At 38.9% G+C, this 114,260-nt stretch overlaps 12 protein-coding genes across 19 annotated transcripts; 4 read left to right on the plus strand and 8 right to left on the minus strand.

Moving 5' to 3' along the window:
• Positions 1 to 2,998: 2,998 nt before the first annotated feature.
• Positions 2,999 to 5,014, plus strand: LOC145222758 (adenosine 3'-phospho 5'-phosphosulfate transporter 2-like). Its single transcript, XM_080088953.1, has 7 exons — positions 2,999 to 3,369; positions 3,452 to 3,573; positions 3,629 to 3,783; positions 3,843 to 3,995; positions 4,063 to 4,208; positions 4,285 to 4,463; positions 4,531 to 5,014. The coding sequence occupies exons 1-7, from the start codon at positions 3,190 to 3,192 to the stop codon at positions 4,667 to 4,669; spliced, it is 1,074 nt and encodes a 357-aa protein (XP_079945079.1). The 5' UTR covers positions 2,999 to 3,189; the 3' UTR covers positions 4,670 to 5,014.
• Positions 4,645 to 6,714, minus strand: LOC145222759 (uncharacterized). Of its 2 annotated transcripts, none has more exons than XR_013859374.1 (3): positions 5,265 to 6,714; positions 5,010 to 5,142; positions 4,645 to 4,808 (listed from the first exon to the last, which is right to left on the minus strand). XR_013859374.1 is itself a non-coding variant. In XM_080088954.1 (3 exons), the coding sequence occupies exons 1-3, from the start codon at positions 5,399 to 5,401 to the stop codon at positions 4,722 to 4,724; spliced, it is 357 nt and encodes a 118-aa protein (XP_079945080.1). In that variant the 5' UTR covers positions 5,402 to 5,812; the 3' UTR covers positions 4,645 to 4,721. The 2 variants fall into 2 exon arrangements, 1 of the variants encoding a protein (XP_079945080.1); XM_080088954.1 differs by having other exon boundaries at positions 5,265 to 5,812.
• A 4,227-nt stretch (positions 6,715 to 10,941) lies between these two features.
• Positions 10,942 to 26,121, plus strand: LOC145222757 (sperm flagellar protein 2-like). 2 transcript variants are annotated; one of them, XM_080088950.1, is made up of 40 exons: positions 10,942 to 11,055; positions 11,584 to 11,747; positions 11,923 to 11,997; positions 12,058 to 12,174; positions 12,237 to 12,343; positions 12,401 to 12,560; positions 14,111 to 14,238; positions 14,415 to 14,568; positions 14,807 to 14,890; positions 15,036 to 15,140; positions 15,221 to 15,408; positions 15,892 to 16,039; positions 16,342 to 16,458; positions 16,671 to 16,866; positions 17,050 to 17,163; positions 17,392 to 17,513; positions 17,689 to 17,891; positions 18,120 to 18,247; positions 18,398 to 18,541; positions 18,665 to 18,798; positions 18,910 to 19,043; positions 19,106 to 19,231; positions 19,939 to 20,184; positions 20,379 to 20,535; positions 20,748 to 20,885; positions 21,014 to 21,189; positions 21,252 to 21,334; positions 21,861 to 22,074; positions 22,428 to 22,549; positions 22,628 to 22,850; positions 22,970 to 23,156; positions 23,225 to 23,357; positions 23,465 to 23,586; positions 23,696 to 23,878; positions 24,129 to 24,260; positions 24,417 to 24,493; positions 24,680 to 24,752; positions 24,988 to 25,197; positions 25,632 to 25,757; positions 25,949 to 26,121. In XM_080088950.1, the coding sequence occupies exons 1-40, from the start codon at positions 10,998 to 11,000 to the stop codon at positions 26,021 to 26,023; spliced, it is 5,583 nt and encodes a 1,860-aa protein (XP_079945076.1). In that variant the 5' UTR covers positions 10,942 to 10,997; the 3' UTR covers positions 26,024 to 26,121. The 2 variants fall into 2 exon arrangements, with proteins under 2 accessions (XP_079945076.1, XP_079945078.1); XM_080088952.1 differs by having other exon boundaries at positions 21,864 to 22,074.
• Positions 26,122 to 26,283: 162 nt separating this feature from the next.
• LOC145222756 (uncharacterized) lies at positions 26,284 to 55,397 on the minus strand. Of its 2 annotated transcripts, XM_080088949.1 has the most exons (52): positions 55,078 to 55,397; positions 54,625 to 54,669; positions 54,153 to 54,369; positions 53,371 to 53,539; positions 53,145 to 53,300; positions 52,888 to 53,080; positions 52,661 to 52,801; positions 52,462 to 52,588; positions 51,846 to 52,011; positions 51,523 to 51,657; positions 50,873 to 51,070; positions 50,663 to 50,806; positions 50,369 to 50,528; positions 50,113 to 50,301; positions 49,783 to 49,907; positions 49,569 to 49,710; positions 49,314 to 49,503; positions 49,057 to 49,242; positions 48,886 to 48,997; positions 48,594 to 48,779; positions 48,387 to 48,522; positions 48,185 to 48,314; positions 47,974 to 48,110; positions 47,682 to 47,872; positions 47,377 to 47,574; positions 47,066 to 47,223; positions 46,793 to 46,994; positions 46,446 to 46,665; positions 46,234 to 46,336; positions 46,051 to 46,176; positions 38,633 to 45,966; positions 34,401 to 38,560; positions 34,187 to 34,328; positions 34,006 to 34,112; positions 33,778 to 33,936; positions 33,575 to 33,694; positions 33,363 to 33,501; positions 33,110 to 33,297; positions 32,864 to 33,029; positions 32,056 to 32,221; positions 31,876 to 31,984; positions 31,657 to 31,801; positions 31,441 to 31,586; positions 31,209 to 31,353; positions 31,034 to 31,139; positions 30,699 to 30,966; positions 28,552 to 28,905; positions 28,336 to 28,475; positions 27,786 to 28,227; positions 27,426 to 27,635; positions 27,180 to 27,321; positions 26,284 to 27,013 (listed from the first exon to the last, which is right to left on the minus strand). In XM_080088949.1, the coding sequence occupies exons 1-52, from the start codon at positions 55,127 to 55,129 to the stop codon at positions 26,928 to 26,930; spliced, it is 19,608 nt and encodes a 6,535-aa protein (XP_079945075.1). In that variant the 5' UTR covers positions 55,130 to 55,397; the 3' UTR covers positions 26,284 to 26,927. The 2 variants fall into 2 exon arrangements, with proteins under 2 accessions (XP_079945075.1, XP_079945074.1); XM_080088948.1 differs by having other exon boundaries at positions 34,401 to 45,966; positions 55,078 to 55,396.
• Positions 55,398 to 61,222: 5,825 nt separating this feature from the next.
• On the minus strand, positions 61,223 to 66,585 carry LOC145224499 (guanine deaminase-like). The gene is made up of 13 exons (XM_080091013.1): positions 66,096 to 66,585; positions 65,841 to 65,929; positions 65,565 to 65,730; positions 64,749 to 64,842; positions 64,573 to 64,675; positions 64,485 to 64,512; positions 64,164 to 64,271; positions 63,994 to 64,101; positions 62,643 to 62,740; positions 62,503 to 62,570; positions 62,347 to 62,443; positions 62,117 to 62,288; positions 61,223 to 61,857 (listed from the first exon to the last, which is right to left on the minus strand). The coding sequence occupies exons 1-13, from the start codon at positions 66,210 to 66,212 to the stop codon at positions 61,759 to 61,761; spliced, it is 1,347 nt and encodes a 448-aa protein (XP_079947139.1). The 5' UTR covers positions 66,213 to 66,585; the 3' UTR covers positions 61,223 to 61,758.
• Positions 66,586 to 71,930: 5,345 nt separating this feature from the next.
• LOC145223146 (uncharacterized) lies at positions 71,931 to 83,396 on the minus strand. 3 transcript variants are annotated; one of them, XM_080089498.1, is made up of 14 exons: positions 82,768 to 83,396; positions 82,561 to 82,667; positions 82,370 to 82,487; positions 82,209 to 82,262; positions 81,509 to 82,130; positions 80,493 to 80,634; positions 78,392 to 79,943; positions 77,591 to 77,719; positions 77,427 to 77,514; positions 76,786 to 76,911; positions 74,432 to 74,525; positions 73,915 to 74,017; positions 73,128 to 73,226; positions 71,931 to 72,740 (listed from the first exon to the last, which is right to left on the minus strand). In XM_080089498.1, exons 1-14 carry the CDS (start codon positions 82,813 to 82,815, stop codon positions 72,618 to 72,620), a joined length of 3,405 nt encoding a protein of 1,134 aa, XP_079945624.1. In that variant the 5' UTR covers positions 82,816 to 83,396; the 3' UTR covers positions 71,931 to 72,617. The 3 variants fall into 3 exon arrangements, with proteins under 3 accessions (XP_079945624.1, XP_079945622.1, XP_079945623.1); XM_080089496.1 differs by having other exon boundaries at positions 80,493 to 81,024; XM_080089497.1 differs by lacking the exons at positions 71,931 to 72,740; positions 73,128 to 73,226; positions 73,915 to 74,017; positions 74,432 to 74,525 and adding an exon at positions 74,537 to 75,264 and having other exon boundaries at positions 80,493 to 81,024.
• Positions 83,397 to 83,459: 63 nt separating this feature from the next.
• LOC145223148 (uncharacterized) lies at positions 83,460 to 85,846 on the minus strand. Of its 2 annotated transcripts, XM_080089500.1 has the most exons (10): positions 85,621 to 85,844; positions 85,465 to 85,562; positions 85,318 to 85,395; positions 85,029 to 85,239; positions 84,830 to 84,974; positions 84,635 to 84,773; positions 84,376 to 84,510; positions 84,058 to 84,260; positions 83,868 to 83,993; positions 83,460 to 83,796 (listed from the first exon to the last, which is right to left on the minus strand). In XM_080089500.1, exons 1-10 carry the CDS (start codon positions 85,758 to 85,760, stop codon positions 83,668 to 83,670), a joined length of 1,404 nt encoding a protein of 467 aa, XP_079945626.1. In that variant the 5' UTR covers positions 85,761 to 85,844; the 3' UTR covers positions 83,460 to 83,667. The 2 variants fall into 2 exon arrangements, with proteins under 2 accessions (XP_079945626.1, XP_079945625.1); XM_080089499.1 differs by having other exon boundaries at positions 84,830 to 85,239; positions 85,621 to 85,846.
• A 1,980-nt stretch (positions 85,847 to 87,826) lies between these two features.
• LOC145224987 (protein arginine N-methyltransferase 5-like) lies at positions 87,827 to 90,363 on the plus strand. The gene has a single exon (XM_080091631.1). It carries the CDS (start codon positions 87,900 to 87,902, stop codon positions 89,817 to 89,819), a length of 1,920 nt encoding a protein of 639 aa, XP_079947757.1. The 5' UTR covers positions 87,827 to 87,899; the 3' UTR covers positions 89,820 to 90,363.
• Positions 90,364 to 93,019: 2,656 nt separating this feature from the next.
• Positions 93,020 to 95,868, plus strand: LOC145223967 (uncharacterized). Its single transcript, XM_080090380.1, has one exon. The coding sequence runs from the start codon at positions 93,721 to 93,723 to the stop codon at positions 95,734 to 95,736; it is 2,016 nt and encodes a 671-aa protein (XP_079946506.1). The 5' UTR covers positions 93,020 to 93,720; the 3' UTR covers positions 95,737 to 95,868.
• Positions 95,869 to 96,788: 920 nt separating this feature from the next.
• Positions 96,789 to 98,532, minus strand: LOC145223969 (leptin receptor gene-related protein-like). The gene is made up of 4 exons (XM_080090382.1): positions 98,187 to 98,532; positions 97,732 to 97,806; positions 97,480 to 97,666; positions 96,789 to 97,406 (listed from the first exon to the last, which is right to left on the minus strand). The coding sequence occupies exons 1-4, from the start codon at positions 98,198 to 98,200 to the stop codon at positions 97,290 to 97,292; spliced, it is 393 nt and encodes a 130-aa protein (XP_079946508.1). The 5' UTR covers positions 98,201 to 98,532; the 3' UTR covers positions 96,789 to 97,289.
• Positions 98,533 to 100,365: 1,833 nt separating this feature from the next.
• Positions 100,366 to 101,753, minus strand: LOC145223968 (transmembrane protein 183-like). Its single transcript, XM_080090381.1, has one exon. It carries the CDS (start codon positions 101,604 to 101,606, stop codon positions 100,566 to 100,568), a length of 1,041 nt encoding a protein of 346 aa, XP_079946507.1. The 5' UTR covers positions 101,607 to 101,753; the 3' UTR covers positions 100,366 to 100,565.
• Positions 101,754 to 108,806: 7,053 nt separating this feature from the next.
• On the minus strand, positions 108,807 to 111,620 carry LOC145225353 (uncharacterized). 2 transcript variants are annotated; one of them, XM_080092040.1, is made up of 4 exons: positions 110,392 to 111,619; positions 109,767 to 109,948; positions 109,453 to 109,527; positions 108,807 to 109,184 (listed from the first exon to the last, which is right to left on the minus strand). In XM_080092040.1, exons 1-4 carry the CDS (start codon positions 111,098 to 111,100, stop codon positions 109,110 to 109,112), a joined length of 1,041 nt encoding a protein of 346 aa, XP_079948166.1. In that variant the 5' UTR covers positions 111,101 to 111,619; the 3' UTR covers positions 108,807 to 109,109. The 2 variants fall into 2 exon arrangements, with proteins under 2 accessions (XP_079948166.1, XP_079948165.1); XM_080092039.1 differs by having other exon boundaries at positions 109,122 to 109,282; positions 110,392 to 111,620.
• Between the last annotated feature and the right edge of the window lie 2,640 nt (positions 111,621 to 114,260).

Genomic DNA, 114,260 nt, shown 5'->3' on the forward strand with positions numbered 1-114,260 from the left:
ATGCATTCTTAACTGGCATATCTTTCACATTAACTTTGTTGTTGCTAACGTGGTTAATTGTTTATACTATCATCGTAAACGTGTTCATGCTCTGCATGTACCACATATTAACTATGTTTGAATTTTAGCAGGTTTCCAATTTGCTGATTTCGTGAATTTTAATTATATGTTGCTTCAGTCTTGCTCAACAGATTTCATTCCCGAGAATAGCCAACGCATCGTACTACAAACAACTCGCCAAAGAAGTCCAACTCAACCTATCTATGAAGTCAATGTTACCGTCCAAAAAAACACTGCATGTACCGAACCAGGCTGTTTTGGCGCCATGCGCATTTCCGTTGCGGTTGGAACGCACTGGAACAAACTTTAAAGGGCGCATGACTCTATGCCTGGCTGTTCTTCCCTCATTGCTTAGTTTTTGGGATCCATTTAATGACACTTTTCCTTATCCAACTACTGGTTCTCGAATATTTGTCAATATACCTTTCTTTGAACCAAGTTTAACTCATCTTTCTTCCAAAGAGTCATTGTATCCATACCACTTCCCTTGGACTCTAAAACCCAACTTCTTAATTTGTTTTTGCTAGCATTTCTTCAAAAATAGTATCCTAAAAATTCCATAATTATCTTTAACAAAAGCTACACCGCTTCCACTCGTTTTTGGCAATATTCCGCACAATTTTGGTGTAGCAATGATTCATTCCATAAAATAATTGAATTCCATCGCATGTTTTAACGTTTTACACCAAATATTCTGTAAATCTTCGCTCTAGTACTGTTTCTCAACATCGAATCGCTGTATCGTCTGTCGTCCTGCTACAGGTTTGCCTGTTAGCCCGTTTTAAATGCAAGAAATACCCCTAAAGTACTTGTAGTTTTTAAACCTACACAATTTCGTCTTTAATTATTCTTTTACGTCCCTGAATTGGTGTTTGTTTGGTTAAGCGGTTATTTTTTTTGAAATGCAAAGGTTTGAAAGCGCCTGACTTCAGGTCATAACAAATTCCAAAACGTAGTCGACGTGAAGTCAGAATCAGATAATTAGGCTCTCATCTGAGTAAAGCAAACCAATGTTGCAAAAAAAGAATTGCGTGATGGCACTGCTGCAATAGCACGCCAGCTCCAACGCTTTGACAACATGCAATTGGAAAAGATTTGTTCATTTCTTACGACGAAATCAGTCTGCCTAATTTCTTACGACGAAATCAACCATCAACACCAGGGTAACATTCTCGAACAGATCCGTATTTCATCGAAAACTACTATGACACAACGCAATCTACTTCAACCCTGCTTGAACTTACTCTATACCCTTGGCAACATCACCAGTGATATAACACCTTATCCAAAGGTGCCTTACGTTTAGTCGTCTGGGATATGGAACAACAGTGATATGGAAATCTTCAACATTTTACTTGACTTGAGTTTTACCATTCGTCCGCTTGTATTTACAGCAGGCCACACTTTGTTCAATTTTTCAAATGACCACATTCTCGCCAATGCTTCTGCAATGCTTCTGCAGGGATCAACTCTCTTGAAGGTGTCGTGGACACTGGTTTCGATGACGTCAAGTCAGTTGTTGACAACACTATTGATGACGCCACTGGCATCCTTGGAAAGCCACTTCTGATGATTGCTATCATTGAAGGTTCTGCTTTTTGAGCTTTTCTCCTCATACTGGGAGGCTGTTATGGATGGAATCGATTTCGCCGCCACAAAGACAATCAGACTTATTCCTAAGGACTTGCTTCTTGAGCAATTCCTCTCTGGGCGGGTGTGATGTTGCGTAATGCAACATGGTGCCATTTGCTAACCATGGTGTTGAAATAACACAGACAATCAATAATTTCCGTCATGCCACAAATAACAGGCGATCTGCAGAAGGATGTGATATTGCTCGGTTTGCTCAGATGGGACAGGAAACGTTTAGGCTTGCGTTGTTAAAAGAAACAAACCATGCATTTCAAAAACGAATAACTGACGCATTCTTTATCGCAACTATCGTAACTTTATTCGCGTGTATTCTCTTTTTATTATGTAAAGTTAGAAGCGCATTACGCAAACTGGCAACCGGATATAAAGGCCCCGCCCAGTTGCGTCAGTATATATAGGCCTCGCCCAACTGCGTCAAGTTGATGTAAAATAATGTTATGATTGATTGTTATGTTATGTTTTTGATATTGTAAATCTTTGTTATTGTATAATCTTACATTGCATCCAATAAAATCAAGAGGTGGTGTGGTAAAGGTTGTAAGTATTTAGGGGGCATAGCCCTGCTAAATAGTTTCACTCTTATTTAAACTAGAAATAGTGCACAGAGATCGTAAGCGTTAGAGTGAATTCACCCCTGATTGAGTATAAAATTAGATTTTAGTTTGTGACGACAGTTCAGGACTTGAGACAGATAATTCAGTCTCAATAGGCTAACTGAAGCGTTAACATTAAATAAATATGATTTAAGTTATTTATTGACAAATAAACATTCAATGGCATTTATTCATTTGGCAAACTTTGTTTTGTGTATACGACGTTTCCTAAAGAAGTTGGCCGTTCGCCCAACTTCGCTTCGCTACGCTACGTCCGGTGTGAACACCCCCTTCGCTCAACTTCGCCCAACTTCGCTACGCTACGTCCGGTGTGAAGAAAAATATTATGCGTGGAATGTATTTTTAATCGCATCTGAACATCGCACAATCCTGTATATATACGCATTAATGTTTAAGGGGTCTGCGTAAACTGGTGTCGGTTAAAGTCATTTCGTTGGGAAATAGTGATTGAAACCAAAAAGATCGCGCTATATCTTTAAACTACTTGCTCTAAGGTACCTCTGTGCCAATTTATAGAAAAATATTATGCGCGGAATGTATTTTTATTTCATTCGAAATTTTGAACATTGCAGCAAGCTTGCAAAAATGTGCGAAGTAATGTGCGAACAAAAATGTTTCTGCAACAGCACGCAGTCATGCGTAAAATTTTGTTTTGTTTTTTCATTTTGGATTTCGGCGAAATGATGATGGTCCCACTCCGGTCGACAGACAGACGCAGTGCAGGACTACCACTAATCTTGTTGGCAGGAATCAAGCCATTGTATTTTAGTTCGGAAGTGGTGTCATTTATATCAATACAGAAGAATAGAATGAATATATCTAGGGTTTGCAACCATTCCATTTGGTTACATTGAGGAGAACGATGAAGAGCATACAAAGCGGAGAACCGAGTTTAACACAGCGAGTAAACAAGCCTGAAGACAAAACCAGTCAAAATCTTTTCATTTGTGGGCTTTCTATTGGTAGTTTGTCCAGAACAAATCAATTTCTGATATGTGTCTGTATGGTGTTTATACTGTTCATTCTTTATGGATACTGTCAGGTAAAAACCGCATAAAGTTGTTGCTTTTCTCATGCTAGGTTATCGTTTGTTTGTTGACATCAAGTTTTCTGATCTATTTCAGGAACTGATTTTTCATGTGGATGAACTGAAGAAAAATGGCATGTTTGTCACCCTTGTTCAGTTTGGTTTTTATTCTTTGTTTGGCCTTTGGCAGCAGGGCTCCTGCAAAAACTTTAATCGAAAGTACAAAAAGGTTGTATTTTTTTTATTAGCAAGAAGACTGTTTTATTTTGTTTAGAGCTCCATATGGATCTTACGTACTACTTGCTTTTTTGACTATTGGAACAATGGGATTTTCTAATACGTCATTGGGTTATCTCAATTATCCCACACAAGTTATTTTTAAATCAAGCAAATTAATACCAGTAATGATAGGTGGGATCTTAATTCAGGGTAGGTAAAAATGTTTCTTTCAACATTTAAGGAAAATTTAAAATTACTTTATTTTGCAGGAAAAGTTTACAAATTTTTGGATTTTTTGGCATGTTTTACAATGTCTGTAGGTTTAATAGTTTTTACTTGGGGTGATAACAAGATATCACCCAATTTTGACTTAACAGGAATAATTCTTATATCTCTGGCACTTATCTGTGATGCTGTTATAGGTATGAGAGTCACAAAAAATGTGAGCTTTTGTGGCAATTATGATTCTAAATGTGTAGCTTGTTTCAGGAAATTATCAAGAACTCACTTTGAGAAAATACCAGGCTACAAATGCAGAGTTGGTTTTTTATTCATATGGAATTGGGTTTCTTATTCTCTTGTGTGGTCATGCAGGAAATAGTGACACACCAAAACTAACTTTGTTTTTGATAATGGTATACCTATAAAACTTTTACTTGTACTGTTTGTGATATTCAAAGTAATGACCTTTTAACTATTATATACTTAAAGAATCCAAGGTGGAGTTTTATGATATTTCTCTTTTCAATCACCGGATATATTGGAATTTTATTTGTTCTTCAAATTGTACGAGTTTTTGGTGCATTGCCCGCTGTCACTGTGACAACCTGCCGGAAAGCAGTCACTATTGTTCTTTCATTTTTATTTTTTACCAAACCTTTTACTATGCAGTAAGTATTTGGGCAAGTTTTTTGTTCATTACCTTTGGAATAATAATTTCATTTTTTTCGTTTTTAGCTATTTTTGGGGTGGTATTTTAGTCCTTCTTGGTATTGGTTTAAATCTAATCAGCAAAAACAAAGACCTTCAAGATGTATGCTGCACAATATTCAAAAGAGTACACAAGAGCAATACGCAAAAGACTTCAATAGTTTAATTTATAGTGGGACACAAAACTTAAAAAAACAAGGTGTAGCCATTTTACTGGTTTAGTATTGCCAAAATTTTGATGATTTTCTTGGAATTTTGTCACCAACTTGTTCAGATCCTTCCAATAGTCGTACTCTACTTCGATTCTAAAAGTATAAATGTGTGGTCAAACTTGGCCTTTGGCAATTAATATTCATAATAAAGGTAAACAACGTTGTATTATTACTCAAGTTTTAAAACTAGTTTTTATGCCAGTCTCCACAGATGCACCATAGCAGACAATTGCATATACTTGTTCTTGCTGAATATTGTTTAGATAAAATGTCTCCAATAAAAATGTGTTCTACCTGTACTCTTGCTGACATGCAGTCATAGAGGTCGTGAAGTTCCCCAGAACAGGCTTTCTTTGCATGCTTCTTTGCCATGTTTCTTGCACACAGTTCCCATGAAAATTTCTCAAGGTCACAACCATGGTAAGGCCTGGAGAATAAACAACAAATGAAAACACACAGTTAATTAATATTCAATGACAAAATTTAGAAGCTTCAAGAATATAATGCAAGCAAAAGAAAATAAATTTTAAAGTTTACATTTCTACGTACACAAATGGTCGCTCATGTGACTCTTCAAGAGGCCTGAGCTTGTACCGCTCACGCTGGTTTATACTTCTATTAAGATTTGGAAGAATCTTTAAAAATGAGTTGGTTGGATTCATCTTTGCCCTTTCAGTTTCATCCATTTTGTTCTGCACTGTTATTGTTGCCAGTAGCCACACTAAGTTGAAGAAACAACTAAAATATAGATACGTTTATGTATGAGTTAGACCTATTTAAAACTGTAGGCAGTACAAACTTAAAGCAACATAAGGCTGTACAAACTCCATTCATGAATGGGATTAACATATTTTCCATTGCACTTAAAGCAACATAAACTAACAACGACAACTTAGCAAAAAATATGCCAGAAAGTGTTATTTTTTCGCTTGAAGTTATGTACATGGATATGTTGATCATTGTTGATCTACTCTTAATATTACATCTCAACCCAATATCATGTATTATATATAACCTAATTGCACTCTTGCTGTAGCATTAAGTTTTAACTTAGCACATGGCAGTAAATCATATTGAAGGACAAATACTATTTTAACCATCATCTGATTCAGAACTGCTTGAATATTCATCATTTTCAACTATTCGATTTGGGTTACCACATGATAATGTCATATCTATATCCAATGGGTCTCTGTCTGTATTGTCTTCAGTTCGTTTATTGTCCTGCAACCATTTTTGTTCAGCTTCAACAATTTCTGCTGAACTGGAACACGACTGATACATTACAAGCAAGTCTTCATTGAGGGATAAAAATCCATGTCCCCATTTGAATAGTTTAAGAATAAACTGTGCATCTTCAACAAATCCAGTAATGTATAAGGTTGCTGCAAATGCTTCCACACAAGAGAGTTTGCATGGCTTTCCATAATTTATTGGATTGCAAGCCACTAAATATGGTAAAAGTCTGGGATATCCCCCTTTCATCTTTGAAAAAGGTGTATCATCGAGGCGTGCCCATGAACAGTCGATTACAGCAACACCATTTCTTTCTACAATTGCCTTGTCACCAAATGAAATATATTCAGTGGCCATTGGGCTCAAAACAATTCCAGGAAATCTCTGTTGCAGTCGAAGTATTTTTACAAAACCTTTCCTTGCAAGTTTGCGCCCACTGCACTTTTTGGGATCACAATGCTGTAGGTCCCACATTCCCATTGGATAATGAATAACGTACTGTTGTTTATTGTCACCATCACACTTTTCAACGTTTGTTAAATCGTTTTGGCATTGTTTCAAATCGTATTTACTTTCCCTTGGCTTTTTCCTGTCCCTGTGTTTTCCGTGATGTCTTGGCATTGTACGAGTTCTGACCAACAATAAATATGTTAAACGTTCCGCGTAAATAGCGTTTCAAACGCATCCGTTCGAGGTTCGACAGACTCGGCAGTCGACACTTCATTTACCCTGTTACCCACCAGGTCGAAAGGGAACAGATGGACATCGAGACAAGCTTTGTGGAACGGTCGGAAGGTTGGGAATCTTGGGATAGCCAAGTTTAATACGGAATGAAAACGAAAATGCAGAGGCTGAATTGTGGTGTAATATTCGTGTAGAATATTTTTACATGAATTAAATAATTGCTCGGAAAAGTTACAAAATACCGATAGATAGCGCAAAGAGCACTTGTGCCCGTTTAAAAGATTACCATACCTTTGTAAGGGCAAAGGTCCGTCTACTACTACACTATGCTCATTGGCGACTTACCTTGCAACCCCTTCCGTTTACACCAGTGGTTCTTAAACTTTTTCATTTTTTTAAAACGGTTCCTTTGCCATTATTTCGAGGGCTCGCGGTCCTTTAGCTTGAATGTGTATTTTAGAAAAACGAAAGTTGATTGCAGGATTTTAGCTAGTTTTGCAAAATTACCCATAAAACAATGATATAATGACAGCATCTGACATCACAGAAAAGACAAAAACATTACGATTGTGCGCGAACAATTGCATATTTGTTACGCAAGAAAGGCTATTGTTTATCCAGTGGAACAAACTGAAGCCAAATAATATTATAGAATTACTTTTTTTGAAAACTTATAGACAGGCATCTTTTTTGTAGGAATTGCTTTAAAATTGCGGCAAAGAACCGAATTGGCAAGGTAAAGGTATTTCACCCTGTTACTACACTAGCCAACATGACCTATGTCTTGTCATCAGGTGCACTGATGAGACCTTCAGGTCAAAACAGTGTGCAGTATCTGCAGCTTACTTATTATCTATCTATTGGCTTATTAATCATATTGCCATCACTTTGGTTCAAAAATCAGTTTTTTGTGTGGTTTATACCCATTTGTGGTATTGAACAGATTTGGTGAGGCATTAATGTTCTGCCTGTTACTCCCAACAAACTGGAGGGCCATTAGATGGCTACACTAACTAATATGACATTTGTCTTTTCATCAGTGTGTACAGTCTACTTCTTCAGCTTCGGTTTTCAAAATCCTATAATTAGTAAATCACTTGGCTTTATACTGCACTCGGATATGATTTTCATAGTAGCCTACTGTTAGCTATAACATTATTATTAAAAAGCTAACATAGTAATTTGAAAAAAGAAGCACATTGTGCAGAAAGTACAGACGATTTCGACAGTTTCATTTTGATTTATTTTTCAGATCCCCTCTTAACCCTTGGTTTGCTTGGTAGATCTTCGGAACATTTTATAAAGAGCTTTTTGGCAAAAGTAAACGAAAAGACATGAATAAATAAATCCACGACATATTAAAACCTTTTGGGTACTTTATCTTTATCCATATCAACTTCCAGAATATCAATGTCCTAATTTGAAAACTTTGCAATGCACAAAAAAGTCTGGCTTTGTTGGTTGGCCAAAAAACTTTCTCTCAAGCATTTCAGATACTTTGTGAAAGTTGCAGTAACTCTGATGAAGGATAAGACAGAACTCCAGGGCTTTGCTCCATTAAAGAACTCAGCTGGCCCTCTGATTGCATGGTTTTTGCTTACTTTTGTAAAATTGTTTTTTGCCTTGAACAAAACACAACCTTCTAAATCAGGGGTCTCCAACACGCGGCCCGCGGGCCAAATGTGGCCCCGCGGCGTCATTACCAAATGACAAAAAATATTAATGCCTTGTTAAATCTGTCCAAGTCTTCTTGTTTTACTCAACCGCCGAGTGTTCAACAACGGAAAAGTATTGCAACTTTAACTCGCGCGTCACACCCATATCACTATACGTTAAAAAAATTACACCTTTGTGATACATAATTACTAGAGATGTACCGAATATTCGGTTTGCCGAATTTATTCGGCCGAATCGATCATTTTTGCAAAGATTCGGTTTCGGCCGAATAATTTGTTGCGATTCGGCCGAAACCGAATCTTTGACGAACACAAATTTAACGCGTTAAACGTGTCTTTTCTGCTTTTTATGATCCACGCAATCTTTCAAAAGCCCCAACATAACGAAAATTGCGTCAATGTTTATCTTTTTCAACACATTATCGTTTTCCCCACGGTAGTCCAAAAAATTAGTAATTCATTGGCAGGTTGCCAATCATGCTTAAGGCAATTTTAAACCCCACAGAACTGAAATAAGGACGAAACACAACTATTTTGCACTGGCTGCCTGGTAGATAAACATTTTTTCACGTCAAACGCGTAGCGTACGACTTCGCGTGACGTCATAAATGATTCGTTTGATTCGGCCGAATCGAAATTTAGCCGATTCGGTACATCACTAATAATTACGGTATAATGAAATAATGCAAACTTAGGCTGATCACAAGCGTAAACTTTAGAATCCGGTTCGTTCTTTGTGTTTATTGTACAGGTTTAGCTTATGGATGAGAAACGTTTACGTTTTTGAAGGCTAAGCAACATTTATGTTAAATCTAACTCGCGGTCCAAGATAAATTCAATGCTAAAGCCATTAAACGCTTTAGCAAAACTAAATATTAAGCTGCTGGAAGTAAACAGTTTTACCGCTACAGCTTTTTGGATTCATTTTACCTCAATATAATTTGCTTGGTTACACATGTCAATGATCTAAGAGCGGTTTTTGACATCACAGACAAAACTAAGATATGAATTATGCGCAAACAATTGCTTTCATTCTTACTTGAGATGAAATAATAAATGCCCTGATCAACACGCAAGTAAGATTGTAAAAACATAACGTCTTGGAGGTCAATGAAAATAGCGTCGCCAACCACTAAAGAACCCAAGGCTTTGGTTTGGAAAGAGCTGGCCTAGAGTGAAGTGGTGTAGCATGCAATACCAAGGTCTTTCAATCCATTTGTGGCCCGCGGCTTCAAGGCAGTTGGAAAATTGGCCATGGACAAACTTTGAGTTGGAGACCCCTGTTCTAAATACTCTAAACTCCATGTTACTTATCACAGCATTTTACTGTTTTTTCTGCACCAGTTTATTATTTTTTTATGATGTCTAGCAATTGTTTTGGTGCCTTGTTTTTTTTTCAAGTAAACTTTTTGCCTCACAGCACTCTTTTGCGTAGTCTCTCATCTTATCCCATCTTTTATAAAAAATCTACCCTTATTGACAGTTCAAAATGATTAAGTTTGGAAAAAATATAGTCTTCGTTTAAGCTTGACTTTTCGTCTGTCCGGTGTTCCTGGTCGGGGTCAAAGTCGTTAAACATCAGTTCATTAAAAATGCAGTCAGTTTAGAAAAGTTCTATTTTCACCAGACGTTAATTTAACCAGTAACAAGCTTTATGCACCCTTGAATATGTTAGGTAAAACAACGCTAAAATCACTTTAACGCGTTTAAAGAAGAACTAAAAGGCAAAAAAAACTCAAAACAGCACAATTCCAACCAAACGTAGTAATATTACACATGATAGATACATAAAACCTACCACATAGGCTCAGTTTTGTCGTTTGCTTGCTTCTAAAGCACCTAAGTCAATGCAATAAGCTCCCGACAAGCCTGCAGGGTTAATCAAGCGTGACGGTAACAATAGCTGGACTACTCTGGGGCGAGGGTTAAAAGTTAGCTGACTTCTCCATACATTTAGATGTGAATTTCCCACAATGCACCGGGTAACTTGCGACGCAAGATTGCTATCTTGCGGCAACTTAGCGTCGCAATTTAGTTAAGTTGCGGCAACTTGACGTCGCAAGTTGGCTAAGTTGCGGCAACTTAATTTTTTCGACAACGGCGCCCCATAGACTACCATGTTAGTTATACTATCATAGATTGATACTATGCTGTCATCTCATTTTCGCCGTGTACCTAAATTTTCTAACTGGAATGCTCACGTCATATTTAGCTCATCCGTTTTGCGCATGTTCATGGCTTTGTTTGATACGCAAGCTCAGTTGGTCATCGTTACGATAAAACTAATTTTAAAACTTAGCTTCGAACCAAAAGTTTAAAAATATGGTTCCAATAATCAAAAAATGTGCTGATGGAATTAATTCTTTCTGTTTTGGCCACAATAACAGTAAAAATAAAAAATGTACAACCGCTACATTTAATATAAGTTTGTGGTTGTTATGGAAACAAGCGCATATCGATATTATGGAACTGGATTCTTGCAAAGTACACATAACTTTGGTTTCTTGCATTCAAATTTTGTACCTTTAAACCTTTAATATTTTTTATAGTTGGTACGGCAGTCTCAAAGAATCGGACAAAGGGCCAAAAATTATTGTAAATGTATGACGTATTAACTTGTTACAGGGTGACAATAATCCGTTTTGAGTAAAATGCTTGTTTTTTAAAACACTGAATACAATTAATCATGACAGACATTCTGTGCAAATGGATTAATGAAGAAGTCAAGCTGTCAAAAGATATTGGTATAACAGCTTTCTTTAATGTTTTTGTCGTAACTTATTTGGGAATTTGGCTAAAGCTGAGGTGCCTCTTTGGGTAACATAGGTGTATACAAAAAATATGTTTCTCTGCCTTTTCACGTATTGCTGTATACCTTACTCTAAGCAACATGGCTGTTAAAGTTTGGTAATTTCATTTAGTTGGTAATTTACAGTAAATTGTTGACCCCATAAATTATTTTTGGGATAGGAACTGTTTGGTTAATTATCTTGACCCAGTCTGCAGAGTATGGCAGTGGCACGCGCGATTTAGTTTTGAAAAAAAAATTTTGCACGCCGAATTTTTGGAGTTGCACGCGGAAATTTCGCATCAAAGGCATTAATTGTCCTATCTTAAACTCTATCGCTACTTTGCGCCTGTTGAAATTGGTCTTGCACGCGAATTTACGGGCCGTGCACGCGGCACATATAGGTCCTGCACGCGCGAGATCTCGTCGGGAACTGCCATGTTCTGCAGACTGGATCTTGACTATATGTATTGTTTATGTACAGGCAAGTCAACATTCGCAGAGGACTTTGCTTCAGGGTATTATATTGGCGAAATTCTTCACAAGTTTCAGCTTCAGGATGACTTTGACAAATTTTCTAAGGGCTATACAGCAGATGCTAAACTTAACAACTTCACTCGACTAGAACCAACTTTACACTTGTTGCAGGTATGCTGTTGTGTTTGTGCTAGGTTATTTGTTGCATAAAAATGCTAGCTTTGAATGTTGCATTTCATAATTGCCACTTTTAGGCAATAAATTAATTTGTTGAATACATGGGCTTACAAAATATTTAATAATATTCGTGTTTATTCCTAACATGCACTGTTTCCTTTGTCTTTAGATACCATTTGATACCAATATTGCATACAATGTAATGATAATGAAACATGGCATTGCCACAAGACTTCTATACCAGGTAAATTGACAGATTGTATTATCAGTGCTGTTTCATTCTGTAACCATATTTTGCTCTTAGTTGTATGTTGCCCTGCAACGAAAAGTGAAAAGCAATCTTACTGGTGCAGCAATGCAAACCATGAGAGCACCTGCTCCAGTAAAATTGGAACAAATTGAGAGTGGACTCTACAAGGAGGTAAATATTTACCAACGACTTTGAAATTTGCTCAAACACAAAAAATGCTCATGTTCTTGCAGAGGTTGAAAACTCTGCTGCCACGAGAATCAGACTTAACTCTGGATAAAGTCTCAGCCAATTTTGAAGAGAAGTTGAGAGATAATGAACGAAAGGCCATGACTGAAAGGTAGTGCATTAAACAAAAGAAATCTAACTGAAATATAAATCTGGAAATTTTTTTAAGATATAAAGATATGGAAAGATTTGAAAAAGTAAAACAGGAAAATCGCCAAGCTGCTCTGGAGAAATCACGAGTAATGCGACAGAAACAAACAGAACTACTTGCAAAAATACAAGCTGCAACTGTACACATTCCAAAACCACCTCCCACAAAAACACTCAAGGTACTTTTTATGGGTCCCCTTCCCTGAAGGGGACACATATTGATTTTACTCAAAATGTTTGTTTTTTTTTCTTTGTTTTTCTTCTCCCTAAAGTTTGTCCGACTTGTTTTTCCATCAAATCCTTGATGGATTTGGATGAAATTTACACAGATGGTAGATGTAGTAATGTAGATGTGCATCCCACTTTGTTTTTGTTGATAACCCCAGTATTTACCCCGCTAGCCCCCTAAAATGTTTTTTCCCCTGAAGTTTGTCTGACTCGTTTTGCCATCAAATGCTTGATGGATGTGGCTGAAACTTATACAGATGGTAGATGTAGTTATGTAGATGTGCATCCCACTTGTTTTTGTTGATAACCCCAGTATTTACCCCGCTAGCCCCCTAAAATGTTTTTTCCCCCGAAGTTTGTCTGACTCGTTTTGCCATCAAATGCTTGATGGATGTGGCTGAAACTTATACAGATGGTAGATGTAGTTATGTAGATGTGCATCCCACTTGTTTTTGTTGATAACCCCAGTATTTACCCCGCTAGCCCCCTAAAATAGGTATTTTCCCCCGAAGTTTGTCCGACTCGTTTTTCTATCAAATGTTTGATGGATTCGGCTGAAATTTACACAGGTGGTAGATGTAGTTATGTAGATGTGCATCCCACTTTGTTTTTGTTGGTAACCCCAGTATTTACCCCGCTACGCCCTAAAGTGGTTTTTTCCCCGAAGTTTGTCTGACTTGTTTGCCAATAAATGCTTGATGGATGTGGCTGAAACTTATACAGATGGTAGATATAGTTATGTAGATGTGCATCCCAGTTTGTTTGTCTGGATAACCCTAGTATTTACCCCGCTAGCCCCCTAAAAGGGGTGAGTTTGTAAACTATGTCAGAATTGGCTAAAATTTGGATAGCTTGTAAAGTATGCCAATTATCGTTATTGTGCCATCGCAGTTCGGGGGTTGTTAACAGCCCTTTGACATCAGAAACATTAACGGTTGTTGCTCAAAACACCTCTAGTGGTTGAAATTTTAAATGTTGGCAGATTGGACTGAAATTTTGCAGTACTATTGATTGAGTCATTGTGGTTTCCTACTTTTAAGTTTGTGTGTGTTGAACCTCCATTAGTTATCCTACTAGCCCCCTAAAATGAGTGTTTTAATTTAAATAGTTTTTACTCCATATACCATATTTAAATATGCACAGTACCAATTACTGTGTTTGTCTTCACAATACCAAACTTACTCATTGTTATCTATTGAAATGGATTTTCTACAACTTTGCATGTGTGGGAACCCATGAGTTTTTGCTTGCAGAAACAACCAAGGTTATAAAAGACGATGGCTAATATGGGAACCAATACAAAATAAGCATAGGAAATATATTTATGTTTTAAAATAGATCATGGTGTATATGCAAGGGCGATATGTGCTAAGCCACCCTTCTAGTTTATTATGACCTGTTGGTCAATTATCTAGTTTTAACTTATTTTCCCAAATCCTATTTTAGTGCCTATCGAATCTCTGTGAAACATTTAATTTTAATTTCCTCTTTTTTCATAAAGGCTATGAATCAGAAACGAGAGGCTCGTAGAAAAATTGAAGCAGAAAATGTTGTTACTGAAATAGCTGGATTCGAAAAAAAATTAAAAAAACTTGTTGCACCCACTTCTTCACAAAACGATGATTCAAGGTTGGTGTGACAAAAAAAGTCAATATAAAAATCATACTGTAAAGATTTAGCTTTAATTTATGTTAAACTGTAAACAACAATCAGTTGTTTTTCACTTTGTTATTAACACTATTTGTTTATTTTGCATGATTTATGTGCAGTTGTGAGCATTTGTGTTTTAATGGTCTTGTTTGCAGTGCTGATGGCGGTGATTTAATGATGGAAAGTAGTGTAGAATATTTGAAACGAATTAAGAATAGATTGGAAGAAGATGCAACTGCAAGAGAAGAGCGGGCTAAACGAAGAAGAAAAGTTTTGGTTGATCAGATGAAGGCTCATCATTCACAAGAAGTATATGTTGGAATTTATTGTTAAAATGATATTGGCTTGTTTAGAGATAATACTGAACATAGTTTGTTGTAACATGGTTAATTATTCTAAAATTAATATTCAATAACATTTTACTGAATATCTGTAGCAATATTACAGTGCTGAACTGAGAAAACATTGATTTTTTTGAAAAGGAAAAAATCCTACAGCAAACAATGTAATAACTGCTTAAATTAATATGCATCATAATGTTATTTAGGAATCACTACGTCAGGAGCAGGTAGTTCAACGACTCATGCGCCAATCACAGCAAGAGAGAAGGATTGCGGTACAACTGATGCAGGTGAAATATTTTCGTATATTTTCTGTGAACCCCGCCCTTACCAGAAACACAGATCTAATCACAATTGCATTAGTTGGAAACTGTCCAAACAGCATATTTAAAATAACTAAAATATCTTTCATACAAAATTCTGTGATTTTTACAGGCTCGTAGAGAAAAAGACACCATTCGCAAAAACAGGATTTTTCAAGAACAGCAAGTGGAGGCAAGAAGGTTGAAGGATTTTAAGGAAGCATTAGACCGTGAAGCTGTAAGTTTAAATTTGTATCTGGAAGCCTCGCAAATGACATGTTAAGTGTACAGTTGTAAAACCAAACTTTGTCTTTTCAGGAGCTGTGCAAGTTAGCCAGGCAAGACTATGAGGATGAAATAAAACGTGAATCAGAATTACACAACAAAATAATGGCTGAAAGATCGCAGGTCCGTTATCGCCGACACTACAATCTGTGCCAGGAAACGTTGAACTCCATCGTCGATTTCTCCTGCAAAATTGCCGAGTATCGTCTGCTCACTGACAAGTAAGTCAAGTGACAAGTGCTCACTGACAATTCATGTTAAATTATAATTATAAAATGTAAAACTTTTTAACAAGGTTTGGTTGTTTTTATGTACACTTAACACTTTAACTACTTACTACTTTAATATACAAGTCAAACATATGTTTGGATTAGATTATTTTATAATCTGACCTCAACAAAGACTGGAAAAGATAGATGTTGTTTGTAAGCCCTGTGGGGTAATTATACTGGCACGATCTTGCAATGACTGTGTTAGGTGATTAATTTCTTCGTTCGCCCTGGTCGCGTTACATATAATGCACCAAACCTAATTTCTTCCGACATCCTTGCACAGAACGTCTTGTAGTAAAGGTGCAATACCGGGTTTCAATCAAAAATCATTTGTTATGCCCTCTACCTTTGTGGAAAAGCTTTTTAGACATGACAATGTTTTTGTGCTTTTGTTCTCTTTTTTCAAGCTATTACATTTATATCTGCTTACAGAAAAGTTCCAGACAAACTGGTCCGTGAATGGCGTGAACTGCTCATGTCGGGCAAGCCTCTTTACAAAACCGAAAGCGAGGATCAAATTGCTGAAATTCAAAATCAGAAGGACGAAACTCTTGACAATCTTGACTTCACTGAATATCAAGTACCTGCCTAAATATCATTTATTGCCAATACACGCTGTGTCAGTTTGTGTGGTTGTGTTTGTTTCGGAAAACGCTCGGTCAAACAAACAACAAAACGAACATGTTTGGTGTATTTCACACAAATGTTAATGTGGATGGATAATTTTTTTAACCTTTAACTACCAACACATGTCGAAAGCGTTCACAGCAAAGCATCATAGCTCAATGTTCAAACTTGATACAAATTTGACGGACTGACGCTAAATCGACCAAAAATAGTGACTTGAAACATTTGGTGGGTTTGAACTATCTATTTTTGCAGAATCTGATTGGTGAATGGTTGCCTGGTGACGACATGGAGAAGAAGCCAGTTCCGACAAACAACAATATATTAGGTCACATACTTCACCGCATGTTCAGCATAGTAGCACCAACACCTGTAAGTTGAAGTTTAACTGAATCCTCACTAAACCTTTTTCGTTTTATCTTTTTACAATTGAACTATTATTTTTTAGAGCCAGCTAATAGACTAAATAAAGCTCAGCCGAGAGCACGACACTGTATTGTAGGATTAAAATGCGTCTAAAACATATGTGAATATTGACAACATTTTTAGAAACAAAAAAACAAACTTTCATGGTTTTGTTTCAGCCACCGTCACCGCGTCCAGTGTTCCCGGAATTTCCCGTCCGTACTGCTGTTCTTGGGAAAATGTTTTCCGGCAAAACCACTTTAATCTCACGTCTCGTAAACCAGCATCGACTTGTGCGACTGGCAGTCGATCATTTGCTTTCAAAATCTGTTGAAGCGTTTCAGAATGGCGAACTGTCAATGACCCCACGAGACAGTAAGAAAATAGTATTTTTTGTGTGGTTCATGTCATCGAAGCTGTATTTATTTGTGAGTTTTACTTTACTCATTTTTTTGCGAATGGCTGTTAAGGCTCTGTATTGCAATTTGAACAGTCTTTGTAGAAATTATGCAAATATGTAAACACGCCATTTTCTAATAAAACGCTTTTATTTCACAGAAGCAGCATCTGCGGCAGATATCCTGGTGAGCGTTACTTCTATTACGATTGAACCTCCAACTCCAGCTCACGATGACAACAAAGATGGTGGATTGCTAATGGAGTCGGCCGTTAGTAAGTAAACTTGTTTTGCCAACTTAGGCCCTTATTGATTTATTTGTATGGGTAACCAGTGGGCTTAAAAACACATGGGTAAAAAAAGTTTGACATCTAGTTCATTCACAATTTTTGACATTTTTATGCTTATACTTACATGCATTTTGTCGCATGGGATGTGACGTATGTAGTTCTGCGAAGTAATAGACATTATTGGCAAACGGTAATTTTTATTGGAAACTTTAGTTGATGACGGAGAAGAAAAGAAAGATCCCGAAAAAGAATTTTCCGGTGATGAATCTGTTGTTTCAACTGACAGAGAAGCTCCGATTTTATCGACACGCGCCAAGCTGGGACAACATGCCCTGGTAACCATAACGACGAAGCTAGAAAATTTGTTCTCTTCTACATGAACACGATTGGAATTGTTTGGCTCCCAGTTACTCTTCTCTTGTATACATAAAATAACAGAATAAGCAAACTACAAACTTTACAAAATGTCCGCATACACAACATGTTCAAGCTTGATGAATATGTTTTTAGAAATATCTAAAGAAGGGCAAACCTGTACCAGACTCTGTGCTGGTTGAAATAGTTACTGAAGCCATTCGGAAAATACCAGAAGGAACCGGTTGGGTGTTGGACGGGTTTCCTGTCACGTCACAACAAGCCGTCCTGCTTGAGAAGGCTTTAACCGGAAATGACGTTTCGGTCGACGTTGGAGTTTTAAAGAAAAAAAATAGCAAGTGAGAACTGAACCGTTGACTAAGAAAAATGTTGGTTATATAACTATACAGACTCTTTAGTCTAATAAGTCTAATCAATCTGCCTACTTATTTACTTTGTAAAACTGCGTATCGACTTTAACATTTTGTTTGCCTTTTTGGCCTCACTTTAATGCTTATCGAATGATCATCTTTACAAAAAAAAACTTACAGGGTAAATTACTAAAAATTTGTTTGCGTTATGCACAGAAAGTCGAGTTTGGTTCAAGATCCTAAACCAGCAAAATCTCAACCTCCAGCCCCAGGTGGTTTAGATGTTATTATTGCTTTGGATATCAGCGATGAACTTGTGTTGAAACGATCATCTGGAAGAACACGTATGTACTTTTGAATATTGGGCAAATTCCCAAAACTATTTTTTTGAAACCAGCGGTAATTTTTGTAAACGTAAAGATTGTCGGACGGTTAAAAAACTGATGACTGTAAAGAGAGAACAAAAATCGACAAAAAGCGGCACTGCTTTTCAGAAACTATAGAAACCGGTGAATTGTTTCACGAGGAATTTCGTTCACCACCGCACGGAAGTCGAACTGGAATCGAGAAAGTTGAGAAAGTCGTACCGGTTGTTGATCCCGCGTTTGACAAAGAACAAGTTCAACACAGAATTTCAAGTAAGGCCAATGACACAATAACATACAAACCTTCGATTTCCTATTGTTCTGCGATCGAAAACTTCTTGCAATGTAATTACCATTGTTTGCAAGGCTATTTATAAGAATTGCATATTTTTTTAGATTACCATGACAACTGGCCTAAATTGGAAAAACTTTACGGTCAAATCTCAATTGTCCGTCACGTGGATGCAGAAGCGGAGTGTGACGTCGTGTTTTCAGATCTGGAAAAAGCTCTATTTGAAACGTTACGAAAGGTAAGCCATTGCCCAGGCGGTAGCTGATATATGCGTAACTTGACATGTACTTCCAAACTGAAATAATCTAATTTTTATGTGTAATTGAGTTTTGTAATCCATGTGTTGCAGATTCAAAACAAGGGAATGGAGGAAGCTGCTGTCGAAGAAACCGGAACAAAAAGCGTAGAAATTGAAAAGAAATCGGAGAAAACTCAACCATCACCTGAAAAAGAAGCTTCAAGGCCAGCATCTGCTGTGAGCAAGTAAGTTGGTTTGTAGGCAAGTATCATAGACAGAGTTGTAGTAACGAACTAATAAAATGTAGAAAGTCGAAGAGATCATCACAGAGCCCTGACAGCAAATCTCCGAAATCATCAGCACGTGGAAGAAATAAAAGCGCCGATAAGAGTGAAAAGGGAAAATCACGAAGTCGATCAGCTTCTGGAAAAAGGTATTTGAAAAAGAAATAACATAAAAATACAGAAATGTATGCAATATGTTTTTGGCTGACGTTTTTTTTTGAGTTGAACTTACATAGAATTGTTACCCGAAAACACTTTATAGTGACATTTTCATTATGGGTCCCCTTCCCTGAAGGTGACACATATTGATTTTACTCGAATTGTTTTTTTTGTTTTTTTTTCTTCTTTTTTTTTCTTTTTTTTTCTTCCTTTTTTTTTCTTCCCAAAGTTTTTTTTTTCTTCCCAAATCCCACTTTGTTTTTGTTGATAACCCCAGTATTTACCCCGCTCGCCCCCTAAAATGGGTGTTTTTACCCAAAGTTTCTCCGACTCGTTTTTCCATCAAATGTTTGATGGATTTGGCTGAAATTTACACAGATGGTAGATATAGTTATGTAGATGTGCATCCCACTTTGTTTTTGTTGATAACCCCAGTATTTACCCCGCTAGCCCCCTAAAATGGGTATTTTTTCCCGGAAGTTTGTCCGACTCGTTTTATAGTATGCCAATACAAAATAAACATAGGAAATATATTTATGTTTTAAAATAGGTTATAGTGTATATGCAAGGGCAATATGTGCTAAGCCACCCTTCTAGTTTTAAATGCAAAAGTAATACACATATTAAGTATCATTTTGATAGCGATTGTACAGAATTAGTTTGATATACTGATTAATATTTTACTTTATTTCGCCAGCTCTAAGGGAAAGAAGAAATCCAGATCTCCGACGCCTGTTCCTCCTCCTGAGCCTGTTGAAGAAGAAGTTGTTGGTCCTCCTAAACCACAGCCTGGTGATCCTGACTGGGAATATGTGAATGAGGATCTTCCTTTCCCACTTGTTCATGCTTGTGTTCCATACTGGGAGAACGCCGAGTTCCAATACTTGAAGAACACAAAGTTTATTTTTCGCGCTATCCGAAATGAACGCGAAGATATTATCAGGTAAAATTGTGTAACATGTATATTTTAATAGATAAATCACTTTTTATCATTACCGATTAATTATCATACAAGTTAAGTTAAATTGATATGAATGCCAACTTCCGAAATATAGCATAACGCAGTCCTGTACTACCCCATTATATATAATGTTACCCACTTTAAGTTTGTAATTGGGTGAAATATTTTTGTTCAAGGTACATGTACGAGGTTCGCAAAGACTTTCGGGAGCATCTGCGTCGTCCAGACCACAAACAAGCTTTCGTTACTCCATGGCAACAAGATTACAACGAGATCCCTGACGACCTGAGAGATGACGAAGAAACAAAAGCTGAACTACATCAGCGTCTAGATGTAAATATTGATTTGGTTTGTTAGGTTTATTGGCTTGCCGGGAATATAGTATTTTATCCTGCATGAAAGAGTTCTAGATTAAAACGTTTATACCTAAACTACTAATGCATCTGTTCAAAAATGGTTCACAAAAATAAACTACTTGAAGATCTTAACCAGAGAAATTAATAAATTTGTGTTTATTGATTGCAAAATATTACCAAATGTTGCAGGACTTGCGTGAACGTTTGTGGGATATTTGTGACACGAGGAAGGAAGAAATGGAAGCGGAACGAAACAATCTTATGACCGAGGGATGGATGGAAGATCATCTTGGATTGCTCACAAACCATTATTTAACCCTGATGCAGGTTCGGTCACCATTGACCTAGCGTAAACCCCAGATAGTTAATTCTCGATTGATATTTAGTGATTTTTAGAATAGAAGAGTGCCAAAATATCTGAACACATAAACTAACAGTTGCTTTGCTTTTTGCAGAGCGAAATCGATCGTTTTCAAGACACTGTGCGGGTGGTAAAGGATTATTACGCAGGAATGCAAACTAAACCACCTGCTGAAGTGAAACCGGCGGGGACCTTCCCCCGAATGCCCTTGGTTGACCTCGGAGTTGGTCAGGATGCAAGCGCGGTCCAAAGCTCCACCACAGTGGGAAGGTAAGACGATAGTTTGTTTAATTAGCATCGGTATTGACATTGTTTGTGTTGTTGTTTTTTAGTGATGGTTCCACCGTGTCACCACAGGCTTCACAGACCGACGCTAAAAAGGTCGTGAAGAAACCAAGCGATGAATCAACGGCAGGTATTGTATTTTTGTCACATGTCCGATACGGTTTGCGGCACCTTTTCACGTTTGAAGTATGTAACGTTTTGACATACAACATATTATGTGTGTCAGACAATGTTTGAAAATAAATTGGTATCGAGCATCGCCGTTTTAATTCTACGAAAGTATCACACGGTGAGAAAAAAAGACGAAAGCACTATTTATTTATTATTTATTTAGCACTAGATATTAACAAACTGTCCTTGAGACTACTAAGCCAAATAACTGGTGTTTTTTTTATGTCCAACGCTGGTTGTTCCAACCGTTTAGTCAAAAAATGTGTTTAAATTAACCTTATTTAAATTTACGCACATGTTATCTAGTTATCTAAAAATGATCCTACCAAAGTTTAACCCAGGATGACCCAGTGGTTTTCCCACGAAACGAAATAAATACCAACAATTTATCAATCAAACTGCTCTTTGTTTAGAGCATGGCGCCAAATAACTGGTCTGGTTTTTGGCCATGTAATTTTCTGTGACAAATTACTTTTTGTTTACAGAAGATTCTGGAACTGTTGACTTAGCATCAGCCGGTGAAAGTCGTACAAAGATTCCTCTCATGCAGAGAGGTGCTCCTATCAGTAGCATGTTGTCTGACGACGCGGCGAAAGGTAAGAAAGGAAAAGGGGCGCCACCTGCTGGTAGCGAATCACCCGTACAAGATGTCAACTTGGAAGAGAAGACGATATCCGAAGGTTTCAACTTCGCAGTAAGGTAGACTCCTAGGTTAATAGACCCTTTGCGCATCAATTTAGCAATAGTTTTTTTTTCGTAATTTTCTTTACTTAATTTCCATCCTCTATAAAAGATAAAAAACTTTGATGTAATGTAATGTAATGACCTTCAACAAAAGTTTTTATAAACGTGTGCTTTTTGTGTAATTACCAAGTTTGCGCTGGCTGTAGTGTTCATAAAACATGCTGTGTTGCCTAGTAGTTTGCCCTGATAAAGTTGCTTAAACGTTGAACGGGACGTCAGTATAAAGCTTACCCAGATAAAATGTTGTGATTTGTCATGTAGTTTGTTTGTAGATGTTAGGATTGATTTTGTTTCGCATCTTTATGCAGCGTCGTGACGACATCGGTACAAACTTGCATCTCGGAAAAAGAAGCGGAAGAAGAAGAAGAAAGAAGACTTAAAGATGAGGAGGAAAAAGCAAAAGCAGCACAGGCTAATGCAGATAAGAAAGGTGTTGATTTGTTGTGAATTTTAGGGGGTTTAGAACTAGACATTGTTTCATAATAATTATGGTTTTGTCCTATTTCAGCGGCTGGTGGTGGCGGTAAGAAAGGCGGGGGCAAGAGTGCCAAGGGGAAAAAAGGAAAGGGAGGAAAGAGCAAATCTCCCACTCCCACTCCTCCTACTCCGGTTGAAGAGGAGAGCGAGGAAGTCAAAAAGAAACGGGAAACTGCTGTTCGGTTGAGGGACGAATACTTCGCTGTCTTGCAACAAGAAGAGATTTCTGTCAAAGAAAAATTGGATATTATTAAGTATGTCGTCCGATTTCGGGGTTGTACTTTCCAAGGGTCCCTGCCTTTTTTAAATTCATAAAATTTGGTTGAAAGTTATAATATAGTAAGTTAACAACTGCTGCAACAAACTTATTTAGGAGAAGAGCGACGACAACTTTGGGTGATCTACGAACAAACTCTGAACAAAGTTTCACTGACATGTTGGATTGGCTTGGGGCCAGGTACTTGCGTGAGATGGGCGCTATTGACAATCTCAGTAACGTTGCTAGGGAACACATTGAGGCCGGAGAAAAGATGAAGCATTACATGAAACTCGAGCAAGACGTAAGTAAAATTGTCTGTATGTGAAAACAATTGCTGAATAATACATTTAAATTTTTTTTCTGCTGCAGGAGTTTATTATTGATCTGGACGTAAAGGTAGTTCGCACTCCAAGTCCACCACTGCGCCATCCAGCGGTTGAAACTACGACTCCTGATTCCTTTACAGTAGTGCAGATTGAATACCTTCTTACTCAGTTTAAAAGTAAATGGTGGTCTTCAATATTTGCAGCGTTTTACTTGGTTGTTTTCTTATTTAAAGCTGCTGTGTGCTATATGTGCTAAATTCAAGCTGGATTTTTTTTCGCACAGAGGTAGCCCCAAGCGGCTTGTTGACCAATAAAGCTTTTACGGAATTATTGGCTGATACTGCTGCAGTAAGCTATGGAGCCGATATACTTCCCGACATGTGGATGAGTATGACCTATTCACAGGTACCCATATTTGCATTTGCCAACTTAAGTTTGATGCTGAATTTTATATTTATTAGCCCTTGGTTACCGATTACGGATTTTAATTGTTTCCAATAATGATTTAACATAGCTTGTGGACTTATGTGGAATATTGTCGCCTGAATCTCAATACATTGACTGGAGAAAATTTTTGCTCATCGCGTCACAACCGTATTCGCGACCTTCCGCTGAGGGCTTGTTGAGAGTCCGGCAAGATTTTGCGAACGTTGATATCGCCATGAACGGTTGGATCTCCGAAGATCAGTACAACAAGGTAATCGAAAACGAGTTTAGTGCTGTAAGACAAAATAATTAAAAATTTTGACCTAAACCCAAGTACATGAACATACTGCCTATAATTTTCAAATTTGTGACATTTATTACTTTATTAGCTATCTGCTATAGCATCATAGGATACGATTTTCTCATGACTTGTTTTTGTGCGAAAAAAGACTTAAAATAAACATCTAAATTGGCACTAGTGAACAAATGCAACAGTAAGATTACTAATTTTATATTGACAGGTTGAATTGTGGTTTTCTGCCAATGATGAGGAACGACCTGTTTCACCTGAAGATCCCGAAGATCCTTATCCATACAATCGTGACGTCAACCTACGTCATTTATATTTTAAACTCTTCGCTGACTGGGAGCAGGTTTGCAGCTTGGTGATATTAGACGTTTTGTAATAAGTCAAAACGCTTTAATGAAGCTGGTGATTGTGTCATGCTAATCATGATTTTTGCACCATAAGACAGTTTCACGAAGTTGCACTAAAGTTAAGACCTTGAAACTGAATTGTTGTTTATTAGATGCCCCCTCGACTTGACTACGTTAACATGTTGATGTACTTCGCAATGGATAGGGATCCCTTGCAAGGCGTTTTCAGGTGAGTTCAAAACTGATGAGTTCTAGACATAATTCGGTCCGGTTCTCAAAAATCGTTAACGTCCAAATGTTAAAAGGTCTATTTTTTAAGTTTGACATCTAAAACGTAACGGATTTTTTGAAGCTAGATCTGTTTGAATCGCAATTTTTGTGCAGCTAAAGCCGTTTTCGATCATTTTCTTCGCAGGGCCTTGAGTGTAGCAGCGGGGAAACCGATGCCACGAGTAATCAAACGTGTTGAAGGACAAGCTGCTGACAAGGTAAAGTGGAAAACTATGCTTTATTAGTCTCAAGCGAAGTAGCGAGTCTGTTATGTTCTGCAAAGTTGGTCTCAACAAATCGCAACCCCTGTTTTTGACATTTGTTTTTGACGTTGTGACATTAATCCACCCACAGGTCGTTGTGCTTTTGAAGTAATTTGGTCCTTGTTATCTACCAATTTAAATTAAACTGAACAACCTAACCTGTATCCACAACCTACATTTGTTGGTGTAGGAATCGGAAGTAGCTCCAGAAGATGCCGTTGGAGCGACATCTGGCGACGGGACTTCTATGCAAAGGGAAAGTCACCTTGAAGTTGAGGCGATTCCACAATCCACTGTGTCTCCACAAGCTTGGTGGTTGGTGTTACATCATGGGAGCTCCAGAATAGGCGACTCGCACAGATTTTCTGTTTCTGAAGATCCCGAAGAGAAATATTCAATGGTATGTGTGTAGCATACATGTTCTAACACTAACATCCATGTATAACTTTTCAATACCGCCAAGTTGGCCGAGTGGTTAGCGCAACCGCCTTGTGATCACAAGGTCGTTGGTTCTAATCCCATCTCGGTCGCTTGTGTTTCCCTGAGCAAGAAACTTAAGCGGCATTGCTCCAACCCAGTGGTTTCCAATGGGTTGAACTAAATTGAAGTCACCAACTGCCTAAAATCGAAAAAAATCAAAAAAAAAATGATCATCGGACTTGCAATAAAACAGGCAGCTCGACGGCGGACTCATTGTGAGCATAACGCATTCAGGCGTTGCCCGCCCACCGAGGATAAAAATGAAACAAACAAACAAACAAACAAACAATAGCTTTCTTTGCATTTAACGCGTAGAAGCGGGCCACTTTAAACACGCGGACTTTATTTATTTAGGAACACATTCGAGCGTTATATAACGAACTCGGTGCTGAAGATCAAGACGCGGTACCCATTCAAACTCTTATGCGCCACCCAGTGTTTGAGGATGCTGTGTGTGAAACGAAGCGACATGGATGTCCTGTAAGTGTAAATTGTACATGATTTTAATAAAACAAACATATCAGATATTAAAATGCGATAACCACTGAGAATATGGTCAGTTTTCATAAGCCTTGTACGGTTATTTGTGGCATCCATGAAATGTTTGCCCAACGCTAACACAATTGATTTTGATATTGTAATAAAACGTTAATGCAACTTTTTCAATGCAGGATATTCGATCGATCTTCACTCGTCAAACACTTCAAGCACTTGATGCTGACGACGCACAATCGGATCAAACTTGATTTTTGCATTGACTGTTTTAATGTTTTTTTACCGTTTTATGCTTCGTAAAGGATTTGTTTTGCGTTTATTGCACAAATATATAATTTTTATTGGCTTATTTCATGTATCCTTTTTCTACTTATTTCAACAAATACGTTTCTGAAAATATTAAAAGGAACTTTTACGTCGGTAAATCGTTTTCTTGACACAACGACTGCAACCTGTGCATCAGCACGTCTTAGGTTTCATCTGACTTCTGAGAACAAAGTAAGAACCAAAATAGAAAACACCACTTTATTGAAACAACCTCATTTGTGGCACACACAATAGTAGTACAAACAGTATCAAAAGAGTCCATTACATGATTGAAGTTTTTTGACACAGTCGATAATTTTCAACCATGCTACGCACCAGGAAAACGACAAACAGTTTGCTCAAATCGACTTTCAACATTTTAAGACAGTATTTTTTTCACCGCATTAGTCCGCAGTTAGCAAAGACGTGCAATGTAATGGAGTACGTATGTAAGGGCATTGCAAGGCTATATACAGTGTTAACACTTCTGGGTAAGTATGTGGCACCCTCTAGACTACGCTGGTTTATGTACAGATTTTGAGGTAGTTTGTCGGTTAGAACGTTGTTGGAAGGCTGCCGAAGTCGGTCAGAAAACTGTCCGTCTTAACGGTGTCTTGGTTACATGGGCATTACTTACAAAATTTGGTACAAAAAATGTTATGTACAGCGGCACAAAAAAACATACAAATCACGAAATATGCATTGATAACGAAATGTAATAGTTTGAACACTTTAACTTGTAAAAAAAGGATGGCTAAAAAAGTAAGAAACCGGCTTGTATAAAAAAGTTAAGGCAATGTTCCGCTCTGTGTGCATTTCATGCAATGTTGAATTGTTGCTGGCAAGAATTTAGCATGCGGTGCAAATTTGGCGTGTGATGCCGCTGGGAAAGCTAACGCATCTGCAGTTGGCACAGTTACTTGCTGGTGTGACACCTAAATAAAAAAAGACATTGTTAGAATAAAACAATATCAAATGGAATCGTATCTATATGTGCTTTATTTTATTTTGTTTTTTTTGATACCGTTCTTCGAATTTTAACCAAGTTGTTTTTGTTAAATGTTGAACCCCCAGAATGGAAAGGTGTCTCAATTTTTTTACCTGCAAGACGCTTGGCAACAGCCGCTGTCACTGGTTTTCCGGCAGTTCGTGTTCTTGTAGCCAGCTGTGGCGCGCTCCACACAGAACCATCGTTTACAGATGACAGCATGTTTGAGCAGATGTCCGTTTGCGAAACCAGCACCTTTAAAGCAAGATTATCATAGTTTCACAGAGTATTTTGACAACAATATAATTTACGGAATATTCCTATTGAGGACTTATACCGCATGTGAGTTGTGTAATTACCTGATTAAGTTGATCAGCAATTGCAGTTGGATTTTCGCCTCGGATCGATTTTTTAGTGAAGGCGCCGATTTTGTCATAACCGACAACATAGTTTTTGCTATTGACCGGTTTGTTGGTGCGAGACGCTTTGGTTTCAATTTCCTGGTTTCGAATCAGATGGAAGTTGATTTCAAAATTGTTAAACATATCAACAACTTCCGACTGGTCGATCTGCAAAAATTTAGAAAAAATATATTAATGAAACAGCGTAAATTTAGTGGGCATATTTCGATGGGAGAAATTGAAACAAAAAAGTGCATTATATTTCTGTGATCAACTAAGCTTCGGACAAAACAACTTTAACATGTTAGAATTGATTACCTTTGGTGATGTCTGGCAATCACTGCAAGTCAGCATCACAATGTTTCGTTTTGATGCAGCCTTGAATGGATACATTGCCGCTTGCTTCAAGGCTTCAACGGCAAAAGCACCAGAGTTTGTAGAGGAAGTCGATGGTTCCACAAACCGTTTCAACATCTTCTCCAAGCTGTGTGCAGTTCCCATCAGCTGACCGTCAATCGTCACAGTATGCATGTTCACACCGGTTGAATCATACACCACCAATCCGTAGCGAGAGTTCTCGTCACCAGCTCCAAGCAGACGGAGAAGACGTGGAAGAGTTGCACGCAAGATGGTGATACATGAGCCACCTTCCATCACGAAAACTGTTTCCATAGCAACTGCGGGTTCGTCCACTTCTGTTTGGCACGTAACGCATGATTGCGGTGCTTCAATCTTCGCTCCTAGTTTTTCACACTTTATTCTGTGGAAAAAAGAGGTCTCGTAAATTTAGAAATGTACATTTTATATTTTTAAACAACGCTCTCTCATTTAAATTCTACATCACAATAGTCGCATTTCATTTTCTTACCTGTACGCTGTGGCCAAATCACAAGCCTGTTCTTGATCACAGAGTTGACGTCTGCATGCGTCCAAGTACGGTTGAGGATCAACAACAGCGAAGCATGCTCTCAAATCCGAATCCGATGATTCAAACATGGTGGCACAAACCTACATAAAGGTAAAACAACATTAAAATAAAAACACACACACACACAATCAATATGTCACTAAGAATAATACTTACATCATTTTCACTGGCACAAGACGATGTAGATGTGGTTACGGTCGGACATGTAAGAAGGTTGGAGTCGGAAACAACAGCCCAGCTATCTTGTTCTTCCATTGCGTCGTTACGTTTGTTGCCATTTACGTCAACGATGTCGTTCTCAGGTTCGTTGTCCATGCTTCCCATCAGACCCGAAACGCGACCGTGGTAGAACGGACCAAGTTGAAGTTGGCAAACTATGTTGTTGGTCATTGAGCAAGTTAGAGTGACGTCTCGGTGTTTGGCCACAGCAACAATTGTTGAATGTGTTCGGGTGATGGCCACTGTGTCATCTTCGTATGGAAGATGGACTGCTTGAGAATTGACGCTCACCTGTAATCAATGGAAATTGTTTAACTTAGTGAGGTTTAATGGAGCAGCAAATTTTCATATTTACATGCAACTAGAAGAGTGGCTTTCTGATATACTTCCATTTTATATATTCTATACGATATTTACCAATTTACTATACACACCATTTGATCTACACATATGATTGTTTTTGTAAACAAAAACTAATGGGTCCCCACACACGCGTTTGTGCGGATTTACAGTAACAAATGTTGTGGTGATTTTTACATTCTTAAGGGCAAATTTTTAGAAAGCATTAACCCAACAATACAAAAAATTGTTCGTATTCTTTTTGCACTATTATTGTCATGTAATTACAAAATTATAAAAACGTAACAAAGACTTAAATCTAATCTCTTGCTTTGACCCAGATATAGTCCTCCAAGGTCGGGTTTTGAACACAATTTTTTTTAGAAAGCTGTAACAGTTGTGTTACAGACACTTTAAATTTAAAAGCAATTTGCTACAAGTGTATACATAACAAATTGTTTTTCATTTAACTTTGTTTCGCAAAACGAGTACCATTGACCTGTAGTAACCTCTCAGGGTGCACACGCCAAACGACTGTTTGACCTTTTGACACCGTTTTCAATAGCACGCTGTCATTCGTGTTCAACAATACTGTTAAGCCTAATTTATACATGCCTTGAGTATTGACTCCTAAATTGATTGTCAAAAAAATGCTACGTTATGAAGAAAGTTCTGAGCTGTGTTTGTAATACCGACTAGTTGACCTTAAGTAACCCGTGATCATGCGGCGGCCAACCTGACAGCGAGCATTTAAAAAAACACTTATTTGGCAAAAAAGTCAAGGTAATTTTTTCATCTTAACTTTTATTAACAAAGTTTTTCTTGACATATACAAAACCGAAGCACGGTTATTAGGCTTAAATTACGTCATAGGTGTAAAACCTTCGCCAAAACTAAAAATGTGAGTGATAACTTAATAAAACGACATAGCATTGCTGTGCAAAACAGCTGATTTCTAATTACTGAAACGACGTCTCGTAAAACGTCTGTCCGACGTCAAGCTGAGCCCTCCCGCTATCGTAAACCATTGAGTTACTCTCTTGGTACTTCTGCCTACAGTGTCTTTCTTGACCAAACGAGCGTTAGACACATTTACGTTTCGGGGGCCTGTGGGTGAACCTCTGGGTCATACGGGGTCAAAATTCACATGGACCATCTTTAGACCAATACCTATAATGTGTGTAAATTTGAAAAAGTTTAACCCATTCTTTCTTGACCAAAACGTGGAAACAATAGCCGCGCTAAAAATTTCACGTTTTGGGGTGCTGTGGGTGAACCGAGGGATCAAAGGGGGTCAAAAGTCACATGGACCATCTTTAGACCAATACCTATAATGTGTGTAAATTTGAAAAAGTTTGAACCATTCTTTCTTGACCAAAACGTGGGAACAAATCCGCGCTAAAAATTTCACGTTTTGGGGGGCTGTGGGTGAACCGAGGGATCAAACGGGGTCAAAATTCACATGGACCATCTTTAGACCAATATCTGTAATGTGTGTAAATTTGAAAAAGATTGAACCATTCTTTGTTGACCAAAACGTGGGAACAAATCTGCGTTAGAAAGAAAAAAAGAAAAAAAGAAAAAAGAAAAAAGAAAAAAAGAAAAAAAAAATATAGACAAAAACAATATGTGTCCCCTTCAGGGAAGGGGACCCATAATGAAAACGACAAGGACTCATTCGTTGTAAATTTACTACATTATATCAGTTGGGGAAAAAGCTTTGTGTGTGTGATTTCACTACTCACCAAGTTGTTGGAATGAATTTGAAGTGTTTTCGAACTTCCATCGGCGTTCTTGGTTTTGAGAAGATACGAACTGGCACCCTCTGGTGTTCTCTGCATTACCAGTGAGAAATTGCCGTCCAAGTAGTCTTGAGATAGAAGATGAGCGCAGCGAAGTGCTTCCACGTCATAAACCTTTCCATCGAAAGTTACTATTTGCTTATTGTTGATCACTGATGCATAAGCCGGGAAGGGAGGAACACTAGTTTCCGCATTCCACTCTGCCATCCACCTGTTGAGTTGTTGTCAGTTAGCGATAGTTGTTTTGATTCAACTAATTTGAAGATTGATATGAATACCTGTAGTAACGATTGCGCATGTTGAATCCAAGCATTTCCCGGATGACTTTGGTAGCTACAGTTCCAGCAAGCCAATCTCGCACAACGTTCGCAGCAGGGGTAACACCTAAAGACATGATTGTGTAAGATGGACTTAACAACATTTTGGGTGTTCATATGTTACTCAATCACTTACCGAAGCTTTGTGTAGAATACACGGTTGGGAAGTTGATCAGAAGCTGCTCAGTGCCGAAATAAACAAGTCTGCTGGTTGGTGGAGTTGATCCTGTCACAAGCTGGTATAACTTGCGATCAAGTGTGTCGATCTTGTGGTTAACAATCTGTACAAAGTTTGTGTTTTAGTGTTATCGAAACCTTGACCACGATATATATTGTTAGCTTTCGTATCGAATAGTTTTTTCACCCACCTCATTTGCATACTTGACAACCATCCAACCCAACTTGGTCTGCCCTGTTGTTCCGAACAAGGATGTGGCTGTTCGTTCCACTTCTTCCTTCAATATTGTGATGAGGCTATCATAATACGCAGTTCGTAGTTGATCCAGAGGCATACCTTTATTAAAAAACATTCTGTCACAAAAATCACGATTGCGTTAAAGTCAACAATCAGACAAATTGCTTACCGATTTTGGAAAGCAATTGTTGGATTTGTTGGTTCTGATCTAAATAACTGCTTTGAAGGTTAGATGTCTGAATGTTTCTGACAGAAAGTTTCATCCAAGTAAAAGCTTGAGTCATTTTGTTTTGAATAGTATTCATGTAAGGTGTCTAAACAGATGTTTTGTTATTCATCTTGCACCAATGAAAATATGTTTCAGTCTCGGTGGGCATGTTATACTTACCAATGCGTTTGTCGGTACATTTTCACTAAAAAGGTTTACAATTTGCGTGAAAGCTTCTTCAACGGTGTCCAAATCCAACACGACTTTAGACAAGGATTCGCGTCTTGACCTAAAAATATATAGTTGGTATTAGTGGTGAATTTGGCATTCGGTTTGCCAGAACATTGGATTGATTCACACCTCAATTTAAGTTGCATCCAGCCTTCTGCAGGTCGCGTCAATGAAGCAAGTGCGAGATCGGTGTCTTGGGGTGCCTGAGTTCCAACTGGTTCTTCCAGGAAGCATCGCACAAACAACGTTTCGCTGTTGCTTCTACCCATGATCGAAATATCTCCAGCATCGTGTTCTGTTTTAAACAACATCTTTCATTAGATATTTAACTAAGCAAAAATTTCATTTGAGGGAAAACATTAACAAGCATTTACACACAAGCCCTAAAACTAGTGATGTACCGAATCGGCGAAATTTCGATTCGGCCGAAACCGAATATTCGGTGGTTTTGCCGAATAAATTCGGCCGAATCAACCGAATCATTTATGACGTCACGCGAAGTCGTAAGCTACGCGTTTGACATGAAAATATAAGTTTATCTTCCAGGCAATTAGTGCAGAATGGTTGTGTTTCGTCCCTATTTTAGTTCTGTGGGGTTTAACATTGGCTCAAGCATGATTGCCAACCTGACAATGAATTACTGATTAGTTGTCTGCAGTGGTAAAAGCGATAATGTGTTAAAAAAGATAATGATTGGCGCGATTTTCGTTGGTACTATGCAGAAAAGACACGTTTAACGCTTTAAATATGTGTTCGTAAAAGATTCGGTTTCGGCCGAATCGCAACAAATTATTCGGCCGAAACCGAATCTTTGCAAAAGTGGCCGATTCGGCCGAATAAATTCGGCAAACCGAATATTCGGTACATCTCTACCTAAAACATCTTTTCCTAGATAGGCTGAGACCAATTTATGTGATGCGATTTACGTAGGTCTTACTTGTTGAATATCCCGAACTGAGAGTCACAGAATCTGAACCGACAAGTACAGTTTGTCGCAGATGTATAGCAGCAGCTAAATCAGTGGAAGACACATAACGCGTTCCATAAACGTCAACGCTTCTTTCGAAAACAGTCTTGACCGGTTCGAAGTACGGCGACAGAACCTGAAAACAAATAAATCAATAACTTAAATCATAAAAACTTCGGTGCTTAAGTTGATTTGCAAATCGAGTTTTCAACATACTGTCAGTTCATTTCGGTCCATTACGACGTTGTCGTTCCACTTCAATCCAAATTCTTCTGGTTTAAAACCGTACTTCGCAATTACGTACATAGCACGGGATCCGCTCGACTTGGCGTATGACGCAAGCAAAGCATATGACAAGTTTTTACCGACGCATTCCATAGAAACCTCAGCGGTGTAATTTAGTTCTACAGAAACACAAACATAAAAAAGTCAGATATAATAGTTATACATATTTGTCTTGCTGTCTTACCGTTTTCATATGTGCCATTTTGAAGAACGAAAGACAGTGTTTTGTCGTTGTCAGTGTTGTCTCCACGCCTTAACATGCCGCTTACTCCATACAGAGTTGTATCATAATCCTTCATGGCTGACATTGTTACCAACAAACCCTAAAATACAAAAACGGTTAACTTGAATACCATGGCAAAGTTGCAATGCAACGACAGAACACATTATACGAACCTCTACCATCATATCCCCATTTAACGTGAAAGTCGTATCAAGACGTCCAGTTTCTGTTTTATCGACAACCAAACTCATGCGAGAGTTTTGACTGACTGGCATATTTGCAACAAACAAGTCCTGCAAAAAAAATTCAAATTGTAAAATCGGTTACCAACGAGGCATAAAAATGATAAATATTTTTATTACTAATTTATGCTTACCGCAAATGGTTGCTGTGTGCTCATTTCGATGGTGTGGTAGTTCTCCCTCCTTGCCGACCCTTCAGCAGTAAATGCAAAAGTGTTTGCACCACTGGTTGCATTTGCAGATATTGTTGCTGTATCGGCCGTCTTCTTTGCAGTCATGTCCAAGTAAGCGGGCTGCATAGAAAATAATTTTAAGTTATTTACTAAATCTGAAACTTCGAAAATGAAAATTTTCGTATTTACCTGGTTAAGTTGTGGAAAGATTTCTGCGAGTTTCACTGGCTCAACAGTAAACTTCAAATTGTAACCTTGACGAGAGTCGAGTTCGTTGTCAAGGGACACAAATCGTCCTAAATGGGATTAAAAATGTTAAATATTCAATTCAAACGTTTCGCAAAATAAAAAAATAAATCCGGCAACGCACCAGATATGGAATCAGGATCAGCTTCATTAATCGCAGTTTTTGCCCTAAAAGAAGTGGTTTTGTCTTGACTGGTTACCGAGCAAGAGATATCCAGTGAACGCAAGTCAATGCCTTCGAATGGTTGTTTGAGCATAATGTCAGCCTGGGAAAATGCAAAATAAATTTATACACCTTGAACACCTACAGGCCGAAGAAAGGATTAAGTGCGACTTACCTGCAACACTCCTGGTTGAGATGCTGCAAAACGTTGTTGGGCAATGATCTGATTTTGATCGTTGTAGCGAACTCGCCAGTCATTGCTCACATGGGTACTAGACAGTTCCAAGTCGCCGTTAACAGCTAACTTCGATGGGAGTTTGGTAGTAAACGGATGGTTCAACTCAGCAACGAGGCTGTGTGCACCATAAACGCGAGCTGGGAAACCACCGTCGTACTGTACACTGGCGTTGACAAGTTTCATCTCACCACTTGCATCACTCCACTCAACGGAGGTGTCAACTTTGGCACTATCGGCGTATGTTACTGCTGATGTCTTCATGCTCACTTGTTTCGACACTCCGGCCGCTGACAATTCTTCGATGTTGTGATCAAGACTGAAGTCGAAAATTGTGGTGCTAAACTCGCTGTCAGTTTCACGTCGCTCCACGGCAAACTGGGATTGGCCATTTCGGTCTCCAACGACACCCAACATTTTCAAGCTTCTTCGTGCTGTAAGCGAAGTGTCTAGTTGGGATGTGAGATCGACGAACTCAAATTGAGCTTCGAGCATGTTGTTCTGGTCGTTTGTTGGGAAATTGTTGTTTAGCAATTCGATGTTTTGATGCGTTAGAAGTGCACCAAACTTAGTGCCAACCGCTCCCAGGCCGCAGAAAGTTGTGAAGTTCATCAGTTGGTCGCCTGTTGCTTCGTATGTTGCGTTAAGTTTCATTGTTCTGCCGAAAACATCATCATTCTCAGCGTTGATCGCAAGCACGCCTACCGCATTTTGTGGAATAATATTATTTAGTGATTCCAAACTCTGTCGATATTTGAAAGTCGTTTGATGGCTGAAGTCCGATTGTACGTCTTTTTCGATTTCAAACAACAGCGATAGCTTCTCTTCTTCGTTTGAACGCACATCAAGCTGATAGCTGAGAAGTTGCTTGAGTTCTGTGTCAACGACCGTACGCTCTTGCATCCAATAGTTGTTCGGCAAACCAAACCTATCAGTCATTAACGTGACATTGTGTTGAAGAGTGAGGACATAGGTAACGGACCATTTGTCGACATTTTCGTATTGAATGTCAATGTCACGGACAGAGATGGTGATTTCTTCATCTCCCATTTGAGCATTGAGTTCAGCTTTCAGTTCTCCAGATTCTGTTTCATCAATCATTACAGAAATCATTATCGGACCCGATATGTAGTCTTCTGGGATAAATGACGGCATGTCAAGTCTCATTGTGACGTCAATAATAGGATCAGGATTGGATCGGAAGCCAATGACCGATTTGTTTCCTTGAGCTTCACCAAATTCGACTTCCAAGTCAAGTCCGCTTTTTTCCATCGACGCGCTATCCCTAACATTGATAACATAACTGGAACCGAAGTCAAGCGACAACTGCAGGGCAGATCCTTCTTCCTTGTCAAATGCCAGGTTGAAAACTTGAGCCCCGTTAAAATCAACTTGAGCTTTGCCAGTTAGTTGTCTAATAGCAGTCCTTTCCATCGAAGTAGCGACGGTCATGCTACTTGGCACTCCAGCTTCAACGAACATTGGAATATTGTTTGTGAAAGAAATTGTGGTTTCTAGATTTCCGCGGTTTGGCCAGTCCTGGAATTCGAAGTTGCCAGTGTGTCGCACAACAGCTGTTTCGCTCTCGCCGAGAGAAAGAGTTAGCGCTGCATTGACCATTGGTTCTTCACTGATAGATATTTCTCCCCTCAGGGATGTATCTTTGGGATATGGAAGCTCCAAATTGTGTTTGGTAGAAATGTCCATTCGGTACACTTGTGGAGACTTTTCCTTCATCATGACAACTGATGTGGAGAAGGTATTTTCATCAAAGAAAAGCGTCATATTTCCATCAACGCTATTTTCCTCAGTTGTCAGTCCAACGCTCAGTCGGTTTCGCATTGGAAGACCAAGTATTTTCCAAGTTTTCATGTTGTGAACAAGACCGGATGCAAATGCGTAAGCTCCTTCACCACGCTTTGAAACATCCATTGTCGCTTCCAGTCTGCGAAGATCTCCGACATAAGTCAGGTTATAACTTTTGTAAGGGAAACTTCCTGAGATTTTGCCGTTGATCTGAGAAGCGTACGGTAGGCCTGTGATCAAAGTAAGGGTCACCCAATCGTGGTCGGATGTAAGATCAAATGAATCTGGAGTTAGCGTCAAAGTGCATGTGTTGCTTATACCGGCGGCGGTAAGATCGTACGAGTAAACAGTAACCGTGTTGTCATCACTTGAAATCTCCTTGTAGGCGTTTAACTCGAAATGCGCGGGTACGTACATACTGCGCAAAGCATCCGAGTCGTGACTGAAAGTCAAAGTAAATTCGTCTCTGTTGGTCGCGGCGTTAAATCGTTGTTGTACAAGCATTTGTCCCAACTTTGTGTTTTTCTTTTCGGCGTTCGAGAAGATAGAGAAACTGAATCCACCGTCAACTTTTGTACCACTAGCGCTGACTTGGATATCACGGGGAATGCTGTCAAGTTCTTGTAGGTTATGGTTCAAAGTAAACTGCACTTCGATTGAGTTGGCCTTGTCGCCGCTTCGTGCGTTGCTTAATGACACACCAAACATCTTCTCGCCTTCGTTTACATCCAAAGACAGCGAAGAATCGAAAATGTAGTTTCCGATTCGGGTAACGTTGAATTGAACATCAATTGTTTTTGGAAGAACACTCCACATCGTGAACAAATTGTTTGTAAACAGGTATGAAATATCCATCCTACCAAGTGGATACTTGTCACTTCCAATACTGTACACATTCATATCTAAGACGCTCTTGGCCGTCCAGGTTTGTTCATCCATCGACAATGCACCTTCAATTCCGAATATGAGATCAGCGTTAGATGGAAGAACAAGTTCCATTGTAGCACAAACAATACGCGGAATTTCGATGTCCTTGAAATTGTGATTAAACTTTGCAGTGATGTTTGTCACAGGCACAGCGGCTGTGTACGAGATATCGGTGTTGATTTCATTTTCCATATCATCTCTTGTTAAACTCAACCTGGCGCTGATTGCAGAGGTGTATTTCTTGCCATTGATTGAAAGTGAGCAAGCCAATTTTCGTGAAAGGCTTTCAGTGACTTCTTGCAGACTGGCAAAGTGCAAACTTAACACACGCAAGTCTTCATCGACAATGTATCCTGTGTTAAAAGAGGCCATTTCTGCATCGTTGATCATAAGGTTTCCACCCAGTGAAGAGTTGTAAACATTGATCGTGTCGACAGTTACTTTGGCTCTCAGAGATCTTGATACACTCAACCAATCCATGTTTACATTGTGATCAGCACTAAATGTAAGATGGAATTGATTTTGAGGAGAATCCGTTTCCAAAGTTTTGCCCCATGTCGCATGAAGGTTAACTTCCATAGGACTTTCAGGAGAGGCATCTTGGATCAATGTGGTCTGAAGACGGGCATTATTGGAAATTGTCGAAGCCATAATGGTAATTTTGCCACCATCAAACATGATTCCAATGTTGTTATGCAACTCGCCTTTAACAGTGATGCTTCTATCTGTTGACAAACTGTACGAAGCCAGAGCGTTTGCATTCTTCTCACCAAAACTTCCGTTAAAGCCTGCAGAACCTTGTTGGGAATTCACGTTGAAAAACAACCGAAGGTGGCTAACTGGTGCCAGATTAAGTTGCTCTGTCAGTTGTTTGCAATTGTGATTCAATGAAATCACAAACTCGCTGTCGCTATTTTGAGCATTTTTCCCAACTGTGGTTGCAAAGTTAAAGTTTGAATCAGATTTGCTCATTTTTAGGGTAAGTGTTGTACGTTCTTCCTCCACACTCTGAATGTTCCAGCTCAAGTCGCCATTTCTTATCACTTGATCCAACACGAAGTTATACCCGATCATGCCAACCATCTTTGATTGTGAGTGCACGTAAACGCTCATCTGTGTTTTCATTGGAAGTTTAATCATCTCCATATCATGGGTAAGCTCAGCTGATGCTCTTGCGCAAGTCTCATTTTTCAAGAATTGCAGAACAAGTGTCATCATCTTTGACTCTTCTGATTCAGTTTGTTGCATTGTTGAGTTCATTTTCAGGCTCGATTCTTCGTCTCCAACATTCAAAACAATGTTGCTTCTGTACGCTACAGGAATATTGTACTGAGACAAAAAGTCGATGTTGTGTTGCATGTTGGTCGCTGTGAAGTACAAGAAACCCTCATCATTTTCGGTGATCTTTCCATTGCTAACCAAAGAAATACTGTTCTTACCAAAGCGGCAAGCAATGTTTGACGACGGACTCTGCCAGTTGTCCATTGAAGCATCAACAGTGAGTTCCATGCTCTGAGCAACGTCACGCGACAAATCATGCGTGAGGTTCATCTGAAGATTTACGCCGGATGTTGATAATCGTGGAATGGCGACGTTCATTTCGAACAGTTGTCGTGAAACCCCGTTCATTGTAGATCGAGCCATAACCCTGCCACTCATTGGTTCCTCAGTCATCTGTGCACTCATCTCGAACTTTCCAACTCGACTGATGCCCCAGTTCTCGGTGATCCATGGCACGCTGTGTCGTCCGCGCACAGTAAGCGTCAACATGGAAGGTTGCAGTTTAACGTTGACGGTGGTTTGAAGAGATTTTTCGTCCAGATCCATTTCAATACCGCCAGTCCATGATTGGGGTTTTGTTTCGCCACAGAATATGGTAAGCACATTTTCTCGCGGTACGTTGGTCAATTCGCGAATATTGTGGCTAAATGAAAGTTGTAGCTCGTTTCGTACGTTGGTGGGATCACGGGTCCAAGTAACAGTAACATCAGCGCGGTTGTTTTCAGCAGGTTGAATTGAATATTCCAACGCGGTTGATAATGACTCATCGCTCCAAAGAAAGTTCACAGAGCCTTGGACTGAACGCGGAACACCCAAGTGCACAACTACTGTTTGCTCACTTTCCATTGAAATGCGAACGTTTCTTGCTGCATTCTGTAGAGTAAACGAAACTCTAGCGAGCTTTTCGCCCAGAGTGACATCGGTGCTGATAGTGTATCGTTCGTCCTGTTTTCTGTATGCCAAGGCAATGCGCACTTCTTGTGGAACGCCCATTTGAGTGAGTGTTTCGAAAGTCTGCGCCAATGACAGCGTCATTTCCAGACGTACTTGCTCGGTGAAAACTGTTGAAAAGCCACAGGTGGCTTCGATTCTGCTTGTTTCTGAATTTAAAGTTTGGTCGTATGAAACGGTAGCAGAGTAGTCTTCCAGCCGAACCTCAAAGTTTGTTTCCAAAGTTGAGGGAACGTACGCTTCGAGCAGAGGTGAGTTTCGGATCTCCTGCTCGAATTCTACTCGAAGTGACGTTGTGGTTAAGGTGTATGAAGTGGCTGAGCGGAAAGAGCAGTCATCTCCAGTTACTGAAATGCTCGCTCTGATTTCATTCCATTTATTTGGTGCTGCGATTGATACTTGTAATTGTGTGACACGTGGAATCGCGTAGTCTTGCTTTAAGTTATCCATGTCGTGACTGAACTGTATCGTGAGGACTGCGCTTTGTTCAGCTTCGTTCCACTCAGCAGCTATGGAGCCAGACAAACTGTTTTCCGTGTCGTCTTGAGTGACACGCGTTTGGAAAGTCATTCCGTTTGTGGTTGGCGTTGTTTCCACAGAAACCTGTTGAGTGCGCAAGAAACCGTACTGTTCAAGCAAGGCTCCCATGTCATGACCTGCATTGACTGACAGTCGCAAAGATGGCCGAACTTCTGAGTCAGAAACAACGACATCTTGGATCGAGGTTTGCAATGTTGCGTGGATCTGTTTGTCGCCAAGTTGAACCAAAACCCCGGTATTTAGGCTTCTAGAGTTATCGGTTTGGGCATTGTTGTAAAACAACGTCGCTTGAAGATGTCTAGGAACTTGGTACTCATCAGCCCAACGTGCAACGTCATGGTTACTACGAACAACGAGCTCATTGCGTCGTGTGTCCCTGTTAAACCCGTATGTGCCCTCAACCTGAACGTTTTCGGTTAAGCTGCCGTACTGCAATTGCAAGTCGCCGCGATATCCATTGGCAATTTGCGAAACGTCGCCAGTGATGGCAATGCTGGCGGGAAACTCTGGCCACGTGGTTTGCAAGAGTTCTAAAGATTGGACGACTGATCCAGTCACCATCCACTCTGCGTCACTTCTACGTTCTTGTTGATAGTTCAATTCCAACGACTGATCGCCGACAGAACACCGCATTGTCAGTTCCGAAGTTTCACTGTTTAAGTTTGCATTAAGATTGACATCTACGGATGAAGCAAGCTGGTACCAAACAGAGCTTTCGTCGAGTTCCGAGGTCATGTCTTGTCGCAGTGTCGCAGTAAAACTGTTGGCATTGTTACCGGTTGTAGATTTTCTGGTAGTAATTCTCGCTGTGTTTTGCTTGCGTCCGCGCTGTGTACGAAGTTCACCTTCATAACCGGAGTTGCTGTTTGAGCCTCCAGTAATTGTAATTGTTAACTGGTCGGACATAGGAAGATTTGGAACGTTGTGGTTGTTGTCCATGCGAACCTCGTATAATCCGGTACTTGGTTTGTTAAGCGTAAACGTTGTGTTCACCACAAACCTGTTTAACTCGGTTTGTAAATTGACTTTCTGCCTGTCACCAGTCTTTTGATAAGAACCGCTGATTCGCAAATGTTCTGGAACTTGCATTGATGTCAACCAATCGAAGTTATGGCTTTCGTACAAAGTAAAATCAGCGTATTCGCCATTCTCACTGCTGGTTGAAACAATTTGAGTGTTGAGCACCTTAGTACCGAGCTTGTAGTTTCCAACCATGTCGCACCGTTCGTTGTTTGTCCTCTTTACAGAGAACGCCATCGCAAAGTCTCGAGGTATACTGTAGATCAGTTCCAGGTCACGCCAAGTGTGGGAAAGTTCCGTACGTGTTGACCATTCACCTGTCAGGAGGGTGACGTTAAGTCCGCTGTAGACATTGAAAGTGTTTTCTCCGAACACAGAGGAAAGTGATGCATGAAGGCCGGTCGGAGCTAGATTTCCTGTAACTTTGTTATCTATTACAACAGGTACGTTGTACGATGAAAGTTCGGGAAAGTTATGATTGACTTTGAATGATGCAGTTGCTCCGTTTCGAGCCCGGTCGTAGATGTAGAATGCTGTGGTGTCCAAACATTTTGATTCATAGCATACTTCCATTGACATCTGTTGTACGTTTGAAACACCTTGGTAGAAAAGCGAAATTTGGATATTTCTTGGAAAACCTCGGTTTATCAGTTCAGGAACGTCTTGTACCAAGCTAACATTCAAAGCGTGTTTCTTGGTCACAGTAACGGTAACAGTGTTCACTTTTCCGCCGTTGCGGTTGACAGTAATTTGGAGACTGCCACCCTGCACTTCAGTGGTTGGTTGCAAAGAAACAATTGCATCAAGCGTTTCTGGAACTCCAAGCTTTATTAGCTGCCTGAAGTCCTGATTTATGCCAAAGCGAAGCGCATATCCCTTCACATCTTCTGTGCCCTCAATTTCGTTTAATTCTGTAGTTATGTCAAATTTTGAGTGGCCAAACCAGACGGTGGATCCGACTTGGAAAGCAGGCAAGACCTTTCTCACCATGTAACGAGCTGTAATCTTCATAGAGTTTGGAATAATTGCTTCCAAAGACTGAATTCGGTGGTTAATGCTGAAGCTTAATTCGCGTTGGGCGCGTTTTGATCCTTCTGAGATAATTTGGTTGGTTGTCCTGAACACGACACTCTGCTCAACCACATCTTGCGACCATTCGATTTCCAGCATCTGGTTGTCCACTTCAACTTGAAGTTGTGCACTCATTCTGTTCGTACGCATCACCCCGAAACTTGTAAGTGAGTCACAATCATGTTGTAGATTCATTGATAACTCAACATCCATGTTGGTTCTTCTAAGCACCACCGACGTTTCGATTACTGCTACTTGGTCGACGTTGACTGTCAGTGAAGGGCGAATCTCTTGTACTGCTTGAAGCCATGAGTCCTCCTCAGGATCTTGTTTAACGAAAAAGTTAAATATCACTTCTGAGTCTCTGGGAATGCCAAGCTGGTCCAGGAGAAGCGGAATGTCGTGAGAAAACTGCAATGTCCTAGAAAGCTGAGTTCTATCCGACAAAGGAGCTTCGCTGGGATAATGGATCATGATTTGTGCAAAATGAGATTGTTGTTCCAGCATAAGTCGCGCCCGGGCGGTCATTTGATCACTGGCGGTTGTCAAACGGGTCGATGCCTGAAGTTCCATTGGATATCCAAGGTCCTGTGACAAATACTGGAAGTTTTGCGAGGTGATGTAACTAATCTCATAACGATTTTGTGATTGCTGTCGAATATTGAGATCGATGTCGATGTGCTTTCCGTCACTCGTTCTAAAATTGGCAGAGTACATGTTTCGGTTAGTTTCGCCAGTTTCCGTGCGCATGTTGGCAGTTCCGTGTACGGCGTCTGGAATGCCATTTGATCTAAGAACAGGAGCGTTGTTTGTCATTTCCAAAGCAACATCCATTTCTTCCTCGCCGGCGCGAGTTTGTCCTGCTCCCAACGAAAAGTGAAATTCGTTGCTTGCAGGGAAAATCAAACCAATGCTTCCATCCATACGCTTTCTGTCACGCGGTTTGGATACAGAAATCCTTCCTGAAATCGGGATGCTTTCCAAATCTTCCGGGGCAGCAAAAAGGTTAAAGTTCACTGGATCACGATTTAGATCTATGACGTAACGCCATTGGTTTTGATAAGATGATGGGTCGATCATAAGCGAGATATCAAAGTTGGTTTTCGAATCGTCAGATTTGGAGAAAAATTCAAATGTCTTCTTGCTTGCTCCCTCTCTCGTAAGAGTTGCCTTAGAGAGGAAGTTTTGAGGAACAACTGTAAGTTTCGGAAAGTTGTGACTGGTTCCAAACTCCAATTCTAGAATTTCGGTCTCGTCGCCTGGTTGATACATCACAGTTGCTTTGAGACCTATTTGCCGACGTCTGAACTCAACGTTAATATCAGTACCAAAAGTGTTGTTGTTGCCTGCAAGCAACGAAGCCTGAACCTCTACTGCTTTAGGTATTCCCATCTTATCAAGTGTTGTGAAGGTGTGGCGAACATTGTAAATGAAGCCGTAAGTTAACGGATCGGCGTTGACGCCAATCTTACCCTTGAACCGTTCTTGGAATATAGCAAAGTCCCACCAAATACAGTAACCGCTTTGCATTTTTAATCCAAAGCTGATTTTAGTTGGAGGAGTATCGGTATCGTCAGTTTTGCTTGTGAAGTCCAAATTGTGTCGCATGGAATAATCAAATTTGTAATCATTGGTTTCCGGATTGAATCTGTACCCGGTGTTGAAACGGAAGAACTTGTAGGTATCGTCGATCCGAATTTCCATGTTACCCTTGGCGTAGTTCCACGGACTTATCTTACCAGTAAAGGTTCCCGACACATTGAAAGGAATGTTGAAAAGCGTGTTTAGCGTCTCAAATGTATGCTGGAGACTGACTTGGTAGCTGTCTTGCACATTTTCAATTGGTGGAATAGAAAAATGAATGCTGAAATCATCACTGTTATCGTCTAGTGATACACCTCCTATGAGTCCAGCTTCTTGGTCCCCATCCTTTGCGTAAACCTCAACGTGTGTCTCAAAAGTTTCTGGCATTCCGTAGGACGCCACAAAAAAACCGCTGATGTCAGAGTTGCCGGCAAAGGTAAGTGACGTACCATTGCAGTTTAGTGATGCTGTTGCCCTTAAGGAATTCTCAGCGCCGAAATTCAGTTCTCCGTTGGCCCAGAACCCGACATTGCAATCCAATTCCTCAATTTGAATGGAAGCTGACGAACGCTCAGGGATGCCAAGTTCGTTTTGCAAATACTGATAGTTGTGAGAAAACTGCACCACGAGCTTAGTTCCTTTGAATTGTCCGTTCATAATATCACGCTGGAAAATCGTCGCTTCAACGTGTTTGCGGTCGTCGTCAAACAGCTGGGACATCCTAACTGTGAATCCATTATTTACCTTGTGGATGTTAAACCGAATGTCGCTTTCCTCTGGCAAACCTGCCTCGGTAAACTTGGGCAAGTTCTGATTAGCGGTCATAGTAAGTTCCAAACTAACCGGACTTCCATTTTCATTTTGCCTCACAGCGTTTAGGTTGGTGCGGATATACTTGTCACCCAAATCAACGTTTACAGACAAAGATGAGGACACGCTTGGAAGATCGCTACCAGATGCTCCCTCCATTGTCAAACTCATGCGAGTTTTCTTTGGGACCGACCATGTGGTTGTAAGCCACTTTGAATTGTGAGTTACAGCAAGGGTCATTTCATTGCGAATGGTGCCATCAGACTGACGGTCAGTATTGGTGCTGCCTGTGATCTTACCATGAATGGAGTCGACGCGATAAGTCAGTTGAACATTTCCATCATCAGGTGAACGCACAAAGACAATGCTCGAAGTTTGCGGAACGCTGAGATCGTTTAATGCAGCAAAACCTTGTCGGTGGTTGATGTCTAGTCTAAATCCTTCGGCGAGATCGAGGGAAATTTCTGCGTCACCTTCTTGTGCTCCTAGAGCCATGCGCAGGCCGAGGCCGTACTTGATCTCAGGATTCCAGTGTGCAGTAAGTACAGCTTCTGATAGAGATGGTAGTTGAAGGTCAGTATTGTGTTGAAACACAACTCTCAGAGAGTAGGGATCGACCGTTGGGTTTTCTGGTTTTGTTACAGCAACGCGTCCTGTCATTAGAATTTCGCTTTGACTGCTGATTTCCAGAACTGTTGAGGTTTCTTGTGTATCGCGGTTGATCATTCTTAGGTTTAACTGAACCGGTGATGGAACTTGCAAGTCATCCGTGAGGTAGGGTAAATTTTGTTGCATACGCATTACAATTTGAGGTTGCTCGGTATTTACGGATGCGGAGAGGTTGCAACGATATTGGTCATCCTCTCCCACTACCACGTTGCCGCTGACAGAGTACTGAGGTTCTGCGTATTCTGCTGCATACTCAAAAACAACATTTTCTGGAAGAGCACGGAAAAACATTCGGGAAAGGTTTTGTCTCCATTTCGCGTTACCGGAACAGCGACTTGCTTCATTGGAGTCAACATTTACTTCCATTAGAAGATGTTCGTTATCGTCGACAGTCATGTTAAACATCAAGCCTGACGATTCAGCAGAACGAGAATGTACACGAGCATGAGACACAAAGTTTTGTGGAAGCCCGATGGTCCATGGAATATTATACCGCATTGAACGTGATACATCAAAGTTGCTGAAATCGGTAAAACCAACTTGCATGTCGTTGAAGAAAAACACAGAATTATCTTCGAAAGTGGAAGGGCTGGCGACATTAAGTCTTGCTCCGAATTCGTGGTGCACGTCGAATGATTGGCTGATTGGACGGGCGTACACGTTGGCATCGATGTTCAGGTCAGTGGGAATGTACTTCACCAAGGTGTTTTCGTTATGATTGCATGATAACGAAAGATCTAACCTATTTTCCGCGCTGTACCATTCGCCATCAGCAGGAACGTGTCGGTTTCCCATTCCACTTATTTCAATGTACTTCTGGCCCTGCGTTGAGTCAATCCACTCCATTCTACAGATATTTTTTAAAATTAATACTTGAGACAACTAACAGCGCTTGAAATTGGTGTTAACAACATGATAACCGAAGTCTTACCTGGTAGTGAAGTTTCGACCAAACAAATGAGTATTTTCAAATGCATTGTTCGAAGTAGACTTCTCGTTCACCGTTTCACCGAAAAATCGCATTTCTTTCGCAGGATGCAGAAGAGTGAAATTGAACCTAAACAATATAAAACGTTTAAACCTGGAAAAGGAACATTATTTTTCATTTGCATACCTTTTGACAAGCAGTATGTCTGGCATTACTCCTGTGGTCTGTTGGTTGATTGTAGTAGTCACATCCAATTGATCGTTCCATAAGCTCTTTAAAGTCGTTACTCCTATTTGGAAAGGCAGATTTATAGCGGGTGTAATCATAATTTATAGAACTATTTAAGAAACAGGCGTACTTAAACTCAACTTCAAAAAAGGATAACTTTGATAGAATACCTGTTACAGTAAAATCGTTTTCTGGGACCCATTCGGAGTCGGTTGTCCAGTCCGACGAAAAGAGGAAGAGGTCTTCAGCAGCTGGCAGAGGTTGAATAAAACTCAAATCGTACTTTAAAGTCCTTTCACGAGACACTTCCACAACAGCCTGAGGGCGGTAGAGATGCATAGAAAATCCACGTTGGCGATCCATTGTGGTGATGTTGCTCACCATTTGAATCTAAACAGTAACAAATATTCAAACAACTTTAAATACACGATTATAATGATTAAATATTTACAAAGTTTTTATCATAGCACACAATTATACTTTTTTATTTAAACAAGCGCAACAAAAAGGCATATACCTGTAGTCCACTGGCTTGACCAATAGCGTAATTTCCAAACGACATGAGTTTTCCGGATTGGACGGTATTCAGTCGCTGCAAAGCAGACAGTGTACCCCATGGAGTTGTGACTTTAACTTGACCTTCCAGTTTTGTCTTACGCTGAGTGGATTCGTCCGAAGCAAAAAGGTCAAACAGAAGCGGATTCGAGTTTTCCGAATTGCTACATAACAAATGATATGAATGAAATTGAAAATAAACGTTTTGCAGAAGTATAAAAAACGCTTTGTTTACCTAAAAGAACCACTAAGAGCGGCCATCTTGTTTTGGTCAGTTGTCCAGTCGAACAGGTGACGCAGTGTCGCCCTGTAGGAAACGTCATATTCCGGAATCGACAAACTCCACAATCCTTCTAAGTTGGCTTTTACCTCATCGGAAAGATTGGTCAAGACCTGTGCAAAGTTTAAGTAGGTTTAAGCCGACATGACAATTTTAGGAACCGCTGGTGAAGACCTAATACAAAGGTTGCAAGCTACTTGTAAATCACAAACTACAAACACAGAAGAACTTGCTTAAAATTAGATAATAGAGCAGCATGCACCCACCTGTTTGATAGCCAACTTTCTGGTGTTTGACTTTTTGTCGTATTGTGCACCGTAGTTAATTGCCAGTGATGAATCTAGTTGTTCACCCGATGAGCTGTGTTCAAGTTGGATCTTATGGTTAAGGGAAGGAAATTGCGAGAAGGCAGCATCTGTTGATACGCTCCACTGACTTTCATCCTCGCTTGACTGATCAGTGAACTGCATCAAGATGAGATGCCAATTTAGTTTGATTGAATAAATTGAGAAAATCAGATGTGAGTAAAAAATATTTTGTAAATCTGCCCTGAAAAGCTCTTAAACGTTACCTTGTGAGAAAGGGTTACTGTTTGTTGTTCCAGCCCAAACAGGGAGTAGTTTATTGTTAAGTGTGTGCGATCTCGACCATTCCTTCGTGAGCTTCGTACTTGTCCATCCATGTTACCAAAACCAGGCAGTTGGACCAGACCGTTTCCGTTGTAGGAAACGCGGTCGTTTTCCACAGTTTTCTCCGCGTCAGCTGCATAACGTTGTAACGTTAGACATGAAATGTAGTAATTAATACAAACTTTTTCAACAACTATGGTTAATGACAATTCCGAATTTTGATATTTGGCTTACCTTGTAATACAATAGGTTGTGTAAGAACATTCGTTACTTCCATACGACCTTCCATTTGTCTTCCCTCTGAGTAGGCAAACGAACCACTTGCTGTGGGTGGAGCATCTCTCAACAATGGTGTGATAACTTTCGCATTTCTGTTTTAACAAAAATATATTGTAAATTTATCTTTATGCACAATATCTACCGTTTCTTATGCACAATTTCCTACCCATTCCAAATGTGTCCACCAGTTCTGGATGTCTCATACAAAAGACTTGCGTCGGCTGAATACGTCTGCATTTCATCAATAGTCACAACGATGCCAGCCCTCTTCTCTGTTTCTTGATTGTGTTTGTTGGCTAAAATTTCAAATCGGGTTAGCTAATAGAAGAACAGAACAAATTCAGACGGACATTTTAAAATTTACAAACCTTGCAGTTGCAAAGAACGATCTACTGTCGATAGTCTGATATTAAAATCGTCCGCAGTAGAAGTAAATGCGAGATTTAATTCTCTGCTCCTATCAACTTGGGACCCGGGAGTGCCGATGAAGAACCGAGCAGTTACCTGCATGGATCAGATGTAATAAAACCAGTTGGAAGTTTACACACAGCAAAATATATGAATGTGTGTTTTACCTCATCAGGTATGGACGAAGGGCCTGCAGATTGCCAGTTGTATCTTGTTTCCAGCAGGTAATAGCTTAAAGTCGGATCAGTTTTGCGGATTTCGAATTTGTAGTCGACAGGTCCAGCAAGAGGAAAGAACGGTCGCTCATCATCGGCGTTATTCGAGTAGCTTGGACTCGAAGACTCGGTGCAAACCTGCAGAGTTGGTACATTTTATGACTTAAATACTCGCTGTATGTGTTTAAATTTCATAAACAGAAAACAGCAAATTTGGGATTCAAATGCGAAAAATTATTTGTACCTGTATTCCTAATAGCTGACTTCCCGTCTCTGTGCACCAGTTGGCTGTGTTAATTGTTGTGGTTGGAACCAACGATGTGCGATCCTGGTCTTGTATTATAAAGATCTGGGATCTAAACAAGAACAAAATCTTGACGTGTTTGCCTACTTTTTAATTTTGCTCACAACAAACCTAAAGTTTACAACGTCCATGCGTTCTTGCGGGACGTCAATTTTTACGCGGAAGTTCTCTCCGTCGGTTAGTGACACAGTTCCGTTGACGTCCATTGAGGTGGTAAGTGTAGTTTGTAGGTCAATACCTGATCTAGAAGCCACTCCGATGTCGGTTGACATACTTGCCTTTATCTCTACAGTACCTCTGTAATTTAGAAGAAACCCCGTTTCACGTGAAGTGGAGTAACGATCAACTGTTGTTTAGGAAATACCTACCTCGGTTGGACGTAGCCACCAACGTGGAAGCCTTGAAACAAAATCTTGTTCAAGTCAATCTGCCCTCCAAATGCAACGTCCATTGTCGATGCCCCAGATACTTTAAGTGTTAGTGGAAAACCAGCGACAGTTGGGACCGTTACACTGCTATCCAACAACATACGACTATGTTGCATTGAGTATTCAGCGCCTGAAAATAATCAAGCGTTGAAAACAAGAGTTGGAGTAATTCGTAAATGGACGATGTTTACTTACCAGTGGCGAGATTGAATAAAGTTTTCAGGCCACCGAACCAAGAACCAGCATCGGCCTGTTCAGTGATTTCTTCACCAAACTGTTCAAATACCATTTCATTGCCGAACATGCGCATGAAAATCGATGCTGAAGGATCATCCTCCTGAAAACACAAAAATCACGTTAAAATTGAAACCATAACGATTTAATGATCCAAGCTGAAACGTCTACACACCTTAGTCAAATCATTTTGTCTGGTTTTTATTTCCTCTAATTTTCCGTCGTATTTTGTGACAGCTTCACGTTTCTTTCGTGAATTGGTTTTGTCGATTCCAAGAACTGTTGCCAAGAAGGAATTTTCTAAAGCAAAAAAGGTTCAGTCAACACTTGAACCGATCTATGTTTGCAATTTAAGATAAAAGGTGTTTAATGCAGTCAAAATGAGTCTGTACGAGAAAGGAAAAAATATTCTTATCATGTGTAATTTAAGTCAGCTTTATTTAAATCACATCAAACTTGTTTTTCTGAACACTTATGACCATTTAAATACCAACATGACATTTACCTTGAGCGGCTGGTCCGATAACTTTTTCTAAAGCACGTTCGACTCCCTGCACTCTGCCTCCGACTTCCAACAAGTTGAAAGCTCCGCCAAACAAATCAACAGTTAGATTGAGTCTTGCACTTCTGGGGATGAACGATTTTGTTGACCACACCAGATCCCCATCAAGTGCAGCACCGATATTCAATGTTTCTAATCATCAAAACAAAGTTAGAGGTATGTTTTTTGTGTTTACCACAAAGACTCAAGTCAAAAATACCTGAGAAAAGCGAATTCTCGTAAAAGGACGAATACTTCCGTTTGTCCTTACTGAACTTGTCCGTCAAATTGCTGTTCATGAACAACGCACGCAAGTATCCTTTCAGTGGGTCAGAGGACGACTTTACTTCCATCACGTGATTCCATATGTACGAGCCAACCTGAAAGTTAGTTCAACATATTTTAACAAATAGAATACATTGGTCAGTATTTTTTACGAAAAACTTTATTTTAAGCAATTGCCTATTTCTAATTATACTGTTGGAATTTTTAAAATGTTCTTGTTTCAACCAACCTGATTGACTTCTTCATTTTGCATCAATAGGAAGACATAACGAATGAAATCTGCTGATGGGCATCTCATCATAGCGCTGTACGCCGCAATTCGTATTTCCGAGTCTTCCTGAGAATCTCCTAATACTTGTTTCATCGCAGATCGCTGCCGACATATTTTTTGTTAACTTTTTCCATTATTTTTGTGTTGGCGATGTTCAATTCAACTTACGTCTGCCTGGCAGGTGAGGCGTCGGAAAGCATTCATGGCTGCTAAGCGAATGGCCGGTGAGTTTCTCAATTCCAGAATGCAAGCATGGAGAGTTGGAACTGCTGTGCTGAAACCCGCATTTCCCAAAGCCCGAAGAGACAAGATAATTTTGCGTTTTTCCATCTCGTTCGTTGTGTGACAGTTGGTTCCCAAAGGTTGCTAGAAAAGACATGTGGCGGTAAAGAATGTTTTTTCTCAAATTTAGCAAGCGAAGACTGCTTTATCTCATATAAACGGTGCATTTTGAGAAAAGTAATCAGGGGATACCGAAATCGATTGCAGTACAAAAACAACCATGTAGTGCAATTTTACATCAACTGGCAAGATAAGTATGTTTTTAAAAGAGTTGTTGTAAAGAAATTTAATCCGGAATTAAACCCAAGTCTCCTGCTGCGCCCTTTGTCCCATCACAACGTGTTTTTGACGTCGCACTCAAGGTGATTAACAGAGCAGCTCTGTTCGTGCCCCGGAGACAAGGTAGATCCGTTTGAATCTAATCACCGCTGTTCCGTGATTGACGTGCCGCACAATAGAACAGCAGAAACCCGAGATATACAACTGTCGCCAACGCAAGGTAAACAGTCCGCTATTACAACATAAACAAAACTCACCTGCAGGGCGGCGATCGCTTCTTGCACAGCTCCTGTACGTTCGCATCGCGGGTTGTTCTTACAGAATCGATAAACAAGAGATCCCAAGGTAAGGTACGGCTCTGGTTTAGACTGCTCCGCCCCTTGGATCAACGGCTGCAATAATAGAATAGTTCAATATACATTTCGAAGCTTAATTGGGGCACAAAAATGGCGTGTTTTGTTCCCGTTTCAGTACTACCGGTATATTTTTTAAGAACACTTTGCTTGGAAAACGGATTTTCTAAATTGGCTGATTATCGCCGAATTAAAACTCATAATCACAAAATATGAAAAAAGCTCACGATCATAGCGGTTATCATTTCATGTGTTGGTTGGGCAATAAAAGACATCGAACTCATCCAAGATGATTTCTGCGCTTCGTCGACATTGTGGGAGGAGATCAACTCGACAATCAACTGCACACAAGATTCCTTGTCGCACATCGAAAGCGAATCCACGAACAGTTGTCTGCAATGATAACCAAACGATTAGTAACTGTTAATGCAAGGCAAGCATATCGTTTTTTGTAGAAGAAAGCAAATGGGTCAATTATTGAAATACTGATTTAAATCGGCATTTCTATTGAAGTCAAAAAGAGGTGGTTACATATATTGTCAAGTCAAGGAGCTAAACGGGTTTTGTTGTGTTTCAAATAATATTTCCGTAATGATGGGTATTTACAATTGGACATATAATTTAGATAGCGCAAAGATCTTTATCATTCATTACCGCCCTATAAACCAAATTGCCTGATGACCCACCGCAGTGCAGATGCCACACTACACCACGACCTGGGGCGGGTCATAAAAATCGTAATTAGTCGCGTCGAAACAATAACGTGTTCGCGCAGATGAGACACGACAAGTACTTGTAAGTGAGTAAATAACTGGGATCAGCACAAGCAAATCTTGCACTTACCTAATCTTGTCTTGGTAAGAAGAACAAACAGAGCCGGCGACGACCGCGTCCCAAACGTTGCGAAGTCCTGATTGGGTTAGACCCTTCATCGCTGCAACAACTTTGATGTATCCCGCTGGCATTAAGTCTGGTAAAAGTAGAAAACATTTTAATTTGTCTGTGTTTGAAAATTACCACTTGTTGCTGAAAATAAATGTACCAGATGGAGAATTTGGAGAGATCAAGTCACACATCTCTTCAAGGGCATTGGTCAAAATGTCGGTATTTTCAGATATCTGATCTTCGCTTGCAACTTCTTCAAAACTTAGTGTTGTACGACGGACATCATCCTCGTTTAACACTGGAAGAGAAATCAAACCCAATAATCTCAAACTAAATATGTATTGAAATAAAATGCACGCAAACCTAATGGAAAATATTACTGACCTTTAGTAGTAACTTCGCTTTCACGAACGTTTAACAATTCGAGATTCTGTGTCACCACGCTTTCAGCTCCCTTCGATCGATATGAAAAGGGTCTAAATACATGTTTCTCCGTACAGTCAGAACGGGAAAGTACACCTTCCTGTGTCCATGTTTGGTTGCAGTCTTGCGTGGACTTGAGGAGTGATTTTCTTTGCTACAAAACGTAACGAGTTGCTCCTTACAAGCGGCTTTGCATTAGGCATCTAACTAAATCTTACCGAATCTGCCTGGTATTTGGCGAAGAGCATTGACGTGTGGTATCTGGTCCTTTCGCCGGTGCACATATTTAAATCTCTGATTTTTCTCACAGTGTTAGCAGCACCGGGTCCAGATTCCATCGTGTAGCTCGTCAGACAATTACCAGTGACATCAGTCTGAAATATTGGAAAATATGTTAAATACAAAACTGTCTACATGTGGCTCATTGTTATCAAACTTGCTTACTTCGTACGATTCTGTAGCAGCTGGATTGTTTTTAATCGTGTTTTGCATCGCCGACAAAAATCCACGTTTAATGTTTAAGGTGGCGGCATCTTCATTGTCATGTGAGCAAAGTTCTTCTATTTTCCCATCTTGCCAACTCAGGTGTAGGGGATATTTCGTCAAAGATTCACTGTCAATAAAACATAACGTTAAATTCCATCAAAATGATAAGTATAGTTTATAAAGGATTTATACAACTTTGAATGACTTGGATTTATTTGTGTTCGAGCCTATTTGCATGTTGGGTGAAATAATCCCAAGCAGGTCTTGGCTTTGTCTGGCACAGCGTGAGTGGCCTAGTTGGGAAATGGAAACGACAAGCAGAGACCGGACATAACAGCGCCATGTTACAAGCAGCCATTGTGTTGGGAGCGAAGTCCGACTTGCCCGGTCTAAAGGTCACACCCGGACATCTGCCGGTCATTAGAGTCGAAGGCGAAAACAACACGCCCATTTCTTCACCGCCAGAAAAGACGTTAATCAAAAAGACTTTTAACAGTTAAACATGTCAAGAGGTGTTTTTTTGTGTGAGTTGTTTTCGGTCAGAATGTGTTTACCTGACCAACTGGACCCAAAGTGGACCATTTCATTTAGTACAAACCAGGGGTACACCTCTTGCAAAACAACCTATTTGCGGAAAACATGTTTTCGTATTGAAATCCCGGTCCTCCAAACCGGGTTAAACGGGTTCGTTTTTCGGAGCCTCGAAAAATGGGAACGACCAATCAACAAAAAGTATTTACCTCAACATTTCGGTGCTTCCAGTGGATAGGGATGAACTTTGGATGTTTTCGAAATTAACCACGAAGTGACATGTTCCCAGCACCTGGACAGCGACATGTGAGCTGAATCCGGCGTTGCCAGTTTGTTGATCCGCGGTTCCACTCACTCTGCTTATTGCAAGGGCTTCATACTGGTACATGTAGGTTTTACCAGTAGAATATCCCAACACACCAGGGCCTGGGAATAAACATGACATTTTTAGCGAAACATTCGTTACGAGACATTGCGCCTTTTTATGGAAATGAGTTTCGAAGAGTCTATTATTATTAATAATGTTTAACCTCGAGTAAAAAACACAAACTTGGTTGCATGAAAAGACCGACTTACTATAATAATTTTATGCACTTCGTTTGTTGTCGGTTTACCGTACATTTTTTATTTTACAACTTTTGACGAAATTTATGTAGACACAGATTGTTTTAAACTTCTTACCTGAACAAGTGAGAGGGCATGTCACTGAATCTTTGTCGATTCTCCCTGAAACAAATTTTACTGAAACTTTAAACGGGTCGCTTATTGTTTTCGCAACTTTGTGGATAGTACAGTTTTCTCGATTTATGTTTTTAGTCGGTGCATATTCTACAATGCACACAAATAGTCAGTTACCTTAACTCGTTTATTTTTGTTTATACGATACATTGTTAAATCTAAATAGTTTACAAAACAACTCTAGATTCTGACAACGATTGGTACGAAATCAATCCTTGTGCCACGGATTTAACCTCATGTTTCCGAACAATAATAAATTGTCTGCACCAAAGTCATTTTTCTTCGCATCTGCAATCTTAGTAAACACAACAAACATCTGCACAAAAGTAATTGCCTATTCTGATAAGATAAGACAAAACTGCTAAATCACGAACTGGGACTAAAATCACGACTTACTTGAAAATCCATTCGCCACTAGCGAAAATAGGACCAACGTCCAGAATTCCATGTTTGTGACTTCAGTTGTTTGTTCCCTTGGGGAAATTGCTTGCTTCACAGTATACTTTTTATCATTGAAGAATAATTCAACATTCAACGGTCATCCAATATCTTGGTAAATCAAGTTTGTACATCGACATCCAGTGAAAACGTTCCACTACCTTATCAGACAATTACGCAGAGCGTCTTGTCGTCTCACAATGCTCCTTTGCTCCTTGCAACCAATCGACGGCTTTATAAAGGCGGGATGGAGGAGAAAAAATGCGAGCTTGTAAAATAAAGAAAGGTGGTGAAAACAGGCCTCGCACGCGGCGCATAATAAAACAAAGAAACGTTCCTATGTGACCTGTATTTGTAGTCACTGCACAACAAAAAATTTCCACTTGCTAGTCCCGTATTTTTTGGCAATTTTAGTTGACATTTATGTATTTTATGTGTTGTTTTTTATGCGAACAGTAAGTCTATTTTTAGGCAATATTTGCGAACAGAGTCGACTCGTTTTCTGAACATTTAAATTAAGCAAGTAAATATACCGTTTTGTAACTACAATTGTATTTGCATAAATATAAACCTACTTCTTTACCACGTTGACACAAAAAGGTTAAAACACACTGTTTTTTGTATTGGTACATTTTTTAGGTTGTTTTCACATAAGTAAAGCAGGCCAACAGGATTGTTTATCAACAAAAATGTGTTTTTCAAGTCCAATCACATTAAAAATATTAGGATGGCCTAACACAGTGGTTCCCAACCTTTTTTTAACGCGACACAAATACTTACCAAAATTTAGTTTTGTGGTTTCTCGCGACCCATGCACATGCTATTTTAGTTGTATGTTTGTCTGTAAGATAGGAAAGTTTTTTGAAAATTACTACGCCAGTTTAGCAAATCAATAACCTTACAACGAACAAACGCTGTTGTTTTTTACGACCAAACATTTCCATTTATTCCGAACTTGGAGCTGAATCGAGGCATTATTTGTCAGACAACGCTCTACTGTGAGCTAACACATCACTTTATGACGTCACAAACAGTTTTAACCACACAACGAAAAGTTGTGATGAAGTTATTATTGGGCAACAATTTAAAGCCCTGGGTAATATAAAAGTAACGCTACGAGGCGTCAAAAAGTAGATGCTGTAGTTGTCACTAAAACAAGCGACCCAACAGAATGTTCAGGCGACCCAACTTTGGGAGACGGGCATGCGAGCGTTTTTTGCACAATGTGCTCGAAAATGTGCAGGTCGAAATGTGCGCACATTTTTCGAAAATGTGCAGGTGCCAAAATGTGCAGGTCAAAATGTGCGCACATTTTTTGAAAATGTGCAGGTGCCAAAATGTGCAGGTCAAAATGTGCGCACATTTTTTGAAAATGTGCAGGTGCCAAAATGTGCAGGTCAAAATGTGCAGGTGCCAAAATGTGCAGGTGAAAATGTGCAGGTGCCGAAATGTGCAAGTCATAATGTGCAGGTGCCAAAATGTGCAGTCGCTCAAATGAAGTATTGATATTTAACGTCAAACTATTGTTGTGGTCATAAATTGTGCCAAAAATATTAGTTATAAGTTATGACCTATAAATTAAAATCGGATTTAAGAGAAACTTGTAAAAATGCATGTTGTGTTTGTTAGATATGGCAAAGCGTGAAATTATCTAGCATTCAGGAAATAGGAAACACTGTTTTTCAGACTAGATATGTACACGATCGTCACCTCAATCGGTTTGACTTTATTGTTTTTAATTTAAGGCCTGTTAGCTTGTAGCCTGCCCAGCTTCTATAGATTTTACAATTAGACAATAGTATACTCATATGACAGTCCAGCTATTGTTTCCGTCACGCTTGATTAACACTACACGCTTGTCGGATGCTTGCATTGAGTTTGGTGCTTTAAGAGCAAGCAAATGACAAAGCTGGGCTTGTATGGTCAGATTTATGCATCTACCCTGTATAATGTTACTACGTGGTTGTGATTGTGCTGTTGGAGAGTATTTAATGTACGTTTTATCTTTTTAGTACTTCTTTAAACGCTTTGAAGTGATTTTACCTAACATATTAAAGGGTGCATAAAGTTTATTACTAATTGATTTAAAGTCTGGTAAAAATAGAACTTTCCTAACTGGCTGTATCTTTGAACTGATGTTCAACGACTTTGGCCTCGACCAGGAACTCTGGACAGACGAAAGGTCAAGCTTGAACAAAGATCATGTTTTTTTCCAAAGTTACTCATTTTAAACTGTCAACAAAGGGTAAATTTTGTGAATAAAAAATTAAGTTTATTTGAAGAAAAATTCAAGGCACCAAAACAATTGCTAGACATCATAACCACCAAGGAAACTGGTGCAGAAAACACAAGTCAAATTGCTATGATAAGTAACAAAGAGTTAGACACAACAGAGTATTTATGAGGATATGTTTTTTCAAGGCAAAAAACTAGTTTACGGAAGTTATCAAAATTGTCAGCATGTTGTCAACCATGCGACCACAGGGCCAGCTGATTTCTTTAGTGGAGCCAAAGTCTGGAGGTCTCGCTTATCCTTTTATGAGTTACTGCAACTTTTACAAAGTGCGTAAATGCCTGACAGGATGTTTACGGCCAGCCAACAAGCTAGATTTTTACTGCATTGCAAAAGTTACACTGATCCTCACAGAGTTTCCAAAAAAGACATATGTGAAATTCTAGAAGTTGCTGGACTACCATATGAGTATACTGTTATTAAACTCAAAACCAAGTCAAAGACCCAGCTGTCCAGTGATTTTTATTCAATGAAACAAATGAATTATTAGAAAGTTTTCCATCCTTTGGGTTATACTGCACAATTGACAAAAGGACTATATATGTGTCTTTGGAAGAAACTCAAATGACAACATTCAAAAAGAAAAGGACAACCACACAGTTGCCCAACTTAATGTTTGACATTTTTTATTTGTTTGAGGCTCATTTACATGACATAACTTGGTATATGGGTATTTAATTAGGTTAGTTTTGAAACCCACACAAATACTTGATGTGATGCCCTAATTTTAAGTTTGCTAAAACATTCATGTTATTGCTTCTGACTTGCTATTGTGTGGACCAGATGGCTAAAAAGACCTACTGTAGGAATATCATAATACACCAAAATATCATTAGATGCTTTTGCAAAATTTGTAATTGTTTCCTGACTAATATACAGAAACTAGATGATTGCCATTATGAACGAAAAAGGTGTATGTTTCATGTGGGATTGCAAATAAATAAACAAACTAAATCTGGCGTGAACAATTAGAGAGATAAAGAGACTGAAACAGCCAGAAAGAATATTAGGATAGGGAAAATATTTTTTTGAGACCGCTGTGGGCATTCTGTATTATATTTTTGGTAAAAAATATGTACAATGGTAACAAAACGGGTTTAGAAAAGGATAATACTGAGATGTCATGAAAAAAATGATGGATGTGCAATGCAAAAGTATAAGTTCTCACCATTTATATAGGCATCAGTTATTTACCACTGCATTTGTTTGAAACCACATTGTATTTTCAGTTATTTTTGCCCTGAAGGGTCATATTCTGTTCAGTTAAAAAACTTAATCCACTGCATTTAACAAGAAAAATAACATACCTATATAAGTTAATTGATTTGCACAGAACACTATTTAAAATAAAAATGCAGGGAAAGATATATAATAATTATGTAATTGGGACAAAAAATTGTTTGTGTGAAAGGGACAGAAAGACTTTTTTAGTATGAAAGGGAGAAATTTTGGCACCTGCACATTTTGACCTGCACATTTTGACCTGCACATTTTGACCTGCACATTTTGACCTGCACATTTTGGCACCTGCACATTTTGACCTGCACATTTTGGCACCTGCACATTTTTACCTGCACATTTTGACCTGCACATTTTGGCACCTGCACATTTTGACCTGCACATTTTGGCACCTGCACATTTTGACCTGCACATTTTGGCACCTGCACATTTTCGAAAAATGTGCGCATATTTTAACCTGCACATTTTGGCACCTGCACATTTTGACCTGCACATTTTGGCACCTGCACATTTTCGAAAAATGTGCGCACATTTTAACCTGCACATTTTGGCACCTGCACATTTTCGAAAAATGTGCGCACATTTCGACCTGCACATTTTGGCGCACATTGTGCAAATTCTTGCCGTAAGCCCTGTTGAACTTTGGGTCGCGACCCATAGGTTGGGAACCACTGGCCTAACAAGTGCTGTCAATAACACACCGATACATTAGTTTGATCAATGACGGCAGACTTGTTATTGCCAGTATTTCATTGATTGTGCGTCAAACCTTACACAAGGCTGTAAAATCAATAGAGTTATAAAATTATTATCTCGTAAACCCCGACACTAGCAGAGATCAATAAATTATAAACGAAGGCCATGACAAAAGCTGGTTGGAACAACAACTTTACTTTCGTTGTTTTGTTCGCTTCTTAAAACCTGCGCAACTACTGGAGATGAAGAAATGTGCTTTCATTACAATCGAAGCGGAATCTCACGCAGTTTACCCTGGACAGAAAAGTGTGTAAATCCAACATCAAGGCCCGAGTTGACCTCATTAGACATGTGAAACGTACACACAGGTTTCTGCAAACCAGCTTATCAACTAAAAGTACTGGTCGTTCGGGGGTCAACGTAGGAACAGTCAAAAGCGATTAAGCGCTGTCGGCCTGACACATGCGGTTTATAAAATGTCCGACAATACGCATAAGTTGAAAACCACACGGTTGCCGCATGGATAAACAGCAGTTTTACCCTCCATAAAACTTAAGCGAACACGTTCTTACATTATAGTTTCTAAACTAATCCCTGGAAATGTCTGGAAATGTATATACCCCATGAATTCAATTTTTAGAGGATTTTTTACGCGATCTTCGCACGAAAAGTTGAATTTTCTAAAGCCATCTTGATATTCTTAGTTTTGGGGTAAAATATCAAGTATTTTTCATGGGCTAGCAACAGTTTGAGGTAGGGGCTTGGAAAATCACAAGTAAGTTTGGTGCAGTCGACCAAACGAGTGGTTTCGAATCTTTACAAACATCCCGAACCTGTTTTTGTGTAAACTGTATCTAAACTGTAACTTGCATCTAGTTGTTGCATTGCAGAAGTTTGTTTTGTTGTGTTCTTTTTTTGTGTTCTTTAAATCAAAAACAAACTACAGCGTTCTCATAAACAATGCAGTCAAAAATTTTTGTTGAACACAAAAAAATTTCTTCCACGTACACGTTTATACGCACAGAGTAGTAAGTCGGACCGGGCTTTTTCGGCCAGGTTTCTTAAAAAAACGGGCCTGATTCGGGCACGACTTCTCACTCTGTGTTGGTATTTTTTTGAATAAATCTAACTGTTTTTGGTGTCTTGGTCTTTTTTGAGGCTTTAATGTATAGGCCTGTCAATCAAACTTTCTGACCTAACGTTCTTCTCAAAAACGATTCAGGCTCGGGCCGGGTTTCGGGCTTGTACTTTCGGGTTCGGGCTCAAATTTACACATACCATAAGCAAAAAGCGTCGATTTAACTGACAACCCTGCGTCCTTCCCTGCACAACTAGATGACGGATTATCAAAATCGCATTACGTACATTGCGGGATACCGGCAATAACCGTTCCAGTCTTGCAACTTCTCCATTGTCCGGTTTGCGTTTGACCTAAACCAGTTTTATGCTCTGTCACACTTCGCACTTTGCTTTTAATTACTTAAATTTTATTGCCAGCTTTGGCTGTGCTAAAAGCGTATTAATTAAATAGATGGGCAGTCAAAGTTGAATTGCACATTTACTTGGTTGGTAACTGCAAAAATGTCTCTCATAAAATCCTGATTATATGCAAAGGTGTCCAAATCTGTTAATTAAAATGTTTTGTCAAGGGCCAAGCATTACAGGTCATTTGCAAAACCCCGGTTTTTGTTTTTGAAAACCGACTTATTTCTGATTTTGATCTTACATTATTTAATTCCCTGGTCGCATACACGAGTGGTCAAAATGTCGTTGTTCGATGCTGAACACTTGTTGCTCCCGTAACTATAGATTAGTTGATTAGTCTAAGTTGAATATCTGACTTGTGCTATAACTCATCCATCTCAGATTTAACACTTCATTAGGATTTATTTTATTTTGTGAACATCTAAGTAAAAGCATTAATAATTTTCATTTTGTACAGTCAAGATGTGCTTTACAGTGCAACAAAGCATTTGAAGAAGAGAATAAAGGAAACTACTAAATTTACATCAAACTAAATAACCACAATGGCGACACAATGTTACTATGGCACTTAATTACTCTAAGCGAACTTGTTATGTGGCCACATATTTAGTTCCAAATTCACACATCACCAAAGACAAAATACTGTCACAACATACAAGACGTTGTTGCTACATAATAGGCAAGTTATTCAAACACACATAATTTTCTATGTGAGGTTTCAGAGGCCATGAGGTTTTGAAAAGCAAATAAAAATGTTTGTTAAAATATTGAAAATAAATTTTAGATTGATAGTTAGTGAATAGTTAGAACTTTTTGGGGCAGATTAAGTGGTATTTGTGAAAAGTTTGAAAAAAGAGTTCAAATGTTCATCAAATTTGGTGACATAGATTTGCTACAAGAAACACCACAACTCAAACAGCAATTAACTACTTTGCCAGAGTTTCCTCGGACAAGTTTCTTCCGTTTACGTACACACTGCTTATGTTTCGGTCGTCTCCACAAAAAATGAACTTCTCCACAAGCTCCTACAAACCAAAACACAGTAGCGTTTTTAGCGTATTAAGTTAAGTTTTAAACCTTTTAAAAATTTGGTGTTTTTTTATATGTTTGTTTACTGCACTAATTAAAGAATGGATCATAAGAATTTATATATCATCAGAAAAACAGTATCAGTTTGGTGTTGTATATATAGTGTAAATAATATTGGAATTCTTTCATTCCCTGCTAATTTTACTAAACTTCAATTTGACCCTATAAAATGTCAGTGCTCCCGTGGCCACAAACCTTTGTTGGAGTTTCTGAGTCGTATTGAATATGCGATCCAGTGGCACCAACATCGACTATGAGGGCATCAAAACTTTTTCCGACCTCAAAATTACCGATCTCATCTCCAAGACCCAGTGCACGAGCGCCATCTAGTGTCGCCAGGCGAAAGGCGTCCTTGTAGGTGATTACTCTAAGCAACAAATTCCAATGGACTAACACAAACTACCATTTAACATAACAGCAATTACCTGTAACTCTCGCCTCTGAATATGCGAAGAGTGTTGGAAACATGTAAAGCACGTCGAATCGCGTCCAAAATGGACACAGAATAGCCTCCGGCTACATCTGAATGCAATTTAATTATAGGTTCTTTGTGTTTTTAAGCGATTTTTTACTGGACTTACCTGTTCCGAGGCAAACTTTGACATTTTTGTCCAACAGGTTTCTGACGTCCAAAAGTCCGCTAAAGATTCTACAGCCATATTGATGTGTGTTAAATATATGTTGACACATTATTAACAAGCGCTATGTAAAACCTGCTTACGATAGATTTGAGTTTGGACAATGGATAATTGATGATCCCCGCTTTTTCACAACCTCCAACTCGTCGTCCGACAAATATATTCCATGGGCAAGAAAAGTCTGGGAAACAAATATATTTCATAAACTTAAGCAACAGTTTACGTGTCGAATATATTTTATGTCGGAAACGTTGATAGTACTGTTTATTCAAAGAGTGTTAAAGATTGGTGATTTTCTAAAGCAGGGGTCCGCAAATAGTGGGTGGTGACTCAAGTTTGGATTTTGATACCATTTACTTTCGGTCGCAAAACATCTAAATATGTTTATGTAACCATGAATTTTGGCCATTAAATCCGATTTGCAGAAGTACGAAAAACTCAAGGATAGCATCACTTTCGTTTATTGTTTTTTGTCTTCACATACTCTTTGTCAATTTTCGTTTTTTGCAGAAGTACGAAAAACTCAAGGATAGCATCACTTTCGTTTATTGTTTTTTGTCTTCACATACTCTTTGTCAATTTTCGTTTTTTTGCGTCACACAATTCACGTGATTTTCGTTTCTTACGTCACACTTGAAAAGCTGTTAATACGTTGTAATAAGCGCTTTCCTTGCAGCGAAGCAGAGGTTTGATATTGTAGCTTGTGGTAATTGGGGCGAGGTGTTTTATTGCGCTGATAGTTTTTTTATGTTTCTGTAATTCGCGATGTAACTTTGTGGGTTGTTTAACATTTATTTGCAGGCCTCTAATCGGAGTCACGTAAGATTTATGTTATTATCCTACATGGGCTCTATTTCAATGTAAAATTAAGGCACCAGACCCAGGTTACAGTTTTCAAAGAAATCGAACTCGTTTCCATGAATGTACATTTTAATTTAAATTTAACTGAATAAGAGTCATATGACGAACAATAACAAAAGAACCGTGACGGATCTAAATTTCCATAGACCTAGCAGTGTAACGCCAAAGAAAACCAATTTGGAGGCCACACTGATATCGTAACAAAGTCCTTGAAATAAAACATTTTCAAACTCGGCGATACAGGTTATTGAGCATTTCACATACTTCGCCGGATTTAGCACATCCATGTTCACTATTTTTCAAAGATTGCTGTTCACTAAAATATTGTACAGTATTTGAAATCCTAATATTGGATTGCCAAATGTTGCATCTGACAAAATATATTAAGCACCGAGCGCCAGATCAAACTACAGACTATTAGCTTTACTAGCTGAATTCAATACATTGTATGACCGACACAATTAAACGCTTAAGAACAGAGGTTCCTGTATTTTATATCAATAGGTAATATCTAATGGGGCGCTTAACGGAGAGATTTGGGAGCAAAAATGAACTGAAACGCAGTAAGATTACCTGGTTTGTAAGAAGGCCATTATCATCGTAAATGGCGGTGTACGTTTCATATTCAGGAAAGTGTTGCATTACTGCTCTTACTTCCTCGTGATTTTCTTGTATGTGAGTCTAAAGATGTAAAACTTCAATAGTAAACCTTTTCAATGCTAAATTATAGTGCAGATGTTTACCTGCACAGCCACGTTATAACGTTTTGCGAGGTCCCCAAGTTCCTTCATGAGATCACGAGTAGTGGAAAGAGCAAACCTCGGTGTTATGATCGGTTTTACCAGTTGATACTATTAAACCGAAAAGTGCAATATAATGGAACAAGTTTTATTGCCAAAATTTGCTTGTAATTGTGTGCTACTAGAATCATTTTAAAGTCGTCTTTGGGATGCTGGAATGGTAAGTTTTATCATTTGAAACTAAGGCTACGTAGACGTACAGCAGACAGTTTCAACCTACATTTTTATTTATCGCCGTTAAAACCGGGCAAAAATGTACGATACCTTTCGACTTCCCAGTTCTTTCAAAAATCTGCAAAGATACGAAACTTTAGTGTAGCACAGTGTAACATTAAAACCTCCCACAACATACCTTTTTGTTTCTTTCAATGATTCTTCAGTAGTTTCTTTGTATGTTTCATGTAATGCAGTGTCCATGTTCACCTTGCCAACAAACACACGTTGCCCAATGGAATCTACAAACCAAGTTGTTTGAAATAGCGCGTGGTTTTCAGCTACTTTTTACATTGTGTGATATATAATTATAACCTGCTATCCGACAAAGCTCAAGGCTTGCGTCAGTGTGAATTGTTGCAAAGTAAGCAGCGGTAGTTGTTCCATTTTTCAGCGTTTGACGCACGACCTGTCAACAAAATAAATCTTGTATTTAAATACTTGTCGTAAAAATATCAAACAGCATTTTGAGTTAATGCTCAAACATCAAATAGAAAATTGGTAATCTGTGAAATTACTGTACAAAGTAAACAATTCTACATTCGGTTTTATTGATGTTGTATTATTATGGAGAGTCTGAAATGTACAGCATTGTGTTATGCTACTATAGTTTCGAAGTACATGTTGCATTGATTTAGTTATTTTTCGAGCATACGTAATGAGAAAAGATGCGGTCAGGGCGCCGCACCTTGAGTACAAGTATGATTTGTTGGATTGTAATTTATTTCATGTGAAATATCCTGTTTACATGTGTTATGTAGTTTTATTAAATTTCATTTGTTTTTGTTTTTTCTTTAAATATGCAAAGCAATTTATACGACAGCCGCTAACGCCATGCCATTATTCTCCTTTTTTCTGACTGTTTTGTTGCTGTTGAGATTTGTTATTAAATGACCAAGACACTTACTGGATATATTCTGTTTACATGTAGCCTTTTTCTCCATGTTCAATATTATTATGTGTCGTGTCGAAACGACAGATTTATGAAAGGACATTGTTGTTAACTTTTATTATGCAGTATTGCCACTATTACAACTATAATATGTTATGATATTCGGTATATATAACATAAAATGATACGTTTTTAAGTGTTCGTGCAATTTGAAAGTAACCATTTTAACATATACGAACCCTGGTATAGTAGTCTGTGGCATACGTGAGAGCTTCGTATTTCATTTCAGCTGGAAATGTATATTCCTGCAGCCAATCCAATAGCGGCAAGTCGGATCCAGTTCCAATGTAAGCATATTGTGAAGCGTGAATATGGCCATCTATCATTCCTGGCATAAGAAATTGACTACAAGCAGAAAATGTAAATGTCTGAAAACACGTTCCAGAACAAGAGTATGGGTTTACCGGCCAAAAGTCATGTCATGGTAGATTTGTTAATATTACATGAATTCTTACCCGTGCGTCAGCTTTCTAACTGCGGATTCTTCAAAACGGTGTCTTGTGAGCATTTCATCAATTTTTGACCCTTCCGATACGAAAGCAATCTAATATTTTTGAATTGAATAAATATCGCAATATAAATGTCGTATATATGTTTCGTCTATGCTTGTTTTTTAAAAGTAGCCAACAACACAATAATGGCTTTGGCAATGATCAATCTTGCAGCAAATTGTATTAGCAACCACTTTACGACAACAAACTTCGATTTACCTTTCCTTGCGAGTCAATCCCGATTAAACCGTCTTCGACAACCAATAGTGAATCATCGTCAGTTGAGTGCACAAAAGGGCCGTGAAACACGGACCGAATTTTAGACATTATTTCCATATTATATCACATAGGACAGAACAGAAGAAAATTAAAACAAAATTTTCAAAAAGAAGTACCAGAGATCTTATCTGCACATAATGTAGGATATTTTTGGTTTAAATTTGACTTTTGGCCATTCCAAGAACTCCAGAGATGTTAAATGCACGCTCTCAAAAAGTGTGACCTACTTTACACCACACGCCGCAGCACTAAAATCACAGGCCACTCTCGTTCACATACACGTAGCGTGATGTGGTAGAAACCAGACACTTTCTAGATATTAATCTTATCGATGAGTTTACATCTAGGTTGGGTTTGCCAGACACCCGGAATTTCCGGACAAATTCGGAATTGCGGCGTAAAATCTGTGTTCGTAAATAATTTTCAGACACACTTTTAATGTGCGCAATTTTAGTGTCTGACGAGCAAACATACAGTAGTTCTCAAAATTATTTTCCTTTGGGACTTAAAGGTTTACGATTTAACTGTTTTCTGTGCGATTTTTGATGCACGATCAATCCACGTGATGAGAAACAACTAATCAGCATGAATTGAAAGACAATTAGGGTATTTTTGCGTAGAAACCTAATATAACGCTGTTTAAAGGACCGGATCGTCTTAAAAGTATGTCCATCACAATAAAGCATGTCGCTTTTTACGTCTATTTGGGCCGTTATTTTCACCATTAAACTTATGAACAGATCCGTATATAGTGTTCCTACGTCCATCAGTTATGAAAAATCACAAAAAATGCCAAATATGGGGTTATTTGGGCTGTTAACTTGTAACAACATGCCATACAACGAATGTTTGACGTCATCAAAGATTAAAGCCTTCAGGAATTTTGCGCACGCACATACGGAAGCTCCAATGTAACTTGTGTCATCACGTTTTCAACACATCACGTTTTGTTTGTTTCGTTTGGCATCATTCATTATTATTATTCGGTCACTGCATTTTGAAAACCCTTACTCCTTCAAGACAAACGTACGACGTAAGTACTTATTTCAGTAAAACACGGGTATTCAGTAAAACACGTGACATAATAGATGACTATATTTACAAGCGGTAAACGTTTCATCCATGTAAATACGCATGTCTTGCCAATAATGAATGGACCGAATGCAAGGCACATAAAAAAAAGGAAGCAGATTATCACAGTAATTCTTGAAATTATTGAAGTGGCTTTAAAGGTGCAGGTACATTTGCATTCGACCATGTTAGGCCAACATTTACGCATGCCTGAACATGGCATATTTACCTACTGTTTACGTGTGCGTGCCAAGTGTTTGAATACAATGCCAGACATGAAGTAAGAGCATTACAACCAACTTTTTAGGAAATAAGACCGGCCACAGAATGTTAGCATTTAATTGTTTCAATTGGCCTTATACTGCAGAGGATTAAAAGCAAAAAAATCCACGCACAAGAATATGGATTACAGTTGCAATTATATGCCATTAGTTGTTAGTTTAAACATTACAAAGTAAATACATAAAGTATGAAGAGATACGGTAATCTGAAACTTCTTGGATGATGCACCCAGAAAAAAATGTTTTGCAAAAATTTATTTGTAAAAACTTGAGGTAATGTAGGCAATTAACGAATTTCGGTTACTCTCGTAAGATTATATCTGTGGCGAGATGAAACGTCATTACGTTTGTTCATGCTGAGAATAAACGTAGGTGTGCGTCAAACAGAGATTTCCCGAAATTACATTTTTCTCTCCAGCTTTTTTCCGCCTAAATCTGATAGTTTCTCTCTAAACATAATTTTAAATTCGTGGCATATACTACCATGAAGACCTACTCAATAACCTGATTTCTTTCTCTGTCCTGTAAGTTTTTTAGTGTTTGATAAACGTAAACATTAATAATACTTGACCACCATTATACGTTGAAATTTTTGCTCGGAAATACCACCCTGGTTTACAAACCTTGAGAAACTTTTACTGCACAGCGTCTCATTATCTTCGTATTTCAACCAAAATAGACTTGTTTTGATCTGTAACGCCCACTTGTACTTGCACGCCTGAATTAGTCCGTCTCGTACCACCTTTTCAACCTTTCTTTATTTCGTACGTTTTATAAAATGCAAACACTTTGTGACCTTACACATTCATGCGCTAGTTCGAACAACTGCGAGTGAAATGCTGTTTGCATTTAACGTAATATATGCGCCAAAAGAAAAGTACCAGTTGTGTGCCATAAAAGGTGGTAAACGGGAGCTTTGAACACATAGCATTGTGCGGAAGAAGGTTACCGAAACACGGACTAAAAGCACGAAATATTAGATCAGACTGTACAAAGGTCTTTTCACACAACTTTAATTCGTTTTGTCTTAGTTATATGCCATATTTCTCAAAAACCGAACATTTTTGACAAAATACTTCACGTAAGAGCTGTTCTCAACTTATGTTTAAACCAAAAACTTACGTAACACACGGCAGCAGAAAATTAATGTAAACACTATGAGCGCATTGTGATTTTCCGGTACGTGATATAGTTGAGTCATATATGACTACGTAAATTGGTTTCAGGACTCGCTGTCGCGTAATGCAACACTTGGTCACATTACAAATTTGGTCAAACCATAAAATATTCAGCCTGCCAATACAGAAACAAGTATAACTTGAACAATAAAAGCAGTCATTGGCAAAACGATGCCATTTTTTAAACACATGTTTTATTTTTGTTAAAAAAAACACATAACTTATATCATTTTCTTTCAATACACCATTACTTGATCATAAACTTGGGAGACACAAGGCCCTTTTAGCACACTATGAAAATGCAGTGGTGCAGCCGGCGGATGCGGTTGCAAAAGCCAATTTATGCGGCCGTGAACATGTGTATTTAAATACGACCTGACGACAGTAAATTGGTTGATAACTTTTTGGTACACATTTGGCATAAATCTGGTCTGTATGGATTTATCGGGTTTGGAAGATATAAATATTGATGCACCGAAGTTTCGGTTGACCTAAACTTTTCGGCCGAACATGATTTTTTGTCGATGTTTTGGTTTCGGCCCAAACTTTGTTCAAAATTGTTAAGTAAACGTCTAAAACTTTCAATTTTGCCACTTCAAAAAACTTGAGTAAACTAATCTAGTGTCTAGAAACAAGTTTTATTTAGCTTATGTGTAAAAGTTATTTTTGAGTGTCATAAATGAGTTTATCTGCATCAACAAGGCCGAAATTATATGTCAGGTTTAGGTCGGAACATTTTAGGGCCGGTTCGGTGAATCACCAGTATATAGTACTGGCCCAGTGGCAGTGATGGGATGCAAATTTTTTGTCAGACGGTTCTATCACAAAAGTCATATATTTTAGCCGGTTCTGTTGTAAAAAGTCCACTGACAGTAACCAGTAATGCTAACCGGTTCGGTGATCTCATAAAATTTTGTGAGACGGTTCTATAGAATCGGTGCAAACCAGCTGAATCCCACCACTGCCCAGTGGCCATACGCGTCAGACTTTTGGAACACCCATATTATGTGGAAACAATGAATTAATATAGGCAACATTTCGTAGCAATAGGCCCATAGATGAAGATTTCTTAAACAGAATATCTCGAAATAGGAATAAAGCAAAAAATATTCTGAGAGATATAATGAGACAAATCAGATTTCATTTTATCATGAATTCATAAACAAAAGCATAGACGTACTTGGCGGCCGTTGGTGCAATAACAACCTTTGATTGTGAAAAGGTTTTGCACTTCTGCTATAAAGCTCAGATTTTAGTAGGTAGTAGCCTTGCGGACAAATAGTTTTCATAAACAGTTTAAAATAGCATTCAAATTAAAATTGGTAATCAGTTATATTCAAAGTACTAATTAACCTACCATACTGTGAAGACTGAGTGTGATCAGGTGACATGAACGAAGATTGATCCAATTGTTGTAAACTCACCACACACTAATTGAAGCACAGGGGCAAACGTAGGAAAAGTAGGTTGGTAAACACTTATGGATAACGCTGTCTTTGGTTTATTTCTCACCGAATGTCAAAGGATAAAACCCTAGTACCCTGTCTAAGGTCTAAAACAGCTCTTTTAAATATGAGAGAATTAGCGGGAGTTGTACTTGTCAGACCAACAGGTCACACTTAGGGAGATTAACTTGAATGTCATGTTCTAGATTTGTATTTGTATTTGCTGAAACAGGTTTTATTTGCTTTTCAATGTCAACAATCTGAGACGCGACAGGCGTTGCAGTTATGCACGAATTGCGTAAAAACGTTGTAACTGGAATATTCAGCAGCAAGCAGGCTGTTACTATTTTCGTACCTTGCCCGATTAAAAATCTACACAGTGCAGTGTTAAAATTGTGTTTGACATAAACAATTCAAAGACAAGTACGTAGTTATGTCCACAAAAGCATCAGGTAAACAAAAAAAGATCGACGAAATTTAAACAAAACAATAAAAGAATGAAAAAGGAATACTTTGTTCCAGCCAACCACCAAACCGTGCTGACCATGTTGTCCCATTTGTCCGAGTACGACTAGACCAGGGGTGCACAACCTGCGGCCGAAGAGACGAGTTTGTGCGGCCGTGAACATGTTCATTAAAATATGTAGATTGGCGGCCGTGACGTAAATAAAAACTCTTTTGCCAACGTTTTTGATCTTTAAACTGCTCTGAACAGATTTTGTAGAACTAAGAAGAGTATTACCAGCCAAGTAGCCATATGCGTCAGCCTTTTTGTGCCTATTGTGTGCAAACAATACAAAAAAACAGATACCGCAAGCATCACAGTATAGATTATGACGTCATAAACAATTAAGACTGATCGTCAGACTGTTCAGCTCAGTCTGTGCATCAAGTTATAGAAATTAATGTAGGCATTTAAGGCGTCATTAAATGGTATATATATATATATGTATAATATAAGTATTTCTTTACATCGGTAATTTTAAAACACAAGCAAGCAGGCAATTGGCGACCGTTGGTGAAATAAATATCTGCGATGCGGCCGTCATAGCGAAAAGGTTGTGCACCCCTGGACTAGACGCACAAAAAGTGAGCCAACTTTAATAAGCTATTATCTAACGTTACATTTACAAACGACCAGTCTGTGTGCACAGTATTGTATGATCGACTCAAGTGTGATGTTAACAATATTGTTAGCGACATGAAAAAACGAAATTAGCAAATATCCCAGAACAAAAAATGTCGTTCAGTCTCGTTCTGTTCCAATATGAAACCAAGGGCGGGTATTGTTTCTAGGGGGAGGGCGATCGCCCCATTAACCCGGGGTCGGAGCCTAGCTTACTACACATAATGGGAATGTGTCTTCGTTAAATCAAAGAGAATAAACTAGCATTCCAAGGCAAAGTTAATGTTTTCAATTTAAATTAATCAAGATGCTTACTTCCACACAAATATATTCTACTTTTGTTTGCGCTCAAATAGTATTGCGACGACAACGTGTGCTGCGGCATACAGCTTAACCTCAAGTAGCGGAGTAAACTAAAGATGTAGTAAAATAACGATGCTAGCTGCATTTGTGTCTATATTACGGTAAATTGCTCGATCTTTCGTACACTAACACAAAAATAAAATTGCTTGTTTCTATTAATTTACATGATAACGATGCCACCTGTTTTTAATGCATTTCACCTGAGTTTTACAGTTAGCACGTACCCAAACCATCTTCTCATAACGCAAGACACTATAAACTTTTGCGTCATAAGGCACTTTGTGCACAATACTGTTTCATTGTGGCAATAATAATATCTACTGATAATTTATTTTTACATAAAAATCGATACAAGAAAATTATAGACCACTTACAAAAGTACTAACCCTACTATACAGTGAATGATGGATGTGATCAATTAACAAAATAGAAAGTAACCAAAAAAGTATTGTGTAGAGTGAATCAATACCAAACACTTTGTGGAACATAGTTTCCGACCAAACAAAAATCTGTGCAACGGCCAGAGTGTGTAATACTTGCATAGCCCACCTTGCTGCAAACGCAAAACATACACAGTATGAAGAGAAGGTCGGTAAACACTTGTGGTAAACAGTATTTTCCTTTTCTCTCTGAGAAACATTATGTTTATACCCCAACAAAGATAAAAGGTACCCTTCGAAAACAAAGAAGGTCCGTGAGGGCTTAAACACTGGTCCAGAAAACTTAGTCACGGTACAATGTAAACAACCAGGTTTGGAAGACACGAAAAATTTGCATGATAAAAAAATAATTGTAAAAAGACGATGAACGAGTGAGTAATCATGTGTACAAGGGCATAAAGTAAACAAATCCTCTAACACTTTAACATAATCGAAAAGTAACGTTTTTTCAAAAAAAATTGCTATCTTCACCAAAGGGATCAAAACATTTCTGACTGCGTTGAACACCATGCACCGGAGGACGGGAACATGGATAAAAAAGAGCCAAATCGGCAGCTGTCAGGCTCGAACGGAAAAACCGTTTCCCCGAATCGCTTCTCTGTAGGCAACGTGAGCTCGAATCTTTTTCGTCAAGAGTTCCCGCCTCACGATTTTTACATCTTCCTCCGCTTGGTGGCGCAGCTAAAATGCAAAGTTATATTTAAGCGACATTTTACAATCTCTTTCAAATATCCATAGAAAGACAATTTTCTTGTTTGATAGATGACAATACATATAGTTCAGGTAGAGCGCAAGGGTCACATCAAAAGTTTTACCGAATTTCTGTCAAAAAAATCTTTTGTCAGCGTTGCACAACATTAGGCAAGAATGCAAAAGTGTCAAACCATATGTCTAAAAGTTAATTCCAGCTTATGTAAACTTAATAAACGCTATTGCATTATTTGCGGACAATATTGCAATATTTGCGCATAATTGCCCAACAAAAAAACGTTAGCACTGACTTTAAACAAAACAAAAATCGTTTTTGTAACCGCCAGTAAAGGTAACATTTTTTCCGGTAATGATTACCTTGATTTCACCAGTTAACTTGATCTTTGCATCTTCAATCTTTCGCCTCAGTCCGTCTATGTCGTGTTGCAACCGCGTTACTTGTATTTTGCTGTTGCTCTGAAGCAGTAACGCCATTGCAATACAAAAATAACATGTCAAGTTCAAAACAAAACTTACTCAAATTTGGAATGTCAGACACAGCCTACAATTGTTTTTCAAAATACAAATTCGTTTATTTGGACCAACGTGTTTCAATCAAGAAATCTTTTACGGCAAATTCGTTTTAAAACTGTTTGACTTTCAAAAACTTGTGTTCAGGATTACACATTCTAACAAATCTTACTCCGTCGATTGGAGGCATGCTGTTTCACTACTGCTAGTTGAAAATCAATATGCAACAGATCTTGTCGCGTTTCAAGCGCATTAAAACGACTGTATGATTTAATCTAAAAATGGGGCAAAGTATTGCAATGATTAAAGCGCGGTTAGTAAGTTATGTTAAGAATGATGCGGGTTGGGTCGAAACAGAAGGCAAAATATGCATGTCAGTTGTTTGCAAAATCCGCTTAAAATTATAATTGCAAATCATACGACTTTGGGTTACGATTAGTACTGGTAACCATTTTAAAACAACCTCCATAATCAGACAGATTATAGAGCTAAATACCCTTCTGTGGGCATTGTTTGGTTGAACAAGTTTGTATACCTCTAGTTACCTCGCGAAGGTGTTTTCTTTTGATCTTATATAATCGATAAACAGTAAAACGTATGTCAGATGAACGTGTATGATATGTGCCTAACCTACCTTTACTGAAGGTCTGCTTGTGACTGAAGGCAGGAACGTTGGATATCTTCGTTTCTCGCTGATTTTTTCGCCCTCTAACGCAGACACCAAGCGTCTGTGCGATCTAAAACGCAATTTAGAAGGTATGTACGTGGGAAGGACTAATAAAAACCTTTTTTGAGCTCACGGCACAGCAACACGTTAATTTTTTGTTTACAACACTTGGATAAAAAGCTTTTCAAAACAGTAGCCTAGGGCCCTAGCCTATATCTCTAAGGTAGCCTAATAGGTGAATCAGGTTTGATAACAAATAAAATCTAAAATAGTACCGTTATCATTTACAATAGGCTACATTATCCTAAAATCAGATGACTCTGCAATCCAGAATAATTCAGAGATGTCTTTTACGGCAAAGTAGGTTGGTTTTAATAAATAGGAAATAACTACACAAAAATATCAAAGGGTCCAACTTGCTGTATAAAAAGCGCAATTGGAGAGTGTGAAGTTGAATCAAGCGAAATTCTTGTTAGTTACTTACGTGTCTAGCTCGCTTTGAAGTCTACGGCAGATGTCTTCAAGTGGCATCGTCCGCTTCTTTTCTTCAAAAAACTTTTTCTTCCACATATCACGAACTGCGTGAAGGCCAATTAAACAAGAGAACGTTAAACACACAAAATGCAAAACAAATATAAATCCTGAATTAAACAAAGGTCAAGAACCGATACCACTCTATTTGTGTAATGTCTAACGGTCGCGCGTGTACTAAATAGGACCAACTAAGCTTTCATTCTCAAAATGTAACAAGTGGTTATGGAGTGTGGTTGCTTCATGCTACATTTAGAACTGAACAATAATAAATAATTTAACAAAAACCTCCTTGGGCTGGATATTCAAGAACTTGATTACAAATCGTTATCGCTTTTCTAAATGATAAAACCTGTCCTGTAACTAGTTTCCATTTATTTGTCCTAATACAAAGCAACGTTCAAAGTAAGTTGTGATAAGTGGAGGCTGTACAATGCCACATTTCATGGTTGCTATCACAAAATCGAAGTCTGTTGTGTTCTTTCTGTGTAAAGGCATTTTTGTTTCCAAAAGAAGGGCAGAATGATGACTGGTCAGGGAAAGATGGAGTCAATGACCACTCTTCGTCAAACTGAAGGCCGAGTGACGGTGGAGGCACTCCAGCGCCACCATGCGTCATTGTAAAGCGAACTTTTTTGCCCACCGAAGAGTTGACTTGGGGCAAGATTGGAGCAAACGAGGATTTTCTGCGATGAGAGCTCACTTTTCTAACTCTTTTTGTATGCAAGTCTTCTTGTGACAAGACGCTTTGCTTCCACTTATCTGTGCTGTCGTCCGAGATGCTACCTGATTGCAGGAAACGAGATGGTTTCAAATTAAAGTAAGGGAGTCGCTGTATATGGTGAGGTGATCAGTTTTAACTAAACAGTTACCTAAATAAAAAATACATCAATCAAATTGGTATGACATCGTCACATATCTGACCATTGTTAGGATACATGAGAAATGACCTGAATTGTGACCAGGCTTCGTTTAAATTTTGCACCCGAGCAAAGTCGCAAAACAACGAAGTAGCAGCAATCATTAGCGGGACTTAAGTATCGCAAAGGACATAATGGTTCGGAGGTTGCTGGTAATTGAACAATGCGCAGTGCGTGGACAATAGCATAAGAGCGATCGCTTTACACTTTTTTCGTGTAGCAGCATCGCCTTTCAGTCTCGCGCGTGCGCCTGACACCACTGACGCAGCCGGGGCCGCTAACAGTGAATCTTTCTGTCCTTGTCGAACAAGCTGACGCGCGCCTGGAATCGCAGAGTACATTGAGATTCGGTGACACGCGGTTGAGTGCAGTGATCGATAAAGCCGGCAAAGCTACGTCGCCACACTCACCTGTGATTTGTTGTCAGTAAATAGGACGCTACATTACACAGCGTCGCAAAGGGTTGTAAATCGACAGATTTACGCAACGCTTTGGGAGAAATTTTAACCTTGTTCTATTTTGGTATGAAGCAACTAATCCCGGGTGTCGGTTGCAAACTGATATTACCCGTTTCTCTATCACGTATCAACAACAACCTTTTCTTTAATTTGCTGCAAATTTTAATTCGTGCGTTTTATTTGCTTAAGCGTAGTACAACTTGTTGCATAACCAATATTGATGAAAACATGGCCTATGATGAAAGGGGCGGGGACCTGCGATTGCACAGTTTTAAACAGTTATACAAAGTATCTGTGACAACGCACTATGTTTACAGTTTGTTTTGGTTCCCATACAGCTTTAACAACCATGCTTGACTGCATAAAATGACCGATACATGACAAGCTGATGTAACCTTTGGCCCGGACGACAAGCGAAAGAGGATCCGCACTGAGATAAGCACCAACTCATGTATAGCCTACCTATCGGTTTTCCGCGATGAATTAAGCCAAAATGTCTCTTTTTGTCCATCTCGGTGTGGAAGACGTAATAGCATCCAGGTACGTGGCATTTTTCACCGCCGCTCTGCTTTTTCTTCGCGCTCTTTATGCGAGGAAATTGTTTCTCAAAATCGGCGCCAGCTGAAACTCAAAAGCTTTACCCCACGTATTCTGCGTAATCCTTGCAACAATGCCCACTCCAATCTCGCAGACGTGCTCACTACCGCTGTGCTGGTTTAAAGCCAAAATATATTAGGTCTCCCAATGCTGTCTGTATCCCTTCCTTACAGTTTCCGCTGTTTACTAATAACTTTGGAACTTGACTTAGGCAATAACTCCCAAGTTTGTTACTGGCGCTGACAGCAAAATGTTTTGTCTGGCATAACTGAGTCTTTTGGTGAGAGTGCCGAACCTTTGTCATTCAAGTGAATAAAAAACATGTAACATACCTGATGTTCTTTTTTGGTTGAGTTTGGATGTGGTTACTTTGGCTTGTTTAACCAAGTCTTGTCGCTCTTTTTCAGCAAGCCGTCTGCTGTTTCTGGCGTTCTGAAGCTGTGACCATAGTTTGGCACCTAAAAATGTATGTTACGTCAACGATCGTAGGCTCCCCAACGGGCAAAGAAATTGATACCACGCAGCACATTAAACGTTTCATAAAGTATTTTATCCAGTTGGTGAAACAATGTTCGCTTTAAACATAATCTTCTAAGTTACTTTCGGGCAGCACTAAACTTCTGTTACCCGTAAACAAATTTCGTGGTTGTGGGTAAACTGTTGGGACAACTGAAGTTAGTTGGGTCATATGTTTAAATCGGAAAGAACTTTTATCACTCGATCCAACCAAAACCATTTAACAATGTTGCGTTTTGACAGAAAAAAATAAACATAGAAATGGTAGTCATGGCATTTACTGCATGGTGAAAAAGACAACTGAAATATAGAAATATTACGTGATGACAGCTATTACTAGTTTGGAATCAATGTATTATTAACCGTTTAGTTGGGGACGAAAAAAACGTCATATGAAATATGCGTGTTTGAGTCCCTGACATTATTATGTAAATAAGCATGAAAATGATGTTCTCACGGTCTGAACTGCCAAGACGCTTTTCGGTTTCATTTTCTTGTTTAACAGTTGATACTTGGGGAGGAGGTTCATGTTTGGCGGAAGACGACTAAAACAGAAAACATGCTGTTGCATTAAACATACTGACCGAGAGAGAAATTCGCTTAAATATACAATACACACACCTTGCTTTCATTGGGTCTGGGCGACGACGCTGGTGTTGTAACCACCTCTTGTTGTTCAACAGCGGGTTTGTGAAACTTTGGAATGCGGATAGGAGACGGAGACGCTTGGTGAGTGATTTCTTTCTGCACCTGTCAAAACATCCCCATCACCACGCACTCGAAAAAACGTGCCAACCCGAGCTAGTAAGCCTAAATCTTTGGCCATGATTGAGCTACAACAGATACATGTCGTGTTATGATAAGAAAACGCATGACGTCAAGCAATAAGCAACATCATTGAGCCGTCACTCACCAAGTGGGTTTGGCTGAGAGCAAAGAAAATATTTGTGTTATAGTGAAGTTGTTTTTGAACAATGCATTGAACGAAGATTTGGTGTTTAGAAGCATAAACATGAATGTCATGATTAGACAATCTTTACCTTGACAAAATGAAAGCCATGGGTGTATGGTAAAAATGTTACAATGTGTCAAGGCGATGTAATGAAATTTAAAACTTTACTGTACACGAAAACAGAACAAAGACATTTTAGTTCTGTATGCTATATATTAAATGAGCTACATTAAAAGTACATATACCTGTAATTATGGTTGCATGATTTGTAATTGCACATTAATATTTACTACCACCACAAAACACACACACACATTACAAGGACTAAAATAAGGAAAATCAGTGCACTGCAAATAATTTAAGAAATCGTGTTTCATGCATTTATGATTGTTATTTTGCAAAGAAAGTTAGTAAAGAGAAATCACACAAAAATGTAAGTTCTCTACAACACCACTCAAATAAAGTCTTACATCAGTTTGCTTAACGTTGTCCTCTCTGTCATTTTCAGGTTTGGTGGGAATTTTCTCGACAGGTTTCTCGATCAACTTTGATTTTGAAACTTCAACATCTTCATGTTTAACAGTTTTCACTTGTGTAACAACATCAGTATCAGACTCATTAGAAGTCAGTTGATTTTTTTGATGGAATGGTGCTTCATTGTCACGTTTTTGTTTAGCATGATTAGATATGATGTTTGCTTTGGCTGACAATTTATCACTACCACCAGTATTTACTTTTCTCTGGGTCGGCATTCCATCTGGATCACCTCTGGACATGACTTTTTCAGGTTCGTCAGTATCTTTTTGATCAATCACAGTTTCATCATGGATTCCCAGGAACTGCTTAGCAACTGCCATGTCATTGTTTCCAACACGAGTGGCTGTTGTCACAAAAGCAATAACAGCAGTGGTACCAGAAGGGGGTATAATAGGAGAATTGTGCTCCGATAAACCGGAAATGGACTCTCTTTTCATCATCTGGTCTTTTTCAACTACACCGTCCTCTTTAGACTCTTCAAACTTCTTCACATCAACATTTTTTTGTTCAGCAGATTTAACAGACTTCACTTTTGTCTTTTCTGTATCAGAACCAGTAAAGACATCAAATTGAATAGAAGGCTGATGATCACTTTCACCACCAGATGATTCTCCTGTTTGCTCCTTTTCCATGTTTTGTTGGTGTTGGATTGTCATAAAGTTCAATTCCTTTTGAAACTCATCTTCTGAGCTTTCATAACCATCTTCATCATCTTCTTCTTCATTATCGGCATCTGATCCTACTACTTCATTTCGAGGAAACATATATTTGGGCTGCAATAAAGACCAGCCATCTGAATAGGGCATTTTGTTTTGTGGTGGTGTAACACTCAATGTGACATTATCTTCATGTGATGTCTCAGTACCATGTTGTATTTGTTTAAAATCTGCAGTTTTTCCATGGTTATATCCACCAGACATTTGCCTTTTCTCCATGTCATTTTCAGAATGTGGTGAAGTTGGATTGTTGGCCTGTTGATAGTTCCCCATCTCTGAGAAATGATTGGAGAAGCCTGATGCAAATTCCTCACCTTTAGCAAGTTCATTTTGTGTTTTTAATGTTTCCTGTTCATTGCCATTTTGTCCGCTTTCTGTCGACAATTTTGAGCCAGAATGTTCAACAAAATCATTCTGATGAGATTCTTCTTGTGAAAATGATCTTTCTGTTTCCCTAATCAGATTTTCATGGGAAATCTGTTTTGTTATTGCACTTGGCAGTGGTACATCATTATTACTTGATATATCACCAAGTCTGGCATTATCAGTGGCAGGCGGTAAAGTTCTTTGAGGTTTGTTGACTGTAGCACTTTTATCTTCAAGTGGTAAAGTGTGCTGATTTTTAAAGGAATGTTGTCTTTCTAAAACTGTGCTTTTAGTAAGCAGTGCCCTATTGTTGTCCCATACCATTGATGAAGATTCAAAGACTTCTGATTGAGGCTGTTTCTGTGCTTCTTGTTTGTGATCACTGGTGGACCCAGACAATAATCTACAAAAGCCAAAAAATCAAGATTCTTGATTTGTGCAAACATAGTTGCTTGGTAACTTACAGAAACAATACACTACCACTAATTTCAGTAGCAATTTTGAACAATGGGTTAAAAGTCTGGTGGCAAACACAAGTGCTGTGGAGAGGCAATTGTGTGAGAAGTGTTACTTGTTTTCGGGACTGAGCACACATGCCTCTAATAAAGGGCCCTGTTTGCACAAAAGCTAAAACCACTTGATGTAAAGAGCAAAGCCAGTTATGTGATCTAACCGCTACAATAGGACTTCAGGCTTTTTCATGGTTGTGTCAATGGGGCTTAAAAGTTTCTCGATACGTAGAACAAATTGTGGCTTACTTTATTGTTGCAAATTTATCATAAAAATAATCATGGCATAAAAATACAGCTTCCAGTAAAACAAAAGTATATTTATATTAGACATGGATGAAGAAGTTTGATGAAAGAAGCAAACATTTAAAATAATAGCCAACCAATTTCAATCAACAATGAAAGGAATTGCTAAAAATATATACATCCGACCCATGGTATACCTCATTTTCATTTTGTTTATGGTGGAGTCATCAGAATCACTCTGGTCCTGTTCCATATAGCCTGAATCATTATTAGTACTGTTGGTCGGTGGTTTTTCCTCCATGACAATGGAAGATTGAGAAATGCCTCTGCTTTCTAAACCTGTAGTTAGGGTTTGGGGATCAAATGGCAAGGTGGGAAGGTTCCCACCGTATACAGGGGAACCATGAGAAACACTAATCTGGTATGATGCATTACTACTTGTGCCAGATATTGGGCGATCATGCAAGCTGTACTCTTTTGATTTGCGCATTGGGTTATTTGAATGATGGGTGGATAAATAAACAGCATGCTTGGGGTGAGTGGGGTTAGTAGGTAACTGGGGAGAGGTGTTAATAAATTGTCGTCTCCTTTTTGTACTGCTGGTTATACTTGGATTAGAATAAATGTGGTTGTGATTGCCAAGGGAATCGTGCATTTTGTAGTCATGCAAATGGGGTAAATTAAAGAGGTTAGGTTCACAGCTTTCAAGTGGATCAACATTGCTATAGGCTGGGGGTAAAATGGGTGGGAAAAAACAAACAAAAGTTTTGCAACAAAACTTTTGGACAAACTAAGCAGGCATAACTTGCTATAAAAGCAGAAATAATTAGACGCTCAACAAGTAAGTGCCATAGCTCTATCAACTGCTACTACATGCTTACCAAACACCAAATTTAGTTTTTGCAGTTCATATTTTAAGAACATGCACTAAAACTGATCCCATTGCAAATTATTTTAAGTACACAAACATTCAGTGCACAAAAGAAGACAATTTTTTTAAAAAATTGTCCTATTCAAATGTTTGCTTCAGTAATCAAACAAGTTATACTTCTGATAAAAAGCAACACAAAACAGACATTTTTGTGGTGAATATTGTTGATTAAAAACATAATTCCTGAGTTAGTAAAATTTTTCTAAACACAAACATAGACAACGCATAGATTTTTACCAAAGTTTTTGTGTACTTGAGTCAAGTATAAGCACCTTCACTGACCTTGCGAAGAATTTGTAGATGAACGATTTGGCATGTTGTAATGAACCTTACGCTTTTGAGGTCCCTCATGCAAGACTGATTTTGCCTGACTGGGTTGACTTCGTTCAACAAGCACATGATCTTCTGGGTGCTTGAAAGGAGACATAGCATCAGATGCTTGACCAGGGGTTGTTCGGCCACGCTGGCCACGTGGAAAGATCGGCTTGTTTGGGTTTTCACCAGTCAAACTGCTTTTTCCACTTATGTGTCGCTTCTGCCGTTTGATGTCCTTGCTTGCAGGTGGACTGGCAGCTTGACTTCTGTAAACACTTTTATTGCTGTCATGCCTGTCATTTTCCATTGACCGCCTTAATTGGTCAACTATTGCCTTCTGCTTGTGTGACCCGTGTCTGACCAGCTGTTGTGATTCATGGCTTTCAGACACAGGATCACTATCTTCAAAACGCTGCTGTGTTGGTGTATGTTGTTTATAAATTGTTTCTGGTACCAGTTCTGGTGAAATGCTTTCTGGTTCAGAGAAAGGTTTATGCAAATCTTGCATCTTGGGGGTAATGGGAGGCAGAACAGAATAGTTGTACATATTGGGTTGCCCAGGCAAAACAAATATTTCTGGCATGATGCTCTGAAAAATGATTTAAGGTTTATAAATGCTAATAAAAGATTTATGTACAAGAAAAATATACAACATGAATATACTTACCTGAGGGGGAAGAAAAGTTTTCACTTTTAACTGTTTCTCTTGACTTTTGCGCACCTACATAAGTTTAGTTCAGTCACTTGATTGTCAGTATATTTCAATTTTAAAAGGCATTTCAAAGTCTGTCATTTTAACACATATATTTTATTTTGCAATGTCTTTACCAAAGCCAAACAGCGTCCAATATGTTTCAAAAATACATAGCTCTTGGGAAAAAAGTTTTCCCCCAACTGGAGCCGCATGTCGTTCCGAAGTTTGGCGAGTGGAGTGTCTGGCAAAACTCTACAAACATACAAATCAAACTGCAAATTATGACCAGTGTTCAAAAGAATGTTGTACAACTGAGCTACCAAACCTGATAAATCCAACAGAGAATGTGTCAGCAATGACTTTATGACTGGCATAATTCAGTCTCTCTACCCAGTGCTCCATTGGAACAATGGAAATGTGTAGATCCACCAACTGAATAAATACATTTTTACAACAAACAATTACCAGCAATGCTTTCAATATGGTGTACATTGTACAAACAAGATGGTACAAATGCAAAACGTTGGCTTACATTATCAGATGGTGGTCTATAGTCCACAGAATCTCCTCCATCACTCATTTTGAAGATTTTAACGAGGTAAACCTTACTGTTAAATGTTGTCCATGTTTCTCCTAATCCAGCATACCTGCACTTGTTCAAGTAAACCCAACACTTATAATGACATGCTAAAAAACCCTGAAAATGCGTGAACGAAGTAATAAATAATATACTAAAACAGAAAAAACAACAACACTACGTTTACATTTAACCGGTCATTATGCAACCACTGCATGCCAATTTTCAACACAATTGTTGCATTAGACTTCGGTTGCATAAATCAAACTTGTCCCGTTAAAAAAATAGTTAATGAGAAAAACTGTACGCGTTGCAGCAAGGAGTTTGCAGCTGTTGCTAGTCGCAACCATGCACGTTACACATAGAAATATATTACGAATTACGTATTCCACTACTTTCAAATCAAATCAAACTTTAAAAAAACGCTGTTCACGCTGCCAATTAAAAACTAAACTAGAAGACATTGGTGATAACAGCGCGTACATGTTTCAAAAAAGTATTTTTTACGTTTTGCCTTGTACTGACGTCTAGCGGATAAAAATTCTGACAGACCAAAAACCCAAACTTATCTTGTTTTACTTGTACGAACACTCCTAACCACCATTTACTAATTTGGGAAGTTTAGTAGTAACATACGCATACCTAAATCTGTGTTAGTAAAGCCTGTATTTATCCAGGACCATGTACCACGAAAACATAACTCAGTTACAGGGAACTCAAAACCGACAAACAAACACTTGCGTCCATATAAAACAAAACTTTGGAACTTTAAACAAAATAATGCTACACAGGAAAGTTCGCGTTTTGGCGTCTTCGAAAGCGGCCGAAACAGGGCAAAATTGTTAAACCTGTTATCTATCTGCAACCACAGTTTGTTGCAATCATGTGCGGAAACATCTTGGTGACGAGTTCCCCCTCTTCTTGTGTGATGTAATGCTGAGTTTCAAACGAAGTTGGAACACAGCACACACGGTTAGTCGCTTCCTACAGAGAAAATAAAAAGAGTCGTGCGATTGAAGCCGGTATGACAAACGTCCAGTCAAAAACATACGTACGTAGCTTATCAATATCGCGTGATTTGTGGCGTCGACGTGATCAGGAATAGGAAGAGCGCAGCTTCCAACACATTCCGAGATGTCCCAGAACTGTTTGCCTTGCTCCGGCCAAGACACTTTAAATCTCTAAAGGTCGATTAGTTCGTGAAATATAGGTTTAGAGAAGTTGGACATAAGAAACTGTGCTTACCTTTGTTGTATTTGAATTTACTACGAAGGAAATGAGGTGACAAGGTTGTCGATGTTTCAAGTATCTCGGAGTGTTTATGACTGTTGCTCGGCTCCCCCTGTTTTTATGCAAACGCCGAACTGATGTGTCTGCTGATCTGGTCCGTCTCCGGAGTTGACTCTTACGATAATAATGAATTACTGGTGGTTGTCGTCGCGTGTAGCCTGTAAAGTCAACACAACGTTACACTAAGTAGTGAACGCTGACTACAACGACCCACTGGCGTCCATGTAACCACTAGCAAATATATTTGGTGACTCTCAAAAACACAAGCGTCACCTGTGTCTCCGCGACGTAACTTTGCTTGTAGCCGCTTCCTTACCAATCGGTTTCTGCGTGGCGAGGAATGTCGAAAATGCAATACCAACCCAAGAACTTTGTCCACGACGGGAGCCGTAGACCTACTTCTTACCCCTACAAAAGTAAAACTTATTGGTGTTTAAAATGTAAGTATAAAACACTTCATGAGAACTAAATGCCAGCGCTACAAAACCTACACTGTTGTCACGCTTTTGATAGATACTATCAAATAACTTACACTCGTGAAAAAACCGTTGCCGTGGTTGAATGTTTACAAAAATTGTCAAATTATGTGATTGCGATCGATGCCAAGTTGTCAGAAAAGTAGTTTTCAAGTCCAGGACAAGAAAACGACCGTCTCCAAAGGAACATGTCGGCTACAAAATACACTTAGTTTGACATTTGACACAAAGTTTTCGTAAATGGAACATACCTGTAAACTCGTGTGCAAAGTACGAAGTGATGTTCCTTCCCCGACCGACGCCATTGTACTATACGTGCCAAACGCTTCTCCAATGTCCAACGGTTTTTGTCGTAAAACAACCACTTCTGCTGCCACCAGTTGCTGTCGGTCAAAACTGAAACAAATTGTATAAACATGTATTCCAACTAAACAAATGCAATTATCCAACTTTTGCCGGGAAGGTCGAATAGTTATTGTGCCGTTATGAATTTTCCAGTTGCTTTCATGCACCAGTGGCACAACGGTTGATGTCCTTTGACGAATAGAGAAAAAATGTTTCCATTGTTTGGTTATCTTTTTTGAGGATGTGTAACATGGTGAAACATAATTCAACAATAGGTTTTCAATGCTTCCTTCTCTGTTTCTCCAATTGGATATGGCTAAAAGTAAAGTGTCATAAATAGTCTATTCACCTCATCCGGCTTTTAACTAAAAAAGCCTATAGAATAAATTATTACCGGATATATAGCTAAATATAGTAGTGTTCAGATCGTGACTTGCAATTCGTACATCATTGTTTGTCGTGGACGTTGGTGCTAAAGAAAAACATGAGCGGGAATTGCAAGGCCAACTACGCATGCATACATGAGGCAAACATATCTTACATGTGCGGCCCACTTTGGTTGCATTTCGAATGTGATCCAGAAAACGCATACATCGTGATTTCAAATCTGTCCCAGGCAAATCGTTCAACCACCGATTGCTGAGGAAAAAAGAACAAGCAAAAATAACACAAACTTATTAACTTAATTTTAACTTACTCATTTCGGTGAATCAAGCAGTCAACCAAGAAATCATCTTTGTGTCTGGATCTTCCATCAGACGTTGTTAAAAATCTCCCGATCATAAACTGAATGAAAAGACAGTACAAAACCAACTTCTGAGACAGATGCATGGCCATTGAACAAAACTGCTGGCAAGGTGTGCTTCGTCAACTGCAACTCATCAAGCAGCTTGCTGGGGGCAATCAACCGCCTATTTGCGGAACACGTGCCTTGTCGCGACAATTGATTATTTACATTAATTCGGCCAGACATACAAGCAGTGAATCAGAGTTCGGAGTGCTAATGAGATTGCAAGATTTGCTTTAGCTTTAAGAAAAATCTAACAAACATGTTAGCGACACGAAAGAATATAGTTTTAACACCAAAGTTTGTTGGGACGACTCGATCGCAAGCAAGATTTCCCTCATTGAAATAGTCTGTATTGACTTTTGTTCCACACACCAAACTGCGATGAAAAAAAATTGAAAAAAATTAGTCTAACAAATTATCTAGCAAGTTACAAATAAGACTAACAGGCTTCTTGTGTTGTAAATAAATCTGCTATTTAAATTGGTCGCGATTCATTGTATCAAAATCTATGAGAGGTATACAACCCGCAGATTTATTTAGGCAGACGTGCACACCAAATGTATATGGCGGCCGTGCAAAAACTTCTATGGAAAGGTAAAGTTGTGTATGTATATTACAAGCTAAATCTAGACACAAGTCATACTTTTAGTCGTTAACAGATTATTGTCCTTTTGACAGATTATTGTCCTTTGACATAGCTTTCAAGACGCAAAAATCACTAAAATAGCCTTCAATTCATTTTGATAAAGTTGTTTCGCAAGAATGTGTGAGTAACATCGTGTACCCCAAAACAGCACAGACAACACTTAACGAAAACTTTTGAGTCATCCCTGAAAAGAATTGTGAGAACTTCTGTGTATAGGTTAGGCTACTATAGGCGCCAAAATTCTGGACGTAAATGTGTTTTCAAAAATTATTTCCTGACACAAAGTTTACGCCTAAATTGCAGACATGCCTCGGAAATTCCGGACGTCTGATTTCCCCATTGTAGGCTCATTAATTGCGATACAACATAAACCGTTAAAACAAAGTATAATAATATAAATGAAAACGTCAGAGCAGCGGTTCCCAACCTTTTTGGTGCCATGGCCCCTTGATAACATTTGCTAAGTTGCGGTGACCCCTAGGATTAAATTAGTAGGCTAAATTTAAATTGAAAATATAAATTGACTGTATTTTTTGTCAACAGTAAAGTGGTCTATAAGTTTATTTTAATGGCGCTAGTGGTCCTTGGCCTAAAACAAGTTTATGGGAACCATATGCCTTGTAGGCGACCCCAAGCAAATTGCCAGGCGACCTCATGTTGGGATTGTGACCTACAGGTTGGGAACCGTTGTCTTCGAGTGATCAACCAATTTTCTGTTCAATCCATGGATAAAGAAATAAAATTTGAATTTTAGGCATACGAAAACCATGTTTTTCTTGTCTACTGAAATTTGTAAACAAAAAGCAATGAACACACTGGCGACCGTTGGTTAAAACCGGCCGTCTAATCGGAAAGGTTGTGCACCACACCTAATCTAGGGGGAAATGATATATTTACGTGGTTGAAATGAAATAACGGTAAGGACAAAAAATAACGTAAGTCAAAAATGGGTCATTAAAAACTAGAACGAACATATTTTCAAGGAAGTCGTTTTTTGTAGAAATCAACAGTTGTTTGTACATGTTACTTTGCAACAAAATCATGGCGGCAGCATCTGTATATATGAGACCCTTGCCCCTGTTGTATAAAAATATATAAAACTAAACTCATTCATGCGTATCAAAAGGCTGGCGGGGTGACGAACTTTGGCTTCGACAAAGAGAAAAATATCTACGCAGTGCAACGCTTCGTTTTTTTTCTCGCGGTTTGACCACGTGTGTGTAATGTATAAACCTGACAGTGGTGTTGTTATCTGTGTTAAGATAAAAGTTATATAATTGTATTAACATTGTAGTGTAGCTTGGACTGTGATTTTGCCTCGCCTGGCGAAAAATGATTGACCAAAAAGTCCACAATCGCCAATTTGTTGCAAAGGTCCCCGTTTGGTTGCATCTTGCAATCACTCAACATTCTGGTCACATATATTTGTTTGATTTTCATTTAAAAGCAATAAAAATGAATCATTGTTTAAATTTTTGCTTACAGGTTTTCTAACAATATCTCGGATGCATATTTGTTGCAAAAAATCTATTGTAAAACCATGACCAGAAAAAATAAACTTTCCTGTGGTTTGGATTTGGACTTTGATTCTAACATTGAAAATGCCTTGGAATGTAGCAGTGGTGAAGGATATGACTTTGTTTGTCTTGATATAGTGAATCCAGAAAAGAAAACACATTTTCTTAAAGCAGCAAGTGGTGATAAATTGGGTGACAAAACTAAACCCGAGTTTATGCTAATTGGCCAAGAATGGTGTTCTCTGGTCGTGGGAAAAGTTTCTAAATGGCTTACACTAAACTCTGGTTTAGATGGCCAGAAAGCCTGTGCCGAAAATGCTGTGACCCAGGAATTGAATTTTGCAGCATACCTTAGTCTTCCTGCAGTTTTAGTATATTTACAAACACAAGATTGTGCAAGTCTTGCTAAAACTATTTATACACACTTGCTTACTAGTCATCATGGAATGACAGTGTGGGTAAATGTTCCACTGACTGTGGGCCCTGGGAAAATCAATGGAGTTGAAGAGGCAGATGAAGAAAACACAAGTCACGAAAAACAGGATAGTTGGCATTGGTGGAACAAGTTCCGCTGTTTGTGTGGTCAACATAATAGGATTGGACTGGCTTTGGAAATTACAGCAGATTTACCAGATGAGCTGGTTTTGAAGCAATGGCTTGGGGAACCTATAAGATCAGTTGTTCTCCCAACAAGTGTGTTTCTTACAAACAAAAAGGGATTCCCAGTCCTTTCAAGAGCTCATCAATTTTTAATGATGCAGTTGCTTCGACTTAATTGTCAAATTGTGGTTACTGGGGGCAATGAACATGATTCTGGGCTAAGGGTTTACCAGCAATATGTAAACCATTTGTTTAGCAGTCATCCACCTCTTGGCCAATACGAAGCATTTGCACAAGGGTATGAAGATTATCTTCAAGCACCTTTACAGCCACTTATGGATAATCTTGAGTCTGCTACTTATGAAACATTTGAAAAAGATCCCATTAAATATCAGATGTATGAAGAAGCCATATACAAGTGCCTATCCAAAAAGTCCAAAGATAACAAGAGTGATTCTCATCTTGTGCTTATGGTTCTAGGAGCAGGTCGGGGACCATTGGTGCGGGCTTCTTTGAGAGCAGCTAGACAAGCAAAGGTCAAAGTAAAATGTTATGCTGTTGAAAAAAATGCCAATGCAGCTGTTACATTGGAGTTGCTCAGGCAACATGAGTGGATGAATGACGATGTCACTATCATTTCAAGTGACATGAGAAAATGGAAAGCTCCAGAATTGGCTGATGTGATAGTGTCTGAACTCTTGGGATCTTTTGGTGACAATGAACTTTCACCAGAATGTCTTGATGGGGCTGAGAGATTTCTTAAACCTGATGCCATTAGTATTCCTTGCAACTATACTTCCTACTTGTCACCAGTTTCATCACAAAAATTGTACAATGAAGTCACTGGAGCTGGTTTATTGGATAAAGAAAAACGCCATGACGCTGCCTTTGAGACACCTTATGTTGTCAGGATACATAATTGTCATGAACTGGCAGAGCCCAAAAAAGTGTTTTATTTTTCTCATCCAAAGCCAAAAGCAGACAACAACAGCCAAATTTCTGAAAATAATCAATATCTCAGCAATGTTCGTTATGCAGAGTTGTCATTTGATGTAAACAAATCAAGCATGCTACACGGTTTTGCTGGTTATTTCCATTGTACGTTGTTTGATGATGTTTGTATTAGTATTGTTCCCCAAACACACTCGCCTGGCATGTTCAGCTGGTTTCCAATATTTTTCCCTTTGCTAACTCCTATATCTGTTAAACAAGGTGATGTGGTCAATGTAAATATGTGGAGGTGTTGTTCTGCCACCAAGGTGTGGTATGAATGGGCTGTTACTGAGCCATACACGTCACCAATTCATAATCCTGCTGGGAGGTCTTACACTATAGGCCTTTAAAGTGTGGCTTGAACTACTTTTGGAAAGTTCGTTGTGAAATATTGTAACATTTCTTTACAGTGAAGAAAACTGGCTGTCATTGCATGTTAACCAAGTTAGACAGGTCAAGATAACAACATTTTCAGAAGCAGTGATGATCGGGGTGGTTGGTTAAACCAACATGTTTCCACCAATGCCAACTCTATAATATTTCGTCGAAATCGACAGTGAGGTCGACCTTGCCGAAACAAATACCTAGATCCCTGCTTTAGAATGACATGTATGATTTTAAAAGTTGATACCTGTGTATGTTGACAACACAAAAAGCATACTTCGTTTGGGCATTTTCGCCAACTAAAGCTGTTATATTGTAGTCGGAGTGCCGCTATAGCCCCAGGGTTGCCATCGACACGGACCCTAAAATGAGGACGACCGAAAAACGAATTTTTTATACGTAACGAAACAAACGTTTTTGATGAGATGTTACATGCTACATTTTTTTGCCAGAAACAATCTGTTTCAGCAATTTCTTGTTTGTCGAAAATACTTAGTGCATCTCACCGTTCTCACGACAGTTCAGGTCTAAGTTTACTTGCTACGTTTACGAGGGATTTGACTTGTGAATGTTAAAAATAAGTCAAAATAACGACTCAAGTCAAAAACAAGGACACAGGGCCCTCGAGGGAAAAATATGCTGGTGCAAGTTAATTTATGGGACCCCTTTTGAACACCATAGTCACGTCTAGAATAGTTTATTCAAGTGCAGAATAGTTTTTGCTCAGAGGATTTAATGTAGAACAAATAAAAGCAGGTTGGCCATTGGAAATAGGTGCGTACAGATCCTTTGAAAAATGCTTTTAATTTGGCAAATACGAAGGCAGAACAGCAAGTCTTCGAGTGTAAATGTCTACACACACACTGTCGTTTTTGGTCCAAAGAAGTAAATCGCTTAAAGCTGTGACCAAATCAAATACGTGTAACAAATGTCATTAGAACGTAACACTCGTAATTGGCGGTCCGGTTTAATGAAATAAACCGCATTTAACGTTTTAAGGCCTAAACCATAAATCTAGCATATCATGACAAAACGTAAATGTAAAATTACGAGAGCACAAATTGCTAGATGGCCTTCATTAGTAAAACGTTTTCTCTGTGCCGGCCTTCATTGAAAAACTATGCAACAAAACAACTACCGGCTAAGTGCATTTTATCTTAAAATACCAACGGAAAAATGCGATCGCGTCCAGGCACCTTATTTTTTTCTTCACGGGGTTCGAGTCCAGGACACTCCCGGGGACGAATCCTGATCAAGGTTTTTTTTATGTCTGTATATGGGTCAGGCGCGCCAGACCATTCGGCCAAGTTCCTGCCCCCAGGCACCTTAATTATGCCCTTAATGCAGGGGAGAGCTACTAACACGATACCTCCCGGGAGGCCCAAAAATGCCTAATTTTCGGGAGGTGGCGCAAAGAGCACTTTTTTACATTTACAACGTTATATCTCCAGAAATGCTCACGGTTAGGGCTATTAGGGTCGGGTTAAGGTATTAGCATTTAAAATTCAATAAAAATAACCCAAAAATTTAGTTACTAATGTAAAAATGTTAAAAACTTATTTCCCAACCCAACCCCTCTTTAGCCGCTAAATAAAAAATTCAGCGCTTTACGCCCCCTTGTAAAAGTGAATCTCCCGGGAGGTATCGTGTTAGTAGCTCTACCTCAATGCAGCGGTAAACCTTTACTGCTTCCGTGCCCGTTGAATATTCATGAAATTTCTTTGTACCCTGTTCAACAATAACTAAAACTGATCCTGAAAAATACATTATGCTAAAAACATTTAGAGGAATTTTCTAAACCGCACCGGATAAAATTATTTTGACATTGTTTCTCGTACCCTCTACATTGGTGCTTACTCCCTACTCTGAAGGGGTTCCCGAACCCCTTGCCTGAATGCATAAAAAGAGACATTCCCAAACCAGAGCAATGGGCATTAGATCACCATGATATTTAACGTTAATGTTTTTTTAGCAATTGTAAGTTCGTAAAAATGAATGATCTTTTTTCTCGGAAATATGGTTTGATCACGGCTTTTCTAGCAATCTGTTTAGGGTTTGGTATTTTGGTTTAAAATAACGTTCGGACGGAGATCTTTTAGGTCGCAAAAGTTCGACAGGAAATAATGCGTTGTAACCGGATATCGACTAAGATTGTTTGCGCACAATATGGCGAAGTGAAGCTGTGTGGCCTAACAGTTAAGTTTAGGAATTTTAACTGAAGCTATATGATGAAGTTGTAAAACTTTTCTGTTAATCCGTTCGTTTGCGTTTTTAACTCTTGACGAAATGCAGACAATATATTTTTAAGAAGGAAAAAGAACAAGCGTTGGTTTAGTTTCCCAAAACAAGCATAAAAATACAGAATTAGCCTACATTTTTTACTGTAGGCTAGGCTACAGATTTTGCAGCAGATGAGCAGTACTCGCAAACATAATAGGCCTGAGTTAAGGTCCTTGAAATGTCGGTATAGGCTACTTTTAAAGCTTGTGACACACTATAACTTTTAAAGCTTGCGACACACTTGTTTTGCGGCAAACGTTGTTCAGGGAAAGAACCTTGCAGGGTATAGCCTAGGTATAAATGCTTTTAGTCACATGTAAGATCAAGATTGTAAGTGTTGTCACCAGGCCATGTTTTTTTGGTGGTAAAAGGTAAAAAATGCCAGATGGAGGACTAAAATGTTTTAATCATATTTTCACATTTCAGAATATCTCGGGTCAGACAATTTGAAAATCAATATAACTCTCTTTCATTTAAGTGAAAGCCGACACAAGGAATTGCCATACCGTTCTTACGTCATTGTCTCTATAGAAATGAACTATAGAAAAATAAATATTTTCCTAAAAATTTTATTTTTGGTTTGGTTGAACAGTTATTAACCTTTGTCTGTGGGTCATCCTAATTTTTAACTGTGGCAACTCCAGCTGCCTTTATGGTTTTATTTGTTACTCTGAGTTGAGTTGAGTTTATTTCGCTTGGTTAAAAAAAAAGAAGCGACACATTGCAAAAAAACAAACAATCATTAAACCGAAAATACCTGCGCAACGTTGAAACGTGACAACTTTGATTTGTTAACCGTTAACCAAGTGTTTTACCTAGTTATAACTATTTAATTTTATTCGAAAAATTTTCTGTGCTAAAGTCATTAGAGCATGAAGCATCGAACAAGGGGCTTTCCCAACAGTGATCGGGCACTTGTGTCTTCCTTGCTCCTTCCTGGAAGTCCCTTGAGTTGTTTGTGTGACAAAACAAAATGCACATATCATCTTAATTTACTTCGTAGGCCTAATTTGTTAGCCTCAATTTGACATAAAAGTGCAAATGTAATTGTTTTACATTTTATGGGACTAACCTAACGCCTTTTAATAAGGTGTAGCTGCAGCGCGTTCAACCATTATCCACCAATTGTGCCCTTCATTGTTTTGCGCTTCATAACGTCCTAACGTTGCGCAGCTATTTCCGGCTTGGTGATTTTTTAGTGATACTGTGTCGCTATATTCACCAAGCAAAATAAACTCATCTCTCATCTCAAATACGGATAAAAATAGCCCTAATTCTCCAGTCTGCAGAGTATGGCAGCTGCACGCGCGATTTTGTTGTTGCAAAATTTTTTTGCGCGCTGAATTTTTCGGGGTTGCACGCGGAAATTGTGCACCAAAGGCATTAATTGTCCTGTTTTAACCTCTATCACTTGATTTGCGCTTGCTAAAATTGGTCGTGCACGCCCGAGGTCTCGTCGGGAACTGCTATGTTCTGCAGACTGGTTAATTCGTATTTAAGTTGTACACCCCCGTTCTAACTTAATGTGCTTAACTTTCACAGCCCCTAGCTTGACGAAAATAGTTTTGGCAAAACTGCTCTACAAGTATGATGTCCATACTGTTTAATCTGTTTCTGTTGAACTGGATTGTTTTTGGACAACAACCAGAGATATTAACACTTTCTCAAGCAACTAAAGATTTAGGAAGTATCAGGGTGCTTAAATATGAACCATCAGCCCAAGATTTTTATCACAAATTTATTCATTCTAGTACTCCAGTTTTAATAAGACCACAAAGTTCTTCATGGCAGAAAAGTGTTGCTCAAGTTACACCTGAACTCATTGAAGAACACTTACAGCATACACATGGTAAGGCTTACAAACGAACAATGTGGACCACAGGCTGGCCTGTAGAACTTCGGCTAAAGTTTAAAGATTTTGTGAAACACATGCAAGTAGAAGATTTGTATTGGGATTCTACAATTCCTGCAAACAGCAGCTTTCTGAAACACCTACCCTTTCCATTTTCTCTTGACTGTCAGTACCTTGTTGATAGATTTGTTGCACCAAATCTTTTGTACACTTTCCACGAAGCATCATCAGTTTTCCACCAAGATGGATCAGAAAACATGTTTGTACAAATATCTGGTTCCAAAACATGGCTTCTGGCAAATTATTCATTTAGTAGACATGCTTATGCTGATTCCTACACTGTGTTGCCAGGTCTGTCTCCTATTAATCCCAAAGCAGTAAATTTAACAGAGTTTCCCATGGTCTCAGACATTGAATTTTACAACATAACTACAATGCCCGGTGATATGTTGTATGTTCCCCAGTATTGGTGGCATTATGTCATGTCAAAGGGATCACCAAATATAGGTTTTAACTACTGGTTCAATGCTTTTAACTTTTATGATGCTGAAAACTCTGTAAATGTTGAAGAATATGTCAACAAGTTTGCGAACAAGAGGAAACTAGTTTCATCAAAAATACGATGCTCTCAGCAGGAAGCAACAATTGCAGATATTGCTATGATGCAGTTGCAATACAAAGTTTCAGAAAAACCTTTTCCAATTTATTTTGGATCAGATGATGGCTTCTTCTATGCAATAAACTCCATTGGAGAAATTTTGTGGAAATATAAAACTAGCAATGATGCAGGTTCAACTCCAATTTTAAGTAAAGATGAGAAGTCTGTATACTTTGCAGGTGAAGACAGCAATCTGTATTCATTTGATGCAATGAATGGTAATGTTCTGTGGAAAGCCAAGCTTGGGGATGGCGTAACTGCAGCTGTGAGAATAAATATGGAAACATCAGTTGTATTTGCAGCCTCACTGGATATGAATGTGTATGCTTTTCATGAAAATGGAACACAGCTATGGAAATCAGGGCCTTTTAATGGGGAACTGTGGGCTTCTCCTTATCTAGGAGAGAATTTTGTAATCATCTGTACAATGGCAGAACCAAACAATGAAGAAGACAAAAGCAATCCATATACTGTATTAAAATTGTCCACCATAACAGGTTCAGTTATTTGGAGATATGCGACTGTGGGATCAGTGTTTGCATCTCCTGCAGTGTTGAAAAGTCAAAAAAGTGTTGCAGTGTCAAGTTATGATCATCATCTGTATGTCCTTGACATAACATCTGGTTTACTTCAATGGAAATTAGACATTGGAGATTACTGCAATGCATCACCAGCCTTTAGTGATGATGGAAAACTGCTATTCCTCACCACAACCCATGGTGTTGTTATGTGCATTGACATGAATGTTAAAAGTATTAAATGGAAGCAGGATTTCCAAGGTACTGATGTGCTATCTTCACCCTTGGTTACAGAGCAGCTACTTCTTCAGGCTGTGGATAGTGTTCTATTTGCATTAAATCCTAGAAGTGGGGAAACTTTATGGAAATTTGTCAGCAATAGTTCCTTTATTTCAAGTCCACGGTTGGACAAATATGGCATAATATACATTGGATGTAATGACAATAATTTCTATGCCATTATTGCAACAACAGGAACTGTCAAATGGGTTGTTACTACATCCGGTGCTGTGGTGGGCACAGCTAGTTTTTCTTCTCGTCATTTTCACAAAGGGTCTCATGGGGCCCTGTTGTAGATTTTTCAGTTTTTATGTGTAAATGTGTTTGTGCAACAATCCTTTTTAAACGCTCTCACTGTCACTATTTGCAGAATAAGACTTCAGTGCCACAAGAGATTATGTATGTGCAATAAATTATTCATTGGACAAGTTGACTTATCTTTTTGTGACAATTTTTAAACACAACTGTTCACTAAGTAATTTAAAAGAAAGAACTTGAATAGTAACTAGAAAGCTTATATATGAAGAATACATTTTTGATAATTGACAACTTCTGCACTAATGATAACAAAAACAATTGCTTCAACGTCTTCTATATGATGTATTACTCAGAAGGGTGGCTTGGCACATATTGCCAATGCACATACACAGTGGTTTATATCAAAGAGAAAATATTATTACTATAATATTTTACATTTTGTTCAAGAATTGGAAACATGTTTTGTAGCCTGTTTCCGCAAGCATATGTTTATGGCCATGGGTCCTTACACATGCAGAGTTTTTGATTAAGGATTTTGTAAGATAACCATGTGAGACCCTGTGAGGTCAGATGCGACTAATACCCTAGACCAGGGGTTACCAATTTTTTTCACAGCGGGCCGCATGATTTCAATAATCTCTTGCAAGGGTCGCATGGCTTACAAGCCCTTACACAACCTTCCCAAACTGGAGGCGGTTTTGAAGGGAAGGCCAAGGGCCTATGTCTTTTCACGATCTTATTTGTATTCAGATGGTGCTGCTGTTAAATTGTAAAATTATGAAGAATGTATAAGTGTCTTATCTAAAACTAATGCTCCTTTATTCTATCACAAGCAACAAAAGAAGGCAATTGTTCGCACACAAATACCATTTTTTGCTTTTGTCTGTGTAACAAACAGTGTTTTCATATGCATCTAAGAAACATCTTATATTTATTAATTTATGAATTGTTGCACTGGAATATATTGAACAGATTTTCTAAAAAAAAACTATTATCCTAGTTCCTACCTTTGATTTAAGATGTTAATTTCCGCTAATAGTTGAACAACGCCTGGCTAAACAAAAACTTATTCCACTTTCCACAACCAAGACCAAGTGCACACATAAATATTTCTACATGATATTCTACACATTTTCGTAAACTTTGAAAACAAAAGGACAAAGTGATACAATAACATATAGTTTGGGTTTTAACTGTGCTGATGCTTGTAGAACTAGGGTAGTCTTTAAATATCTACTTTTTATTATTGTATTTACAACTATGTTTCACATAAATGCTGTTCTTTATATAACTGGTTCAGTCAAACCACATTACATGAGTTAAAAAAGTAAATCCTGAAGGCAGCACATGCATTTAGAAAAAAGTAACAACATACTGCACTTCAAAATATATGCCAAAACCTAGTCAGGTAGGAGCCCTGCTATTTATTAAAATCTTGATGTTTGCCACATACATTTTTAGCATGGTTTTAGTCAAATAATGGTAAAAAATTAAGGACTTGCAAAATATTGTTAAATTGCCAATATAAATTTAAATTTGGTTTAATATTCTCTGGCTTAATATCCACAGCAATCCAGGAATTGAACATGCCCTACCACCTTTGAAATTCATAATCTGAATCTTGTGTAAAGTACATAAAAAAGCCAAGGATAGTGAGAAAAGCAATAATGTTTCCAGCCAAAACAAATGCGCAAGCTCCCCAGAGAATCTTGAAAAAAAGTAGAATTAAACACTATTTTGTGGATACCGCCAAATTCTATCAGAAAAACCTCAATACTCACAATTTGTGCATGTGCCAGAATAACAGGAAGCCCAAATGCGGATACAACAATTCCAGTTGTAAAAAAGACTGCCAGTTCTTTGCAAGCAGTGCTTGTAGAATCAGCATCACCACCCAACTTTCGAGCAATTAAGATTGGTATGGGTGCAAGAAAATAAAACATAAGAACAAACAGTGGCCAATATACCCTAAAGTAGAGGTAAAGATTTATTTTTGCTAACCAAAGCAGACCAATAAAGCACAAAACACTTACCCAAATTGGGGTAAAACACAAGCTAGCATCAAGAATGTTAGTGCTGCTGATCCTGCCAAAGCCAGAAGCACCAATCTTTAAAAAAAAACATACAATTGTAAGTATTATAAAAACAAAAATTGCATGGCAAACAAAGAAGTACTCACCCTGTTGATGTCAAGTTGACAACAAATTCACATGCAAAAAAATAAAACGAAATTAGACACAATAATTAAAAGTATGTAAAAGCTTTAGACCAAAAGTCTAATATAGAGGAAAACACTGTCAATGCAATAATGCCGTGGTTATTGTTCCTTTTCTGCATTAGATAAATGTTTGTCACAGTTACAACGATAACAAACTAAAGTCATCTTAAACTTTCATGTGTAAAATTAGCTATAGTTGGCTCAGTACATTACAAGTTGGATATACACTATATCTACTTTGTGGTGAAAATATTAAAATTTACAAACTTACCCTTAACGGCCATGTTATTGGGTTGGTGTGATGTACTACAGAACGTTTTGCCACAAATTTCTTTAGCTGGTGGTGACAAATACTGTCTCACTCACGCGTGTGGAAAAACAGCAGGCGTGTGGAAAGGTTACATAACTTTCAGGGACATAAAAATATTGTGATACATCTGTACAATATTGCAATAAGACCTAAAAGTGCACAGTGTTTTGCACAAGAAAACAAATTAAACGAATGTCCGCACAAAACCCCTAATATGTTTTGTTAAAAGTTTGACCAAATCCACTTAGAAAAATTCCTCACAAAAGCATATTTTACCACTCTGCCACCATTCTACCACAGAAATTACTTGTTGCTGTATAAAACTAACGAAGCTCTTTAAAACTTGAGAAGCAAAGCGAATAAGCAAACGGGATAAAATACCATCACAAGACAAAGTTTATCATCCATATCGAGACTCGAGAGGAAGTCAGGCGGAAAATAAACAATCGATTTATTCATAGACATCACACCTAAATAGTATGAGGGATCGGGAAGTTTTTTCAATGAAAACTGAACATTTCCTCACAAAAAATCGAAATAGCCTAGTATCTGACACAATATTATCTATAAAATTGTTAATTTTCAACCAGCAATATAGACACCAGTCCACACCACCTGACTATCCCACTGCAGCAGGATTGCCATATCGGAATGGTCCAAATTCCTGACACTTTCAACAAACACATTCGGCGAACCAAAGCCTTATGAGCTAATACGTTTTACAGCATGTTGATGAACTCTACTTGCCCAAAATTATTTTTTGTAAAATAGCAATGCAGTCCACAAACCCCGTGATTGAAGGAAGAGCACTCCTGAATGGCTCAAAGGGCGTTAAAGAATATTTAAAAGCAAAATTGTGTGAAAAGTTAGGGCTATTAGGGTTGAATTGAGGTTTTGTAATAAAAATATAAATACGGTCTGGCGCGCCTGACCCATATACAGACATAAAAAACCCTGATTGGGATTCGTCCCCGGGAGAGTCCTGGGTTCCAACCCCGTGAAAAAAAATAGCTTATAGTTTTTAACTGTTTTATATTTAAATAACGGTGTCCGTTACGCCATCTATCCAGTGGCGTGGGATTATTTTTTTGTATCAGCCGGTTTTATAACGAAAGTCATATTTGTCAGCCGGTTCTGTTACAAAAAGTCTATTGACAGTAACCAGTAATGCTAACCGGTTCGCTGATCTCATGAAATTTCGTGACACGGTTCTATACAACCTGTGCGAACCGGCAGAATCCCAGTACTACATCTATCAGTATTTGGCATACTTTCTCTATTGTCAGTTCTGATGTTAGTAGCTTCAGCGTTAACTTGTGTAAAAGAAACATAATATATGTGTTCATTGCTCGACAGTGCTGAAAAGTTCTGCAAGTTCAACCATTTTGACAGCCGATCGGAAATGCGTCACGTGGGCTTGAGCATGCCACATGCAATTCTAGATGTTGTATGTTATTTTTGTATTTTCTTCTTTTGCTTTAACCTGGAGAAAACTGAGGGCGATTCTTTGAAAATGGAAATCACTCTCTCAACTGATCGACTAACGAGAGGAGGAAATTACGACACGAATGCGACTAAATGTGCCCGAACATGGGCAATCCGCAGCTGGTTTCAAGTGCACGTTATTTTGAGTAAGCCAGCCGCATTTATTTGCCTCTTTTGACGTTATCCTGTTTTACACATTGATGTGACGTCATTAACAAAAACTAATCCGATACAAGGCAAAAAACTTTATCGCAATATCTGCAATAGATTCGCGTCCTGATGCTTTAAAAACTGTTCGTATGAAGGGCACTGGGTATTGGTCTTGTCAGGAGTACAACCCATTTTAAAACTGCGCTTGACTTTCTTGCAATACATAGGTACATATGGACTAGACCAGGGGTGCACGCTCCCCCAAGGGGTGCGAGAACTGTTCCTAGGGGGTGTGGGGGTGCTGAATCATTAAGGTTGGTTAGGTCTATTAAAAAAAATACAAAAACCCCGAGGGTGCGAAAATTGGTTGGGGATTTGAAAGGGGTGCAGCAAGGAAAAAGGTTAAGAACCACTGGACTAGACAAACTATAAGCTTGTTATTTGCAATTTTGTTTCAGTGAAGTCAATTTTGGCTCAAACCCACACAAAGCAAATTTTCTGTACTGTAGTATTTAGAGTTTTATTAACACATCTAAAAAATAATTAATTCAAATGAAAACTGTGGCATCTTGTATAGTTTGCATAGTAAACTCTTGCTATAAGTGCATCACACAGTGGTAATTCTATAACAAATTTAATAACAGAGATATTAACACTGATTTATCATATTCAGCCACAGAAAAATAACTTAACACAAATTATGTTTAAAACTGAATATTTTTGAAAGGATAAAGTGGGTCCCACCAACGTATAATTTGATGTGATAATACACTACACAAAATGACTACATCACCCATGTCATGCCGGTAATGCTTAAGGGCTAATTTATGCGCCGGTTTGTGAAACACAAGTTTAATTTTTCGGCTCATCATGTCAGAACTGACATTAAAGTGTGCCTTGGTAAGCAACAATCCAGAAACTTGTGTCCTATAAAAATCCACAAACTCTTTGCAAGTGATTTGTAAAACACAACACTCTTCTTCTTCAGTGGTACATAATTTCTTTGCTTTTTTATCATTATGTTTTGCTTGTTTCGAGTTGCAAAAGTCTCCCTCTTTCAACTTAAAGTTAAACACATATCGTTTCGAGTATCCAGCACCTGCACTATTGTGCCATTGCACCAAGCACTTCCATCCATACAGCTTTTCTAAATCTTCATTATAAGGATCCAGCTTTAATCTGGTTTTAAATGGTGGATAGCAACAGTATAAACCTCGTATAACATTAGGTCTTAGTTGTCTTCCATTTGCTTTGTTTATAAATCTTTTAACATTAAAGCTGATATTTCTTTGTACTTCTGTACAAGGTGCAGGTTGAAACACAGGATCATGCCTGGCCCAGAGTTGCTTATAAAATGCAACACTAGTTGTTACAAAGTAAGAAGATTTACAAATCAACGCAAATTTTCCAACTAACTCTGGTGTAATATATTCTGATAGAATAAACCACAGATCTAATGGGTAAGTTGAGTAACATCCATGAGTGTTCAAACAACTTTCAGTGCAAACTTGCTGCTGGGGAAGCACATCTATTTCTTCCAGGGATTTGTCATTGTCAGCTTTGGGAAAATCATCATTGAAAGGTGCAGTTTCTGTTTCAACGCTGTTTTGTAAACTGTTTGCATGACCTTTACTAAATCGGTTTGACGCCTTCTTTGCATTTGCGGAATTGTCAATGCTAAAATTTGTTTGGTCAGGAGAAAGGCTTGTCCATAACCTATTTTTTGTTTTCAATCGGGTTTTCATGCTTTATCTGTTTGACATAAACCAAACAAGGTTGAAAATTGCCAACCACTAAAATATATCCCGACGAAACAACTGACGATAGTCGATAGGTACCTAACAAAATGTCTAAATTGTCGGCCTCGAGCCCGCGACCAGTGGAAAAAGTTCCCCAATGTCCATAAACAACATATTTTATCAGTATTAAGATGCAACATTTTCAACCAAAGTCTTGGGTTAAACAAACTGTACATTTTAAAGCTATATTGTAAAAAAATAATTTAACATACAGCACTTAATACAGTATATTTTAAGTCCTTTTCTGTCCTGACCAAGGTCTTGCCATAACCACGCTTTGAGTGGCGAAGGAGGTGTTCGCAACTAAAACTAACGTTTCGAAGTCAGGCAAAGAGCAAAACATAATATAATAGGCTTTGAATGCTGCTGACCAGCGCATTTTGCATATTACTTAGCAGATCGAGATTTTCTTTTCGTCCAAGGGCAATTGCAAAACATTTCCGGGAAAAAAAGGAATGTTTTAACAGCCATAACTGTAAATTTTAGGCATTGTGAAATCTCGTGCCACATACCAGCCGACACTTTCTTTCATTGATAACTTTAACTGCAAATAAGTCCAAGGTTAACTATTAGTGAAGAGTAGGGATTTGTTGTGTGTTCTTTTTTCAGGCGCTTGAAACTATCCGGCAGGGTTTCTTTTCCTTTACCTCAGCCTCTTTCTCTAACGCATTGATGCTCGTCACACATCTCAATAAACAATGCCAATCTAGGCCACTTGGAGTCCAACTGCGCGTATGACGTCACAATGGATTTTATAATAGTTTTGTTATGTCACACTCATACAAGTGAAGATAATTCACAATATGATTAAGAGGCACCCACAGTTAGAAACAACTGCTGTGTCGAGTGTTAAAAAGTGTTACATATATACCAGGGGTGGCCAACTTGTTAGTCGTTAAGATCGACGAAAATTTTCTTAATTGCACACGATCGACTGATCAGTAGTAATTTAGGCTACCACTTACACCAGAGGTTCCCAAACTTTTTTGGTCTGTGGCCCAAATGTCTATTTAATAGCGATTCGTGGCTCACCACGTGCTGTAAATTTGGGCACAAACAAAAAAAATAACTCAAAAACAGGCGAAATTTTCCAGCAATTTATTTTTTGTAATACTGTAAAGCAATAACGCAAATTTCTGCATGAGATTTGATTGACAATTACCACATATTTATATTCATGAGTTTTATTATAAAGCATCACCTAGTTCTTGCAACAATAAAACGTCGCATATGTACATATTTTTCAAACTTTTAAATCTCCTCAATCAATTGCAACTGCTTCGTTAACGCAAACGTTAAAGTTGTGACGACAAACGACATAATTTGTTGCTAAAATCACAATTGTTACGCAACAAAGAAAGTGACATTTACATTATTATTGTCTTATTGCACATTTCTGGGTTGTGTCAAAATGTCAGAAGTGCTGTTTTATATTATTTAATTTGTTTTTCAATTGATAAGCTTTTGATTAGTAATGGAGAATTTAGTGCGATCGACCAGTCAAAAGCAGACGATCGACCAGTCGATCGCGATCGACGTGTTGGCCACACCTGATATATACGATCGAATCGTGACTACACGTTCGTTACTTACAGCAAGAGTAAGGGCTTCACAGGGCCTTAGGCTAACCAGCATTTAGTTGATATTGCGAGTTTAGTAGGCACAACAGGTGCTAACAGAGAGGTCTACACAGTCTACCGCAAGGTGGCGTATTTTTCGCCGCAAGGTGGCGCAAAATATTTTGTATTATTGCCCCCCCCCCCCCCCTAAAAACGATCCTAGATACGGCACTGCCCACCATCATTTCTTCAAAGCCACAACAAACAGAAACAATAGCGATTTGCTTGATTTCTTTTTCGAATAAATTTATTCGACTTAACTCCACTTAAATGGAGTAAATATTACTGAGACATTCATGTACAAAAAGGCCGTTTACATCAGCTCTCTAACTTGGATACATAGTGCAACACAATAGGAACAGTGCTGCTTAAAGGTCCATAGGTACTGTAGCGGCCGTAATTTATTTAAAAATCTGTGCAGCCTGGATCTGCACCGACCGCCGCACTAGGGGGTTTCCTAATTTGTTTTGAACGCAACGCTGCCTGCCTGATGGTACAAATTTCTTCTTGGTTGCACAACAGCATTGGTTCTCTGTTAAACGAACAGAAACGTGTCACAAATCGGCAACAATACGCACATTCAATATGGCCGATAAACTTACACTTAGGAATATGTCACGTTAAGAAAGTCATAACTTCTTAAACCATACACAAACAGTATTACGACATTTAACTTCTACAATTTACACATTCAATTTACGTACCAACTTGTTAGGAGTCCAGGACTGATTATAGGCACTTTGACGGACTAAGACGTTTCAGCATTTCAATTACTTTAACTTTCATGTTTTTATAGCTATACACATAAAACACAAATGTTAGAACAAAACATTTCCAAAACTAAATTGGATCAACTATGAACTGCGACAACTAAAACGCTGCTTACAGCACAGAAAGAAACTGTAAAACGTGGTCAGCACAAGATTGCGACACTAATGACGTCACACGCATTGTTACGTTTGGAGATTTCTAACCAATCATGGTAGGCGCCTTGTTACGTCATAGTCAATGAAGTCAGATTACTGACATGAACTGGGAAAAGAAAGCACATACAAGTAATTTCTCGCTGTAACAGGTACACTAAAACACTTGCAGGTGTAAAATTGCAGTAATTTGTTGCAAAAGTTACAACGTTTGCAGGATTACATATGCGTACGTTCATTACCATACATTTTTCGTTCCCCAAAAAATGGTTTCACATACGTGTTTCTATTAAAATCTGTAAACTGGCTCAATAACGCATATAGGGCTTCAGCATAAGTTCTACAAGGTGTAAGAGAAGGGGAATGTTAAAGAGCGCTGGTTTAGAACAAAAATCATATGAAGGAGGTTCGTTGGCACATGGTTTCCAACCTTTTTGTAGCAGAGCCCTTTCATCATGTCTGCGGTCCTCTACAATCTACATAGCATAAAAACAAGAAAATAAAAAACATAGCAGTTGTGGGTTAAAAACTGTGCATTTGAAGTTTACTATTTTGCCTCTGAACCCATCCCCACATAACCCCTGGAGGCCTGCAAACCGCGGTAGAGCTACCAACACCACAACGAGAATCCGAACTTCGCTTTCACAAGGGGGCGTAAAGAGCTGAATTTTTATTTAGCGGCCATAAATGGGTTGGGTTGGGAAATAATTACATAAATTTTTTGCATTAGTAACTAATTTTTTGGGTTAGTTTTATTGAATTTTAAGTGCTAATACCTTACCCCGACCCTAATAGCCCTAACCGTGAACATTTTTGGAGATATAACCAACCACATTTGGGTGTGTGATTCTCGTTATGGTGTTAGTAGCTCTACCGCAAACCGCAGATCGGGAAAACAAACAAACGTTCAGTTTATGCCAATTCGAAACAAATAAATTGCTCCATCAATTTGACAATGAAATTTCTCGTTTTATTTTTCGTCAAGCCTGGGCAACACACCTTGGTATCGATGAATGGCTACAAGTATAGACTGACTTAAAATTCTACAATTTCAGCACAATACGAGTTGATGATATAGACTCCAACAAGCTTTGTCTTGTATATATATGCTTTCAAAAATATATCACCATTGTTAAGTATACAAAACTGCAAAATAGTTTTTCTTTTTATCATCCTACGATATTTTAGTTCTTGTTTCAATCGTAGTTTGAAACACATTTTAGGAGACAAAGCATTTTGATTGCAAACGTGTTTTAACTAGCAACGGACATTTTAGTTTCTTCGAGAGAAAGAAATTGAGGCTTCGGGTTGTGATGAATAGTTTAGTGAAAGCATCGTTAGCGCTGGGAATTCAAAGACTTTGGCAGGAGTCTATTAATCAAAAATATCTAAACCATCTGCGAAACTATCGACGGCGCGGGCTTTTCTTCATTTTTTGACTGTGTACTTAACAGCAAGAGCTCTGCCTCCCGGGACGAATTAACGTTGATCAATATGCGAATGGCCAGTCGGAATAAACGATTAGCAAACAGAAGGCTTACACACCCATGAGCCCCAGATAAATTTGACGCATCTAACAAAGGTTTGATTGTCGTTTTAAGGTGACAGGCGCTGTCATCTACGCGAAAACGATTAGCGAGATAGCCAGTGCTATTATTTGATGATCGTCAGATAGAATCGATCAGCGTCGTTACTGGGGGTGCCTTGTCGGGATTAGAATAACCAGAAAGTGACATGTCGTTTTGTTGCATTGCGATTTGCGGATATTAATTGTGCCAGGTATGAGTGGGCGAATGTTTGCCTAAAAAGGGCCATCGTTTATCCCGGTACCTGGGTCTCGGGAGGTGAGAGCAAGCTTTAGACTCCTGTCTGCTTATCTCATTTTTTCACCTTGGAGCATAAAATGTCGGGCATACAAAAAGCGAGTCGGTAATTACCCAACGCAGGCTTTGGTTTAAGGTACAGACCACCAACGTTGTTTTTCCTGAGACAGGTTCAGCAACGTTGTCTCAGAAATGTTGCAATAGCCTGAACATTCTCGGGAAGCTTTACACTAAACATACAATCATTTCTTTTATACAAGCCCCAAAAAAATAAAATAAGAAGTAATTTTAATTTACCAAAATAACTTGTTTGTAGACGATAACTTAGTCAATGACTAATATGTCATCATATATCAATACACCATCGCCATTGTTAAAAGTTAATTTTCGTAACACCTCGGTGCATCAACGAGTATTGACTGGTCGCCAAAACATCAAAGTGCAACAAAACATCATTTTAAAGTTGTTCATCAGAGCGAATAAACTCCCGCAGAGTTTTCACTGCGGCGTAGCTGACTATTTGTGAAGCCATGCCAACACACAATGACCGATAAATAAGACGTTTCCGAAGAGGGTCATCTCTCTATTGAGATGTCAGCAAAGGCGCTAAGCACAGTCACTCAATGGCCTCTCGCTTAATTTGCTTTCAGACAGATGCGCTTGAGGTCAGCCTATCTTCTTTATAACGTATGTGACCATGGCCTTTCCCACTCATGCCGTCTGACTAATCATTAAAAGTGTTCAACGATATTTCACGCCATTTTTTAAGTGTTTACGGGGTTCAAACTAATATACATTGTTTAATTAAGATGCTAAATAGGCAATTTTGTTTCTCACATAAAGATGTGTTTGTAGGTTTGTAATAAGTTTCTTAATTTTGTTCTGCTGGACTACAACATGCAAAATGTGGTATGCAATTTATATTCCACACTTAGATATTTTACCACTCATAACTTTAGGTGTGATGTTGTTATACTCCGATGTAATGTCCGAGTTGTAAAGCGTCCATTTTACGGTTTACGCAAATAACAACCTTACCTGTTGGAAGTTATTGGTTGCCACGGGAACTTTATTTTGCATCGGTTCATTTCACTTCCATAATGTTCCGCACTCACTTACAGGTGTCGAATGATTGATGACAGAAGCAAACGGCCTTCTGCCAAGTAGCACGTGGCATTGGGGCTGCCGCGATAACAATACCATTTTGGAATGTGTAAAGTCCTTTTCATACCCATTAGTAATACCGTATCCACGCCTCGAAGCACGGTAAATCACATTCGCTTGTTTTCCCAAACTTTTGATTTGGCAAAAACATGTTCAACTGGGTTTAAGGTTATCATGGTATTTTAATATCGATTTTTACAACAAACTAATTGATTTGGTATAAGTCTGTCTTAAAAGAAGGTGATTGGCTCAAATGAATTGTTGTCGGTTATTTCATTGCCCTGAATTATCAAGGCAGATGCATCATCATTTGGTAAAGTCATTTCTCTGCCACAGTGGGAGCTAATGAGTGGAAAACGTTACGTGGCCTGCGAGGCAAACAAGCGTACCGTCATGGGGTTCGCGCGAGCAAACGCGATAAGCGCCTGCAGGTTGACAGTGATCTTTCTATTTTTAAGGCCATCATAACTGTTAAACCTCACTTAACGTCAAGACAACATACGAGTTTTTAATGTGCACCGAAATCAGTGTAATCATCGCGTTGAAACAGCCTAAATGATGGGATGCCCTTAACAGTTTTGACAAACAACTCTTCGGTTCCGTGGGACCACAACTGATTACGCCACGTAGGAATAACGCCCAGGCGTCGGTAACTTGATACGAAAACTGTTTTGCGGGAAGACCGATTGTCGAGATTCCGCTTTTGCGATCGGTTTTTGAGTTTAATTTGCCTCCATCTAACACTAGACGCGCGGCGGGGACGGCAGTGTCTGGGGCTAGCCCGTAATCGGGTTGTGCCTCCAGTTGGCTTCAAACCTGTGTAAACAACGACCAGTCTATTTGAACTCACGATGCATCAGATTTTTTAAAGGAGCATGTGTGGGTGGCCCGCACGCACCTACCAACTCCAATCTTTTGAAACTGCATGGCTGTGGCACTGGATCGGTTTACCTGAGCTCGTGTCTTAGGCATGTTTACCCTGCAGGTTGAAGCCACGTTCGTCAGGAATCTAACCAAACTGACGTACTGTGTCTGCTTGACAGGTACGCTAATTACTGCTGGCCTGGCCTTTCTGTCACCCTGCTTTAAACCGTTAACGACATGGGTGGCCCGTGGTGGGCACGAGGAGATGATATAACGCAAGTAAGCCTTGTTAGCCCGCCCCCGTTTTGTTGGCTCGCCGCTAATCTGCGTGTTTGACCAGGCTATCGTGTCACCTTTATCTTATCAGGCTAGAAATACTGCTATTGTCTCATGGTGGGGTATAATGAATTGTTACATTGGGTAAAAACAGCTTGAACTTAAGTTTAAAATGTTTGTTACTGGTTTCAAAAACAAAACAAAAAACATATGCTATTCTATCTTAAACAGTAAATTGCGCACCCATTCGAAACTACATAATCGCATACACTTCGACTTTTTTTGCTTGTCATCATTTTCCCATAATAATAGCCTAATTGTTTTAAAATTATGCCACTAATCTATGCAAACAAAAATACCCCAACAGCCGGATTGGTAAAACGATGGAGTCTAGCTGCCTTTCGTTAGCCAGGTATTATCGCGCGATGTTTGTTTAATTTAAAAGTTGGTTGGCCGACACCTGCAATAAACGTGTCCTGAATGTATGTTTGTATGTATTTGGCGAGGCGTAGGTAAACTGAAAGAAGTAAAACAACGTAAACATTTCGAAATACTGCTTGACTGATAGATAGGAAAATAAACCCCCGTCAACGGTCCTCGGGGTGTCGGCTGACACTCGGTGCTAAGATGCATCAGCGCCTTCGCATCTTGGAGATTTACAAGGGGCGGATCCAAACAGCAGAGATTTGGAGTTCGTGGCGTTGTCATCAGTTTCGCGAAAGCGTGATTTACGATCACATTGGGGCATCATCGACCCTCATGGTCACGCATAGCCTGCTATCAGACGTCAAGGTCGATGGGATGGAGATTTGGATGTGTGCAGCAGCTCTCATCGTTGCTTGAATGGCGCGAAGTCTGCAGAAACAAACGGTTCACGACGTTGACGAGCTTCCAACTGCACCAATTATTTGGCTTGAAGCCTCCGAAACAGCTTCTTCGGTGTGTGGATTTACCTGGCCAACAAGCATGCATTTATTGTGACTGCGCAGGTTTTTGAAACAATTATCCAAAAGAGGCGATGACGACGGAGAACTAAAACAAGCGATCACTTAAAAGTGACGGCAAATGGCATAAGAGCTCGAACCGCAGATACATTTCAAAAATACACCAAGTATATATTTACCGTTTTCAAATCGTTTCTCATTTCTTCCATGTCGCGTTTAAGTTTGGCTCGTCTGTTTTGAAACCAGGTTATAACCTAAAAACAAATGACAGAAAATTAGAAAACCGTTCCGTTGATATAATTGTGATGTAAGTTAACCACTCACGAACATAAATTTGCTAAATACGTCGGTCGATTTGAGAAACGGCATTTTATGTTCGGTCTACTTTTATAATTTATTTAAAATTAAGGTTGTTTCATTTTTGTTGCTTGACTTTAAGTTTTAAACCTAATAGTTTATAATTGGTCATGACAACTACAAAATATTAATGAACCTGGGGGGCTGTTAGTCCAAGCGCTTGGGCGATTTGGTCCCGATCAGCAGGTGTTAAATATTTGTGGCAACTAAACCGTTGCTCCAGCACAGAAAGTTGGAATGAAGTGAAAGCCGTCCGACATTTTCGTCGCTTCACCCGCACCTGTCTTCCGATTGCGATCGAATGCAACATGTTTTGTTCTAAAAAGGTTACAATATGAAAAATATGCTGTTACTTAATATTTTTTTTCATATGGGTTTTTTAATATTAGTTGAGGTAATACTGCTGTTTAGCAATCGAAAATTAACTGCGGAGAAGCTACATTTATATTTTTACACTGACATTTCCCTTAATATATCATAATAAATCCACGTAAAACTTCCAAAAAAATATGTTGTGAAAAATCAACAAAATGTTAACCAAAAGCACCAATAGCGCATCATAAAATCAAAAGCTGCCAATTTTGGTGGTATAATTTACTGTTTAAAAACAGCGAAATTATCCTTAAAAACGTCTAATTATTATTATTAAATTTGCTGCATTTTCTGACCAGTAATGAAACAGAAATGAATTATATTTGAACGAAACAGAAATGAATTATATTTGAACTAAAACAGGCTATCTACTTGATAGACGTGCTTACTTTCTTCCATTCCTTTAAACGTTGAACATGCGAGTTTTTCCAGCGCGTGGATTGGCGAATCCGAATTGTCACTTTGTTTTTCGGTAATGTTTCTGTTCGTTGGGTGCTGAAACTCATCGGTATCCGACCCGGAATCATCCATTGATGAGGCGCCATTTTTCCTTGCGTCGCCGCAGCGATGAATAAGAGCGCTGTCGCTGTGTCGGGGCGAGGGACATGACTTACGCCGGGCCGATCCACTCAGGTTAACGTCCAGGCTCACTTTGCGTCGTTTAGGGGCCCATGGATCATATTCGTCATCTTGTCGCGTCTTCACTGCTGGTAATCTGCTTGTGTGGGCATACCACGCAGCGGCAAGTTGATTGGTAGCACTTGCACGGGGCAAAGTTACCGGCAATAAAAATGGCTGAAGTGTCGATGCAGTTGTGTAAAGTCGGTGAAGATTTTCCAACCACTTTGGATAGATTCCGGTACTCCAAGGTAAGAATTCGCTTGAAGGAAAAACGGGGGTTGCAGCAGACAACAACGCCTCACTAAAATTGTCCGTTTGGATGGTGCACGAGCTGTTTTTCAGATTTCTGTCGTCCTGCCTGGATAGAATATCGTCAATCGAGAACGGTGTGACATGTTTGGAGGAGTTGACATTTGTGTTGCGACATACAGTATGCCTACTTAACTCCGTGATATCCTTGAAAGATTTAACTGCCATTGCTACAGAAGGCGTCTAACGTGCATTCACCTTGCCTGAAAACAATGCGGTTATTAGACTAGACTAGATTATCACATTGGGCTTTCATAACTGGATAACCTTTGACAAAATACCGATAACCTTAAGTACTCCAACAAAAATCACCAAGCAATATGCATCAACACTTATTTGCCGGAGTCGCATACCCTCGCTTTCGCACATCAACAAGTATAATATCTCCTACCGGCGAACTTGGGCTGAACTTGAGAAAAGTCTCAGATCTGAACATTTTCGTAATCCAGCGTGCGTGTCTTGGACAGAAGCGCGAGAAAAATGGAATTTGTTTTGACTATCTACTTTCGACACTAAGCGTGACTAACTGCGGGCCGGAATAATGGAATTATCCCTTACCACTACCAACCAGCTGCGTTCAATTGCGCTCTAAAACTTATGCAATCGTTTATTTCTCGCTAACTCATTTTGTCGACAGCATTAATCATTTCACCTGACTGACATGATATTTTGTTTTACGAAGAGTCTTTGCTAATGATCAATGCCAACATAATACGACAATAATTATGCTTTTGGCCCTGTCGGCTTATTTGTTTATCGCACTGGTAGAAAAATAAACCAGCCTTTTAAAGGGAACAGGTCTATAAAATCCCATAGGGAGAGGGCCCGTCAGTGAGAGGCTCATTTTTTCCCTTCCTGGTGCGGCATGAGAGTCAATCGAAGTCACGAGCGAAGGTCAAAGCACGCCACTACGGACTTGTTCGCACGAATTTTGGGCCATAACCACTGCACAGAGTATGAGTAAAATACACTAATTGACTGCGAATTAGGTCATAATCTCAATGTTAATTATCGTATTTAAATAATAAATTCTATGTATCCTTTATATCACTGATGAATAACAAAACCTATTATTCTGTTAGTAATGCCAAATCTTCAACTTAACCGCCCCACAAATAATAGAAGGCCTCACTGTCACAACTATTACACTGTTTGCTGCTTCGGCTGGCGTACTTGATGAGTCCTTATTAACGACAGCGGCAATCTGACAAACAAGCAAAACAATGTATAACGAACATGCGGTGATGCTTGTAGAGATTGGAAGGCGACGACACGGACTCATGTAAATGCCGAGAAATTAGCCGTGACTTGACAAGTTGTTAATCGTTCTATCTTGCAGGGCCTTGACAATGCGATCGAATGCTCATTACTGCCCAATTGGACAAAGCTGTCGTCACGTTGCAATGAAGTGCGCCCATTGCCGTGTTAAATTCAATAGACCTTAACGGGTTAAAACAATCCAATTTGCTGATTGCAAAGAGAAGGGGGTATGTAATTTTTAATGCACGCGCTGATGACATGCCAATTAGAGTTCTTTCCGCCCGGATGGCCAACAACCCTAAAATGACTCAAAATGAGACATTCCATTTGTTGTGCTGCAGTTGTGTTTGCTAAAATCTGCCCTATCAAATGCATTGTGAAATTTTACGCCTTTGCTGCATACGTGCAATATGTTCATTCCAATCCCAGAAGTTACTTTTTCATGTATTGATTCACGTGTGATTGAATAAGTCAAGCTTTAAATCTGTAAATGACATACACAAAGGGAATTTTATGTTTTTGACTAAGAATCAGCAATGGCTTTAGACAAGCTCAGATTTTGCTTAACGAAGAGATGGTTATTAAGCCGTTTTCATATATTCGTGGAAAGTAACCAACAGTTCGTGTTGTAAGGGCGTTTTGCCGAACGCTAAATCGGTCATTTTGCCTATTTTGCTTTTGTCTTGACAGGTGTTGCGGTAAACATGTAATTAGCAAGACTTTGTTTTTGCATGGTTTAATTAAGACATCGTTGGTCGATCTAGTGGCGCTCTCACGAGTACTGTTGACACTGCGGCGCAATTTACGCTTCATTACACTCGATCGAATGGCCGCGACACAAATGACTTAATTTCACACCATCAGCACATGTCATCAAATTGTAAAACTATGATACGCCGATCATTTCCCTGGCAGATGTCAGTTTATACGTGTGAACAAGATCATTTACATTATGTGCCCTGTACAGTTGACCTTGGTTATTATTGACGTACCACCATTACCTGCTTCGCAAACGACAGGCCCTGATTAGCTTTCCAGTAAATTAAGTACCAAAACACTATGTGGGGAAACAGCAGCGTTCGGTATGCAAAATTGGAATAGATATGAAACGTGTGCACGTAAACTCGAAGCTGTTTGTGTTTCTTACGGTTGGTCTGATATGTCTCATGCAGAGTTGCAAGTCGGGCCGGGCTTTTCGGGCCGGGTTCGGGCCGGGTTCGGGCCGGGTTCGGGCCGGGTTCGGGCCGGGTTCGGGCCGGGTACGGGCTTAGGTATTTGTGAGAAAACGGGCCTGACTTTACGTTGCGTGTCCGCCATTGTTTTTTAAATAAAATCACTCAGCTAAGTAACAATTCTCTGGCTTTGACCTAATGCCCACCCTCCTCTAAAACGTATTGTTTACCCCATTGTCTACTATTGTTCATTGTGTTTGTTGTCTTTCTCTTTCTCATCTCTTGTTGCAAGGCTTTCGTGGAAAGGCCTGTCAATCAAAATTTCGGGCCTAAACGGGCTTTGCAAAAACGTTTCGGGTTCGGGCCGGGCTTCGGGCTTATACTTTTGGGTTCGGGCCGGGTTCGGGGTCAGATTTCGGGCCCGCTTGCAACTCTGGTCTCATGACATTTTTGGTCCTAAACGATATATAATTTTCATATTGGTATCATATTAGACTTTTTTTATAGGTGCTGGCACGTAGGGGCTAAAGGGGGCATCCCCCTGGAAAGCTCCAAAATTAACATTATTGTCAAAAAACCTGACAAAATGAATGAAAAAGTATTATGCATCAAGGTCGCCAAGAAAATGGACCCCGTACAACAAAAAGCATTTCTGCAATCTTATGTGACAACAGAACTAGCAACTGTATGAGCAAAGATTTGACAGGTGGATGAGTGTCATGTAACAAAACGTAATGCTACATACTTTATTTTCAAGTAACAAATAGAAGTGATTGTCCGCGCACAATGTTATTTTTGTATTTGTCTTGTTTGTGACGTAATAAATAGTGAGTCATTTCCACGTAAAAAAACTTACGAAACTAAATGAAATGCGTCCTATTACTTTTTGTTGTGTG

The sequence above is a fragment of the Phallusia mammillata genome, chromosome 4, assembly GCF_965637545.1.
Source record: "Phallusia mammillata chromosome 4, kaPhaMamm4.hap1.1, whole genome shotgun sequence".
Lineage (NCBI taxonomy): Eukaryota > Metazoa > Chordata > Ascidiacea > Phlebobranchia > Ascidiidae > Phallusia > Phallusia mammillata.

Bases quoted from the DNA above. Each gene is read 5' to 3' on its own strand.
- LOC145222758 (XM_080088953.1), top strand. From the start codon at position 3,190: ATGAAGAGCATACAAAGCGGAGAACCGAGTTTAACACAGCGAGTAAAC. The intron at 3,996-4,062 runs GTATGAGAGTCA...AGCTTGTTTCAG, and splicing joins TATCTGTGATGCTGTTATAG to GAAATTATCAAGAACTCACT. The intron at 4,464-4,530 runs GTAAGTATTTGG...TTTCGTTTTTAG, and splicing joins ACCAAACCTTTTACTATGCA to CTATTTTTGGGGTGGTATTT.
- LOC145225353 (XM_080092039.1), bottom strand. From the start codon at position 111,100: ATGGCAGTTAAATCTTTCAAGGATATCACGGAGTTAAGTAGGCATACT. The intron at 109,949-110,391 runs GTAAGCACGTCT...TAACCTTTTTAG, and splicing joins GTTTAAAGGAATGGAAGAAA to AACAAAACATGTTGCATTCG. The intron at 109,528-109,766 runs GTTCATTAATAT...ATTTGTTTTTAG, and splicing joins TTGGACTAACAGCCCCCCAG to GTTATAACCTGGTTTCAAAA.
- LOC145223969 (XM_080090382.1), bottom strand. The intron at 97,667-97,731 runs GTAAGTGTTTTG...CCTCTACTTTAG, and splicing joins TGTGTTTTACCCCAATTTGG to GGTATATTGGCCACTGTTTG. The intron at 97,407-97,479 runs GTGAGTATTGAG...CTTTTTTTCAAG, and splicing joins TTCTGGCACATGCACAAATT to ATTCTCTGGGGAGCTTGCGC.
- LOC145224987 (XM_080091631.1), top strand. From the start codon at position 87,900: ATGACCAGAAAAAATAAACTTTCCTGTGGTTTGGATTTGGACTTTGAT.
- LOC145224499 (XM_080091013.1), bottom strand. From the start codon at position 66,212: ATGGAAATAATGTCTAAAATTCGGTCCGTGTTTCACGGCCCTTTTGTG. The intron at 64,513-64,572 runs GTATGTTGTGGG...GTATCTTTGCAG, and splicing joins TCATTGAAAGAAACAAAAAG to ATTTTTGAAAGAACTGGGAA. The intron at 62,289-62,346 runs GTAATTGCTGTT...TTTGTTGCTTAG, and splicing joins TTCAGAGGCGAGAGTTACAG to AGTAATCACCTACAAGGACG.
- LOC145223146 (XM_080089496.1), bottom strand. From the start codon at position 82,815: ATGAGTGATGGAGGAGATTCTGTGGACTATAGACCACCATCTGATAAT. The intron at 82,488-82,560 runs GTTTGGTAGCTC...GTATGTTTGTAG, and splicing joins TTCTCTGTTGGATTTATCAG to AGTTTTGCCAGACACTCCAC. The intron at 73,227-73,914 runs GTAGGTTAGGCA...TTACTGCTTCAG, and splicing joins CAAGCAGACCTTCAGTAAAG to AGCAACAGCAAAATACAAGT.
- LOC145223968 (XM_080090381.1), bottom strand. From the start codon at position 101,606: ATGAAAACCCGATTGAAAACAAAAAATAGGTTATGGACAAGCCTTTCT.
- LOC145222756 (XM_080088948.1), bottom strand. From the start codon at position 55,129: ATGGAATTCTGGACGTTGGTCCTATTTTCGCTAGTGGCGAATGGATTT. The intron at 53,081-53,144 runs GTAAGATTTAGT...TACGTTTTGTAG, and splicing joins CCAAATACCAGGCAGATTCG to CAAAGAAAATCACTCCTCAA. The intron at 27,322-27,425 runs GTAATTACACAA...CTTGCTTTAAAG, and splicing joins TTGCTGATCAACTTAATCAG to GTGCTGGTTTCGCAAACGGA.
- LOC145222757 (XM_080088950.1), top strand. From the start codon at position 10,998: ATGACAGACATTCTGTGCAAATGGATTAATGAAGAAGTCAAGCTGTCA. The intron at 15,141-15,220 runs GTAAGTTTAAAT...TTGTCTTTTCAG, and splicing joins AAGCATTAGACCGTGAAGCT to GAGCTGTGCAAGTTAGCCAG. The intron at 22,851-22,969 runs GTATGTCGTCCG...AAACTTATTTAG, and splicing joins GAAAAATTGGATATTATTAA to GAGAAGAGCGACGACAACTT.
- LOC145223967 (XM_080090380.1), top strand. From the start codon at position 93,721: ATGATGTCCATACTGTTTAATCTGTTTCTGTTGAACTGGATTGTTTTT.
- LOC145222759 (XM_080088954.1), bottom strand. From the start codon at position 5,401: ATGGATGAAACTGAAAGGGCAAAGATGAATCCAACCAACTCATTTTTA. The intron at 5,143-5,264 runs GTACGTAGAAAT...TTTATTCTCCAG, and splicing joins TCACATGAGCGACCATTTGT to GCCTTACCATGGTTGTGACC. The intron at 4,809-5,009 runs GTAGAACACATT...TTATACTTTTAG, and splicing joins GCATGTCAGCAAGAGTACAG to AATCGAAGTAGAGTACGACT.
- LOC145223148 (XM_080089499.1), bottom strand. From the start codon at position 85,760: ATGGCCATGCATCTGTCTCAGAAGTTGGTTTTGTACTGTCTTTTCATT. The intron at 85,396-85,464 runs GTAAGATATGTT...GTTTTTCTTTAG, and splicing joins AACCAAAGTGGGCCGCACAT to CACCAACGTCCACGACAAAC. The intron at 83,994-84,057 runs GTAAGCACAGTT...ATCGACCTTTAG, and splicing joins TAAATTCAAATACAACAAAG to AGATTTAAAGTGTCTTGGCC.